Consider the following 123,764-nt stretch of genomic DNA (forward strand, 5'->3'; position numbering starts at 1 on the left):
GATGACACCAAGATGACCCGAATCCGGCACTATTTACCCATTTATCATAAGACCTAAAGCGAAAACCGATTCTAATCGTTCGATCAGAGTAATTTTGATCATGAACCTCATTTCCTGCCAAATCAGAAATCCAAAACTATAGGTACGTAGAGCTCAAAAATCTAAATCTGACGAAACCAAGATCACTTGAATCCGACACTGTTTACCCCTTCATCTTAAGACTCAAAGCCGAAACCAATTCCGGTCGTCCGATTGGGATAATTTTTTTATCATGAACCATATCCTCCATGAAATATGAAATCCAACCACATGGATTGATATAGCTCAAAATTCTGAGTCCAGCTATACCAAGATCGTCCAATTCTGACACCGTTAACCCCTCCATCTTGAGACCCAAAGCTGGACTCAATCTAAGCTTTCTGTTCAGATTCCTCTTCACTACAACTTCAAACCTAGGCATCCCACTACTAGAACTTCCTCCTAGCCTCTAGAACCATCTTAAGAATTCCAAGATTTGACCAGCTAGGAGACTTTAATCAATCAAGCTAATCACCTAAACTTGGAATGTCCAATATAGGTAAATCGGTGAAATCTTCCACTTATTGTCTAGACCGATTAAGAGGATCTCTCTCAAAGCCGTCTTGATAGTCAATTCTCTCAATCAATCTCCCTCCAAAAACTCTTTAAACATGAGCCATTGATCTTCCTAGACTCCCTATCTCAGCCTTCAATTCCCTGTAGAACCCTTCACAAAAATCTATAAATGCCCCCCCTTCTCATATTGTAGACACAATGAAGCCTAGAGAGATGACCCCTCACTCACTAGTCTAGACAACACCCCCTTTACGTCCCAAGCAGCTCCAACCATTGGCCTCTATCATTTCTCATGTCCCTAGAGTTCCCCATATTGGTATTTAATCCAAAAGATCCCTAGGTCATTCTTTCACCAATGGGGTAAGGTTGAAGCATGTTTGATTTTAAAAGAGTGTAGCAAGAAGTCTTAATCATGCAACAACGTTTTACACCAATGGGACCACTTCTCCAGCTATGTGAGCACTAACCTTGTTGATACATGCTAAAGATCACGGTTTTTTAGATAAAACAATGGGGAATGGGTTGCTTTCTTTTCTCGGTTATTCCAGATAAGATTACTCCAAACCTTTTAGCCTTTGTACCTTCATTGTTATGATAGTTATTCTACTAAGGTAATTTCTTTTCTCAGGGCTATCTCTTTTGAAGCCGTTGAAAAGGGTTGACCCATTAGTCACCCGAAATATCGAATATCATTTTGATTAGAGATATAATTAGCAGCATTGTTTTCCTTTTAATTATTTACTTAATCAGTCTATTTATTCTTGATTTAAAACTTGATTAATTTTGAAAATGTTTTGCATGCTAAAAATCTTGGTAGGACACCTAGAATCTGCATGACCATACTCTTTTAGCAGCTCTTGTCTAGTTAAAACTTGATTAATTTCAGCATTTTCTTTCAACCCATTACCCTTAAAGCAGCCTATCAATCGGTAAGTAATTGTCTAGTTCAGTCCATTGTCCATCCACTTGACTAGAACTTTAGGCATTACATTTTACTTTATAACATTAGGTTGTACTTTGAAAGTTAAGTTGATATGGGGCACTGTCACTTAGGGAACTGTTATAGGCTTTCACATTACATTCAGTATTTGTTTAGGTGCATGTTAAATTGAATCAACCCCATTTGCAATTAGTCCTTTTTTAACTCTCATTAGTAAATCATCTATTTACTTATTAACCTTAGTTTACCACTATTTTGTTATGATCCTTCAAATACTCTTTAATCAATTAATTCATCAACTTTTGATAAATTAGATGTTTCAATTATTCTTCAATCTTTTTGCCTAAATGATGATTTCCTTTTTCTTTCTTTATTAGTTATTTCAATTAGTTTTAAAAATCTCCTTGCTTGGATCACATTTAATCTCTTTCCTTGGTCATTTGATGTTTTGGTTAAATTTGTTATTAGTTAGGTTAGTTCATTAGTTACATTCTCTCATGTTTATTTTTGTTAGTTAACCATTTGATATACATGTCTAGTAATTTTACTTCTTTCCACATAATTTGTCTTGAGATTGTGATGTTATTTCTAGCATTTGTTTGGAACAAAGTTGTCATTCCCCTTGTTCTTGTTATCCTAATATTAGGAGAAGTGGTATTTATGGTCTTGAAGTAAATTTTGTAAATTAATGCCACATTTTCTGATCTTGGTTTCATTTCGAAACCCTGGGTTTGCAGCCTCAAGGTTAAGGCTTTCTATATTTCGGGGTCTGTTAGAGACACTATGAAATTGGGGAAAGGCATTGAATATATGGGTCCTTGACTAAGGTTACCTTCAATCACTCCTATTAAGGAATCATTGAATTTATTATCTAGAATCTCTTAGACATGCTAAAGTTTCTATTTAAAGTCCTAAGCGGGTCAAGGGTTTGATGTCTACCTATACTAGGCCAAAATGAATGAAATGACATTCATCTTTTCTCTTATAGGCCTCTATTGTTTTTTAGTCTATAAGGTGAAAGTCTTCTTATTCATTGCCTAGTGCTATAGTTCTTTCTATGGTTATTTTTATGGACAAGGACTTAGTTAGGGAAGAACTGTTCCTACATTCTTTAGAACTATCATATGAGTTAGATGTTGACCTAAATAATCTCATCATTTTGTCTTGCCACTTCACCTTCAACAATCAAATCAACTTCAACGACCTTTCAACAACTCTTTATGGCCTAACGCGACTTCGACTTTGGTTCAAGGGTCCTAGCCTAGGTGGCCCTGTAGATGTATAATCTATCCAACTTGGGTTTTAGCCAAGTGGTTTCTCCGAGAAAATTGCAGTCTATGGGTTTTAGCCAAAGCTTTTAGGTATATCCAATCAAAAGATATCTCTAAAGGTTGAAGGTTCAAATTCTAGGCCTACTATATTGGGACATAAAAGGTTATGAAAGAAATATGGACCAAGGATCTTTGGATCAATGGCTTAATGGCTCAATGGATCAAGATCTCTGAAACCAAATGGAGTGGGGAGTGAGCAATAAAATTTGGGAAAGAAGAGCTAGTAGCTAGTCCAATAAAAAGTTATTTTATAATAAAAGAAAAAGAAAAGGTGATACTAGAACACTATTCCCAAATAATAGAACAAAATCATAAGAATAATTAAGTGCAAATAAAATGTTATTATAATATATCTAACATAATAATAAAATACTAACATATTAATTATTAAATAATTAGAAATTTATTTTAAAATAATAAAAAGTAGAATAATAATAAAATGTAATAAAATAATACATAACATATAATAAAATATACTGATAAAAGAATAATATATTAATAAAATATTCATAATTTAATGATAAATAATAAGATATTAATTATGGTATACTAAATAAATAATAATAACAAAGTAATAATAAAAAACAAAGATATTATTTATTGAATAATACTAATAATAATAAAGTACAAATAGAATATGAATATAATATAATTAAATTAAGAATAAGATATTGACATTTTAATTATTAAATAGTAATAAGGTACGTTTAAAATAATAAACAAAAATAATAGAATATTAATAAAATAATAACAGAATAAAAATATAATAAAATAGTAAATCATTCATAAAATATAAAAATAAAAATATTTTTAAATTCATTATAAAATTATAATATATTAAAAAAATATTTATAAATTAATAATAAATAGTAAGATATTAATTATTAAATACTAATAAAATAATAATAACAAATAACTAATAAAATGATAATTATTTATTCCATAAAATATTAAAAAAAGTTATAATAAAATAATAAATAAACAAATTAAAAATTTCAGTTGATTTGATTCCAGCTCCAAACGAACCAAACAACAAAATTTGAAATATAAAATCAGTTTGAAAGGAGTATAATTGCAAATATGTACAATACAAAACCTTATATTTTATATTATTTCGTATGTATTTATACCGTACATATTTGCATTTGCATTCTTTACAAACTGAGTAATATGGTCTAATTCCTGATTCAACCAAATGATAGCAACATTTGAAATATATTCCAATTGAACCAAATAAGCGTCAGGGCAATTACCCTGTTGGTTTTTTATTTGCGACAAAGACCCATTGAACTTTCAGATTGTGACAAACACCCCTCTCGAAAGAACACTTTTCATCGCCAAGATTCACTTTTCATCTTCTTCCCAAACACCGAACTCTCCGATCCCCGAACTAGAGCAGCGGCAGGGAGTTTCTTCGTCTCCCATTTCTCTCTCTTCATTCTCTCTTCCCCTATCGCCATTTTGTTTGGAGTTATTTTTTTAAGGGTTTCATACGGTAACCTTACCTATATATATATATATATATATATATATTTTTTTTTTTGGTTTCGTTTAATACATTCCTTGACAAGCTCTTTGATACTTTTCCGAAAGTTAGCAACAATGACTTTGCCCATACATGAAAAGGATGGAGATAATCTCTCCGTTAATAAATACAACGTCGAAGCTTCGGAAATTTTAGCGAATGAAGCGCAGGTTTAATGTTGTATTTTTTTTTTTCTTTTGTTTTTCCTGGGTGCCAGGTGTTCTGTGTGTTTTAATTCATCAGTTTACATTGAATTTACACATTTTGATTTGGTTATGTAGCATCTTCCGATTTCTGAGGCAACGCCGGTATACGAGCAGCTTCTTTTGACATTTCCTACTGCTGTGAGCTCTTTTGCTTATTTTTGAAATCCTTCATTTTAATTGTTCCCTTATCAACTAAAAACCTCGATGTATTTTCCTTTTTCCCTGGCTTCTTGTATTTTCTTAGTTCTACTAATGGATGGCTGATGCAATGTATACTTGGCTGAAAGCATTTGTTGCACAGGTTACTATACTGTCCGACGGATATCACCTTTTGCTCTCTGATGTTGGTGTTGTACGATAAATTTGCATGCTACTTGCTTTTAACTATGATGTATAAAACTTGAAGCATGCATCACGCTGTGTCAGGTTATTTATCTTGTTTTGGCTGGTTGGTGATCAGGTTATTTAGGATGATCTTGAAAATTAATTTAAAGGTATAAATGTGAACAGTTAATTGCTCATGGTTGATATTTTTCATCTAGGTGATTGCATTGGTCGGAGAAAGTTTGCAGTTAGTAGAGATTCTTCTTGTTTATTCGTGCCTTGTAGACTCAAATATCTTGATTAGAGCTGATAGTTTAGCTTTTATGCAGGGAATTAGACTGCATTGGGTCCAAATCATAGTTTCCAAATTACAGTTTACAGCGGTCATTCAAGTTATGGATCCCAAGGGTTATGATTAAATCATTTGGTTGAATCCATTTTTGAAAAAAAAAAGTCCTATGTTTATTATGTAAATCATACTAAATCAATTCATGATTTTTATAATTTGTGCAATTCATGGGATTTGAATCAATATGACTGGGACCTAATTCTGTACGTTGTCATTTCATTTGACAATTTTCTTTTCAACAAGCTTTTTTTTTATAATCCTTACTTGAATAAGACCCATCACACAAGAGAAATAAAATAAAGTAAAATACATAGTATACAATCCTATCTACAATTCGGGCCCCTCAGGCATAGGAAGGGTCCTTAGGGACGAGGAAGGAGAAACATCATAGCCTTATACTTGGGACCAGCTGGACAAGGTGATGTGGTTAGACCAGAGGTATTGGCTGCAGTATATGGGGTTGAGAAGGTCAAAGATATGGGTATTGATTGACTGATCATTGAGGGTGATTCAAGAACTAGTGAACTGGCTGAAGAAGGGGGATAGGGTGCCATGGCATCTAAGAAATGATTTCAGGTGATTTAAATGGCTCTCAAAAGACATGGCAATCCAAGTTAAAATGGGTTAGGAGAACTGCCTACAGTCTGGTAGATGGTTTAGCTAAGCCAGGGGTGCAAAGAATTTCCATGTATTGGGCTAAATTGTAATTCTTGGGTTGGGTCAGCATTTTTTGAAGCTGTGTTTTTCTCTTTTTCCACAACCTCTTGTTGTAATTTTTGTTTTCTATTATTAATGAAATCATTTCTGTGTTGTTGATCAAAAAGAAAAAAGAAAGAATAAACAAAAAAGCAACCTGAATACTTAGACACACTAGCAGCAAGGTTTTTCTCAAACTCCATAGTGAACACTGCCTGACCTCCCTTTCAACTTTCTAGTGAGCTGGTTCTGTATAAGATAATAATGTAGAAACTTTACCATTACTATGTACCCTCTATGCACCCACTTATACATCCCTATGGAATTTTCATTTCCTTGAGTATGAACAACAAAGAAACTTTAAAGTTTTAAGAAACCAGTTTTTGGGCCAACAAAGAAACTGGGTGAACTGGGGGTGGGTCGAAATGGTGGGCCTAATATTCAGGTGGGTCGGGTTATAGAAATATGTTCATGGTGGATGATAGTCTAATATTGGTTCTGTGATCTTTATGCCATAACCGGGGTGAGAGGGTGAGAGGGTGAAGCAAAGAGAGGGTTGGTGAGAGGGTGAGAGGGTGAGGAACTGAGATGGGAGATTTTGTGGAGGTAGGCCGTTGGAAAAAAGCTTTGAAGATTGAATCTAAGGAGCTCCTATTTGAGGAACTGAGATTAAATGGTCAGCTGAGCTTGAAAATCAGGGAAGCAAAGAGAGGGATGGTGCTGTTAGAAGGTTTAGGGGTAGTTGAAGGGCTCAAGGAGTTTGTGGAAGGTGCAAGTAACAAAGGCAAGCAAAATAGTTGGAAAGAGCTTCTCTCAGAAACTGGAAGAAGGTTTGTTGTAGAGTGTAAGAGAAAACTTAAAGGTTATTTTATTTCCTTGACAGAATTTTTTGGCAAGGGTAGAAAGCAGATGATCTGCTTCCCAGAAGGAAGGAAGAGTCAGGGCTGGAAGGCAGTTCATGGTGCCTTATGTGAACTGCTGCCTAAAAGAGAAGCAATAGTAAAAAGGAAGATAAGCAGTTCTAATAGTATATTGAACAATATTAAGCAAGAGACTCTTTTAGTGATAGCTGGGGCAGGTAAATACAGAATGGGAGTAAACATACAGAGAGGTGATTGGGAAAGTAAACTGATAGTTAAAGCTTCAGCTCCCATTCTTGACTGGAGGAAAGTTGCAGATCTGTTAAATAGCAAGTTTAAAGTTGAAGAACACATTTATTTTAACACCTTTTGAGAACAGAGTAGAAGTTGGGGCTTTAAATATCCAAGCAAAACTTGGAAACTTCACAGTATCAAGATGGTGTCTGGGATCAAACTCCAAAGATTTCTTTGTTGAAGATGGAGTGATGGTGCGTCTCTTAGGTCTTCCCTTTCACTTGTGGAAGCAAGAAACTGCTGAAGCCATTGCTTTGATGTGTGGAGGATCACTAGGAGGTGCCTTTTGGGGAGACCTTTGTTCAGCTTCCATTTTATTGAATGGAGTAAAACCTGAGGAGACTCCTCGGAAGATAGAGGTGCTAGTTGAAGGGCATTGCTACTTAGTGTGGCTGGCTTCATCCACTGAATCGGTGCTCTGGAAAGAGGCTCGTAGGGAGGGAGATGAGAAGGTTGAAGAAGAAGAGCTGCGTGGCAAGAAAGGGTTGGAGGATTCAAACAAGAAAAGCACTTTCACTAAAATGGAAAAACAAATGTTGGAGAAACAAAATGGTAGCATTTAGGGGGTGGGATTTTCGCGTGTGGAAGCAGTGAACAGTTTGGAGGGTGGCAGGTCCTTTGCACAGGTTGTTACCAACGCCAATCTGACATTTTTGAACAAGGAAAAGGGGTTGGTCCAAGGAAGAACCGAACATAGACCTGTTAAAGCCAAACCGAGCCCGGGGTTGGACGCGCGTGACCTTCTTAAAAGTCACGTGAGCTTGCGGGTGTTTAAGAATGGGCCAAAGCAAAAGCCCATGTGGACTGCTAGTGGTATTTTTAAAGGCCCAAACAGGTCAACGGGCCCGACCCAGCTTGTTAAAAAGGCGTGCGAGCCTTTAATGAAACACGTGACTGGGGTTTCGACTAAGATAGACAACGGTTACGGTTTATCATCATCCCTAGTCGTGAGGCAAGGGGGGGAATGCGCACAGCACCGGAAACCAGAAAAGAAGCGAGCTTTACAGTGGGTCTCCCGACGAAGTCTGAAGGAGCTTAGCCCCTTGCGAGGCTTCTCAGAGAGGCTGAAGCCAAGTTTCACTAGGGGAAGAACTGAAGAGAAGAAAGAGAAGATTGAAAGATGGGTGCAGTGCAGTGAAGGCGATGATGAATCGGAGGACCTTTTTGTTGATGGCTCTAGCGTGGGCAGTGTAAACGATGAAGGCAACTGTGCTGGAGGTGACATGGAAGGGTGGAATATTGTAAGATTATTTCAGGGTGAAGACTGCAATCAACTTATCTCATTCCCAAGACCACAGAGTGTGCAAGATTTATCAGAAGGGGAAAACCGGGAGAACCGGAAGCAGAGCAGGAATACGCTATCTAGGGGTGACCCAGGGGTAGACTGGAAAGATCACCAGGTTGACCAAAGGACAAAAGTACTTCCCAACCAACTCAGGAAGATAAATGTTTACCAACTTCCGGAACAAGAGAGGGAGGCCTGGAGCAGTCCTTTTCTAGCTTGTCCATCAGTCCCAGGTAACCATGTGATTTCGGTTTGTGCTACTAATGTGTCTCCTGTGTCTTTGGTTCCAGATTCCGTTTCTGTACCATGTCCTGTAGCCCATGAATATGCAGTCGAGCTAGTAGGCGAGCTCTCTGAGGAGGGGGAAAGGGGAATGAAGGAATGTGGGAAGGTGCAGAAAGAAAGGTATAGGAGTGGAAAAGTGTGGGAAATCATTGAAAGAGTGTTTAAGGAAGTGGAAGGGAAGCTGATTTGGAGGAGGGAAGGGGAGGAAGGAAGAGAGGAGGGGTTAGTGGAGAGGAGGGAAAGGAATGAGGGTAGAGATGGAGGATTACTGGGAGAAAGCAGGGAAGGAGGGAGGTAACTTTAAAGGGAGGAAGGTTGGAGAGGAAAGAACTGAGATGGGACTAGAGGAGAGGAAGGAAAGGCAGGTGGACAGAGATGAAGGGGATTCTGTAGGAAGGGTAGGGGTGGTGGAATTGGTGAGAGAAGACACGATAGCAGAATTTGTAGGGAAGTTGGGCTGTAGGCTGGAAGATTTGAACGAGTTGAAAGAAAGTTTACAGAAGAGGAAGATGCAGATCATAACAAAGAAGAGGAGGTTGAGTGAAGTAGAGAGATTAAAGAGAGATGTAGAAGGAGACAAGAAGCTCGAGGTAAAAGGAGATAGAAGGAAAGGGGGAAAGTAGTGGGTAGGTGGCAAGGGGTTTTTAAATAGAAGCGGAATGAAGATTCTTAGTTGGAATGTGAGGGGAATTGGGAGTGCAAAGAGGAGAGCAACAATAAAAGAGGTAATAAGACGATATGGCCCAGACATTGTGTTGTTGCAAGAGTCTAAGAGAATGGAGTTTAATGACAAGTGGGCAAGGAGTGTATGGAAAGCCAGGGGGATTAGCTGGGTGGCGGCTCCATCGTGGGGTTGTGGAAGAGGGATGTGGTTGAAGGTCTGGAGGAGTTGATCAGAAAGTACTCGGTTTCCATGAAGTTTAAGCAGCAAGAGGATGATTATATGTGGGTGCCCACAAATGTTTACGGACTAAATGAATACAGAGAGAGAAAGGAGCTGTGGGAGGAACTGGCTGATGTTAGAGGGTTGTGGGATGGGCCTTGGTGCATGGGTGGGGATTTCAATGTGATTAGATTCTCGGAGGAGTCCAATAAGGTTAACCAGAGGGTGACAAAAAGCATGAGGAAGTTTAACAGTTTTGTGGATGCCTTTGAGCTTAAAGAGATTCCCCTAGCACATAAGGCATTTACATGGTCAAATCTCCAATCTAGACCCATTTGCTCTAAGCTGGATAGATTCATGTTCTCTTTGGATTGGGAAGAACATTGGGGAACCTTGGCTTCTAGAGCTCTCCCAAGGGTGACCTCGGATCATTGGCCCATAGTGTTATGTAAGGAGGAAAGAAGGTGTGGAGGTCCTACCCCCTTTAGATTTGAAAATATGTGGTTACTTCATCCAAGGTTTCCTAACAAAGTGAGGGAGTGGTGGCATGAGTGTAACCCGTTGGTGGAGTGGGAGGGGATGAGATTCCATAAGAAACTACAATTCTTGAAAGCAAGAATCAAGGAGTAGAATTTGATGGAGTTCGGGAGGATAGAAGAAAGAAGGGAGACTTGATGAAGAAGATTGAAAGCCTTGACTTTAAAGAGGAAATGGGAGAAATTGGAGAGGAAGACAATGACCTCAGGAGAGAATTGAGAAGACAGTTAGAGGACTGCCTACATAAGGAGGATATTAGTTGGAGGCAAAAATCTCGGTGTAAATGGTTGCAAGAGGGAGATAGAAACACTAGGTATTTCCACTCTCTAGCAGATGGCAGGAGAAGGAAGAACTTTATGTCCAAATTGGTAGTAGATGGAGTTGAGTTAGTACAGCAAGAGGAGATTGCCAGGGCCTGTGTGGAGCACTTCAAATCTATTCTAAGAGGGCCTGTGAGTAGAAGGGTGTGGGTAGAAGGTTTGGATTGGCCAGATGTAGGGGTGGAGAACAGGAGAAGGATGGAAAGAAGCTTTAATCTGGAAGAGATCAAGGAGGCTGTGTTTTCCATGGATAGAACAAAAGCTCCAGGGCCGGATGGGTTTACAATGGCTTTTTATCAGGATTGTTGGGATATCTTGAAAGATGATCTCTTGCGGGTGTTTGAGGAGTTTTTCAGGAGAGGAATTGTCAATCCGGGTGTGAACTCTACATTTATAGCCTTAATTCCAAAAAGGAAAGATGCATCCCACCCGAAGGATTTTAGGCCAATAAGCTTGGTTAATAGCTTATATAAGATCATTGCAAAAGTGTTGTCTTTGAGGCTGGAGAAGGTACTGCCAGATATCATTGCACACTATCAAGGAGCTTTTGTGAGTGGAAGGCAATTTACATATCAGATTTTAATTGCTAATGAGAGTGTAGAGAACTTTAAGAGGGATAAGAAGAAGGGAGTGGTCTGTAAGTTGGACTTGGAAAAGGCTTATGATTTGGTGGACTGGGAGTTCTTGAGGAAAGTTTTAACTAAATTCGGATTTGGGGCTAGATGGTGTAAGTGGATCATGGGCTGTGTCCAGAATTGTCATTATTTAGTGCTAGTGAATGGGACAGTGGTAGATTTCTTTCCAGCTGGTAGGGGTATAAGACAAGGAGACCCTCTTTCTTTCTTGTTCATTCTAATTGCGGAGATTTTGGGGAAACTGATTCACAGAGCAGATTCTAGGGGGCTCATTAGAGGCGGGAGGGTTGGGAGGGTGGAAACCCCCCTCACTCACTTACAGTTTGCTGATGACACGATTTTGTTTTGTGAAGGCGGTAATGTGAGGTTTATCAGGAACTTAAAGTCGGTGATACAACTGTTTGAGCAAATGTCCAATTTCAAGGTTAACCTTGGGAAAAACTGTGTAGTGGGGGTGAATTTGGAGGAGGGAGAGATCAGGGAGAGTGCTGAAGTGCTGGGGTGTGTAGTGTCGGGGTGGCCTTTGAATTACTTAGGATTACCATTAGGTGATAATCCCAAGAGAGAGAGTTTCTGGAACTCGGTGATGGAAAGGTTTGAAAAAAGATTGGTATCCTGGAAAAAGAACTACCTCTCTCTTGGTGGGAGAATTACACTAATTAAGGCCACGCTTGCTAACTTACCAATCTTTTTCATGTCGGTGTTTAAAATCCCAGTGAAGATTGCTAACAGATTAGAGAAGATAATGAGAGATTTCTTGTGGGAGCCGGGAGAGGAGAAGAGGGATCATAGAGTTAGTTGGGAAATAGTGTGTAGGAGTAAGTCGTGTGGTGGTTTGGGGCTTGGGAGTATTAGGAGAAGGAATATGACTCTGTTGGGGAAGTGGTTGTGGAGGTTTCCTATGGAGAAGGAGAAGTTATGGGCTAGAATAGTGGCAAGTATACATGGGCTGGAGCACAATGGATGGGACGTTGGAATCAGAGCTAGGATCACAAGCAATTTTCCTTGGAAAGCCATTCATGACCTGCTACCAGTTTTTTCTTCCCTAATATCAGGTATGACTTGAATTCCGGTAACTCCATAAAATTTTGGGAACAAACCTGGGTGGGGAGCGCCTCTCTAAAGGATCAGTTTCCGTCTTTGTATGCTCTTTCTGATTTGAAAAATGAGCCGATATCGTCTTTCACCACCCCGTCCTTTTCCACTTTTGGGATTGGGTGGAACTTGGGTCTAAGAAGGGATTTGAGGGACTTAGACTTCGACTGTATTTCAAGTCTTCTTGCACTTCTTGATAACGTTGTCTTAGATCCCACTAGGGCAGATTCTAGAATTTGGACACCTACCCCCAATGGCATTTTCTCTTGTGCTTCGTTCTTCAAAGTCTTAAGTCAGTCCCCCAGTCCTACCTTGACCCCTTTCCTTGTTTGTGAGGTTTGGTGTAGAGCTATACCTCCTAGGGTTGGTAGTTTTTGTTGGGAAACCTATTTGGAAAGAATCAACACTGGTGATCTACTCCAAAAGAAGAGACCCAATACTTGCTTGTCACCTCAGTGGTGTGTTTTGTGTAAAGCAGATGGGGAGACTGGTTTTCACCTAATGATGTCTTGCCACTTCGCGAGGTCATTGTGGGGTTGGGCTTTCTCCTTATTTGAATGCAGCTGGAATTTCCCATCAGACATGTAGGGCCTTTTCTCCCCTTCCTTTTTTAGGTGGCGGTTAAAAAGGGGAAGGACAATGTGGAGAGGACTAAGGGCTGCAGTATGTTGGACACTGTGGGAAGAAAGAAACTCCAGGATATTCTCAGAAACTCAGAGAGGAACAACAGATCTGAGGGCTATCTTACATTTTAGGGCGGTACAGTGGCTGAAATATTTGGAAATATTCACAGATTACACTGTGGATGACATGTTGAGGAAGTGGGATGAAATTGCAAATTGCACGCAGACCAAGTCAGTAATGAGTGTGGCTTGGACCCCCCCCCCCCCACCTAGTGGATTCTTGAAATTAAACTTTGATGGATGTAGTAGGGGAAACCCGGGACAATCGGGGATCGGGGGTGTTTTTAGGGATGAAAATGGGGTCATCTCTGCTATGTTTTCAGGCGCAATTGGAGTGGGTGACTCCCTTAGAGCTGAGATCTGTGCAGTTATGGAAGGAATCCGGAAAGCTAAGGAATTGAACATCAAGAAACTTATAATTGAAGGGGATTCAGAGGTGGTGATAGGGTGGCTGACTAAAGATTAAAATGATTTATGGAAGTATAATAATGAGAAGAGGAAATTCAAGTGGCTGGTGCGGGAGATGGAAGTTAAGACATGTTGGATTAAAAGATCAGCTAATTCCCTAGCTGACGGTTTAGCTAAACAAGGGGCAGAAAGGGATTCATTGTTTTGGGCTAAGCTGTAATGTTAGTGTCTTTGTATTTTCTTTTTTCCTTTCTTGAAGCTCTTTGTGACTCTTGGAAGATAAGTTGGTTTGTCTTCCACTTGTAAATTTTCTACTGATGAATTAATGAAAGTGTTATTGATCAAAAAAAAAAAAAAAAAAAAACAAAAACAAAGAAACTTTACCATTACTGCGTGTCAACTTTTCTGAAGCTTGGTGTGCATGATTATCAGTTTCAATCTCATAATTGGAAATTCAAATCCCTACTTGTTTCTGGATAATGGTCTATGATATTTCTTTTATTCTTTTTTTAAAGTAGTATGCTTTACATGGGTGAATTATCTTATCTTTTTGCAGGCAAAATACTGGAAACAGTATGTAGAAGCACAGATGGTTGTGAATAATGATGATGCAACTAAACAAATATTCAGTCGATGTTTATTGAACTGCCTTCAGATATCTCTTTGGTATAACCTTCTTTACCATAACGCAATTCAGATTAACCTATGTCATTTACTTGCTTTACTGTTCTTTAAATATCAAGAGAGAGAAAGGGAGATACAGAAAGGGGGGGGGGGGAGAAGAAAGATGTTAATACTGCAAAATCCCTGGCAAACAACCAGCATACTGTGACTCCCCAGAAAGAGAGACCTGATTAGCAACCAGAAACACTAATACCAATTGATTTTTTGATCTCCTGACTCAACAAATGGTATTATTTTCACTACACCCAACTCCATGTAGATGTAGTGGTTTGAACTCTGGATGAAGAACTTGGGGACAGGCCACCATCTTGGTCTCCTACCTCATTCACTACATTTTGTTGTGGGGAAGGGTTGCAAGCTTGTTTGTAATGGACAAACCTACATTCTTACACTTGCCAGCGTGAGATTTGACCATTACACCAAGTAATGGACAAAAGGGCAATAGTATATACAAACTATAATATATAACATAAAAAGAGAAGAACCAAAACAAAACATTAAATCCTTTCTTTTTCTTCTAGATGTGGGGAATCTCTCCCCACTATAGGGATGCTTGGCATCTTGTACACAAAATTTTCTGTTATCTATAAAAAAACATTAGATCCTTTCTTCATTATGCACTGCGTTTACTAGTTATGTGACATCTGCTCATCTGCTTTATAATTATAGATGGTATTCCATTGTTTTCTGTATGTTTTTTATTTATTTTCAATTCTCTAGGCGGTGCTACATACGTTTCATCAGGAAAGTCAATGAGAAAAAGGGAGCAGAGGGTCTGGAGGAGACTAGGAAGGCTTTTGATTTTATGTTGAACTATGTTGGTATGTATCAAGTTTATGCTCTCTTGGATGACTATTTTCTTACTCTGTTTCTTATTTGTTATAAGCAGCTTGTTATGCTGGCATCAATGCTATATATCCTGGATAAAAAAAACTATATTAAAAATTGGTGTTAAAACATGCCCTTCCACATGTAGATCATTCGGGCATCTGTGATCTGTATCCATCCAAACTGTAGATTCCTGATTTGTATTTTCTTTGTGGAACATAGAAATTACCAAGGATGAGGAAAAACCACATGGAAAATAGAAGATGGGGAAAGTACATTTCAGTTATTTCTTCTTTGGTTATTTTTTAGCTGTTTTCAAATCTGTTTGCTGTTGCTTGTGATGTAACTTGATGTGGTATGGGCTTCGTTGATATAGTGTCTTTGTCTTTTCCCTTTTTCTCAGTTGCTTTGTTGGAATGAAACAAGTGAAAGATTGGATTTTTCAAACTGCAGATTCAATGCGTTTTGAAGATATGTATTGGTCAAGACCTTGGATAGATGCTAGTGACATTGGGTAACAAAGCTTATGTATTTGGTAATGCAAAAGCAAAGAAGAAGGGATTTTCAAAACTTCTAATTTGTGATAATAGGGATATTTTGGTAATTTTATGCATGGTTAATAAATTGGCAAGATTTGGTGAAATATATCCCCATTTTGCTTGGGATGATATTTTTCTAAGTAATATAACCTAAATTGCCCATCAAATCAAATATGGACACGTGGCATGCTCAAGGGGCAACCTTGTCATTGTACGGGTTTCTGAGGGTAATTCTGACATTTCTCCCTTTGACATAATGAGGAGCCATAATGGCAGACATTACAACCTCGGCCCACCCTTTGCTATAGTAATGATAGAATAATGCTCGGCCATGTGGTTGCTACCTTAATGGCCTTGGCCTTAATGACGCCCGACGTGTGAAGCCATTACAAAGAGGCCATTATGTTGCTTCTAGGAGGGACCTCGCCTATAAGTACGGATGACCGACCACAAGTAACTTCTCTTACACACTCTTGTCCTCCTTTCACTTTGACACCTTGACACCTTGACTCTTTGAAACCTTGGCTAACATAATAGTTGGAGTCCTCACCCTTGGAACCACACCTTGAGGCCTTTGATGTCTTTTTGTGCTATAGGTGGGATCCTTGGCCAAAACACATTGGAATTCCAAGACTGTCATCACAATTAACTTTACTGACATCAATTGGCACTGCCTTTGGGATACAATTACAATAAAATTTCCACTTCCAATTACTATGCCCAATCATATAACTCTAGGATAGGAAACAACTCTCCCCCTTTTGTACCCCAAAATCATGTCATGAAGGAGCAATTCCAATAGTTGATGCAGCGAGTGGCCTTCCTCGCCAACCAAGTTCATAATTCGCAGTAACTAATGGGAGGCCAATCTCTACACAACTGTCTCACTAACACTCATGACTACCTCGGCAGGAGGTCAGTTGGCCCTTCATTGAGTCAGTGCCTTGGAAGCAACACCAAGGATGACTTTTCCGAGGCTAACAATAGTAGCTGCTTAGGAAGCTAACAATGCTAACAGTCGTTCCTTGGAAGCCACACTGGTCGCCCCATTGGCCATTGCCAGGCAACAAAGGAACACGGATGAAAATAGGGATCAAGCTACACCTAGCCATTGCAATCCGAAGCCATATCCTTATGTAGGCTAGGAAGCAGGTGAAGGGATGGGATATCCATGATATGGATGGCTGAACCCTACAGGAAGGTTGGGCGAAATTTCAAAAATTTCATTTCTCCCATCCGGGAATTGTATTCCCAATTTAGAAAGCTGCATTTTCAAGGTTCGTTCTTGTAACCAAACCAGACTAAATCTGAAACCAAGATTAGGGAGAGGTATACCTGATACGGAATCCATGCAAAAATGCTCCTCCCAACGCCGGTGTTGACGCCCAAAGAGTGTTCCAAATCCTCCCTCCACCGAAAATGACACAACTTAGGATAAGGCAGGATCAACAGGTAGTTCTTCACCAAGAACTTTTGATTCTTCAGCAAGAATCGAATGGGGTAGTGAGCACAACTTTAGAAATGTTTCTTCTAGCAAGAAATAGTATCAAGATCTAATCTTGACCAGTTCCAAGAAATGGAGATCGAACAGGGTAGGGCGGCAAGAGCAGGGAGAGGAAGAACTGAAGGCAGAAACAGTCAAACTGTGTTGTCTTCTGTGTGTTGTTTCAAATCCGTCCTGCTCTTTATATATAGCCTTAAAGAGATAATCTCCTAATCTGATTAGGATTTTCTCGATTCAAATCTTTATTTGGATTTGAACTCTTTAAAGTGATAAGGACTGTGTTGTCTTCTGTGTGTTGTTTCAAATCCGTCCTGCTCTTTATATATAGCCTTAAAGAGATAATCTCCTAATCTGATTAGGATTTTCTTGATTCAAATCTTTATTTGGATTTGAACTCTTTAAGGTGATAAGGATAATCCCTTATCTTATCTGTAGATCAAGATCAACTACTCCTAATCAAATTAGAAGTTTTCTGATCCAAATCTCTATTTGGATTTGGACTCTTTAAGTGGATAAGAGTTATCCCCTTATCCTTATCTACTGATCCATACCCAGATTCGCCCCTATTTAATTAATCAAGTTAACCCAGTTCGAAATGGGCTTTAGGCCCATTAAGCTTTTAGGCTCACTTCCTTTTTAATGCTGGCTAGCTTGGCTCTTTTTGTATGACGTGGGACCCTATTGTTGATCTTCACATCAGCCACATGGGTTCAGCCTAGCCTTTGTTACAAGGCCTGGCCGAATTCACTACTGAATACAATGAACCCCTGAGTCTATCACCATGGGCTCTTAACGGGCCCAACATTTACACTAAATGGTCTTTGGGTCCAGCCATCTTATGAAGGCCCAAGGACTGTGGGAAGATGCAAGATTAGCCCATCAGGTATAACCCTCAATGGTCTTACACTTAACCTCTCAGCCCTTAATGATCAAACACTGCCCGACAAGAGAGGACCTCTCCCTCAGGTGCAAGGTGTAGTATTGCACTCTCTACTCACATGGATCCTGAGAATTAGAACGTTTTGCAAACAATTTGAAACCATAATATATGTATGTATGTATGTATGTATGTATCTAATATATATGTATATCTCTATATAAATATATTTTGCAAAAACAAATTTCAAGCACATTTGAAATCCACTGTCGGCAGTTTAAGTTTCCATCAAAGAGAGTGCATTCCTCGATCATTCACTTTGTCCGACAAAGGGGCTGATCCTGTCACTATGATCATCCACTCAGGTGAATTCTCGGACTGTCTCAACATACCTAGGTTTTAACCCCCTCTAAGGATCTCACTGATTGGCATATCAAAGACAGCCCAATCCGACGCCTAGCACATTACCATAATTGAATCTAGGGGTCAGGTGTAACATTCTAGTTTTGCCCATTTATCTCCAAGGTTTAGGGCAATACTGGAATTTGGTCCGGTTCAGGGTTTCAAGAAAACCCACACTGCACGTACCTCAGGTCTCACCCTGGCAGCTGAGACAAGCTACCCCATCCAACTTGGCGTCACATCAGTGTCAGCCTTGGTGGATAAATCTCCCCAGATCTATCTAACGACTGTGAAGATTCTAAACTAACATGAGTCTCATAAGTGTCCAGTTTAAGGGTGTTACACAGAAACACACCATAATAACATGAATCAATTATGCACTTTAGTCATTTACTATAAATGACAATAAGTACATCAATCTGATTGGAGCTAAGGGCATACACTGTCTAATAGCAGGAGTTCATTCGATGGCTCTCCAAGATAAAGAAGAACCCCAAAAAAGAGGAACCGATACAAGTACTGTATGTATCACCACGACGTCAGCCATGACACAGATGAATGCCGCCACTTGAAAACTGAAATTGAGACTCTCATAAGGGATACCTGAAGGACTTTGCCTTGAAGGATCAGCCAACTAGAACAACTTTGGAGTTGATCGATCCCCCAACAAATAGACTCCTGGTTAGTGTCATCAACATTAGTTTTGGAGGTACAACATCAAGTGGAGAAAGCTCCTCTGCTAAAAAGGCATACACCTGACAACTCCAGATCAGACACATGCTCAGAAGAGAGCTAAGTCAGAAAGGTCATCACCTTTTGTGATGATGATTGGTAGGGGGTCATCACTAGGGGTGGATTCAAGCTGAGCCAAGCCAAATATTTGTCTATTTGAGCTTGTGAATAGCTCGACTTGTTTCCACCCATAGTCATCACCCCCCATGATGACACATTGTTCGTTTTGGTAATAAACAAAAAAGAATTTATAATAATAGAGAAAAGTACATTTGATAGTGATGAGAGATCTCTAGAAAAAACAAAACTACAAGGAGAGCTGAAACAAAACATAGAGGAGACATTGAAAGAAGAAAGGAGAAATACATAAATCAAATAGAAGGGAAACTGTTAAGCCAACTACAGAATGTTCCGAAAACCAGAACCAAGGTCTTCTTTTGTGATTTCCTCAAACTCTGGATGAATGAGAACCCAATTCATAATTCCTTTGCAGCATAGCATTGAGATATGCTCCCTTGATTGAGCCTTTTCTTCAAATATTCTTCTATTTCTTTCCAAACTTCCCAGTAGACAACAAAAGGAATGCAGCTCCAGGTGATCTTTGCCTTGATATTTCCCCTTACCATTGGCCATTTGGAGAAAATCTCCACAGAATTGGGAGACCACCCACCAGACTTGAAGAGCCCAAAGAAAAAGCCCCAGAAGAACTTGGAGAACAGACACTCAACAAACAAATGATATACATTCTCGTCAGCATTCTCACAGAGATAGCATCTGCTAGCTTGGTGAAAACCTCTGTTTTGAAGATGGTTTATTGTCAAAATGCTATTCATCACCACTAGCCAAGCAAAAGCTTCCACCCTATGGGGGACAAGATTTCCCCAGACGCCTTTCAATTCTGCATTTTCTCCAATTGGCCTTGATAAATCCTTGTAGAAAGATTTGACTGGAAATAGTCCATTTCTACCTTCTTTCCACCATCTTGAATCCTTCCTTTCCACTTGAGTTTTAGTTGATTGGAGTTTTGCCAGAAGATCCCTACACCTCATGAATTTTCTAATCAAAGAGATATCTCCTAAATTTTGCACAGCATACTTCTCTACCTTGATTGACTCCAAAATTCTCTACAATAGAGCTATTTTTCATGCCTAGCCTATATAGATGAGAGCAAAGATCACACAGCTTTCCAATACCCAGCCAATCATCTTCCCAAAATTTGATTGTTGTACTATCACCAACCTTGATGGACACAAGATTGAGAAAAGTTGACTTGAATCACGTAATCCCTTTGCACACGCTAGCTCCATAAGATGCCTTTTCTTCTTGGGAATCCAACTCGAAACAAATAACCCCATATGTACAAGCCACCACCCTTCTCCAAAGTACCTCCCTCTCCAATCCAAGCCTCCACAGCCATTTCCATAAAGGAGCTTTATTGAAAATCTTCAATCTCCTTATCCCCAATCCCCATCTTTCTTTTCTTTGCAGAAGTGGAACTTCTTTTCAATCCCTTTAAGTCCCCATAAAAACTCCTTTTGCGATTTTTCAATTGAGTTTATTATAGAAACTGGAACCTTTAGAAGTGAAAGGCAATATTGCCAGAAGATTTGATAGCATACTCTTTATAAGAGTAATCCTTCCACCAAGAGATAGATACATACCCTTCCATCCTGCCAGTCTTTGGTCCATCCTTTCAAGAACCGTTTACCAAGTTGAAGAGATTGAACCTTTTGTCCCAGTAGGGAGTCCCAAATAAGTAAAAGGGAAATCCCCCACCAAACAACCCAAAGCTGTTGCGCAATCCTCCAAAAGAGATTTTGGGATATCTCCCACCCTAATCATCACACTTGTTCAAATTAATTTTTTTTACCTACCAAACACTTCATAAAATCTGAGAATTACTTTTAAGTTCAGCACTTGCACAGTGGACTCATCCAAGAATATCAAAGTATCATCTGTAAGCTGAAGATGAGTAATGGAAACCCCATTTTTGCATGCTTTAAACCCTTCAAACATCCCAGCCTATGCTCCTTTACATAATAAGCAGCTTGCAACTTTTGCCACCAAAACAAACAACAAATGTGTCAACATATCTCCCTGTCTCAAGCCCCTTTGGGCTTGAAAAAATGTGTGAATATACTATTGACAAGAACTGAAAAAGAAACCAAAGAAATACGCATAAACATCCAGCTTCTCCACCTTCCCCCAAAGCCTATCCTTGCCAGGATATCTTCCAGAAACCCCAATCTACATGATCTAAGCCTTATCAATGTCAAATTTGCAAACTAAACCTTGTCCACTTTTCAGTTAGTCTTGAGTCAACACATTCACTCGCAATCATCACCCTATCAAGAATTTGCCTGCCTTCCACAAAGGCCATTTGGGTTGGTCCCACAACCTCATGCAAGACAGATCTTAATCTTCTAGATAGTGCCTTAACAATGACTTTGTAGGGACTTGAGATCAAACTGATTGGTCTGAAGTCCTTTACTCTAGATGCCCCTTTGACTTTTGGAATTAGAGATATAAAAGTTGCATTTGCACTCTTCTCAATGATCTTTTCCTACCAAAATTCATTCATCATCCTGAAAACATCCTCTTTTATCACATCCCAACAGCTCTTGCAGAAAGAGATATTGAAACCATCTAGCCTTGGAGCCTTGTCACTCTTCATAATATTTACTGCTTTCTAAACTTCTTTATAATCAAACTCTCTCCAATCAGTCCCTTAGATCCTCCCCAAACCTTCCCAGATCTACATCACCTAGGAAAACCTTTCTACTTGGGGTAGCCTTGTGGAAATTGATATAGAAATTTCTAATTTCCTCCATCACTTCTTTTGAGTCATCAATAATTCTGTTTTCCTCCAATCTAGAGATGAAGTTCTTCCTCCTCCTACCCCATGTTGAGCATGAAAGAAGGCAGTATTCCTGTCTCCCTCTTTTAGCCAAATTTCTCTTGATTTCTACGTCAACATAATTTCTTCCATATGAATCATTTCTAATAATTCCTCTCTTACACTCTCCTTCTGCCTTTTGCCTTTCCTAGAAAAAACATCCCTTTCCTCTAGTCTCTCCAAATCTACCATTTTTCTGAGCAACTCAGCTTTATTGAATGAAATGTTCCTGAAGGCTTCCCTGTTCCAATCTTTTAAGTCCTCCCTTAGGGCCATCGGCATTCTCATCAAAATGAAACCTGCCCTTCCTTCATAATGATAACAACATTTCTCTTCCACAAAGGCCACAAAAAGAGGGTGTTTAAGCCACATATTTTCAAATCTAAAAGGTTTTGGCCCATTAAGTTTGAGAGAAATTTTCTCAAAAGAATCAGCTTATGATCAGATAAGGCAAAGGCTAGAGTTTCCTGGACCAAGTCTGAGAAAAAGTCCTGCCACTCTCCATTAAAAAGAAATCTATGCAATCTCCTTAGGATAAGTGGATTTTGACCATTTGACCACGTGTAGCCTAATCCCAGCTTGATACAATCAATCAACCCATTCCTTCTGACAAACTCACTGAAGCTCCTCATAGCCCTGGTTTGATTGTGATACACTCCAAAATTGTTTTCATGCTTCTCTCTTCTTCATTGGAAATTCTTGCCCTCCTCTCTTCCCAAACTGTCCATAATATAGTGGCCCTGGTACATCTCCACTAGGAGTGCAATCGAGCCGAGCGGAGCTGAACTTTGGCATGTCTTGGCTCGAATCGACTAAAATATTACTAGGTTCGAGTTCGAGTTTGGCTCGAATTATGTTTTCCGGCTTGAGCTCGAGTTAAATATTCAACGAGCTCGAATTTGGCTCGAAAGCTCAAAAAAATATTTGTATATTATATATGATATTTATTATAAAATATATAGTATATTTTGATAAAATTCCTAATCAGTACCCTGTACTTTGGCTGAAGTGACAATTTGGTCCTCGAACTTTAAAATGTGACAATTCAGTACCCGAACTTTCAAAATGTGACAATTCAGTACCCGAACTTTCAAAATGTACCTGCCGTCAACCATTCCGTCAACCAGCCGTTAAGTGACACTTGAAAAGTAAAAGATGCCCTAAGAATGCCATCTAATTCTCTTTATCAACCATCCAAACATTGACAATAAAATGAACAGTCCCAAGTTCTATATTATTCTAAACAGTCACCAACTTTCCTGAATAGAAGAGGCTAGGATTTGGGACTGTTCAGTTTTTTGTCAACGTTTGGATGGTTTGTAAAGAGAATTAGATGGCATTTGAAGGGCATTTTTGACTTTTCAAATGTCACTTAACGGCTGATAACGCTGATTAACGACAGGTACTGGATTGCCACATTTTGAAAGTTTGGGTACTGGATTGTCACATTTTGAAAGTTCGGGTATTGGAATGTCGCATTTTAAAGTTTGGGGCCAAATTGTCACTCGATCCAAAGTACAGGGTACTGATTGGGAATTTTCCCTTAAATTTTTTTTATATTTTATAATATATATGTATGTATGTGTTAATTGAGCCAAGCTCGCAACCTTTCGGGCCAAACTTTTTATTGGTTGAGCTCGTGCTTTAATAACTAATCGAGCTTACTCCAAGATTCAAACTTGTTTCGAGCTCAATTAGAGTCAAATTCGAATTGAGCCTAATCGAATTCGAGCCCAAACTATTTGATTAGAGCTCGATTCAATTGCTGCCTTAATCTCCACATTAATTTCTCTCTTCTTCTCATCCATTTGAAGGTTTCAGGCTTTCAGCCTCGAATACTCACCAACTTGTAGACAGTCCACCTGAATCCAAAGAGAGAAAATAACTAATCCCAAATAATGTTGACAAATGGATAGGGGATTAGTAGGTGGTAACTGGTTTTACCATTTGTGAGCTTGTAAATGTATGACTGAAGGTAACAAATGTTTACCAAGCCAAGTTGATGCGGATGCATGAGTGAAGCACCATATAATTTTTCTGATCTATGGGAAACACAACTAATATGAGTAAACATTTTAGATTGGTGACTAATGGACCTTGGAATGGTAACTTCTTGCTAAAGGAGGATAAAAAGAAGATTTTGTTTGTGTTGCAAGATATAAAACATAAGGATGAAACTAAGAGAGACTGAGAGGGATTTATTATGTTAAAAAATGGAATATTGAATATCAGGAAAAAACGAGTAAAAAACATTGGCTGTAGTCCTGTAACCATACAAAGCTTAAATACTGTTTTAATGAAACTGCTTTTAGTAACTTGCAATTATCTATAAATTCTTTTCTTGTTGATTGTGCTTCTAGGAACTGACATTGCATCTGGCCCTGTATGGATGGAATATATTGCATTTTTGAAGTCCTTACCGGTCTGTTCTTCATTCCTTGTTTCTTTTCTGCTTGTCATTTTTGGGTTGCCAGATGGTGGATTCTTCAATTTTTTTTTATCCCTCTTTATTTTCTTAGAAGCTTCTTGTTGGCAGGCTTCAACTGCCCAGGAAGAGTCACAGAGGATGACTTCAGTGCGGAAGGCTTACCAAAAAGCTATAGTAACTCCTACACATCATGTAGAACAACTTTGGAAGGATTATGAAAACTTTGAAAATTCTGTTAGCCGAGCATTGGTAAGTTGTCTTAATTTTAAATATCCTGTTAGATTTGAACATTTCTTTTTTGAAAAGCAAAGTCAATTTATCAAAATTAGGAAAAGCAAAAATATAAAAGAGACATCTATGCAGGACTGCTCAGATATCATCAACTGAGAATCATGGAAAATCACATGGCCTCAATTAAGGGGCAGTTTTATAACTGCTGAACCGATTCGCTTGTTGGTTTGCATTTTAGTGGATAATATAGTAATGCAATGGAACATATAAGGTAATGTAGTTATCTCCATATGCCATTCAGAAGTTAATGAGCTCACACCCTACTTAATTCGATGGATTGTAGTAGTTATCTCCACATGCCATTCAGAAGTATCGGGTGCCTCGATACTTTGAAAGTTGCCCTCAAGAGCTAAACATAAGCACCCCAAGCTCATACTTCTATGGATTGGAGTCCTTTTGGTTTTCTACTATAGATAAAGTCGCTTTTTGAATTTCAAGTTTCAACTGACATTAGGTTTGCTTATTTTTACTCAATAAAAGAAACTTTTTATTGAGTAAAAATAGACAATAACCTTGTTCTTGGGAGACGATGGAGGAATGGAGGCTTCAACTGGTGACCAGATGGATGAAAAACTTGAAGATCGAGGTTAAGTAATTCATGTATGAAGAAACGTGGACAAAGGTAGACATGACTTTGAAGATCTGAGAGGTGAGGAGGACATTGGTGATACTGGTAGGAAACACAACCTTGTGGTTTTCAGGGTATATTGGAAGGAGCTATACATATCAACCGAATGAGTTAATGGAAGAACTCAATGTACAAAGGTCGAGTAAGATACAATATAGAGAGGACCAATAAGAAAGATTCATGGAATTACATGAATGTTATGGTGAAGGAAAGCGACATCTGACTTGCTTTCTGTAAGGTAGAAAATAATAGATGGAGTTCAGTATTAGAGGTAAGAGCTGAGGAACGGATTGGAGGATATTTTATTCAAAGAGGAAATTAGTATCCTTCAACAAAATGAGATTGCCTAGGCTTTTCTGGACCATTTTAAATCCATTTTTAAAAAGCCTTTGGAGGATAGAAATTGGGTTGGCCTAAGTTGGAGGAGGAGTCAAAGGGGTGGTTGGAAAGAAGGTTTGATATGGATGAAATTAAGATGCTAGTCTTTTCTATGGATAGAGTTAAGGCCCCTGGTCCATATGGTTTTACAATGACATTCTACCAAGATTGTTGTGAGTTTTTAAAACATGACATTAAAAAGTTGTTTGATGAATTCTTTGAGAGGGGGGGTGATAAATCCATGCCTCAATTCTACTTTCATTGCTCTGATTCCTAAGAAAGAGGCCTTACACCCCAAGGACTTTTGGCCAATCAGCTTGGTGAATAGCCTATACAAGATCATTGCTAAAGTGCTTTCTCGAAGGATTAAGGTAGTGGTACCTTTCATAATTTAAAGTCTCAAGGGGCCTTTGTTAAGGATAGACAAATAATTGATCAGATTCTAGGGGTGAGCATTGTTCGGTTAGAACCGAATTACCGAACCGAAAATTTCGGTTTTGTTTTTTGGGTAATTCGGTTCGGTTAATTCGGTTTTTAGCAATTTTGGTTTTTGGTTTCGGTTTTTAGATTTAGAAATTCAATTAACCAAAAAAACCAAATTAACTAAAATTCATTATATAATATATAATATACAATATATAATATGCTATATATTTATATATTAATATATTATATATAATGTATTATAATGAATTTAAATTTCATAATATATATATATTATAGGTTATAATATATAATATTATATATATTAATTAAAATCGGTTTTTAACCGAAATAACTGAAAACTGAACCAAAAATTCCAGTTCGTTTATTTCGGTTTTATTGTAATTCAGTTTCGGTTTTTGTTTTCATTTTTATTTTTGTTTTAAAAATTTTGGTTTATTCAGTTAAAAGCCAAACTGAATAAACCGAATGCTCACCCCTATCACATACTAATCACCAATGAAAGTGTGGAGGAAATGAAGAGGGCTGGGAAGAAAGGGTTTGTTTGTAAGTTGGATCTAGAAAAGGCGTATGATTTAGTTGATTGGGGCTTCTTGTTGGAGGTAATGAAATGTTTTGGTTTTGGCAATAGATGGTGAAAATGGATATTGGGATGCATTAAGACCTGTCATTATTCAATATTGGTCAATGGAATAGTGGTGGATCATTTCCAATCTATCAGAGGGATTAGACAAGGGGATCTTCTCTCTCCGTTTCTCCTCACTTTGATTGCAGATGCCTTTGGGAGACTTGTAAACAGAGTTGATTCTAGAAGACTAATTAGGGGTTGGCGGGTGGGAAGAGATGAGGTTCCTATTACTCACCTACAATTTGTTGATGACACCATCCGTTTTTGTGAAAAGGGTGACATTAGATGGGTGAGAAGTTTGAAGATGGTTGTATTACTATTTGAAAGACTGTCAACATGAAAATTAACTTTGAGAAGAGCTGCATTGTGGGATTGAATATGGAGGATAAGGAGATTACTGAATTTGCAGGAGTCCTTGGTTGTTCTGTTGGTCAATGGCCTATGCCTTATTGGGGTTACCACTAGGGGATAATCCTAGGAGTGGCAACTTTTGGAACCTTTTAATTGACCGCTTCACTAAGAGATTGGCCTTGTGGAAGAGCAATCATCTATCCCTTGGTGGTAGAATCACTTTGAATAAATCCACACTTGCTAACTTGCCGGTGTATTTTCTGTCAGTTTTTAGGATTCCAGGTGGGGTTTGTAGGAGGCTAGAGAAGCTGATGAGGGATTTTTAATGGGAGCCTAGGGAGGAGAAGAAGGATCATAGAGTGAGTTGGGAAGTTGTGTGTAGAAGCAAGAAGTATGGAGGATTAGGTCTCGGAAGTATACAGGAGAGGAATACGACATTGTTAGGAAAGTGGTGGTGGGAATTCCCTTGTGATAGAGACAAGTTGTGGGCAAAGGTGATAATTAGTATACATTGGCTTGTGACTGATGGATGTGACTTTGGCACTTAAGTTCATGCTACAAGAGCTTCTCCTTGGAATTCCATTTGCGACATCCTCCCTTCTTTCCTTTGTCATATTATATAGTCCTGGGTCTGGATCTCTCATAAAGTTCTGGGATCATGTTTGGGTGGGCAATTTACCTTTAAATACACAATTCCCCTCACTTTATGCCTTATCCAATTGTAGGGAGGAACCCATTTCTTTTGTGGTCCATTCTACTATTTATGGTGTTGTTTGGGACTTGGGATTCATAAGGGGTCTATGAGAGTCTGAAATTACAAGTGTTATTATTGGCTTGCTTCAAAACCTTGAAGGGGTGGTATGCTTGGATGTTTCAAGAAGGGATAGGAGAATATGGACTTTGTCCCCTTCCAGTTCCTTCTCTTGTGCCTCTTTTTTTTTTTTTTTTTCTACCTTATACAACCAAGAGATAGTTAAGGTTTGTCTTTCTAGTGAAGGAGGTTAGGAGCAAACCCATTCCGCATAGGGTGGGTGGTTTTTGCTAGGAAGTTTATTTAGAGAGAATTAATACTTGTGAATTAATGCAACGGAAAAGACCTAATTGGTGTCTTTCCTCTCATTGGTGTTCTCTTTGTACGGTTAATGGTGAGAATTGCTTTCACTTACTAATCTCTTGCCCTGGTTCTTTTCTTTGTTTGGATGCAGGTGGAACCCTCCATCAAACGTACAAAGCCAGTTCGCCTCTACTTTCCTCAGTTGGTCAAAGAAGAGGGGCAGAATATTATGGAAATGCACGAGAGCGGTAGTTTGTTGGACAATTTGGGAAGAAAGGAATCATAGAATCTTTCTTGACAAAGAAAGAAGCAGAGACACTATTGTTGAAGCCATTCTTATTAGAGTTCTCCATAGGGTGAAGACATTGGATCTCTTCAAGAATATTGTTGCGATGATTTATTGAGAAAATGGAGGGAGGTGGCTGGTTCTTCTCCTCTTAGGGAGGTTACTAGGCCTAGTTGGTCCACCCTATCCCAAGGTGTCGTTAAGCTTAATTTCGACGATAGTAGTGAAGGTAATCTGGGTCCTTCTGGAATCAGAGGTCCCTTCAGAGACGAGGAAGGACAATCATTGCTATTTATTTTGGACTGATCGGAATTGATGATTCTTTGAGAGCGGAGATCATGGTGGTGGTAGAAGGTGTCCAAAGGGCTAGAGAGCTGAACATTAGGAAGCTTACCATTGAGGGTGACTCGAAGCTTGTGGTTGAGTGGCTCCAAGGTGAAGAAGAGGGATGGTGGTCCTATATCTTTGAAAAAAGAAAAGTTTTGAGATTGTTTCAGGGGATGGAGGTGAACTTCAAATGGGTGAGAAAGGATGCCACTGTACTTGCTGACACTCTTGCTAAACAAGGGGTGGGAAGGGATAGTTTCTTTTGGGCTGTTTTGTAATAGCTTCTTTCTTTGGGGAGGGCTAAGAGAGTTATCTCTCCAATTATCAAAAAAAGAGAGTTTATCTCTCCCTTTGTTATTCTTGTACCCAGTTTCCCCTTCTCAATTAACAAAATTGGTTCTGTTATTAAAAAAAAAAACAATTTTGGTAGAAAGTTGGAGCACTCCAACTAATCCCATGTGCGCAGTTTTAAACTTTGGCCCAAAACAAATGGTCCCTATTTACCCCCTGTTTTGCTAATACATCGGCCATTCCATTTGCTGCCTATCTCCCCGAACATGTGCCTATTACTCCAAGGTGCTGAATTTATTTGTCTTCTCCAAAATATGATCAGTTTTAAATCCTCTTCCACTTCCAAATCTCTGGGCTCTTTTATAACTGTTTTTTTTTTCTTTCTTTTGAATGTTTTTCTGCACTCTTGAGGAGTTTAACCTCTTGTGTTAATGAAATGTTCCTGTTATTGATCAGAAAAAAAACCAATTAGCCCTGAATAGATGGCCTCCACCATGCCTGGGTGATTCCTGAACAAACTCCCTATGCCTGCCCTCCCTAGATTTCCCATAGAACTGCAAAGTTTGGTTTGATTTTGTTTTCATTTAGGATTTTCAATCCATACTCACATTGTCTCTCCTTTTATCTGTTGTATCACCGCTAACCAAGATCTTACTTTCTCATTAATTGAGAACACTAACAGAGTTTCAAAGATGTTACCCTATGTGCAACTCTGATTTTTATACCTTCAAAAAGCTCTTCCTATGACCTGTTGTTGTCATTGAAAATTCTGTGGTTTCTTTCTTCACAAATAGTACACACCACAACTTCCCTTGGGGGTAGATTCGAGCCAAATACCTAGCTATTTGAGCTCGGCTCGCCAAGATAATGTTCGGCTTGAGCTTGACTCGAGCTAGAGACTTGAGCCCAAATTCGACTCAGCACAAAAGCTCACAAGTTAGAGCTTGGCTCAGCTTGAGCTTGACTATAAGCTAAGCTTCCTATAAAAAATAAAAATTAAACATATAAGAAATATTTTTTATTTTGCATACAGAAAAATTAAGAATTATAAAAATTATTTATTATATAAATAAAAAATAAAAATATTAAATATAATATTTATTATTATATATAAAAAATAAAAAATATACACATAAAAATTGTTTTTATCTTATATACAAAAAAAAGAACTATAAAACTTTTTTATTATTATAGATATAATAAAAATTATTTCTTATATGTATGTTAGGCATGATTAGGCTTGCGAGCCTCATGAGTTGAGCTTCACTAGGCTTGAGCTTGGCTCGAAGCTCGGTTTCAACTGAGCTGAATCGAGCTTTTCATGAGCCGTGCTCGAATAGCTCGTGAAATGCTCGATTTGTTTCCACCCCTAACTGCCCTTATTGCCCTTCACATTATTCTTTCCCTTTTTTGGTTGTAGGGGGCACCCGCCTATAAGTTATAACCAAGAGTAGAAAGCTCCTAGGCACAAGATACAAGAAGATGGGGGATTAGTGGTGGATGGTTTCATCACAAGCTTTGTATATTATACGCGTATGAGGAGAGAGGCACATGTTAGGCCTCCTTTTCTGCAGTATGCCACAACTATTAATCTTTCCATGGAACACTTCCCAACATAAAGATTGAACTTTTTGGAGGGATAGTCTTGCACAAAATCTCTTTCATTGGGAAGTTCTCTCCCAAGGAATCTGAATGGATGACTAGGTCAAGAAAACTACTCAAGAAAAGGAGTCAACTGGGGTGAGAGCCCAAATTCTACCATCTTCCCAGTTGGATCCAAGAAGATTTTATCCAATTTGGCCAGTAAAAGGACAAGGGATTTGCATACATTATACCTCAAACCCCTTTTGAAGCCCTTAAAGTTAACTTTTCTCAAAAAAGAAAAAAAAAAACCCTTCTAAAGCCTAAGTCTCAATTCAACCTAGAGGAGGAGGTTATTTGAAATCCATAGATTCAAACTTGTAGTTGGAAAGGGAGTAAAAGTGAAAGGAGTTACAACTTGAGAGGCAAGTTACCAAACCACAGATCCTCCCAAAATAAGATTCTTGTCCTACAACCCACATCAAAATCAGTTAAGTTAAGAAGAAAGGAAGGTAGTACCTCATGTATTGCTTTCCAGAGAGAAGTTGAATGCTCCCATTGGCCCTATGCCAAAGTCTATCTCTTTCAAGGGGAAATCTCTACAACCACTTACCTAGCAAAGCTATATATCTCTGAATCAGGTTCCTGGTACCATGCCAACTCTGTTCCTTGGATTTTTAACCTGCTCCCATTATACCAAATGATCCTTCTTTTTGTCCCCCCAGTTCCCATAAGAAATCCCTCATGTGTTTTTGCCTAACCGTTTTTTCTGGGATATGAAATGTGGACAGGTAATAAATGGGTAAATTGGCTAGCATAAATTTATTTAAGCTCATCCTCCCTCCCATTGAAATGTAGTTGTTTTCCAAAGGGCCAATGCCTTAGCAAATTTCTCCAGGGCAGGTTCCCATAAGCCTTTTGCTCTCAGGTTGCACCCCAAAGGAAGTTCAAGGTACTCAAGTGGCCAATTTTTGACCTCAGAACCTAGGATACCTGTGAAACAATTGAGTCTCATCCTCTCCCAAGCTCCCAAATTCCTAATTCAGCTTTATATTGGAAGCCCTTTGAAAGATAATGACCAAGTCCTTTAGATTCCTCAAGACACCTTCATCACCCCCACCTTCCTTCAATTCATCTTAGTGTTGACAACTTGAGAATCACCTCCTGCTTTCAATCATTGGAAGTCCAATGAATACATGAATTTCATTCCCTACCAAAGGGTAATATCTTAAGCTAAATTTTGAGACTCATTTCACTTTGTTTAGCATACCAAAAACCATGTATGGAAAAGAGCTTTATGTACTTGAGGTTTATTATGAATAAGAACTTATGCATTTGTGAGACTGTAATTTCTTTTCATTTGTTAATTAGCATATTGAAAACCATGTATGCACAAGAGATGTTCTATTCATCTTCTCTTGAGAAGCACATGGATGGAAAACAATATGTGATTTTGCTGATAATGTTTTCTCTAGGCGAAGGGATTGTTGTCTGAATATCAGCCAAAGTATAACAGTGCAAGGGCTGTCTATAGAGAGCGAAAGAAGTACATTGATGAAATTGATTGGAATATGCTTGCTGTACCCCCAACTGGTTCATACAAGGTGGGTTTTTAAATCACTCTCTCTCACATGTTAAGTGAGCACCCTAGGGTTGAAAATATGCACATGTGCAAATGTATTTTATATAATTTTTTTGGTTTCTCTGGATGACTTTATTTCTGACCTAGTCCTTTTGAGTTTTTCCACTTATCTTTATCAGCATACACATTTCTGCCACACTCATTTTTTGTCATGTTATTTCTTGACTGCCCAAAACTTTGCTCCATACAGCATTGCTGTTTTATATACATTTTAACCTGAGTTGTATTTGTCTATCAAATAAGGCTCTGGATGCAGTCCTTCTGTTACCTTATTATGAACTATTGAACCAAGGTAACAGAAGAGGTCACATTGAGTTCTCTCTTTTTCTCCAATTCCAAGTGTACCCTGATTTACATTCCTATTATTATTAAATTTAAATAGTGTATATTATATTTTGCTCTTATTATTTTAGTACCCTGATTTGCATATATGAGAAATCTAAGTGGTGTGCTTTGCTCGACAGGAAGAACAACAATGCATGGCTTGGAAAAGGTTATTAGCCTTTGAAAAGTAAGAATGCCATTATTTATTTTCTTCTTTCATAAGTGATATATTTGAGCAAATCAGATCTTTGGATTTTGCTGATATCTTTTGGGAATTATTAGAGATAAAAAATTGTAATGTGAACCAGTTGGTCTAAACTGAAGTTGGATGTATGTTTTTCTTTGTTTGGGGTGTCATCTAGACACCTGATCAGCTTGTATCTGTTTTTGTTTTTATAAAATTTTTACTCTTATAAACTGAAGGTTGCCTTTGCCTTCTCCAGGTGTCTACTGGTCACTTACCTATGTACTTTTCTTTTCTATTAATGAAATTTTCTTTTTATTATAAAAAAGTGGGAAAATGATAAAGGGCATTGATATTTTGTTTGCTAACACCTGTTTCTCCAGAACTGTTATTTCCTTGAGTTTTGTGCATGGGAGTTGATTATGAATTGCTGTTTTGGTGATTCTGTGACACCAGGGAACATTTTAGCAATCTCCAATGTGATGTAGTGAAATATAAATGATGTTTTACATTTTAAACCTGTAATTTTGATAGGTGAAATCCTTAGGATTTTAAACGCCAAATCATCATTCTTCCTACCAAACATGTATGTACTAGAAGCCTTACCACAATTTTTTTTGGTGTTGTTTTGCTGATTAAAGTAAAATGGCAATGCCAAGAAGTGTAGCCATGCCAAACACTTTCGGCATCAATGGGCTTTACTAGCAATAAGTGAAAATCAAGAATAGTACTTTTCTCATTAATCATACACAAGTAATATTCCTTCCCCATAAGTCAATATGGTTATACATTTCATATAAAGTTGACTTGAGATCTTCTAACTTTAAACTGATAATGATAACTTACTTTTCAGAGGGAATCCTCAAAGGATAGACAGTGCATCCTCTAATAGAAGAATTGCCTTTACATATGAGCAGGTATCAAAGAGGGGTGGTTAATTTAGTGCTTCTTGTGTCGTTATTCTTCTTGGAAATAGTTAATCTCCAAAATTCGTCCTTGATTTTCTTGGAAATAAAAATTTCTGTTTGGGTCAAATATATTATTGAAGCTTACTTGTAGTTTGCATCGGATATTCTTGAATTCTCATCTTGATTAATCTGATTATTCATTCCTTGATCTGTGTAATAATTGTTTGAGCTCACATGCCTGAGTATTGATTTTGCATTTACTTTCAGTTTGAAATTGAACTTTTAACTGCTGGGGAATGTATTCCATTGTTCAACTTACGCACCTGTTGATATGTCTGTAATATCTGAGATGGCATAAATACAACAATTGCAAATAAATTAGAAAAATATGAAGATGAATTAACAAATGAAAAATTAGAAAAAAGAACAATAATATCTAAATCAGATAGTAACTTTTCTATGTCATGGAAAGATCTATTAACCATGCAAGCGTGCTTGAGTGATTAGTTGGTCTTGTCAACTATTTTGATCAAATGATAGTTTTCGACTTAATACTTATAACTTTAGTCATAGTTCAGGGGTTAACATGTGATTTTGTAGCAGTTGAAAGTCCAAATTGCTCAACCATCTAGTTATGTCCAGGTTGAAAAAGAATGCTTTTTTATTTGATGTTTTTGTTTCTTTGTACCATTTAGTTTCATTTTAAACACAACTAACCACTTCATGGGTTAGTGGCATTTATTCCCCTGTACTAAATTTTATTTTCCCTTGGGTGATAAAAGTTGTGACTTTTGTTGATTAGACTGGACAGCAGATTTGTTGGGATAAAAATTTTAAGGAAATCTTTGTGTAACATAATAAACTCTCAGACCTGAACCTGTGTTCTCATGCCTGTCAGCATGAGGTTTTACCATGACATCAAGCAAAGGCCCCTACAGTAACAGAAATATAGAGAATATAAATTTCTCTCTTGGGAGTGGTTTAAGGCCCATGTACCCCCTGAAATAGGTGGGACTTTGAAACACTGTGTATAGGGGTGTATTGGAGGGGTCCCGATATGACACTATTGGTGTATACACCCCGATATGTGATGGAATTTTAATCCTTGGCCTTTTGTTCTTTTCTAAGAAGATATTTTATTAGGATGAATAAATGAACAGCATTTGCAAATTGGAGGTAGGGATTATGAATTTAAGATCTAACATGGATTTGTTTGATCTTGCCTCAAGGGGCATCGCAAGTTGGTATGGAGGTGGCTCGTTGGTTAAAGAATGCAAAATGTTTTGCATCATATTAACTATTTGAAGTAATGTAATTGCGAAACAAGAGAGACTGAGGGTTTTGCATGCTTGAATATAAAAGAAAAACAGTCCAAAAGAATGAGAGGACTGATTTAAAAGGTGTGAAAGCAAGGTATATATCGACAGCAATGAGAGAAGAAGAAGAAGAGTTCGGCTGTAATAGGGTTTTGGAGAAGAGTTGTTCAATCCTCTCTCCCTTCCCTAATCTTTTCATTAAAAATAATTACAAATTTTCTGTAATTACAAGTAGGCCCTTAATTGGGTGATTAACTAGTTAAACAAGAAACATAAAGAAATATAAAGGCCCATTAACAAAAAGAATATAAACATAAAGAAATAAGAACAGCCTATGGGCCATTCGGCCCATCCTCTCTACACTTCCCCTCAAGCTAAGCATAGATGTCAATCATGCCCAGCTTGCCACTGTCATGTTGTAGCTTGGCCTTGGAGATTCCCTTGGTAAGACTGTTAGCTAACTGTTCTTCAGATGTAATGAATGGTAGACAAATTTCTCTAGAAGCCACTCTTTCTCTAATGAAATGCCTGTCAACTTCAATATGCTTAGTCTTATCATGTTGCACCAGATTGTGGACAATGTTGATCACGGCCTAATTATCACAATATAGCATCAATGGATTATCATACTCAACACTTACTTCCTCCATTAGGGATTAAAGCCAAAGTAACTCAGAAACCCCATGAGCCATAGCCCTGTACTCGGCCTTAGCTGAAAATCTAGTAGCAATAGATTGTTTCTTGCTTCTCCAAGAAACACTATTACCTGCCACCGTGCTACAATATCCCGAAGTTGACCTCCTATCATCAATGTTGCTTGCCCAATTAACATCTGTATAAGCCTTCAGTTTCATATGACCATGCTTAGCAAAAAGAATGCCCTTTCCAGGAGTACTCTGTCAGAGCCGGTTCGAAAGTCAGAAAAGAGAGAAAGAGAGAAGAGAACACGGCCGAGTGGTGAGTGTGACACCTTGTGTTAGTCGACACCCTAAAAGATATATTTATATTAAAAGGTAAAAGGGCAAATTTACCCTTAATGTACAAGAGAAAGAGAGTACAAAGAATAGTTATACAACAAAGAAGAGTAAAAGTACAAAAATATTCCTATGGCTAGATTTCACAGTCTCTACATACTCTTCAAGTAACATAAAATCTGCTCTGCTACTGCCATATGAGTGTCTTTGGGAGCATGCATGAACTGGCTAATGCAACTAACAACATATGCAATGTTAGGCCGAGTCATATAAAGATATAGTAGTTTCCCTAGTAACCTTTGAAACACTCCCTTATCTTTCAACAGTTCTCCATGAGGCAGAAAGTTTGTGACTATAGGAGTAGCCACCGGTCTTGCACCCATTTTGCTTGTTTCAGAGAGAAAGTCTAGCACATACTTGTGTCGAGAGATAAAGATTTCATCCTTAGACCGAGCCACTTCAATACCAAGCAAATACCTCAACTCCCCCAGATCTTTGATCTCAAACTCTGTATGAAGGAAGGATTTAAGATCATCAATCCCTGTCACATTAGTGCCAGTCACTACAATATCATCAACATAGACTATGAGATATACCACCAATGAACCTCTCCTCTTCACAAAGAGGGTATGATTAGACTGAGTCTGTATGTAACCAAAGTTAACAAGACCAGCCCTAAACCTTTCAAACCACACCCTAGGCGACTATTTGAACCCATAGAGTGACTTTTTCAACTTGCACACTTTTCCCTCCATGTCTGTGCCATACATCCCTGGTGGGAGGGACATATAACCTCCTCATGTAATTCTCTAATCAAGAATGCATTTTTCACATCCAAGTCCATAGAGTGACTTTTTCAACTTGCACACTTTTCCCTCCATGTCTGTGCCATACATCCCTGGTGGGAGGGACATATAACCTCCTCATGTAATTCTCTAATCAAGAATGCATTTTTCACATCCAAGTGATAAAGAGGCCTGTCTGAATGAGTTGCCAAAGATAGCAGAATCTACACAGATGTCATCTTCACAACAGGAGCACAAGTCTCCAAATAGTCAATCCCATAAGTTTGTGTATAGCCTTTCGCAACCAACCGAGCTTTGTACCTCTCAATAGAGCCACCAACATGATATTTGATGGAATATACCCACTTACATCCCACTAACTCCTTCCCTTCAAGCAAATCAACAACTTCCCATGTGTCATTCTTGTGTAGAGCCTCTATTTCAGTTCTCATAGCATCCTTCCATTTTGAAATAGTAAGAGCTTCTGATACAGACCTGGGTATAGGGTTAGAATTAACAAAAGAAAGGCATAATATGAAAGAGAAAAAAGGCCATAGGAAAGATGTTTGGAAATGCAATGTGTAGTACACTTCCGTTTACCTTTCCTAATAGCAATAGGGACATCAAGATCTGGGAAGGGAGGCTGCAAGGGGGTGGTATTAGTACCTGTCGTCTCTTCAGTAACTGGAAGTGTAGGAGGCTCGTGTGATGTAGAGGAAACAATTTGCTCACTCCTGGTCCTTTGTCGCTGGTACTACCTGTGATTAAAAAGAGGACAAGGAGGTAATGGAGGAGGAATAGGAATATTGGAAGGAGTAGGTGATGATTGTTCCCCCCTTGTCTCATCAAGAATAGAAGGAAACTCAAGTGGAGACTCAATAGGGATAGGAAGGGGGGGTGCAAACAACTGTGACAAATACTCCCCTCGAGATGAACCATAGAAAGCAGTGGACTCAGCAAAAGTAACATCCATTGAAACATAATGAGTCCCGGTGCTAGGATCAAAATAGCAATAACCCTTCTATGTGGAGGCATAACCAAGGAAGATGCACTTATGGGCCTTTGGTTCAAATTTATGTCTCTGGGTACTAAATGTGTACACAACAAGTGCAGCCAAAGACACGAAGGGGAATAGAAAAAAGGTCCTTATCTGGATAAAGGTGGTTAAAAGGGGACTTAAAGCCCAACACTCTGGATGGCATACGATTGATTAGGTAGGTTGCAGTGGGAACGACGTCCCCCCAGAAGTAGTTGGATTGCCCCAAGGAGTTGGAGGAGGAGGCTGCACTCTCAAGCTAATCATCCTCCCATACTTCTCATATTCTGCCTTCATAACAGTTAACTACTCAGTAGCAGTCCTCTCATTTGTGAAACACCTGTCATTATTTGAGACTGTGGTTGTGTTGGCACTTCTTGACTTCTCATTATCAGGCTTCTTTTGAAAACGAGGTGGAAGAAGTTCTGGATGTAGTTTCCAACATTTATCTTTTGTATGTTTGGGTTTCTTGCAGTACTCACATATAACCTCCTTCTTCCCTGAACCACCTGAACTGCCTGTAGTCATCTTAGGTTTGAGCCCCATATTAGCAAAATGGTCATTTGGGATAGTCCCTTGAACTTGGACCAACCTCTTGCCCTTTTCACTTCTCACCATGGCATAAGCCTAAGACAAAGATACATTATCCTTAGCTAGGATATTCTATCTGGTAATATCAAACTCTAGATTCAAAGACCCTATTCCTCTCAACTAATTTTCTGTATGTCTGAACATCGTTTGTGCTTTCCCAAACAACTATTTCCATTAGATCTATCTCTTGCTACAAGGATTTCAGCATTGAGAAGTATACTGCTAAAGGTCTCTCCCCTTGCCTTAGATTATTCACATCACTCCTTAACTTATATGCCCTGGCCACATATAGTTTTTGTGAATTGGTTTCAGCAACACTATCCCATATTTCCTTAGCTGAGGTCATCCATAAATAGTGTTGACTAATTTGTGGTTGCATCGAATTCACTAACCATCCAATAATAGTGTAATTCTCTTGCAACCATTTCTCATAAGATGGTTCATCTTCCGGTGGTGCTTTCTTGCTCCCGGAGATATACCCCCACTTGCCTCTACTACAAACATGTATCTTTACAGATTGTAACTATACTAGATAGTTAGTCCCATCGAGCTTGACTGTGGTCACAACCAATAAAGAGTCTATAGGTGCTCCCGGAACCTATCCGGACTCTGCGCCAAACTTATTCTCAACTCTAGAGACATCTATCTTTCTCAAACAACTCCAAAAGAACTTCAAACAACTTCAAATGATAAAAAAGAAGACAGGAAAAAGTAGACAAGTACCAACCTCTATGAAGTTTTTTTTGCCAGCTGCGTCTCACCCGGAACTTGAGAGAAATAAGAAAATTGCAGCCGCTCTCTGTAGGTTTCACAGATCTGCACAAGACTTGGATTGGTCTTCAAGATAAAGAAAGAGAACCCCTTCAGTCACTGAGTGCCAAGGTGAAACTCCCTATGGGGCCCGCAATCAGAATTCTCCAGTTGATTAGGGTTTTGGGCAAAAAATTCCAAGGACTGTCAAAATAATGGACAAGACAACTTCCTTTTCTCAAAAAGACCACTACCAACTGGGCTTAATACTTTCTTCAATTACTCATTTGGTTCAGCTCTCCATACACACTGTGTATGGGAAAAAAAGTGAAAAAAGAAGAAGAAAAGAGCCTGCTCTGATACCAAGAAGAAAAACAGTCCAAGAGAATGAGAGGACTGATTTAAAAGGTGTGAAAGCAATTTAGATATCAGCAGCGAAGAAAGAACAAGAAGAGAGAAGAAGAAGAAGAGTTCGGCTGTAATAGGGTTTTGGAGAAGAGTTGTTCAATCCTCTCTCCCTTCTCTATTCTTTTCATTAAAAATAATTACAAATTTTCTGTAAATACAAGTAGGCCCTTAATTGGGCGATTAACTAATTAAACAAGAAACATGAAGAAACATAAAGGCCCATTAACAAAAAGAATAGAAACATAAAGAAATAAGAACAGCCTATGGGGGTCCATCCTCTCTACAAATATATTTTATATGTTTGGTTTATATTTTTAAATTTCCATTTTAATATGTTTTACATGTTACGTTCATGTCTTTTACTTTTAAATAATAGGTTTTTGAAAATATTTATTTGGAAATTAATTTCATATTTTATTTAATAGTATCTTTAGTATTGATTTTTTTTTTGATTTTTTGAAAACCTTCATTTTTACGCCTTGCTTCAGAACAATGTTTTAAAATGTGGAGGCGCGACATGAGGCGTTCCACTACCTAGAGGTGTGAGGCGTAGTTCAAAATGTAAGAGGCATAAGCCTCCCAAACACAAGGAGGCGTAAGCCTCCTTAAGAGGAGAGGGAAGAGGGGGAAGGAGGAAGGGGAGGAGGAAGAAGAGGAAGGGGGATCTCATTTTTCTTTATTTTTCTGTCTTTTTATACGAGATGTGCATGAGGGGCATGGGTGCATGAGGGGCATGGGGCGTATGCCTCTAGCACGTCTCACGAAAAAAGCGTGTGAGGCGTATGCCTCAGAGGTGTCAATGCCTCTGGCATATGCTTCATGGTGCTCTTGGATACTATTATATTCTTATTAAATTATTCAGTTCGTGAGTTAAAATACTAGTTTCTTTTTTACTATTTTCTTATTTTTCTGGGTTCACTCAACATGTATACTGTCTTGAACCCTAAAATACTTCAAAACCTGAAGTGATAAGCAAGAAAGAACTAAAAGTTTTGTCTACACAAGAAATTATTATTATTATTATCATCATAATCATTACCATTATTATTATTTTCTTCTTTTTCTTCTTCTTCTACGACAAAAATAGAGACTGAGCCTTTCTTTTTTTTGAAATTTCTTTTCTATCTTCATTTTTTCATGAATATGTTGATCTTCTATTTTTAAATGAAGTTATACATTTTTTTATGAAGATTATTTATCAAAAAAAAGATTATAGACAAATAATAGTGAAGATGGTTGTTGTTATGAAACCAAGGGAATTACCCCAGTATACATGGTTTTTATTCAAAAAAGTCCATCACCTAGGTGAATATCAACAAGGTGCTCCCTGTCACCTAGCTTCGCCTTGATACCTTGAAATAGATAAAGCATGGAATTTTGATGACAGGGTATCACCTCATACAAAGCAAAAGGTCCTTAAAAAATGCCACCCCTAACTGACAAGGATCAATAAATTCAATCCATCACAACTACTTGGACAAACACAGAATACAACCGACAAAACACAACAAGATACTACCATGACTGATCCAACCCATAGCAACTGCAAGAACATTACCACCTTATCCAGTAATTCATTTCAGTGTTAAGCTAACCCTTCTTCTACCTGAACTAATTTTCCCTCCCCAATAAACTTTTCATGACTAAGAAGCTCTCCAATTCCTCACCTCATGTGAGCCTTCAATTAGCAAAGCCAAATAAGTAGGCCGTCGGCATGGTTTCTTCCCAATTTTATGCTTCATAGGTAACCGTAATCAGCTGGATTAAATAATTGACTCCAGACAGTATAATCACTGTATATAATCCTTCAAATCTTTCATTTACAAGGGAGCAAATCAGTTGAATTATATAACAAGGCTGTAGATAGTGTACTTCCCATGTTCTTAGTGTTTTCAATCTTTAGTTGAAGCTATAGCTCATATTTTTTTTTGATAAATTGCTATAGCCCATAATTTGCCAAGCTGAATCTGTAGATTTTTTTTTATGTTCTTTCTACAATCACTTTTATATTCATCTTCCTTCATGTATATGAGTGGGAGAAGTGGAGGAGGATACCATAAATTTTTTTGTATAAAAGGAAAGGGATGAAAAGCTGCCAGAATGGAAAAGAAGAAATGGTTTATTTTTCTTCTTCCTGAAGTCCTTTAGTAAACTTACTTGTAAAAAAAAGTTCTTTAGTAAACTTCTATACAAATTTTTTTCTTTTGCATTTTTAGTGGACATCCCAATCTATGTGGTTATTTCTCTCCCTCTCTTCTTTCTTCTGAGTTGTTTTAGTACAGCTGGATGCCACAGCCCCGAAAAAGAAGACAAACAGAATATATCTGAAAATTAAATGAGTCTTTCTTCTTTTGCATTTTCCTTCTGCCTGCATCTTTAATCTTTTCCTTTTATAAGAAACTGCTGGATTACTCACAATTATTTGTTCTGATATCCAGTGTCTGATGTATTTATATCATTACCCTGATATATGGTATGACTATGCTACGTGGCATGCAAAGACTGGTTCAATAGATTCTGCAATTAAGGTATTTCAGCGAGCTTTAAAGGCTTTACCTGGTAAGCGTGATTCTTCTTTTCCTTTGTGCCTCACTTTAATTTTTAGACATGTCAGTTTTAAATAAGTTTTTTCCTTTTATTGATCAATCAATTGGGCTCTAAAAAATTTATCCTAGCTATATGGTTAGCTCCATGAATTCTTTTATTCCATAGTTCCTCTATTTAGGTCCATATACTCTCTCAAGTTGTGTGTTCAGGCATAGATCCTTTCCGACTACCTCAATTCTTGTATTGCCATTCATTGATTTGACTATTAATAGACATGGTTTGAAATGTTGGTGTCAGTGGAAATATCAGCCATCCAAACATAAGAAACGTGTCAGAAATGTTGGAAATGTCGTATGAAATGTTGTAAACATTATAGACATGGTGGAGTGGAAACACTGTGAAGTATGCAGAAATATAGAATGGAATTTTATAAAATGATAAAAGAAGCATAGGCACTCCCTTTTAAATTATGAGCTTGTTCCAAAACATCAAATAAAGCTAGGAAGCTAAGGTTAATAGGCAAAACAATAAGCTGCAAAGTTGTCATGTAAACTTCAAGAGTCAAAATTACATAATGGAGTAAGTTCAAGCAAAATTTAAACTCATAGAAACTGCAAATTGTTCTAGTAGATCACCAAATAATTTATTACACAAACAAAAACAAAGATTTAACTTCATGTCTGAAAAGAATTTTGAGCTGGCACAAAGTGATAATCATGTCCATTACGTGGGCAATAATACTTTACTCCACATATCTACAAATGACATGAAATGGGGTCTCTCCCTCCACTTGAATAAATTTTGGGTTGAAAAACTAGAGGCTAGTTCTTATGATTGATGCCCATGAAGTTGTGTTGCACTCAATGTTCTGAAAATTGTAATCATATATATATATATATATATATATATATATATATAACAAAACTTTCATTAATCAAACAGGATAATTAATTACACGGGGGGGGGGGGGGGATAAACTCTCTAACTCCCTAGCAGAGGCAAGAGCCCCCAACTGAATCCCTTTCAATTGCAAGCCTTCTAATGTTCATATCCTTTGCTCTTTGGGCACCTTCCAAGACTGCAAAGATCTCAGCCCTAAGAGAGTCACCAACCCCAATTGGGCCTGAGAACAGAGCTGAAACAGTCCCATTCTCATCCCTAAATACACTCCCAATGCCAGACTGCCCAGGATTCCCTCTACTACTACCATCGAAGTTCAGCTTTATAAATCTAGTGGTGGAAGGAGTCTAAGACAGACTTAGACTCGTTTTGACATGGGCACAGCTAGCGATCTCTCTCCATTTCCTCAGCAGACATCTGCAGTAAAACCTGTAAATAGGTCCGAGGATTTCAGCCACTGAACGACCTTAATGCGAATCAGCTCTATCAAAATTTTGACACTTTCTCTCTTTTAGAGAAAAGTCTTGAGTTCCTTTCTTCCCAAACTGACCAGCACACCGCAGCCCTTAGGCATCTCCACATAATCCTGCCCCTCTGTAGATGCCATATGAAAAATGAAGAGTAAAAGAGGCTTTGCACATCCATAGGGGGGTTTCACCCAAGCCGAAATAGGGAAAAGGCCCATTCCCAAATAGTTTTGGCAAACCGACAAGAAATCAAAAGGTGAAAACCAGTATCCCCATAAGCTTTACTGAGAATACACCTATGAGGCGATAAACATGTCTTGTGTCTCTTTCTTTGAAGCAGATCACTAGTGTTGATTCTATTCAGAAATGATTCCCAACAAAAACTCCCAACCCTAGGAGGAATTGGCTTGCGCCGGGTCTCTTTAACAGGGAAAGATAACCCTACAGGGTTGTCTGGCTATGTCAAGACTTTAAAGAAGGCGGCACAAGAGAAGGAACTTGAGGGGGTGGGGGTCCAAATTTTAGTGTCTTCCTTTGTGGGGTCCAAGAACATTTTCAAGAATACCTAGGAGAGCCAAAGTGCTGTTCAGGTCTGTATCTCTAACAGCCCTTATCAAACCTAGATTTCATCCAAACCTAGAATTTGAGGATGAAGGGACAATGAAGGAAGATATGGGCTCATTTTTAAGGTCAGAGGGAGCATACAAAGACAGAAACTGGTCATTCAATGGGGAATTCCCTACCCAAGTCTGTTCCTAGAATTTTATGAGGTTGTTTGAGTTTAAATCATACCTGATCAAAGGGGAAAAGATAGGTAACATGTCATGGATGCCTTTCCAAGGTGAAGCACTTGTAGTCCTCGCTAGAATTCTAGCATCGCATCCATTATCCTCCAACCCATGAATGCTCACCACTATTTTTGCCCACAATTTCTCCTTCTCTAAAGATAATCTCTATAACCATTTCCCCAGTAAAGCCACATTCCTTTTCTAATGTTCCTAATCCCTAAACCTCCTAAGCTTTTGCTTCTAACCACCACCTCCTGCCCCACTCTATGGTCCCTCTTCTTATCTCCCGGCTCCCACAGAAAGTATCTCATCATCTTTTCCAAACTATTAGACACCTTTGCTGAAATCTTGAACACTGATATGTAGTAGATGGGTAAATTGGCTAGGGTAGCCCTAATTAGTGTGATCCTCCTACCAAGAGAAAGATAGTTCTTTTTACCAGGAAGCAAGTCTCTTCTCAAATCTTTCCGCCACTGGATTCCAAAAACTCTCTCTTTTAGGGTTGTCTCCCAAAGGTAAGTCTAGATAGCGTAAAGGTCAACTTGATAATGCACATTCCAATAGCTCCACACATTCCCTGATCTCGCCATCCTCCATGTTTACTCCCATTACACAACTCTTATCAAAATTCACTTTAAGGTCGGACATCTATTCAAAGAGTTGTATTACCATTTTCAAGTTCCTAATCCATCTCAAATTTCCACCTTCATAGAAAAGTATCGTGTCATCTGCAAACTGTAAATGGATAAGTGGGATCTCTTCCCTTCCTAACCTCCAACCTCTTATTAAGTCCCTTGAATCTGCTCTATGAATGAATTGTCCCAGAACATTAGCAATCAAGGTAAACAAGAAGGGAGAGAGTGGATCTCCTTGTCTTATTCCCCTTATGGTTGGGATGAAGTCTACCACTGTCCCATTTACCAACACAGAGTAATGACAGCTCTTGACACAACCCATGATCCATATCATCTATTTACACCATCTTTCCCCAAACCCAAAATTATCCATCACTTCCTTCAAAAAGGACCAATCCACCAAATCGTAAGCTTTTTCTAGGTCGAGTTTGCACACCAGTCCCTTCTTTTTGACATTTTTAAAAATTTTCCATACTCTCATTGGCAAATAATATTTGATCAACTATACAGACTGTTTACCAAACTTATTGGTTTGAAATCTTTTGGATGAGAAGCATCTTTCTTCTTTGGGATTAGAGCAATAAAGGTGGAGTTCAGCCCAGGATTAATTATTCCCCCCCTATGAAATTCATCAAAAATAGCATTAGATCCCTCTCTAAGATTTCCCCACAATCTTGGTAAAAGGCCATTGTGAAACCATCTGGGCTTGGAGCTTTTGTTCTCTCCATAGAAAACACAACTTCCTTTATTTCCTCCACTTCAAACCTCCTTTCCAACCTTTGCCTATTTTCTGCCTCTAAATCTGGCCAATCCAACCCTTCTAACCACACCCTCTTAATTAAAGGCCTTTTGAAAATGGATTTAAAGTGATCAATAAAGGCCTTTGCTATCTCATCTTGGTGGGTCAAAATTGACCCCGCAACTTCCAATGTTGAGATGGAGTTCTTTCTTCTCCTACCATTTGCCACCATATGATAGAAGCCAGTATTTCTATCTCCCTTTTCAACCATTTGCAGCGAGATTTTTGTCTCCAGAAAACTTCCTCCTTATATAGACAATCCTCCAGCTGCGTTCTCAATTCCATTCTTTGTTCCTTGCCTCCCTCTTCACATCCTCCCCTTTCCTCTTTCATTTTCAAGTTCTCAATCTGATCCAACAAATTTCTCTTTCTTTCTTCTAGTCTGCCAAACTCCAATAGGTTCTACTCTCTAATCTTTGCTTTCAAGAATTGGAGTTTCTTATGGAACCTCATGCCTTCCCACGCCACTGAAGGATTACACTGGTCCCACCCATAGTTGTCAAGGCACCCTTTGAGGCTTGCCTTGCTTAATCACCAAGCAGCTTTTTACTATGTATTGTAAAATACTTTTTATTCTTTATTTTTTTGACATTATAATTATAAAATAGGCACTATTAAACTAAAATGTTCATTTTGTGTGTTTATATACTAGTTTCTTTTTATTATTTTCTTATTGTTAGGGTTTAATCAATACAAACATTGCTAATGCTCTATTGAACCCTCAAAGACTTTTAAAACCTGAACCAGTAAGTAAGGGAGAACTTAAAATTTTGTCTACTATTACTATTACTATATTTTCTTAATTTTCTTTTCCTTCTTTTTCTTCTCATGATTATGTTGATTTTCTATATTTGATCATGAATTCCATACTTTTCTTATGAAAATTATGAATAATTATTAAGGAAATATGGCTATGGTACCTAGGGAACTTCCCTAGGATCTATGTTTTCTACATAAAAAAATCCATCGCCGAGGCGCCCACCTAGGCGACAAGGTGCCCCCCCCTGACGCCCAGCCTCCCCTTGGTGCCTTGAAAACTATGGTCCCGCCATTCTCTGATTTTCTTAGTGAATCCTGGGTGTAGTAGCCACATGTTCTCAAATATAAACAGAACAGGTCCTCCACTCCTCCTTTCCTCCTTGCAAATCGCTATGGGCCAATGATCAGAAGTCTGTCTAGGAAGTGCCCTCGATGCTAAACTCCCCTAGTGTTCTTCCCAATCTGTTGAGAATAGGAACCTATCCAATTTTGAGCAAATCGGATTCACCCTCTGATTAGGCTATTAGTTTTTTCTATGAACCTAACCACATTAAAATCCCCACCCAAACACCAACACCCTTCCCATAGTTCCCTAATATCACCCAATTCCTCCCACAGTTCCTCCCATAGTTCAATGATATTGAGTATTTACCATATAATTCCTCCATTCCCACAAGCACATCCCTCTTCCACATTGTTACAATTCCTCCTGAGGATCCCCAAAATGGAGCAGCCACCCAATTGATCCCCCTAGCACCACATCTGGGTTATACCTCTTAATCACCTCTTTGATCGTTGCTCTTTTCCTTGCACTCCCCAAAACCCTCACATTTCAGCTAAGAATCCTCATATTAACCTTTTCCTTTCTCCCCTCCTACTACTAGCCTTTACTTCACCCCTTTCCTCCTATATCCCTTCACTCCAAATTGCCTTGTCACCTTCCACGTCTCTTTTCAGCCTCTCTACTTCACTCAATTTCCTCTTAAACAGTAAGGAGGTTTGAGTTGCGAATCATATGATGAATTGTATTGTACATCACAAGATTTTATTTTTTTATTTATCTAAGAGTTATAAAAAATATAAAAAGTAGATATTCTATAAAATGGTAAAGTGTTTTTGCACCAACTTTCAGCCTATACTCATCATATAAGTATGTAGTAATGGTGAGGAAAGACCAGAACTTCTCTCTAATTTCTGTTGCTTCCTCAAATATTAGATATATTGACAATTAAGGCTTAAAGAATACTAAGGCAAAGGGATTGAACATAGAGAAAATGTATGCATGTGATAATAGAATTATTCAGGAACAAGTGTGTTATTTTCTGAGTCAACCAGGCGTTCATGTGTATATGAACTGAATAATTCAAGAATAATCATAAAGTTATTCTTATTCGTGTTACATAGTCCTTGATGCGTATATGTAACCATGCTGAAAGCCATAAATTTTTGGCAATCTCAGAATGGGGTGATAATGATGATAATTTGGCTTCTGACATTATAAGTAGACCAAAAAAATAAAGTATTAGATTCCATTAGAGAACACTCTGTATCATACTGAGATAGCCAAAAAGGAGAACCAATTTCAACAACTAAAGAGTCATTGGTGCTAAAAGTACTGAGATTAGCCAAAAATATTACCATCAAAGTTCAGTTTTAGAACAAATAATCAAAGAGAAAGTGCTAAATTTTGTTACCTAAATCATCACATAAAGATTAAAAAAATATACACATTGGAAAAGTGGAAGAAAAATGTGGGATGGAGCCTCTTCTTTCATGTAACACAAAGGTCCCTAATGCATTTATCATGTTGAAACAGAGAGGAATGTGGGCCTGAAGCCCTGTTCTCAAAGCATAAAAGAATGAGACAAAATGGGAGCAGAGTTCAAAGCACAAAAAAAGAAAAAAAAGAGAAGATGGGGTGCAGCCCCATCCAAACATAAAGGAAGAAGATGCTTAAAAAAGTGAATTTACCTATTTGGTGACATTCACACCCCTCGAGTTGGCCATTTCTCAGTGTTGGCCCCAGCTCTGTGGGGTCTTGGGAGGGGTGGACTTGATGCAGACCTAAAATTTGGCCTTTTTTTGCACAAATTCGTTTCTCTCAGACTCAAAATCACATTCTCGCACATGTCAGCCAGCCTTAAATTTTACCATTACTATTTGAAATACTGTTCACATAAAATTACCTGATTTAACTTCAATTCATGATTGATGACTTGATTCAACTATGTGCTCATAAATCATATTACCCCCAAAAGCGATTTGATCGTGTACTTTGAACATTTCTAGCTGAAACTTGATTTGAATCACCTGGAAGGGCCTAAATGTTTAATATCATTTTTACTTTTTTGTTAGATTCTGAAGTTCTGAGGTATGCATATGCAGAACTAGAGGAATCCCGTGGAGCTATTCAGGTATAGGAAGGATGATATATTCCATTTTTTTGCGTTTTTTTTGGCATTGTTGGCTTTTCTTCTTTTTGCTTTTTGAATTTTATTGTCTTTGGATTTGGCTTTCTGCAGCCTGCAAAGAAGATATATGAGAGCAGTTTGGCTAATGCTGTCAATGCAAATGCACTGGCACACATACAAGTAATCCATATTCGCTTTTCTATGACTTTGTTTGCATGCATTGAATAACTGCAAGTCTGCAACTATTATTTAGTGGGTTGGTAAAAGTGCTGAGCTCTTGTCTCTCTGAGGGGGCTACATTGTACATTTGCTCAACTTGTAGGTTGGATGAAGAGAGGAATTGGTGGGGGGGGGGACTGGGGAGTTGTCCTTGGCTTTACTGGTATTGTGAAGGGGATGCTAGATCTCTAGTAGAGAGATTGAAGTGTAACAACCTCTGGTTTTCTTTTGATTTGCGTTGTTCAGGTGAGACCTATTCTATACCTAAGACATGGAAAGTTTGAAGTTTGAACATGTGCATTTAGGAATGTTTATTGATTCCACTTTTTTTTTTCCGTTTATTATTATAGATGCATTTAATTACTAGTATCATGTTATATGTTTTTTTCTTAAATTCTCAATATATGATATTGACTCTGCAGTTTATCCGTTTCCTAAGAAGAACTGAAGGAGTTGAAGCTGCTCGCAAGTACTTCTTAGATGCCCGCAAATCCCCGAACTGTACATATCATGTCTATGTTGCATACGCTATGATGACATTTTGTCTTGATAAAGACCTAAAGGTCATATGGTATTTAACTTCATTTTGCTTGTATTGTCAAAGTTATTTTCAATCTTTTCTCTGGATACATGTCATTGCTATACCTGCATCAGAAATTGTAGTAGAAATCAGCAGAAATAAAAGTTGTAAGAAAGGGAAGAGAAAGAAGAAGAGGTTTTGTGAAAGAGAAAGAAGAGAAAGATGGGAGAAAGAGAAGAGAGATCAATAATACTGGTTGGCCCTCTCTCATTAACTTTTATGCTTAAAGAAAAAACACATACAATGTCCAATCTACCCTTGATGGGGCGGGTACTGCTAACAACTTAAAAATAAACAAACAAATCAAACAAATAACAGGAAACACTCAGCACTCCCCCTCAAGTTGAGAGCAGTGTAGTTAAAGTCTTATGATTTCCGATACAATTCACAATTTGAATCATGAGTCCAAAGGATTTCGATTCAAATCTTATGTCTGAATCATTTTCTACAAAAATCTTACGATTTTTATTTGAATTCTATGATTTGATTCATAAATCTTATGATTTACGTGATTCTTGCAATTCATTGTGATTCGAATCAATTCAATTAAGAATTAGTTCTCTACTTTGTCGTTTTGTTTGTTTATATTTAGTTTTTTTTGTTTTAAAGGCCTTACTAGAAATTGATTTATATATGCTATTTAAGAGCCTATATTGAGTTTATTTTCTATTATTTGTTGGATAAAGAGACATTATATGTGACTATTTATCTTTCAAGTCAAACTTGATTGTATCATCTTAGACTTATATTTTAGAAGTAGTGAATTTTATTGGTTTAGGTACAAATATTTTAGATATGACTTAAAAATAATGTAGAACATTATATATATATAGCATTTTAGCATTATCCACATTTAATTTTTTGAGAAGTTTGTAAAAATAGAAATAATTTTTCGATTTACAATGTGATTCACGAATCGCGATTTGATATGATTCAACATTCTCTACGATTTATGATATGATTACGATTTTTAGAACATTGGTTGAGAGTAAATGTCACACATTCCCAACTAGTGTAGGTCATGTTCAAGCTTGCTCTTTGTAATCCCCTGGGTAAAGACATCAGCCAGCTGTGAGTTAGAAGAGATGTATGGTAGGCAGACTTCAGCTGTTACCCTCTCCTTTATGAAGTGTCTATCAATTTCGATATGCTTTGTCCTATCTGGCTTTATAGTATTCACAACTCACAACATTCAGCAAAGAATCTACATTCCCTACTGGACCAACTCTGGATTCACTGTTCTGCTTTATTTTGACCCTAGTTTGCTCCACTGATCAAGAAATATCCAAAAACAGCATTTGGAAATCAAACAAAAACAAATGGGATGCAAAAGATGGGATTCACAACACTTGGGAAGTAAAACCTAAGGTTACACACAACCCTACCTGATAGAAATGGAGAAATATCAACTGCTGCTACTAGTGCCTTCAAAATTACCTGCAACCTGGATCGTTCTAAAACTGGTCCATAAAGAAAGCTCCCAAGCCCTGCGTGTCAATTTGATGAGGTGCCCTTGATCCTTGTCATTGATTTTTTTCTAGTCAGCTAGGATTTTTGGCCAAGTCTCCAAATACTATCTTCAGCACCCCAAAACTGATCTGAATCACTCCAAAACCTTCAACCGACCAGGCCGCAGCAGTCATACACAGATTCTAATCTAGTGATCCCTAAACTCTTTGTATGGAAGTGTCTATGGCCAAAAGGAATTTTGGCCAAGTGCTCCAAAAACTCTTTACCTGGTCAAATATGCAAGAAAATGTCATAAGTTGCAGACTTGATAGGTTTCTGCATTCTAAGGATTGGATGGAAAGATTTCCCAACCTTTGCCAAGAACTTCGCTCAAGATGTACTTCAGATCATTGGTCTATTTTGCTGAACACAGAAAGAATTATTAAAATAAAGACCCCTTTTAGACTAGAAAAATTCTGGTTATCTCACAAAGATTTCAGTAAAAAGGTTGCAGAATGGTGGGAAGATTGCAAAGTAGAGGGCTGGGCAGGTTTCAGGCTTCTACAGAAACTAAGTTCTAAAGAGAAACCTGAAAGTTTGGGGGAGAGAGGAATTTGAAGTTCTTGAAGAAGAGAAGAAAAGAGTTCTTATGGAGTTAGAGGAGTTGGACAACAGAGAACAAAATGGGACCCTTGATGCTTTTAACAGTAGTAGAAGAGCAGATTTAAGAAAGAATTGGGAACAACTGATCAGAAGAGAAGAAATTTACTGGAGACAAAGATCAAGAGTGAAATGGCTGAAAGAAGGAGATAATAATTCCAGATTTTTTCACACTTATGCCTTGGGAAGGAGTAGGAAAAACTTCATCTCCAAACTGAAATTGAACCAGAGGGAAGAGGAGAATCCTGAGGAAATTAAGGAAGCTTTCCTCTCCTTCTTCAAAAGCCTTTGCACCAAGGATAGTAATAACCAGTTTAGTTTGAGCAGATGGGAAGGCACAACTTTATCAGCTGAAAAGAGGGTTTGGTTGGAAAGAAGCTTTGAAGAGGAGGAAGTTAAAGGCAGTCTTCAGCATGGATGGAGATAGGGCTCCAGGACCGGATGGTTTTCCCATCTTTTTCTTCCAGCAGTGTTGGGAAATAGTAAAGTCAGATCTCATGGATATTTTCAGGGACTTCCACTGTTCAGCCATTGTTAACAAAGGCCTAAACTCAACCTTTCTCTGCCTCATCCCAAAGAAAGGGGGAGTCCTGAAACTAAAGACTTTTGTCCAATAAGCTTGATAGGGAGCATCTATAAAATTTTGGTCAAGGTCTTGGCTAAAAGACTTAAAGAAGTCCTTGAAGATCTAATTTCCCCAAACCAATTTGCTTTTGTAAGAGGGAGGCAGATTGTGGACAACATTCTAATTGCAAACGAGTGTGTGAAAGATAGAAAAACCTCTGGGAACCCGGGGTCCTAGTGAAATTAGATCTGGAGAAGGTGTATGATAAAGTGGATTGGGACTGCATTTTAGATTGCTTGAAGATGAGAGGTTTTGGGAGCAGATGGATCAGGTGGATTAAGGGTTGCATTGGTTCTTCTTGGTTTTTTGTGTCGATAAATGGAGAAGCTAAAGGCTACTTTAAGGATAGTAGGGGTCTCAGACAAGGTTGCCCACTCTCCCCCTTTTTATTCACTTTAGTAATGGACATCTTTAACTACCTCTTCAATAAGGCTATGCTCCTCAACTTGGTTAAAGGATTTAAAGTGGGTAGGGACAAGATTCACATTTCACGCTTACAGTTTGCTGATGACATAATTTTGTTCTTGGATGCCTCCATAACCAACATCACAAACACTAAAAGGATAATTGAATATTTCGAACTTATCACTGGTTTGAGGGTTAATTTTTGCAAAAGTTCTATAGTAGCTCTTGACTCTGTGGAAGTGGAACTTCTGGAGAGCCTCAAATCTTTGTTGGGGTGTAAAGAGGAGAGTCTTCCTATCTCATATCTAGGGATGCCTCTTGGAGGGAATCCAACTCTCAAATTTTGGAGACCAGTGGTGGAGAAATGTGAGAAAAAATTTTCATCTTGGAAGAAGTGTTATCTTTCAAAAGGGGGAAGGCTTACTCTCTTGAAGGCCTCCTTAGAAAATATGCTAGTCTGTTACCTTTCAATCTTCCAGATTACAACCAAAATCAGAAATCAGATTGAGAAGCTTTAAAGGAACTTTCTTTGGGAAGGAGGGGAAAAGAGAAGTCACTTAGTCAGTTGGAAACAAGTTTGCAAGCTTAAAGAGGAAGGTGGCTTGGGAGTTGGGCACTTAAAAGAGAAAAATTCTTCTCTCTTAGGTAAATGACTGTGGAGGTTCTCTAAAGAACCCAATGCTCTTTGGACAGCTTTCATCTCAAGAAAATATGGACCAAATGTAAATGGTTGGGATAGCAATCTCATTTGAACAGGATAAAGTCCACAAATCCATGGAAAGGTATCATTTCCACCCATACTTCTTTCTTTCCTTTATAAGATATAAAGTGGGAAATGGCTCAAATAAAATTCTGGAAAGACCTTTGGTGGGGGAATCTACCCTTGCAGCCTCCTTCCCTAGACTATTAAACCTTACCCTTGACCAAGAAGCCACTATTTCTTCCTGCCTTCCAGACCAAACTGTTGAGAAATACCCTGAAGCTTCGACTCAGAAGACCCCCAAGGGATTTGGAAATTTCTGAATTAATAGACTTAATTCAGACCCTTAAAGAAGTCTACATCTCCCCATCCAATTCTGACACCCGAATCTGGACCCTGCACCCCACTGGCAAATTCTCTTCCAAGTCTATGTTTCAAGGTTTTGATTGCTGATGACCAACATTCCTCCTTTCCTTTTAAGATCTGGTGTAGCCACATCCCATCAAGAGTTTGTTTCTTTGTTTGGGAAGCTTGTCTTCAGAAATTAAACACTTGTGATCTCTTGCAAAAAAAGTTTTTGGGAAGATTGTCCATCTCCCCACATGTTTGTTTTTTATGCTTCAGCAAAGGTGAATCAGTATATCACATTTTCCTTCTCTGCAAATTCACCCAAAAGATTTGGTTCCATTTCCTGAAAACGGCAGGTTACAGCTGGACTATACCAAAGCATGATATGGACTTTCTACACCAATGGCAAGGTACAGGTTTAAGTAAAAGGGGTAAAGTTTATTGGAAATTAGTGTTACATGCACTGTTGTGGGGAGTGTGGGATGAAAGGAACAAGCGGCTCTTTGACAACAAATTCAGTCCCTGGAAGAACTAATTTCAGACATTTCTTACCTTTGCAACCTATGGACAGTGAACTCAGAACTGTTCAAAGGACTCTCAGTCAATGATCTCGGTAGAGATGCTTACCCCTTTCCATTTCTCCCTCACCTCCACCAATCATCCTCGAGATATCCTGAACCCATCAATGAAGGAAAATGATCCTAAACTTCGATGGAAGTGCTTTAGGTAACCCCGGATTAGCTGGTATTGGTGGAACACTAAGGGATGAAAGGGGCAACATCTGCTGGACTTTTAGCGGTCCAATTGGTTTGGCAGATTTACAAAGGCTGGAGTAATGGCTGCTCTCACAGGAATTAGAATAATAAAAAGTTTGGGAATCCAAAATATAATCATTGCAGGTGAACTTTTAATACATATAATACAATTTTGACATAAATATTTAAATTCTTGTTTTCTTGCTCCAGAACTTTTAATATATATATATAATACAATTTCTAATTTTAGAAATATGAGTAGAAATAATATTTAAAGCATCCTAAATACATAAATTTAAGATGTAACATGCACATCTGATATGAAATAATTTACCATTTAAATATGATTTTAATTGAGATTTAAAATATTTATTGCTGAATCATTGTTACTAGCATTATGAAAACTAATAGAAAATAATTTATTGTCAATTCCATAAGCTTGTAAAGTATTTAAAAATACTTGCAGCAATAGATGGGCCAGTATATTCATAAAAAAAGTTGGGCCAGTATGTGGCCATTCAAGTCTAGTAAAACTTAAAATTCTTTTATTTAAAAGTCAATTTTCATCAATAAAATGATCGGTAGCACAAATATAGCTCATGCTAAATTTAGAAGTCCAAATATCAGAAGTAATTGCAACTTTAGAATTGTTAGATCTTAGGTATGACTTTAGCAATCACACTTTCAAGGTTTTGCTATGACTAAACTTCTATTATATATAATTGTTAGATCTTTTAAGCTGATCAAATTGCCTGTTGCCATATGATTCATTTTGGTATGCAAATTGTTTTATAATATATGATTTTTGGACATGTTTGTGTCATTGTTATCTTCCTGCAGGTTGCACACAATGTTTTTGAGGCAGGATTGAAGAGATTTATGCACGAACCTGGATACATTCTTGAGTATGTTCAATCCTTCAAAGATTTGGTAGACCATTGTCATCAGTAGTCATTATGCATGCTTGTGCTGTCGCTTTTGATTTTTCTTGATAAAATTCGTTGGATCTCTTAATGATACTGTTGTGTATGAGCATTTATTCTTGATAATATTCAATGCTTTGTCGTTACATAACGTTACAGGTATGCAGATTTTTTATGTCGCTTAAATGATGATAGAAATATTAGAGCCTTATTTGAGCGGGCATTGAGCTCACTTCCTCCAGAGGAATCAGTGGAGGTAATTTCTTTTCTGTTTAGTTTTGTTTAAATGTTATCTAAGTTAACCACCGATATTGGTATGGATAAAAGGAATGTATGCATGGAGAAAGAAATCTTTTTCCCAATGATTCCTGCACTCATGTATGCCATAATTCTTTTGTGATTGGAATTTTGGTTACTTTGACTCTCTTTAAAGCTATTTTCTTGTTTATCAGTATATTAGGAATAAAGTCAATTTTCTCAAAGGGTCTGTATTTTTCAGCCTTAATAGTGAGGCTTTAGAATTTTGAGAAATTGAAGTTATGATCATGCCATTTTTCCCTTCAGCCCATTTTTTTAGGGGTCATAATGTGTGTTTTGGGTGGTTTGGTCTCATTATAGAGGTTATTGAGTTATCAATGCAATGTAACCAAATCTTGTGATGCTGGCATTTTTTTTTTTTTTTTGAGTGGGTTGTGGTTATTTTATTGATAGGTTCCAGTCTGATGGGATATGCACTTTTCTATTTTTTTTGTTCAATCTTGGAATAAATTTTGGTTTGTTTAGTTTTAATAGGATTGTAATTGGTATTTAGAGTTGTTTTAAAAGAGTTGGAGTCCTTATTCGAGTGTCCCAATGGGTTACCTTAGTTTTGAAGATGTTAGAAGTTGATTTAGGTCACCTTCATGGTTGAATTTGTATTCTATAAAGGGAAATCTGCGCCCTTATCTCTAGTTTCAAAATAAATTAATTTTTGTTGGAGTTTTAGTTGACAATTGGTGAAATAAAAGTTCATTTTAAAAGATACTTGCAGGTGAGCGTGTGGTATTGATCTCTCTCTTCTCTTCTCTTCTCTTCTTTCTCCCTTTTTCTCTAAAGGTGTAATGTTTCTCTTTTCTCATTTCTTCTTATATGAATATCTTCTTTTCATAATTCGAATCCTTAATTCCTCTTCTTCATCCATCACGTTCAATTTAGTAAGTGTTAGTGGAAACTTTTTTTAGTATAATTTCTCACATAACATAATTCACTCAATTAGACTAATAACTGGGTTTTTTTTTGTTATTTGGGTAATCCCCATTCAAGAAATCACGTAGATATTCCCTTAATTACATCTCTGCTAGGGGCAGAGAAAACCTTTTGATTCTGATTCAGAAGTACCACTAAGTATAAGTTTTCTACAGAAATTTCCTTTGAAAATTCTGGTACATATTCCCTCTTTTGAGAGAAAACCAGTATATAAATAAACAAACATTGTATGCATAACAAGTAAATAGGTATCATAAAAAGCATGTTTCATCAATAAGGCTACAAATGGCCTTCAAATTATGGTTGTGTGCATTATCATGCTGTGAGGAACCATAATCAGCCAAGTTTCATGAACAAGGCTGTAGATGGTTGTTTTCTTACATGTATTTCAATATGAAACAAGGAAGAAAAGAAAAAAATAAAAGGAAGAAAGAAAGGAGTCAGAGGAATTGATAGAATATGGGTTCCATCTCATGTGAGAAGCACAAGGAGTATCATATTGAAGAGGTGTAGGAAGAACACAAGATTCCTACCTTCTTCTTCCTTTTTCTTTTATGCTCTCCACACCAATCTTCTTCTCTTTTCTCTTCCCACTTGTTTCTTAATGCTAGAAATCCTGCAAATCAATTAGTAATAGCCAACAAAAAGGCATTAGCCTCTTCTCCTTGTAGGAGAGGGGTTTATGTAGAGGAGGGAGGTGGTTAAGTAACTCCCCACTCCCATCTTCTTAGAGTGCCAAGTGTCACCCCACTTAAAATGGGTTAAGGAGGGAAAGGAAAATTTTTCCTTCCTAAGGTGACAAGTGTCCCCCCACTTCAAGTGGTTAGAGGAGGGAAAATAACTCCTTCTTCCTAGGGTGACGTGTCCCCCCCACTTCAAGTGGTTAGAGGAGGGAAAACAAATCTTCTTCTCTTTTCTCTTCCCACTTGTTTCTTAATGCTAGAAATCCTGCAAATCAATTAGTAATAGCCAATAAAAAGGCATTAGCCTCTTCTCCTTGTAGGAGAGGGGTTTTTGTAGAGGAAGGAGGTGGTTAAGTAACTCCCCACTCCCATCTTCTTAGAGTGCCAAGTGTCACCCCACTTAAAATGGGTTAAGGAGGGAAAGGAAAACTTTTCCTTCCTAAGGTGACAAGTGTCCCCCCACTTCAAGTGGTTAGAGGAGGGAAAATAACTCCTTCTTCCTAGGGTGACATGTGTCCCCCCCACTTCAAGTGGTTAGAGGTGGGAAAACAAATCCTTCTTCCTAGGGTGACATGTGTCCCCCACTTCAAGTGGTTAGAGGAAGGAAAACAAATCCTTCTTCTTAGGTTGACATGTGTCCCCCCACTTCAAGTGGTTAGAGGAGGGAAAACAAATCCTTCTTCTTAAGTGGTTAGAGGAGGGAAAACAAATCCTTCTTCTTAAGTGGTTAGAGGAGGGAAGATAACTCTCTCCCCTAGGGTGACATGTGTCCCCCCGCTTCAAGTCGTTAAAGGAGGGAAAATAGTCCTCTTGTTAGAATAGGACAAGTGGCATCCCCTCATAAATAAGTGGGACACCTCATAAGAAATTAATTAAAATGGATTTATTCTTCTAGGGCCTGCTGTTCCACTAAATGGACTCTACTGTGGGCCCATTAAATGATTGTTGCATTATAAATAAGCCCAAATAACTTGGGGCCTGTTGGACTGCAGGCCCCTTTCTTTATTAAAATGTTTCAGCCCACCAATAGTACTGGTTGGGCTTATAAGACAGTCCTTTTCTTTTCTTTATTATTATATATATATATTTTTAAGTTGTGACTGGAAGTATCTTAATAACCTGCTCCCAGTCCAGCAAATTTAAGGGAGATATTATTTCTCAAGGAGCTGCTGCACCTTCAACAAATCTGACTTTTTCAGATCTTAGGTATGCTGTTAAATTTTTGTTTAATTAAAAAAAAAACAGATAACCTCTCTTTCTTTTATTTTATTTTTATTTTTTATTTTTTTGTGTACTGCTGAATCCTTGAATCATTAAATACGATTGCCTTTTTTATTTCAACCTGTTTTTTTTTTTGGACTGAATCCTGAAATCATTAAACAGGATTTTATCTTTTTCTTTGACTTCTGTCAACTGAAAAATGACTGAATCCTAAAGCTATTAAATAGGATTTGATCTGTTTTTTTTTTACTACTGTTAAAAAAAAGGCTGAACTTGATTGTCTTTTTTTAACTGCTGTTAACAGAAAAAAGGCTGAATATGATTCTGCCTCTTTTCTTTTTTTTTTTCTTTTTATTTTTTTTTTATTTTGACTTCTGTCAACAGCAAAAAGGCTGACCCTTTAGATCATTTAATATGGTTCTATTTGAAAGGATTTCAGTTCTTATATTCCCCTAATCCTCGAGTTTAGAATTGTTACTTTTTTTTTTTAATCACTAATGAAAGAGACTTAACTTGACCTTTAACATTGCATTTTGGGCTGTTTTACAAACATTCCCATTCTCCCTGAGAATGTTCCGGGTTGCCCTAAAATATTAGGGTAAAACTACTTTAGCCCAAGGCATTTAGTGATCTCCAGGCTCAAGGCACTTAGTGATTTCCAGGTGTGGATCACAGATGAAAAACGAAAATCAGATTAGAAATAAGATAAAAAAGATTTTAATGGTTTTGATGATATCATTGAGAATTAAAAACCCATATAATAATTAAGGTATAGATGATTAGGGATTAGTGTGGTTCTGATAATCTCCAGGTGTAGATCATCATATAGAACTAGCATCAGAAATCAGGATGAATGATTCTCAAAGATTAATTGCAATTCAGATTCTGATGATCTCTAAGTGCAGATCATCATATTGAACCTATTAAGAATTAAAATGCTTAAAATCAGGTACAGGTTTTGATGATCTCCAAGCGTAGATCATCACATAGAACTCATCAAAGATTAAAATGATTAAAATCAAGTACAAGTTCTGATGATCTCCAGGCGTAGATCATCACATAGAACCCATCAAAGATTAAAAGGATTAAAATCAAGTACAGGTTCTTCTGATGATCTCTAAATGTAGATCATCATATATAACCTATCAAGAGTTAAAATGCTTAAAATCAAGTACAGATTCTGATGATCTCCGGGTGTAGATCATCACATAGAACCCATCAAAGATTAAAACGATTAAAATCAAGTACAGGTTCTGAAGATCTCTAAGTGTAGATCATCATGTAGAACTTATCAAGAGTTAAAATGCTTAAAATCAAGTGCAGGTTCTGATGATCTCCAGGCGTAGATCATCACATAGAACCCATCGAAGATTAAAACGATTAAAATCAAGTACAGGTTCTGATGATCTCCAGGCGTAGATCATCACATAGAACCCATCAACAATTAAAACAATTAAAATCAAGTAGAGGTTCTGATGATCTTGAAGGGATGAGAGATCCATCATATGGATAGCCGAACCCTGCAGGTAGGTAGGGTGAAATTTCAAAAATCTCTCTCTCCCATATGGGAATCACATTCCCTATTTTAGAAAACTGCATTTTCAAGGATCAATGTTGAACCTAAACTGGACCAGATTTGAAACCAAAAGTTAGGAGAGGGATGTACTTGATACGGAGTAACAGTAACTCCCAACGAAGGTGTTCACGCCCAAGGAAAATGCCAAAGACTGCTCCCACTAAAGATGACACAACGTAGGGTGGAGCAGAATCAGCAGGTGGTTCTTCAGCAAGAACCGTACTCTTCAGCAAGAATTCGATGGAGGGTGAGTGAGCATGATTTCAACGGTTGAAATTGGCTATCGGAAGCTTTGGTTTCCATCAGAGAGAGTGCATCCCTGATCATTCACTTTGTCCGACAAAGGGGCTGATCCTGTCACTATGATCACTCACTCAGATGAATTCTCGGACTGTCCCAACGTACCCAGGTTTTGACCCCCTCTAAGGATCTCACTGACTGGCATATCAAAGACAGCCCAATCCGACATTTAGTGCAGTATCATAATCGAGTCTAGGGGTCAGGTGTAACATTCCAGTTTTGCCCATCTATCTCTAAGGTCCAGGGCAATACTGGAATTCTGGTCCGGTTTAGGGTTTCAAGAAAACCCACACTGCATGTACCTCAGGTCTCACCCTGGTAGCTGAGACAAGCCACCCCAACCAACTTGGCGTCACATCAGTGTCAACCTTGGCAGGATAAATCTCCCTAGATCTATCCAACGATTGTGAAGATTCTAAACTAACACGAGTCTTATATGTGTCCAGTTTAAGGGTATTACACAAAAACACACCACAATAACATGAATCAAATATGTACTTTATTCATTTACAATAAATGTCATAATGTACATCATTCTGATTGGAGCTAAGGGCATACACTGTCTAACAAATCTCTAAGTGTAGGTCATCATATAGAACCCAACAAGTGTTAAAATGATTAAAATCAAGTATGGGTTCTGATGATCTCCAGTGTAGATCGTCACATAGAACCCGCCAAAAATTAAAATGATTAAAATCAAGAACGGGTTCTGATGATCTCCTAGTGTAGATCATCACATATAAGCCATCAAAAATTAAAATTATTAAAATCAAGTATAGGTTCTGATGATCTCCAGGTCTAGATCATCACATAGAACCCATCAAAAATCAAATTGTGATTAACAAAGATTTGAAGATAATTAAAACCAATCAGTCAATATTCAAGGTTTTAATGATCTCCAAGTGAAGATCATCATCAAGGGTTTCATTGAAATAAAGGTTAAAGATTAAGGATATGAATGATTAAATGCATAGATCATTATGTAAAACTGATCAAGAATTAAAAATCAAGATTAGAGGTTCTGATCATCATGCAGAACCTATCAAAAAATTAAAGAGGAAAAAAAAGTTATGTTTAATGAGGATGTGGTTGGACCTAAATATTAGGCTGTCTATGTACCTGTTTGGGATCAAGCCAACGTAGTTTGTGTACCGCTCCAACAGTTTAACAACAAGAGAGCGATTAGTGGGGCATTTTAGTAGTTTTACCACGTACTGGTACCATTGGTTGTTTGTCCAAGTAGTTTAGCCACATACGGATATGGTGGTTTGTCTATGCAGTTTAGCCACATGCGGACATGGTGGTTTGTCTAAGCAGTTTAGCCACGTGCAGACATGGTGGTTTGTCCAAGTAGTTTAGCCACGTGCGGACATGGTGGTTTTACTCGTTAGTTTATTCGCATAAGAGCAATTGGTGGGTTTTCTCTCATCAGTTTAACCACATAAGAGGCATGGTGGGTTTTTAATTAAGCATAAAAACACTTAAGGAATTTTCCATTCACACAAGGATATCTAATTTGGCCTTTAGAGTTGGATAACTCATACGCCCCCCTTTTGGAAAACTTTAGTGATGATATATGGACCCTCCCATTTGAGTTCAAATTTTCCTGAAGTCTTCCTTGTGATTATGATAGGTCTTCTGACGGTTAGCACTAGATCTCCCACCGCAAATGACCGATATCTCACCCTTTTATTCAAGGCTCCTGCAACTTGGGCTTGGTAGACTTCAAGTCTTTGTTGAGCTATGAGTCTCTTTACATTTTCTTTTGGATATATAAGTTGTGTTGCAATCCTTAAAGAAGGCAATTGAACTTCTAGAGGAAGAACAACTTCTGCCCCAAATACCAAACTATAAGGTGTGCGTTTAGTGGCTGTCCGCACTGTTGTTCGATATGCCAAAAGTTCTTCAGGGAGGCGTTCATGCCAATCTCTTTTATTCTTCGACACCATCTTCTTAAGTATTTTGCAAAGAACTTTGTTGAAAGCTTCTGTTTGTCCATTTGATGAAGGGTTATAAGCTGCAGATTTGGCATGCTGGAATTTATATTTCTTAGCTAACTTTATCATGGCCTTGTACTTAAAAGTACGAGGCGTTATCCGATATAATTTTGGAGGGAATTCCATATCTGTATATGATATGGTTTTGAATGAAGATGGCAATACCTATTGCCCTAACTTCTTTTAATGGAATTGTCTCTGCCCATTTGGAAAAGTAATCCGTGGTAGCCAAAATATATGAATGTAACTTAGAAGATGGTGGTTTAAAAGGACCAATCACATCTAATCCCCAAGTTTCAAATGGCCATGATGGAGTAGTAGGATGAAGAGGCATTGGTGGTTGATGTATGAAATCTCCATGCAATTGGCATATTTTACAGGAGGATGTAAATTTTATTGCATCTTGAACCATAGTAGGCCAATAATAACCTAGCCTCTTTAATTGCCCTGCTAATTTTGGCTCAGGTTGATGGGCTCCGCATGTGCCAAAGTGGACCTCATATAAAGCATTTTTTGCCTCTTCATCAGATAAGCACTTTTGTAGGATTCCTTCAAAGGATCTTCTATACAGGGTATCCCCGAAATATGTAAAGCGAGGGGCTCGTCGTCGTATGTCAACCCTTTTCTTTAGGTCAGCAGGCAACCTTCCATGTTGTAAATATTCAATGATAGGTTGCCTCCAATCTGTATCTTCCTCAATTTGATAAACTGTCACCATGCTCACATTTGCAATTTCTTGTAACGAGTTCCTTTGCCTTTGACAAGTGACACAATTCCTCAGGATGCGGATAGCATCCAATATAATAGTGGGCTAGTAATAGCCCAACTCTTCTAGGTGTCCTACCATCTTAGGGACATCTTGATGTACATTGCAATCTTCTGCATGTACTTCATGGAGAGCTTGCAAAGTTTCATCTTCAGGCAAGCACTTGAGGAGAATTCCGTCTATGGATTTTCTATATAGAGTGCCATTTATATACCTGAAGTGAACTGCTTGGTGTTGTACATTAGTGCTCGTTTTGGGGTCTATTGGAATACTCCCATACTGCAAATAATTGACTATGGGTGCGCTCCAGTCTGTGGTTTCTCCTTCTAATTGTATTATGACGAAGTTCACAAATTCAACTTCTTTATCTCTTTCATTTATAGATGGAAGGATTCATCTTTCACCAATAGTGATTTGCAGTTCTTTTTCTTCTAGCAAAATGAGTGACGTGGCCAACTTGGCCAATGCGTTTGCTTTGTCATTCTTTGATCTTGGTATATAACCAATAGAGATATTGGTGAATTGAGTCACAAGTTCTTTGGTCTTTTTGAAATAAGGGATTAAATTCAAATGTTTAACCCCATACAATTCATTTAACTGGTTAACAACCAGTTGAGAATCTCCATACACTTGTAACTGTTCAATGTTCATCTCCCATGCAATTTCCGACCCAACAACAATTGCCTCATACTCAGCAATATTATTTGAGCATAATGATGTTAGGGAGAATGAATAAGGAATCAACTCCCCCGAAGGTGTGACAAATACATTTCCTATTCCTGCTCCTTGTTTTGAAGATGCTCCATCAAAGTAAAGTTGCCAAGGCTTCGCTACCTCTACATACGAAACCTTCTCATTTGGGAGATCTTCTGATAACTCCATATCATCAGGCATGGGATGAGCTGCTAGAAAGTCAGCTATTTCTTGCCCTTTGATTGCTTTTGAAGGAGTATATTTGATCTCAAATTCTGAAAGGATGAGAGACCATTTAGCTAGTCTTCCTGTAAGACCGGCTGGGAAAGCAAATATTTTAAGGGACAGGGCTTCGAGATTAATGAGATTGGGTGTGCATGCAAATAATGCCTTAATTTTTGAATAGAAAACACTAATGCTAAGCACACCTTTTCAATTGGGGAGTAATTGAATTCTGCTCCTACTAAGGTTCTATTCAAATAGTATAGAGCATTTTCCTTTCCCTCATCATTATTTTGAGCCAATAATGTCCCTAAAGAGTTTTGTGAGGCTGAAATGTATAAAATTAAAGGCTTTCCCTTTATAGGCATTGCTAGCATAGGAGGTTTTAGTAGATAATCTTTAATGCTTTGGAAAGCATTTTGGCATGCTTCATCCCATTCAAAGGGTGTATTTTTCCTCATTAGAGATAAACCTTGAAATGATTGGCATCTCCCAGATAAATTGGATTTGAACCTTCATATATATGCTAGCCTTTCTTGTAAACCTCGCAATTCTCGTAAATTTTGAGGAGGCATTTCTATGATTGCCTTAATTTTTGCAGGATCGATTTCAATTCCTCGATGTCACACAATGAATCCAAGGAATTTTCCTGAAGTTACCCCAAACGCACATTTTAAGGGGTTCATTTTAAGTTGATATTTCTGGAGTCTATCGAAAACCCTTCTTAGATCATCTAGATGATGTTCTCTTTTCCTAGTCTTCACCACTAGATCATTAACATAACATTCCATAGTGTTGTGAAGCATATCATTGAATATGACTGTCATGGCTCGCTGGTAAGTTGCTCCAGCATTTTTCAAGCCAAAGGGCATAACTGTGTGGCAAAATATCCCTTTTGGAGTTCGAAAAGCAGTTAGCTCTTCATCTTTTGGAGCCATCTTAATTTGGTTCTAACCTGAAAAGCCATCCATGAAGGACAATGCTTCAAACCCTGTAGTAGCATCCACTAGCAATTCTGTAATAGGTAGTGGAAATTCATCTTTTGGACATACACCATTTAGATCTCTAAAATCTATGCAAATTCGGACTTGTCCATTTTTCTTTTTAAAAGGCACGATATTAGCAAGCCATGTAGGGAATTTAACTTCTCTGATAAAACCATCTCTTATTAACTTGTCAACCTTAGATTCAATATGTACAATAAGCTCAGGTCTAAAGGGACGTTGAGCTTGTTTTATTGGACGCTTATCCTTAGGAACAGTTAATCTATGTACTACCTTTGGACTGGCATGTCTTGATATCCCCAAGCAAAGACATCCTTGTATGCTTTAAGTAAAGATTCATATGATGCCAACTCTTTCTTGGTGAGAAGAGCACTGACAAAAATGGGCTTGGGGTCTTCAATAGTTCCAATGTTGATTTCTTGAAGTTCATCTACAGTTGCTTGGCCTTCATCTTCAAGCTTTTGTGGTGTTGGTTGAGCTTCCTTGATTTCGTAAAGACTTTCACCTTTAGGAAGAACTTCAATAGATTGAGTTTCCTCTTCCCTTGAAGATTCCATCTGTTCAAATTGATCATAATAGTTAAAGTTTGTATCATCTACTTCTACTTGAGTAGTAGAATTTTCAATAAGATTCATACCTTGTCCTCCTAGATCTGTAGATTGAGGTTCTTTGGTGGAGATGTAGTTGACTTCTACTTTGAATTCTCCACCCTCCAACTTCTTAATGGTAATGTTAGGTTGCCACTTCTTTTCTACAATTTTCTTGCTATTTTTGCCAATCCCTTGGGATGGTAATATGAGTCTGTTGAAGATAGAAACTCGTTTCTTTTCACGCTCAACATCTTTTAAGTCTCCAAGTCGTTTGACCACAAAGACTTGAGGCTTTATTTCCTCTTGACTAAAAATAGCCTTTTCACGATTTGTGAGTATTGAAGCCTCTAAAGTTGATGTTGCATCACTGCAAATAGGATTGTCGTTGTCCCTATTCATAGCCATAAATGACAAGGGCTTAAACTTGGGGAGAACAATCCTCTTATTTTTCCCTTTCCTATTTTGAAGGGAAGTTGATACTATTAATTGAGTTTTTGGGATTGATCGATCAATCCTCCTAAATGGGCATGTGTAGCTTGTCATTAATATTGTCATAGAATCTTGTAGTGATGTGAGGGCTTTCTGCCCCTGGCTTCTTTGACTCTTAGGAGTGTACCTAAAAGCAATTTTAGGTTTATAGTCAATTGGCAACTTTGGCTCTTCAGATGTGGTCCTGGCAATCTTGATTTTTGGGGTCTTTGGTGGACCCTCATGCATTTAAAGTTTATGCTCCCTATTCACTTTACCTCTTGTGATTCCTTTCTTTGGAGAAGTCAACGATAGATCAATAGTCTTGTAAAATTTGGCATCTGCATAATGCACCTCTTCTCCTTGGAATGGGTTTGGGTTGGCAATAACCTTATTTATTTCTCCATCTTTGTTGAATTTAAAACATTGATGGAGTGTTGATGGGATTACTCCATATGTATGCAACCAAGGGCGTCCTAGGAGGACATTGTAGGAGGTGTCCGCATCAATAACATGAAATAGGGCATCTGAATACAATTCCCCGATTTCAACTTTTAAGGCAATAGTGCCAATTGTCTTTTGTCCTTCTTGATTAAATCCTTGACTAGTTAAATATGAAGGAGATAGTTGGCGAGGTGTCATACCCATAGCCAATAGTGTCTTCAAGGTCAAAAGATTTACTGCAGATCCACAATTGAGGAGTATTCGATTAATGGGTGTATTACCCACTATGCTTGACACATATAAGGGACGGTTATGATACTTCGTTCCAAGCTGCAAATCTTCATCATCAAAGGAAATGCATGCCATACATGAGGCTCACATTTTAGGGTAACTTGGTTGTGCTTCCACCTGATTCACTTCATCTTTGAACTATTCAGGATCTAATAATGCTTGAACCAAGGTCCTTAAATCTGGAGAAAGCTGCAATGCATCATAAACACTTAATTGAGCCGGAATTCACTTCAAGTGTGCAAGAAAATCATACTTGACATTCATTCTAGCTTCTCGTATAGGACGAACTCAAATTGGTGTTTCTAATTGTGAGTTATTTGTCCTATTTTTTGTAACAAACTCCCTATCCTCCTTTTCTTCAATCTCTACTTGTGTAGTAGAGTAATCAGCCTTTTCAATTGCCTTCTTACTTGAAGAAGGTTTTTGTGTAGATGGAAGACGACGTCGACTATATTGTAAGGTGATTTAGTCCACCTCATTTTGCATTGTAGGCACATCTTCTTGACAAGATGCTGTATGACATGGCATTGTTGATACCATTTTCACTTCATTAAGGCCTTCATCAAGTATTTCTTTTGGAATATATTCCTTTAGAGTAACGAGGAACCTTTGGGGTTGTTCATATTCATCCTCAAAAATTATCTGAGGCTTCTTGTTGGACCTTCTTTTCTTATTCTTCTTGGGGACCCTACGTCTCCTGAATGTGATACCTGGAGAGGCAGACTTTTCTATTCTTAAGGGTTTAACTACCCCTTTTGGGTTTTTGTTAACAATTGTATGCCAACTTTCTTCATTCTCCGAAGCAGAGGATTCATCAAAACATAACATGCTTGGCTACGCCATTAATTCATATAAAGGAAGGATAGTTGGAGCCTTTTCTTCTACAAGAGATATACTGTTAGTAGTTGCAGTAGTCTTTTTTGTAGGAGGTTCGGCTAATTCAATTTCCCCTTTGTCTATCATTGATTGGATAATGTCCTTATGGACAAAACAATCTTTTATGGGATGACTGACCATCCTATGATAAGGACAATACTTTGGGTCTTTTGTCTTGTTGACATCACTTGGTTGCTTTGGATCTGGCAATTTAATAGCATTTGCTGCCATAAGGTCATAAAAAATTCCTTGTACATCTTCATTTTCAAAGGAATATTTCTTTTCCCTTCTTTCTTGTAGAGTCATGGGCTTAGGAACATCCTTTCCTTTAGCCTTATCCTTCTTTTTAACATTAACAAAGGTGGCCATGGCCTCTCCTTTGCCTACAGGCTTTTTTCCAACCTTTTTAGTTTCTGAAGGAGGATTGGGCTTGCGTGCCACAATCTTTTGCCTAGCAATTTGTCTTTTCACATTGTTGGCTTTAGAGACCAATGCATCAAATGATTGTGGTTCTGCTGTACCTACAAAGGTAGCAATCTTTGGCAAGAGATTGTTAGCACACATTTATATTGCTAAAGTTTCCTTTAATTGCTCAATACACTGAAGATTCATGTTTCTCCACCGTGTAATGAATTCATTTACACTTTCGTTTGGCCTTTGTTTCGTTTCAGCCAAGTCTGTAATTGACAATTTCCTCTTGGAACTCACAAATTGTGCTAAGAAAGCACATTGCATATCATCCCATGTGATAATTGATCTTGGTGCTAATTGTGTGTACCAGGTAAAAGCTGTTCCTTTTAAAGACTGCACAAATTGCCTTATTAATAAGGCATCAGACATTGCTGATTCACCACATGCAGAATAGAAATTGGCCAAATGTTCATGGGGAGACCCATTTATTCCATCAAATTTCTCAAAGTTTGGCTTTTGATATCCTGAAGGAAATGGGAGTGTATCATAGTGGGCACGATACAGTTTCCTGTATCCGAGGACTGGTGGAGTCAATGATGCCTGAAACTCCTTAATTCCTTGTGCAATCAATGCCTTTAAATCCGATTGAGAAGTGGGAGTAGGAACCGGAATAGACTGCTGTGAAGTTTCCCTAGTGATGCAATTTCAGTATCCTTTTCAGCCAGTCTTTGTTGCATATCTTGGATTTGTTCTTCTAGGCTCGAAGTGTCTGTTACAAGAACTGACATAGAAATTGGTTCTTGGTCATCTGCAATGATTACACTTTCCTGAATCTGAGAAGATATTTCTTCCATATAATTAATGATTCAAGATCTTCATACATCGAGTTGATTTTTTGAACTATGGACATCTCATCAGTTGATTCTAATTGATTGCCTGAACTTACACTTGAGGTATCCTCCCAACTATATAATAATCGAGCCTTTGCTCTTGCGATGGGTCCTCTATAGTGTCTAAGTTCTTTGGTGGGCATGGTGTATGCCCCCGGCTTGAAAAAGATCTCTGCTTGCTTTGCATACATATATCCTGATACGAATGCCCGTTTCTTTGCTTCCATATCTGATTTTGATTTTTGTGATTGTTTTGCTGCAAAACCAGCAAGCGACATAGAGGCTTCGGTTTGAGATTTCTTAGTCTTCGAAGATCTTTTAGACCAACGAATTATATTGGAAGATTCTCTTGATGCCTCTTTTGTAAGGGGAGAACTTTTATTGAAAACAACTTTCTTTCTATGAAGGGTAGAGTCATTTCCACTTGATGCCCGAGTTCAATAACTCGAGGTTTCAGCTGCAATGAAGTAGGAGCATTTTCATTCTTTTCCTTTGAAACCTCGGTAGAGGTTTTGGAAGTAGAGTTTTCTTTAGAGATGGTCACCATCATGACTGGTGCTTCTAGAGGAGTTGGCAAATTCACGGGAATGGTTCCAATCAGATTTGAGTTGGGGCAATCACTCTAGCCCTTGGTTTGGTTGCCTTTACTAGAGAAACCACCTTTGATTTTGTGATCTTCAAGGTTGATGAGGCAACCTTCTTGGTTACCTTTGCCTTTGGAGGCTTAAAACCTGCCCTTTTGGTAGAGTTGAGCATAGCCTATATACGTAGGCTATTTCTTGTAGAAGAGTTCTTAGTGACCTTTCTCTTTTTTCTCCTTCTTAATATTCTTCTCGGTCTTAGGAACCGAGGCCATGGTGGTAGCAGCAAGGGGATTCACATCCACAGTGAATGTTGCTTTGTAGGAGGGCTTCTTTGAGCCCCCCATTATCTCCTTTTTTGCAGCCGTCAGTTCAAGGTATTGAACAATTAGTTTTGGTGCCATGAGTTCTTCCTGTATAGGCACAATACAAATATGGGGATACTGTATGAACCATCTCCATTTTTTTTAGTTTTAGCGTACTTTCATTTCAACTTCTTTTATTAGATATGAAAAGGAGAATGGGTCCCACCGGGGGTGCCAAAATTATGTTAGTGGAAAATTTTTTTAGTATAATTTGTCACATAACATATCTCACCCAATTAGACTAATAACTGGGTTTTTTTTTTTGTTATTTGGGTAATCCCCATTTAGGAAATCATGTAGATATTCCCTTAATTACATCTCTGCTAGGGGCAGAGAAAACCTTTTGATTCTGATTCAGAAGTACCAATGAATAGAGACTAAACTAAGTATGGATTTTCCTTTGAAAATTCTTGTATGGATTTTCTACAGAATTTTCCTTTGAAAATTCTTGTATATATTCCCTCTTTATTTGAGAGAAAACCAGTATATAAAGAAACAAACATTGTATGCATAACAAGTAAATAGGTATCATAAAAAGCATGTTTCATCAATGAGGGTACAAATGGCCTTTAAATTATGGTTGTGTGCATTAGTGAGGAACCATAATCAACCAAGTTTCATGAACAAGGCCGTAGATGGTTTTTCTCCTCACACATAGGTTAGTAGGTTGTAAGTAACCATAATCAGCCAAGTTTCATGAACAAGGCTGTAGATGGTCGTCTCCTTACATGTATTTCAATTTGAAACAAGGAAGAAAAGAAAAAAATAAAAGGAAGAAAGAAAGGAGTGAGAGGAATTGATAGAATATGGGCTTCCATCTCATGTGAGAAGCACAAGGAGTATCTTGTTGAAGAGGTGTAGGAAGAACACAAGACTCCCTACCTTCTTGAAGGGATGAGAGATCCATCATATGGATGGACGAACCTTGTAGGAAGGTTGGGCGAAATTTCAAAAATTTCTTTAGTCCCATCCAAAAATCTTATTCCCAATTTAGAAAACTGCATTTTCAAGGTTCGTTCTTGTAACCAAACCGGACTAAATCTGAAACCAAAATTAGGGAGGGATATACTTGATACGGAATCCATGCAAGAATGCTCCTCCTAACGTAGGTGTTCACGCCCAAAGAGTGTATCTAATCCTCCCTCCATTGAAGATGACACAGCTTGGGATGAGGTAGGATCAGCAGGTAGCTCTTCACCAAGAACTAGTGATTCTTCAGCAAGAATCGAATGGGATAGTGAGCACAACTTCTAAATTGTTCCTTTTGGCAAGAAACAATATCAAGATTGAATCTTGATCAAATCCAAGAATTGGAGATCAAACAGGGTAGGGTGGCAAGAGCAGGAAGAAAAAGAACTGAAGGCAAGATCAGTCTAAGTTGTCTTCTCTTTGTATTGAGTGAGTATGTTTTTAAGGTTCGCCCATCTCTCTTATTTATATCCTTAAAGAGACAACTTCCTAATCTCATTAGGAGTTTCTTGATCCAAATCTTTATTTGGATCTGGACTATTTAAGTGATAAGGTGAAGAGATGAGAGATCCATTGTATGGACGCCCAAATCTTGCGGAATAAAGGGGCGAATTTCAAAAAAAATTTTCTCTCCCTTCAATTGGGAATCACATTCCCTATTTAGAAAATCATATTTTCAAGAATCAATCTTGAACCAAAAACTGAACCAGATCTGAAGCAAAAGGAGTAGGAGAGGATTATACCTGATACGGAGAAAAAGTATCTCCCAACGAAGGTGTTCACACCCGAGGAAGGATCTAAAGAATGCTCCCACTGAAGATGGTGCAGTGCAGGATGGCATGTGAGCACAGCTTCCTATCAATTCTTTCTCAAAGAATTGATGTTAAGATCGAATCTTGACTTCTCCCACAACTGGAGATCGAACTGGATGTCTGGCGGCTGTAGGAAGGAGGCGACAAGAAAGATCTTCGCAGGGATTGCAGAAACCTTTCTTCTCTGATTTCAGCTCTGAAGAGGATCTAATTATGTCATTCTTCTAAAGGCTGCTGCCCCCTCCTTTTGTAACCCTAAAAGAGCAGCTCCTAACTATTAGGAGCTGCTGATCCAACTCATATTTGGATGATTTGGATCAATCCTCTTTTTAGGTGATAAGGATAAACCCTTATCTTATCTGCAGATTAGATCAGCCTTCTCCTAATCTCATTAGGAGGTTTCTAGATCTGAATCATATTCAGATCTGGACTCTCTGAGTGGATAGGGTTAAGACCCTACCCTATCTGTTGATCCATCTCAGAATTCGCCCATATTTAACTTATTAAAAAAGTCCAGTTCGAAATGGGCTTTAGGCCCATTAAGCTTATGTGCTCACTTAACCTTCCTAACTGCTGCCCAGTTGGGCTTCCTTGTATGGCGTGGGACCCAAGCATTGATCTACACATCAGCCACATGGGTTCGGCTCAGCCTTTGTTACAAGGCCTGGCCGAATACACTATTATGGATAGTGCACCTCTAAAACCCATCAAATGGGCTCTATGGGCCCAACACTTACCCTAAGTGGTCCCTGGGCCAAGCCACCTTGTAACACCCAAGGACTGTAGGCAGATGCAAGATTAGCCCATCAGGTATTATTCTCAATGGTCTTACACTTAACCTCCCAGCCCATAATGATTATACACTGCCCGACAAGAGATGACCTCTCCCTCGGCTGCAAGGAACAGTGTTGCACTCTCTACTTATATGGATTCCGGGAATTAAAACCATTTGCAAACATTTTAGAAACCATACTATATATACTTTTATATCTCATATAAAATATACTTTGCAAAACAAATCTCAATGATTGAAATCGGCTACCAACAGTCTTGGTTTCCATCAGTGAGAGTGCATCCTCGATCGTTACCTTTGTCCGACAAAGGGGCTGATCCTGTCATTATGATCACCCACTCAGATGAATTCTCAGACTGTCCCAACATACCCAGGTTTTGACCCCCGCTAAGGATCTCACTGATTGGTACATCAAAGACAGTCCAATCCGACACCTAGTGCAGTATCATAATCGAGTCTAGGGATTGGGTGTAACTTTCCAGTTTTGCCCATCAATCTCCAAGGTCCAGGGCAATACTGCAAATCTAGTCTAGTTCAAAGATTCAATTAATCCACACTGTATGTGCCTAGGGTCTCACCCTGGCAGTTGAGACAGGCCACCCAAACCGAATTGGTGGCACAATAGTGTTGGCCTTATCAGGATAGGTCTCCCCAGACCGACCCACTGGCTGTGAACATTCTAAACTAACACGAGTCTCATTAAGTGTCCAGTTTAAGGGTATTACATAGAAACATACCAAGGGAACATGAATCAAATATGCACTTTTATTCATTTACAATAAACTCATAAAGTACATCATTCTAATTGAAGCTAAGGGCATACAAAACTGTCCAACATAAGGATAATCCCTTATTTTATCTGTAGATAAAGATCAACCTTCTTAATCTCATTAGGAGTTCCTTGATCCAAATCTTTATTTGGATCTGGACTCTTTAAGTGGATAAGGATAATCCCTTATCTTATCTGCTGATCCAAATCCCAGATCCGCTCCTATTTAATTAATCTAATTAACCTAGTTCGAAATGGGCTTTTAGGCCCATTAAGCTTTCAGGCTCACTTCCTCTTTAATGCTGGCTAGCTTGGCTCTATTTGTATGGCGTGTGACCCTATCATTGATCTACACATCAACCACATGGGTTCAGCCTAGCCTCTGTTACAAGTCCTGGCCAAATTCACTATTGAATACAGTGAACCCCTGAGTCGATCACTATGGGCTCTTAATGGGTGCAACATTTACACTAAATGGTCTTTGGGTTGAACCATCTTATGAAGGCCTAAGGACTGTGGGCAGATGCAAGATTAGCCCATCAGGTATAACCCTCAATGGTCTTACACTTAACCTCTCAGTCCATAATGATCCCATAATGATCAAACACTTCCCGACAAGAGAGGACCTCTCCTTCGGGTGGAAGGTGCAGTGCTGCACTCTCTACTCACATGGATCCCGGGAATTAAAACCTTTTGCAAACATTTTGAAATCGTAATATATATATGTATATCTCTATATAAATATATTTTGCAAAAACAAATTTCAACGATTGAAATCAACTGCCGGCAGTTTAGGTTTCCATTAGAGAGAGTGCATCCTTGATCATTCACTTTGTCCGACAAAGGGGCTGATCCTATCACTTTGGTCACCCACTCAGATGAATTCTCGGACTATTCCAACATACCCAGGTTTTGACTCTCTCTAAGGATCTCTTTGATTGGCATATCAAAGACAACCCAATCCGACACCTAGTGCAATATCATAATCGAGCCTAGGGGTCTGGTGTAACATTCCAGTTTTGCTCATCTATCTCCAAGGTCCAGGGCAATACTGGAATTTTGGTCCGGTTCATGGTTTCAAGAAAACCCACACTGCATGTACCTCAGGTCTCACCCTGGCAACTGAGACAAGCCACCCCAACCAACTTGGTAGTACATCAGTGTTAGCCCTGGTAGGATAAATCTCCCCAGATCTATCCAACGACTGTGAAGATTCTAAACTAACACGAGTCTCATATGTGTCCAGTTTAAGGGTATTACACAGAAATACACCACAATAACATGAATCAAATATGTACTTTATTCATTTATAATAAATGTCATAATGTACATCATGCTGATTGGAGCTAAGGGCATACACTGTCTAACACTTCTTCCTTTTTCTTTTTTGCTCTTCACACCAATCTTCTTCTCTTTTCTCTTCCCACTTGTTTCTTAATGCTAGAAATCCTACAAATCAATTAGTAATAGCCAACAAAAAATGCATTAGCCAACAAAAAGGCATTAGGCTCTTCTCCTTGTAGGAGAGGGGTTTATACAGAGGAGGGAGGTGGTTAAGTAACTCCCCACTCCCATTTTCTTAGAGTGCCAAGTGTCACCCCACTTAAAATGGGTTAAGGAGGGAAAAGAAAACTTTTCCTTTCTAAGGTGACAAGTGTCCCCCCACTTCAAGTGGTTAGGGGAGGAAAAATAACTCCTTCCTAGGGTGACATGTGTCCTCCCACTTAAAATGTGGTTAGAGGAGGGAAAACAAATCCTTCTTCCTAGGGTGGCATGTGTCCCCCACTTCAAGTGGTTAGAGGAGAGAAACCAAATCCTTCTTCCTAGGGTGACATGTGTCCCCCCCACTTCAAGTGGTTAGAGGAGGGAAAACAAATCCTTCTTCTTAGGGTGACATGTGTCCCCCCAATTCTAGTCGTTAAAGGAGGGAAAATAGTCCTCATGTTAGAATAGGACAAGTGGCATCCCCTCATAAATAAGTGGGACAGCTCATAAGAAATTAATTAAAATGGATTTATTCTTCTAGGGCCTGCTGTTCCACTAAATGGGCTCTACTGTGGGCCCATTAAATGCTTATTGCATTATAAATAAGCCCAAATAACTTGTGGCCTGTTGGACTGCAGGCCCCTTTCTTTATTAAAATGTTTCAGCCCATCAATAGTACTGGTTGGGCTTATAAGACAGTCCTTTTCTTTTCTTTATTATTATATATATATATATATATTTTAAGTTGTGACTGGAAGTATCTTAATAACCTGCTCCCAGTCCAGCAAATTTAAGGGAGATATTATTTCTCAAGGAGCTGCTGCACCTTCAACAAATCTGTCTTTTCCAGATCTTAGGTATGCTGTTAAATTTTTGTTTAATTAAAAAAAAAAACAGATAACCTCTCTTTCATTTCTTTTATTTTTATTTTTTATTTTTTTGATTACTGCTGAATCCTTGAATCCTTAAATAGGATTGCCTTTTTTATTTCAACCTGTTTTTTTTTTTTGGAGTGAATCCTGAAATCATTAAACTTCAGGCCCCTTTCTTTTTTAAAATGTTTCAGCCCACCAATAGGACTGATTGAGCTTATAAGACAGCCTTTTTCTTTTCTTTATTATTATATATAATTTTAGTTGTGACTGGAAGTATCTTAATAACATGCTCCCAGTCCAGCAAATTTAAGGACTTAACAGTAAGGGTTTTTTATTGTCTTGTATTAATCGATTACTATCCTAAAGAGCCTTCTATACGTTGTTTGCATGCAAGAAAACTTGCATGAACAACCCTAATGTGGGCAATGAACAAAAGGAATGGGTAAAAGAATACAATAGAAACAATGAAAAAGATACGAATACAACTGAAAAGTACAACTTGGTTGCAAGTTTTAAAATGTTGATGTCAATAGAAATGTTGCCAAAATATAGGACATATGTCAGGAATGTCAGGGGGAAATATTGTAAAAATTAGGGACATTGTAGCAATATATGAAATATGTGGAAATATGCAGTGATATTAAAAGAAGCATTAGTACGCATTTCTAGACTATTATCTTATTCCCAACAATCACATAAAGCCAAGAAACTAAGATCATTATCAAAGTAGTAAACAACGAAGTTGTCCTACAGACTTTGAAAGTAAACAATTAACACTTAAACTGCATAATTTATTATATAAATAAAAACTATGGTTTAACATCATGTCCAAATCATCACACATAGCCAAGAAACTAGCATTGATAACAAACTGATAACCAAAGAAATCCTCCTACAAGCTTCATGAGTTAACAGTGAAACTACATGATGTATTATACAAATTAAAACTAACATTAGAATGACACAAAAAGAACTTCTAGGTGGCTCAAGGTAGTCATCATCACCATTAGGTGGGTGATAATATTGTGGCTCTTCTTGTTTGCAACTTTGCAAAATTGTTGCCAACTCATCATACTACTATACCACCTCTTCTACTCCTCTACAATGCGTTGGCTGTTTTCTTGATCAATTCTTTGAGAAATTCCTATCTGCGGGTATTCTCCATGTGGATATTGATGTCCATATCCATATCCATTACCATAAGAGGTCATGTTAGGAACTTATCCATAGAGTTTGGATTTCAATCCTTGATGCTTGTGGTTGAGTTTGGTTATCTTTGCTTGAAGTGGGATATTCATAGCCATATGATGATGTGGACTCAACAGTGGCCCACTCATAAGATCAAGTACAGTTGCCTATCCTCATTGGGCTTAAGTTTTCTGACAATGTTTGCACATAATCGGCTTTTGTTTTCTTTCTTTGTTGTTGATATTGCATTCTTGGTTCATTTGTAGAAGTGGCAGCATGAGAAGCCTCACCATGATCTAACATTGGTCCTCCAATGTTTGGGCTCAAATGTCTTTGACTCTTGACTCCTTTCATGTTCTTGGATATTACCCCCATCACCATCACTACCCCCATCACTTCTACTTCTGTTTCTTGGAGTTGCAAATTCATCAGACCAATCTTCATCTTTATCTTTCTCAATTTGTCATTGCCTTTGATTTTGAGAAGTTATAAATTCATTGACATTAATGCGCATCTCATTGGCTATTTGAGCATTTGGCCATCCCCTTGGTCCATCTAACAAAGGCTCAGGAGATTTTATCCATTGATAGAGAAGGTTCCCTTCATCCTTTTGACATGTAAAGGTTGAAAGGATCAGCATAATTCTCTTTTCTCTATCACCTTTAAGATGTTTTGCCTTGAGCCTCAAGTTGTAGTGGACAAAAACTAATTTTTTTGAGCTTTTCATGACCCAAGTGGCTAAGTGGCTTTGTGTGGATAAGAGAGAACATGCTCCAATTTCATCACATCTTGATGATGTAGCTATTGATGTCAACACACGTACAACTATACCTCTCCAAGTAGGAGCATCAAATCCATACATTATCCCCCCATTCAGCTGTAAATATTAATTTTTTTCATGTTAGTTCAATTGTTCAACTATATGTATAAATAGAACCATGAAGTCTAATTTAGAAAAATTAAATAGATAGTCTCTAATTGAGCTTTAAACTTGGGCATTATGATATCACCTATTTGGGTTCATTTTTGTTTTTGAGCTAATGGCAGATTGCCTATTGTAGAGAACATTGTTGTGGGCCCCACAGCTGTGGTCCCACTCTGTCTGTAGGGTAGAATGTATCTAGTCACAGCTGTGGTTATTTTGCTATTCTGTTATTTCTAGTTTCAGTTTTATATTATTTGTTACTTGTTAGCAGTTATGATGTAAACACCAAGGGCAGATATGTCCTTTCATGTAACTAGCATAACCTATATATATTAACTTAAAGTGGCGGCGGCAGAATTTTGACATTCTGTTCTTCTCCTCAAAAACTGTGTTCTATTGCATCCTTTCAGGACTGATTAAAACCCTAACTTTCCCTAGCATATCAGTTTTTTTTTTAAGGCTGTTCTCAGAGTTCTAAGGGAGTTAGAGATCTATGGACAGCTACTGCTGTGTTGGCTAGTTGGTTTCAGATCAGAATTATTTCGGTTTTGTGCACATACACTGAGAATACAGATCATGCCTATACTGTTTTGATTGTGATTGGTGATTCAAGTGCTGTTTTGAGACTTTGACAGAAATGGAGTCTAAAATTAAGGCAGAAGGCAGTCTTGGGAACATCAGTTATGGTGGTATTTCTGAGATGGGTGGTCAGATTACGACCATAAAGTTTGATGGATCAAACTATTTGGAATGGGCCCAATCAGCCATGATGGCTATTGGTGGAAGAGGTAAATTAGGGTACCTCCTGGGAGATATGAAAGAACCTTCCAAGGGAGACCCGACATATACCAAGTGGATGCAAGAAAACTACTTGGTTATGACATGGTTGTGTAATTCTATGCAACCTCATATTAGCCGGAATTATTTGTGGGCAAAGATAGCTAAGGAGATATGGGATGTCGTGAAAGAAACTTACTCCCAACCCCTTAATGTTGCCAGAGCATATGAATTGAAATGTGAAGTGAACTCCCTTAAACAAGGAGAGAAACCGGTGTCGGTCTACTTCTCTACCTTGAAGTCCCTATGGCACAAGATTGATCACTTAGAGACTCTTGAGTGGGGGAGTCCCAAAGATGCTCTGACCCATAGAAAGCACATCGAGACAAACAGAGTGTTTGAGTTCCTTGCGGGACTGAACTCAGAATATGATATTGTGAGGCAGTAGATTTTGACTAGAGACAGTTAGACTCTCTCTCAGGCTTACTCATTTGTACACAGTGAAGAGACCAGAAGGAAGGTTATAATGCAACCCACATCAGCCTTTGTAGCGGCTACACTAAAATCAGGGGGTGATTCAGAGAAGGACAGGAGGAAGACAAGAAGGATGTAGTATGTGAACATTGTAAGAAATCCAAACATACAAAAGAGACATGTTGGAAACTGCATCCCCACTTGGTTCCTGCGAAGTTAAGAAACAAGAAGGGCACTGCTCATGTAGCCATGAACATTGATTCAACATCCTCATCTGACACAAAAGGAACATCTTTGGAGACCTTAGCAGCAGTTCGGGCTGCCCTAATGCAGCTAGAACATCTTTGGAGACCTTAAGACATTCAGTTGCACTTGCTTTGTTCAGCTTCTCGGACCCCATCCCTCCAAGTTCGAACCCAAAGCCTCCAAATGCATCTTCCTTGGTTATGCACAAACTCAAAAGGGTTATTGCTGTTATGATCCTGTCTCCAGGAGGAAGTTTGTCTCCATGGATGTCACTTTCTTTGAGGGGACACCCTATTATCCTCGGGTTTCCCCTCAGGGGGAGAGTAGTGAGAGTGGGGGTTTGAGTTCTTATCTTCAGGGGGAGAGTAGTGAGAGTGGGGCAGTTCCTTTACCTATTCCATTGGGTGATGAGAGCTGCATTGGTGAGGGTGGTCAGAGGGATCAGGAGTTGAGGGAAAGCTGCAATGGTGAGGGTGGTTAGAGGGATCAGGAGTTGAGGGTTTATCACAGGCGGTGCAGGCAGGTTGATCCTGATCATCAGTAGTCCAGACCAGCTCCAGGTCCAGACCAACTCCAATCTCTTCTGCAGCTCCAGGTCCAGATACTTCAGTCCCAGAGCCCACAGAGACTTCCCTTACAGATGATCTTGACCTTCCAATTGCAGTTCGTAAAGGGAAACGACATTGTATCACATCCACAGTCCACTGTATTTCCCATTTTTTATCCTATGATCGCCTATCTCCTACCTACAAGTCCTACCTTAGCTCCATTTCCAATGTCCCTATTCCAAGAACAGTGCAAGAAGCCTTATCCGTCCCTGAATGGAAAGATGCAATGCAAGTTGAGATGGATGCCTTGTTGAAAAACAACACTTGGGAGGTAGTTGATTTGCCAAAAGGAAAGAAACCAGTTGGATGCAGATGGGTATTTATGGTGAAGCATAATGCAGTTGCATCTATTGAGGGGTATAATGCTCGGTTAGTTGGAAGAGAGTTTACACAGACTTATGGCATAGATTACTTGGAGACATTTGCACCGGTAGCCAAGATGACTACTATTCGAGTTCTATTGTCCCTTGCAGCAAGTCACACTTGGCCTTTATACCAAATGGACGTGAAAAATGCCTTTCTGAATGGAGATCTACAGGAAGAAGTTTACATGCAATTACCTCCTGGATTCTATGATGCAAAAATAGGTAAGAAGGTCTGCCGGCTCAACAAGGCTTTGTATGGTTTGAAACAGTCACCTAGGGCTTGGTTCGATAGATTCAGACTAGCACTTGTGAAGTTTGGATATGTACCGGCCTAGTCAGATCATACCCTATTCATCAAGAGGGTGGAGTCCTCTTTGACACTACTGGCCGTTTATGTTGATGATATTGTGGTCACAGGGAATGATAGCCATGAGATTGAGTCTCTTAAACAGCTTTTTCACTAAGAATTTGAGGTGAAGGACCTTGGTGTACTCTGGTATTTTTTGGGTATTGAGGTTGCTAGATCCAAACAGGGGATCTTTATATCTCAGAGGAAATATGTCTTAGACCTGTTGGCAGAAACTGGAAAGTTAGGTGTCAAGCCTGCAGATACACCAATTGAACAGAATCACAGGATTAGTGCCGAGAGTGGGGAGCTTCTTGAAGACAAAGTTATGTTCCAGCAACTGGTAGGAAAGCTCCTATATCTCTGCCTCACTCGGGCAGATATTACTTATGCTGTTAGTGTTGTCAGCCAGTACATGCATTCTCCTAGAACCACACATCTTCTTGCGGCAGAAAGAAACATAGCCTACTTGAAGATATTCCCAAGTAGGGGTATACTTTTCAAGAACAACAATCACATGAAGGTGGAGGTCTATACTGATGCAGATTGGGCTGGGAGTGTTGATGATATAAGGTCTACCTCAGGATATTGTGCCCTTGTGGGAGGAAACCTTGTCTCCTGGAGAAGTAAGAAACAAAGTGTTGTCTCCTGGTCAAGTGCTGAAGCAGAATACAGGTCCATGGCCAATGGAGTGGCTGAAATCCTATGGCTAAGATCTCTACTTGAGGAGTTGGGTATTGAGTATGAGAAGCCCCTGATGCTATACTGTGATAATCAAGCCACCCTTAATATAGCACATAATTCAGTACAACATGACAGAACCAAACACATTGAAGTTGACTGCCATTTTGTGCGAGAGAGGGTCTCATCTCAAGAAGTATGCCTCCCTTACATCGCATCCAGTATGCAACTAGCAGACATCCTCACTAAAGCCGTATCAAGAAGAAGCTAGAGGCGGATCTATCCAAGTTGGGAATGATGAACATATACTCCCAACTTGAGGGGGAGTGTAGAAAACATTGATGTGGGCCTCATAGCTGTGGTCCGACTCTGTCCGTAGGGTAGAATGTATCTAGTCACAGCTGTGGTTATTTTGCTATTCTGTTATTTCTAGTTTCAGTTTTATATTGTTTGTTAGCAGTTATGATGTAAACACCAAGGGCAGATATGTCCTTTCATGTAACTAGCATAACCTATATATATTAACTTAAAGTGGCGGCGGCAGAATTTTGACATTCTGTTATTCTCCTCAAAAACTGTGTTCTACTGCTCTTTCACCACTCTTTCTTCTACTTCTTCTTCACTTTTCTTCTCATTGAACCTGAAATCTCTTAGTGGTCAAGACTGAATAGCAGTCTTGAAAACCTACACCTATCAAACAAGACAATTGCATCCCTAAATTTTAACACCTACAAAGATGGTGTAGGTGACATCACCTGTATGGACAATTGTCTCAACAATGGATCTTGGATAGAGAAGCTTCTACAGGTCCTTCTAATTTCTCTAATAGTTGTAATTTTTGCAATGTCATGTCTGATTCTTTGGGTCTTTGGGTGTGAAAGGCTTATATGAGGATTGAGAAATTGTAGGTATAGAATAGCTTGAGTTTATAATATGACCCCACTATAAATCATTTACTAAGATAACTAAATTGAGTGGGAAAAGACCAAATTACTTCTGTACAATATAAATACTGTCACATCTGTAATCTTTTGATGAAATATCACTATAACTGAACAAAAAGCTATGGTTCTTGGATGTACATCCTGGGTCCTGATTTTGTATCGAACTTCAGATCCTTCTTGTAGTAGGGAAGGCGAGGAGTATGCATACAGCATTGAGTTACAACTCGATGATCAGAAAAATCTGATTGCTGATTTGTTGGCTAGGGCGTGTTTGCATAGAGTTGAGATTTACTGGGACCTACTGCCTAAACCATCTGGGTAGTGCATGAAAAAGTAATCTGGAAGGGTGATCATTGTGGGTGGAGATAGCTGAATTCCACATCTTTTTTTCCCTAAATATTATCTGTAATTCTGAGTTTCTAGACTAGAACACAATTTCTGAATTGTTCCTTGCAAAATTTTTCCAATTTGGATTGTGCAGCACTCGTGAAATTAAATTTTATGATATCAAATGTTATTTTATTCTTTCCTATGTGGCCATTGTTTAGTTAATTTCTTTTTTCTATTTTTAATTTATGTTGTTTATGAAGTTCCTTGTGTTGTGAACTTATTGTTTGTAGGTTTGGAAAAGGTTTACCCAATTTGAGCAAACATATGGTGATTTGGCTAGCATGTTGAAGGTATTTTCTCTTCTCATTTTTTATGATGCATGCCATTTTTAACCTGAAAATGAGTATGCTCACTAAAATATAATTGTGAATGATCATTATTTTTTATATAAATTGTTCTTGGAAAATTTTCTGCTTTCCAATAATTTTGTTTTTTGGAGTGCAAATGATCAAAATATCTTATTGGGGATATGGGGCATCAACATAATAAAATATGAACATAGGTACACGAAAATTAGTGCAATCACACAACATAGCCCTCGGATCGCACCAGAAAATAGCTCTTTTTAGTTCAGGTTTGATGCATAAGCCTGGTACTTCATCCAAGCACAAACTTCACATATTGCATGTTATTACTAAATTGAAGATGTGGAATATGAGGGTCATTTGGACTGGTCAAAAAGTCTTGAAACATACCTACAGTTTCAGCCTGGCTAAGCATCTTGCTAAGAGAGTCAGCCACAACAATGAACAAGGGAGGAGAGAGGGTCTCGTATATGTCTGACTTCTTCCCTAAGAAAGTGAACCGTAGCACTGGGTATGTGGTGATTCCGGAAGAACAGTGTCAGGGAAAGCGTGCACAAGCTAGTGTATGGTCCTTTACTCTACATGTGCCTCTCTGTCAACTTAACCTAGGATCTGCCTCCCCAACTAATTGAAGACAGATTTGCAATATTCTTAATAGGTACACAACCTGCATGGGGGAATTCACCCCTATAAATAGAAGGTTTGGCTTCCCATGGAGGGGACCTTTTTCCAAGAAATCCCACATTCCATGATTCGACAGACATACTTTGGATCATTGATTCCAGGATCTGGATTCCAACCTTTAGCACTCACAGGCTGTTTCATACACATCGCAATCTTTGATTCAAAAGTGATAATGACATAAATAATTTCATACCCATCTGCAGTGGGGAGGTGTACATGAAATCATTTCAATAAGTGTCTGTGTCTCTTCACAAACGAGTTACAACTTCTGTTATATACTCATGACTTATATGTATGTTTTGATCAGAAAATACAAAAAAAGAACTTGAGTAGAATTAGGGTTTCCCTATTCAGGGTGTATAAGTATGCACTATGTCTGCTAAAACCCCGACTTGGGCTCTCAATGGGTTATACCAATGAGTGGGGCCCACAGCCTGTGGATGAGTTATGGGACCCACCCACTTCCGTTGTTCCTTTTGTAATTGTAAAAGAATTCCAACGACCCTGCTAATATTACACTGTTTTCTTCAGCTACTCCATTTTGTAGGTGTGTGCTTAGTCAAGAAAATCATGATAAATCCCATCATCATCATCATATGAGGTCAACTATGATAAATTCCATGTGTCCACAAAAATTTTTTTAAATACCCAAACTATATACCCTTCTCCCTGAATTTTGAGCATAAGGCTTTTATTTGTGCAGAAAACTGGGTAGTTACGTATGTAGAGCTCAGATAGCTGAGGCATAAAATAAATCTGGGTCTATGGAGTAACCATCCACAATTAGTATTTTATAAAAAAAACCACCCCAATAGTATATAATATATAAAGATCAAATGAGATAAAATATCAAGTCTAGATTCAATTCAGTGAGCTATATCAATGTTGAAGACGAAACATTGATGCTAGGTTTTCCAAAAAAAAAACTGATAATATGTTCATTTTTGTAGGGCATTGGAAGATGTTATATATATATATATATATGTATTATATTATTGTAGGGCATTGGAAGATGGTTCCATTGGTTGTCCATCGGAGTATTTTGAAGGCTAGGAATGCAAAAGTACCCAATATAGGGAGTAACCTTAGAGTTAGTTGACATGCTATAATTTTAGCACCAAATGGGTTCTATTTTTGCTTTCTATTTATTTGGATAATAATTGCTGGTGTATATTTGATCCTCTAATTAGGATGAAGCTGCATCTTATTAATAGATTTTATCTATCAAAATAATTATATGTTGATGGGGATGCTGATCATGAACCCTTTGCTAATAACATGGTTGTGGATGGGTTGCTCTAATAATAATTGGCTCCTTGATCATTTTTTGTTCTTCAATTCATTTTTGTAGTTTGCCTTTTTTCTCTGTATCTTTTCTCAATAATCAAATTCATCTTGGAGAATATTCTCGCAAGCATATTATTGATTTCTACAATTATAATGGGATTGTTCTTAGCTTTCTAGACCATACAAAGATAAAGTTTTCTTTGATATAGGTTGAGCAAAGAAAGAAGGAAGCTCTGTCTAAGTCAGGTGAAGAAGGATCATCAACACTAGAAGGCTCATTGCAAGATGTTGTCTCAAGATACAGTTTCATGGATCTCTGGCCTTGCTCATCCAAGGAGTTGGACCATTTGGCACGACAAGATGTACTTCATTTTTCACTCAGCTTGACCCTTTATCTTGTTGTACATAACATAATTGTAGTTGTCAAGATGCCAATGTGAAGCTAGGCAATGGGGGGAGTGCTTTGTTATGTACCTAATTTTGCATTTATTCCTTCATTTGTTTCATCAATTAATACTCTGTCTTCACCAAACAACAGGCACCATTGCACTTCCTCTTGAAAATGTATTCTGAATTTATCAATTATTAATGCAAAAAAAGGACTAAGACACTAAGTATAACTTGTTATATATGATGCCTTTGCAAAAACAACTAGGTGATAGGGACCTGGAAATGGAACTGCTTTTCTGTCTGTTATGTGGGTCAGTGGTTCACTTGCAGCTTAAACGGGTTAACCTGTGGCGTTATAATGTAATAATGATTATATAAAAACAAAAGAATGACTATATTTATCATATTAACGATTATAAGTGTGATAAATAATAATTATTTTTGATAAAATGGCTGAAAATACAAAAAGTAGAAGAAAAGATAATTAATACCTTGCCAATGACCCGGTGATCATGGCTGAGTGAACCGATTTTTTTAGGCAAGCAGTTCAGTAGTGAAATGGATCATGAATTCCCAAAATTAAATCCTCCCACTGACCAGAATGTCCACCCAACATGCGAATCAGCTAAGGAAATTGACCAAAAGTGAACAGAAGATAGGAGGGTCCCTGTACCTCTTTTAGTTTTGGGAATTAAAGATTTGTTAGCCACCTATCAAAAAAACCCTTAGATCCACCTGGGGTCATAACCTTACTGCAATTCATGATGGTCATAAAATTAAGGGTTCATTTGGTTCACGGGAATAGGGTCTAGGATCAGAATTGGAATGGCCTATTCTGCTTCCAACTGTTTGGTTGGGTGGAATCAGAATCCCATTCCCATTCCTGCTGGAATGGCATTCCCGCATTTATGGGAATGGCCATTCCCTCCCCCTCCTTTGGGAATGAAATCCCATTCCAGTTGATTTCAATTCCCATTCTGATTCCTGCCTGAACCAAACAGACTATAGGAGTAGAACATTTGGATTCTGATTCCGATGGTGAACCAAACGGACCCTAATTATGGGCATTCATGTTTTTTATTGAAACTTTTCTGATTTTTGGTATTTTCTGTTACATGCATATCATGGTAATTTTACTGAATATCAATGGTGTGTGTTGTAGTAGTTCTGTTATTTGTATCTTATTTTAGTTGTGTTTAAATTTCCATGGTTATATGACAAGTAGATAAAAAATTGTGATGTTTTATTTGGGATAATCTCTCTGGAAATTCTTTAATTTGGGTGGATAGTAATTGGAGTGCTGTCGCTTCTGTGTATACATGTTTTGTAAGCCATGTTTCTAACAGATAATGAATTGAAAGTGTCTTCTTGTAATATAATGGTGCAACCTGCATTATCTCTTTTTCTTATGTCTTTTCTCTCCTCTTTCTTTCATCTAGTTCTTGTTTTTGGATCATCAAAGAAGGATTTATTTTATTAATTTGAGAGAAGATGAAGACAGATTACAACCAGCAGAAAAGCAGTCAGAGCTACATAATGATTTACCATACTGCCCAGAAAAGATTTTGTTAGCAATCTCCTTGTTTTGCTAGTGAGTCAGCCATCCCATTTGCAGTCCAAATCCAAGTGAAAGTGGCATTGAGCTCCCTTGCTAAACTTTCAACCTCCATGTTTTTAAAATCTGCTTATTTGGCTAGTTTTAACCCCTGAAGAAGTGCTAGTTCTTTGTTACAGCTTTGCTAGTTTCTTCCATCTGGTTCTTTGTTACAGCTTCAATCAAGATCTTTTGCTAGTCTGTAGATCCAGGGAAGTCTGTAGATCCAGGGAGTATTTTCTCTGATCCTTGTTTCTTTGGAAAATTTGCCTTTTCTTCAAGATTAGTTTAGATTCCTCTGAATTTCATTTTCCCCTCATCATTCTCTATATTAATTTGTTCTAAAATGTTTTGATTCAAAGATCTACCTAAAACCCTAACATCCATTTTTTTTTTTTGTTTTCTTTAACAATGTATTTTCATCTTTTTGTGCCCAAACTTCCTTAAACTCCAAGTTTAATTGCTGCATAAATCTCCCTACTCTGAATCGGCATAGAAGTTCATACAAAAGTTTGACTCCTAGACATGATTTCTTGGTTCTTCTGAGTTTTATTTTCCAAAGAGAGTGCGGCCGATTGCTGAATCTGATGTGAAAACCTTAATAAGCTGAGTTGCTTATCTTACATAGCTCCATTAAAATATCCTAAAGATGCAATTCATCTTGTTGATTCATTCTATCAAGTTTTTTGCCCACCTATTCTCCCTAATAAATTTAGGCTATTTGCAGTTTCTTTTGCAATTAAAATTTGCTCCATGTTATTGTAACCTGACACATGAACCCTCAAAATTTGATGATGATCAATTAGTTCCATAGTCCTCATTAATAAGTCCAAGGAGATTCATTGTTAATGTTGCATCCTCCTGATGCAGATAAGGAAATAATTAGTTTTTTTTTTGATAAGTAAATGGTATATTCCATTAATGGAAAAACATCACACTGCTTACCAAAACAAGCGGCAGACCAAATGGTACAACATGGCTCCCAAACTAATAGAGCTTCAATGTGCATTAAGGATAACAAGGGAAAAAATTGCTGCAGATTACAGATTATAACCTGGCCCTGGGCAACCCCATTCTAGCTGTTCTCTTAACACTGCTGCTCTCACCAACAGATCTGTCAGCATATTATCATCTCTTTGTATCCATTTTGTTAGCGTAGGGGTATTTCTGTCTTTATGCCTTGATTGATGTTGCTGATCTGTAATGTTGTGTTGAAATATGTGCTCTTAACTTAAGTAAGGGCACATAGGTTTTTTCAGTTATGTTTTAATATTAATATAAATTCTTACTGGCTGAATGGGAGAGGATAAGTTGACTCTTTCAGTTCGAACCAGAATTCTCTCTTCTCTCTTTCTCTCTTTCTCTCTTTCTCTATCATTCTCTCTTCTTCTACATAACTGAACTCAGTCAGGCCAAACTCTAAGGCAGACCTGAATTCTAACATGGTATCAGAGCATGTTAAATCTGCCTAGATTTCTGCTTGCCTAGGGTTCATTCTCTGCGCACCCTATCTAGGGTTTTCTTTTTTTTTTTTTATGTGTTCGATTGGAGATAAGGGAAAGGGCTGAAAAGGAGTGATCGCCCTCTTCCCTTGGGGGTCTCTATGCCTCCAATCAGGTCGTATGTGGTCGGTTGCTGTGATTTCTGAGATCGCCCTCTCCTAGTAGAGGAATAGAGGGCCGAACTGTGTGTGGCTGTTGTGTGTGAAGTGGCTGTTGTGTGTGGACTGCTCTCCTGCTCGCATGGGTGTTACTTCAGCGATAAGGTAAGAGATTTCAGTTCTGGTTTATGGATTAAATAGGAGGTGTGTTTCAGATCATTTGCTAGTGTTTCGGCCAGTCAGTGCTAAGGTCTATGCTAGTTTCTTTGCGCATGTTGAAGGAAGATATATGATCATATAGTGGTGAGATTTCAGGTAGTTGTAGGAGCAGGGTTTGTGGTGTAAAGAGCACACATTCTAGCAACAATTAGTGCTGCAATCAGTGTGACAGGTGTGACCTAGTGGTGTGTAGTGTGCAGATCTTAGTGATAATAGAATTCAGCAAGTGTGCAGTATTGGTGATAACATAATGGGAGACAGTAATGGTTATAAACCTAGTGTGATGGTGCTTACAGACTACCTGAATGTTCAGATGAGCTCCATTAAGTTAAATGGAGAGAATTATGTGCCTTGGGCTAAATCCGTTGAAGTCTTTCTAAAGGCAAAGAAGAAGGTAAAACATATCAGAGAGGAGAAACCTTCCTTTGACTCTCATGAGTATGAAGATTGGGAGCAAGAGGACGCTCAGATCATCACATGGTTGTGGAACAGTATGGAACCCTTGATTAGTGTGAACTTCATGTTCCTTGATACTGCCAAAGACGTGTGGGACCATGCGAAAAAATTGTATTCGGGGCCGAACAATACGTCCAGAGTTTATTGGCTTTATCAAGAGTACTTTAATCTGCAACAGGGCAGTCAGAGTCTTGAAGAGTACTATGCCAACATGAGGAACATACGTAATGAGTTGAATGTCTATCATCCTCTCACTTCTGATGTAAAGATTCAGCAACAACAGAGAGAGCAGCTTGATGTGACTAGATTTTTGGTGGGACTAAAGTCTGAATATGAACCAGTACGGGCTCAGATATTAGGGGGATCAACTCTTCCGTCCCTGGAAGAGGTATTTGCTCGACTTCGGAGGGTTACTATCGGATCTACTGAGAACTCTAATATCTCAAATAGATCGGCCTTTGCTGCATCGAGAGGCCGTGGTGGTAGAGGTGGAGCTTGGGGAGCTCAGTCTGGCCGTGGTGTTGGTAGTGGTTCTGCATATGGCCGAAGTGGCAATGGTGGGCCTACTTATAATCGTGGTGGTGGTCGTACTGGGAGCAGAGATTCAGGGGGAGCCCGTGGTAGAGGACGTAGCTCAGGCCCAAGGAAGTGCACTCATTGTGGTATGGATGGACATACCATCAACTATTGCTATGATTTACATGGTCCTCCCTCAACCTGGGCCAATCATGCCGCGACCGGTGACTCAAGTTCCAGCTTTAAACAGGAGAATCATTCATCCGACCAGTTGCCTCCTACATCCACAGATGGTCCCATGAAGGAGATGGTGAGTGTTCCTCGTGATGAATATGAGAGGTTTATCCAATCACAACAGAACACGACAACTTTTGCTCACTCAGGTATGGCTTGTCTGGCATCTACACCCAATCCCTGGATCATTGACTCTGGCGCCTCCGATCACATGACTGGAACTCCAGGTGTGTTTTCCTCCTTGTCTCATTGCTCAACATCACAATCTGTCACCCTTGCTAATGGTTCTACATCCTCAATTTGTGGTGTTGGTAATGTTGACCTAGATCCTGTATCCCTCTCGTCAGTTCTGTATGTTCCTAAATTGCCTTTTAACCTTATGTCTGTTAGTAAGCTGACCAAATCACTTAACTGCTCCATTACCTTTTATCCTTCTATGTGTGTCTTTCAGGATCTCAAGACGGGGATGAAGATTGGTGGAGGGCATGAAGCAGGTGGACTGTATTATCTTGACGGTGGTGGTGGTAGAACTTCAACAGCTCTCCAGTCATCTCTTTCTCCTCTCCAGTGGCATTGCCGATTTGATCATCCGTCGCTCAAAGTCTTGAAGTCCTTGGTTTTGTCCTTGAGTCATCTTTCTGTTTTGGGATGTGAGTCGTGTCAGTTTGGGAAACACCATCGTGTTCCCTTTAGTTCTAGGGTTGATAACCGTGTGTCGAGTCCTTTTTCTTTAGTTCATTCAGATGTTTGGGGTCCTTATAAAGTAATGTCATATATTGGATACAAATATTTTGTCATTTTTGTGGATGATTTTTCAAGGGTGACGTGGCTCTATTTAATGAAAGAAAGAAGTGAATTGTTTACCATTTTCCAAAAATTTTATGCTGAAATTCGTAACCAATTTGGTACCCCTATCAAAGTTTTTAGTTCTGATAATGGCCGCGAATATTTATCCTCATCATTTCAGGAATACCTGGACCAACACGGCATTATACATCAGACCTCGTGTATCTACACCCCACAACAAAACGGGGTGGTTGAGAGAAAGAATCACCATCTCCTTGAGACAGCAAGATCCCTAATGCATCACATGCATGTTCCCAAACCTTTTTGGAGTGATGCAGTGCTTACCTCTTGTTTTCTAATTAATCGGATGCCCACGTTCATCCTTGATGGTCAGTCTCCGTTTTAGGTCTTGTTTCCCTCTTTGTCTCCGTTCCCTCTTACGCCGAGAGTTTTTGGGTGTGTGTTTTGTCCATCATCTGTGTCCTGGGAACGACAAGTTTGATGCCCGTTCTCTCAAGTGCATCTTCCTTGGCTATTCTCGGACCCAAAAAGGGTATAGGTGTTACCATCCTGGTTCTCGACGGTCCTTTGTGTGTGTTGATGTCAGTTTCTTTGAGTCTACTCCTTTCTTTTTGGGGTCTGGTGATGCTTCTTCCTTCTCATCACCTCCTCCCCTTCCACTTCCCGTTGTCGATCCTCATTTTGTTCCAGTTGTGACCAAATCCTTGCCTCCGGTGCCACCACCTGTTGAACTTCCACCTATTCATCATGTGTATACACATCGCCCACGTGCACCGGCTACTACTCCTCCAGCTACATCTCCGTCGACCGATCCGGCACCAGAACCCCACTTGGCATCTGAGATTGATCTACCCATTGCTTTGCGGAAAGGTAAATGTACTTGCACCCTTCATCCCATTTCTAATTATATACTAATGTGAGGTATCCCACATCGGTAGTATGGGATGCTGTTGTGGGATATATATGTGCTTGGGTTCCCTCCCTCTAACAGCTAGCTTTTAGGGGTGAGTTCTCCTAAGGCACGCATCAAATGGTATCAGAGCCTACACTATACCTCCCCATTCCAATTGTGTGGCACTGGTGGTGACGTTGGTATTGCAGTGTTCAATTGGGACTGGGTGGACTAGTGCAAAGCCAGCTTGCGTGGGCATTGGGACTGCAAAGCATGGTGGAATGTTATGACCCATTTGTCTTTTCTTGGTAGTATGGGTTACTAATGTGAGGTATCCCACATCGGTAGTATGGGATGCTGTTATGGGCTTTATATGTGCTTGGGTTCCCTCCCTCTAACAACTAGCTTTTAGGGGTGAGTTCTCCTAAGGTACGTATCATAGTACCTCTTCCTCTATCACGTGCTCTGCTTGAGTTGTGACCTCCACCACTTCCACAACCTCCTTGAATCGCACGACCTCCACCTTTATTTCAACAACCTCCTGTCCTTGCGACAACACCTATTCAAGAGTAGAAAAGACAGATCCACCCAATATCTATCCTTTGACTGGTTCTTATACCGACTCCTTTAGCCGACTCTAACATTTATTAGGAATTGTCCTTGTTGAGAGCCAATGATAACGAATTTTGCATATAAGTTTGCATAATATATATGCTATATGATTCTTTTTGTATATATGAAACATGATATATAACACAATAATCTGGGTATTATAATATATATGCCATGTGATTTGTTTTTGTATCATAGAGTACAAAGATGTGAAACAAAGGTGTGAAACAAAGGCCGTTTCTAGATTGTTGCCTAGGCATTGCATTGTTAACCATGGACAGACCTGTGTGGTATTTGCAGATTTATGAACAATACATCCATTTGTTGAAATAATCCTCTCCTTCACATTATGCTATAAAAAAGTTGCAGTAGATGATTATTTGAACTTTGTGAATTCGTTCATTTTATTAACTTTTTCATCATGGGAAAGAAATACTTTTCTCTGGGTTTAATTTTTGAGGAATTTATGAAGAGAAACCACTTCAAATCTGTGAGCTTTATTGGATTGCATCCTCCTAGGGTAGTTAACTGTATTTTCTAGGGTTGAATATTTTCACATTTTTGTTTGCCTTGTTATGAAATCTATTATGTGGTCTCGTTCCCTGGGTACTTTATGATTGCATTCCTTTCCTTTCAGTTCTATCTTAATAAATGATAGTTCCATGGGGAGGTTCTCGTTTGATGTCATGTAGTAAAATAAATATTTTCTTAGATTGTCATAGGTTTATTATTCTCATACATGTGCATGTTCTGGTATTTTTTATGTCCTAATTGTTTTCTTTGTCCAATTTCCTTATTAAAGGGAAGAAAATATGCAGATTTCTTGTAATTTTTATCATCAACACATTTACTAGTAATATGGGTTATAAACAATTTCATATTCTGCATGTGGTTATTTCAACAAAAAACATCTAACTTATTTATTTGGATTTAAACTTTTTCAGTGGCTCGCAAAAAACATTAACAAGAAAATGGATAAGTCAACATTTCTCAATGGAGCTAGTTCTTCTATAGGTATGGTAAGTCTATCTTATATTTCATCTATGATAAATTCTTTATTTAATAAGTTGATCATTGTTCTAGGTGCAGATAAGAGTTCAGTTGGACTAGCTACCAATCTAAAGATATCTGCATCATCTGCAAAAGTTGTTTTCCCAGATACCACTCAGATGGTGATTTATGATCCAATGCAAAAATCTGGTATCTTCTTTCATTATATACTAATTTGGGGTATTATTTTCTTTCTTGCACATTGTCATGCATCATCATTGTCATTGTAGTCATCCATGCCTTATTCCGACTATATGGGGTCGGCTACATTAATGTGACACTAGAGTGCCTATATGGGGTCGGCTACATTAATGTGACACTAGAGTGCCTATATGGGGTTGGCTCATAGTTTTCAAGGCGTCTAGGCAATTTTGGCTAGCAATTCTCTTTAATAGGAACTAAAGAACTTTAAATAAACTCTAAAAATGTGGCAAATCATCATATCTAAAAGATAGAACTCCTTTATATATATATATATTACTTTCATTATTTTAAAAAATAATACTACTATAATGAGTATTTTAATTGTGCAATTTTATATCAATTCACAGCTAAAGAAGGTTATTAGCTTTATATGATAAATATTCAAGATGGAGTTTCTGTTTTATTTAATTGGAGAGAGAGAGAACCTCCATATAGTTATTCTTTCTTTCCTTCCTTTTTCTTTCATTTGTTCTTTTTCTTTTTTTCTGATCAGAAACACAGAAGCGATTTCATTAATAAAAAAAAGGCATAAGTACAACAAGAGGATGAGAGAAAAAGAAGAAAGCACAGCTATGGAAAGCTGACCCCTCCCTTATATTACAATTGAGCCCAATACAATTAGGTCCTGTGTACCCCTTGCTTAGCTAGACCATCTGCCAAGCTGTTCACAGTTCTTCTCACCCACTTAACTCTGATGGTCAAGTCCTTTGCTAACCATTTAAAATGCCTGAAATTATTCTTCAAGTGCCATGTCACCCCCACTCCTTCCTTCGGCCATTTCACAACAGTTCTTGAATCACCCTCAATGACTTGGTTATTGATGCCCAACTCCTTTGCCTTCTTGACCCCATATACTGTAGCTAACAGTTCTGCTCTTGCCACATCACCCTGTTCAGCAGGTCCTGGGTATAAGGCTATGATGATTCCTTCCTCATCCCTAATTACCCCCCTATGCCTGAGGGGCCCGGGTTACCCAAACAACTCCCATCAAAATTCATTTTCTTCCAGCCACATAATGGGGGTAACCACATCTCAGTAGGTTTCTGTCTTCTAGAAGATGAACCAGCAATAACAGCCCAGGCCCTAAAAAAGTCTTCAACCTTATAGTCTGAAAACAGTATCAAACTTTTTGCCCATTGTGCCACTCTAAATGTTATGGTTTCCACCAAGGCTTCCTTACTCCTTTCTCCTTCAAATATTCTTGAATTTCTTTCCTCCCAAACTGTCCATAGAATCGCTGCTCTCGTACATCTCCCCAGGATCCTTCCCCTCCTTATAGTACAGCTAAAAACAGGAGGGTGAAACAATCCTTCCAACCTGTCAGGAGAGACCAAAAGTGTCCAAAGAGGGAAAGAAAACCAATTCTAAATAAAGCTAGCAAGAGGGCAGGAGATAAGGAGATGAAAGGCAGTTTCATCACTTAACTTATACATAATGCACTAGATGGGGGACAAACACCAAGTTGGTCTTTTTCTTTGAAGCAAGTCACAGGTATTAATACAGTCATGAAACACTTCCCAACAGAAAGCACTGATTTTTGGGGGAATGGGAAAGCACCAAATTTCCTTAACTGGGAAAGGAGAGGAATAAGTGGCAACCAAAGAATTGAAGAAAGATTTATAAGAGAACAGACCATCAGAGTTTAGGCTCCAAACCCTAGAATCCATACTCCCTTCACCCAAACACACTGAATTCAACAAGCCAAGCAACTCAGACATACTAGGAATTTCAGCTTCTCTAAGATTCCTAATAAAGCCAAAGTTCCAATTCAACTTAGAAGGATGAAATTGTTGGGTCAAGAAATCAGATATAGGTCTACACTTAAATCTGGATAGGCCACAAGGAGCAGAAAAACTCTCATCAAAAGGGGCATCCCCAATCCAAACATCCTCTCAAAACCTAATTTTTTGACCCAAAGCCAAGTCATACTTGACATGATTTAGAAATGTAGGAAGAATCCCATCCATTGCTAGATATGCCGTGAATGCTTGCAACTACTTTGTGCCATAGCTTGTCATTCTCATTAGGGAATTGCCAGAGCCATTTGCCAAGCAGAGCCATATTCTTTAGCTTGATATTACCAATTCCCAACCCGCCTTTCAGACTTTAATTTCACCACCTTGTCCCATCTAACCATGTGGTCCTTTTTCTTTTCCCCTGGCTCCCAGAGAAAGTCCATCATGATTTTTTCAATTTTCCTCACTATCATGTAGTACATTGGAAGGCTTGCAAGGGTGGAATTAATAAGAATTAATCTCTCCCCATCGAGATATAGTTCCTTTTTCATCCAGCCAGCCACTTCTTAATCCTCTCCACCACAGGGGTCCAAAAGCTAGTAGATCTCAGGTTGTCACCAAGGGGTAAGTCTAAATATCTCAGAGGCCACTCACCCCTCTCACAACCTAATGCGCTTTCCATGTCTTTTAAAACATCTTCTTCTACATTGATTCTAGCAATTAAACTCTTAGACCAATTAACCCTCAAGTTAGACAGCCTCTCAAAGAGTTTCACCACCAATTTCAAAATTTCCACCCCTTCCCTATAGTCACGCTCACAAAAGATTAGAATATCTTCTGCAAACTGCAAGTAATATTGTCCCTCCCAATTGGCCAACCTCTGAATAATTGCAGGGATTTTTCTCTAGAGATCAACTTACTCAACCCTTCAGCTATCAAAGTGAAAAGAAAAGCAGTGAGAGGGTCACCTTGTCTAAGCCCACGAAATTCCTCAAAGAAATCAGCCACCATCCCATTAATAATAATAGAGTAATGGCTAGACTGTAAGCAACCTCTGATCCATTTACACCTCAAGTTCCCAAAGCCACACCTCATGATATCAATTAAGAAACTCCAATCCACCAGGTCGTAAGCCTTCTCCAAATCCAACTTGATTGCCACTCCGTTTTTCTTTAATCTCCTTTGAGCCTCCACACATTCATTTGCAATTAGAATCTGATCAACTATCTGCCTATCTTGTACAAAGGCCCCTTGAGATTGTGAAATAAGTGGGGGAATCACCTTCTTAATCCTCAAAGACAACACCTTTGCCATTACCTTGTAGATACTTGTGATTAAACTAATGGGTCTGAAGTCCCCTGGCTGTTTAGCATATTCTTCTTTGGGATCAACGTTTTGAATGTAGAGTTCATACCCAGAGTCCCGGAGTAATCTTTTATGCGACTCTCTGAAGATATCCACACTTTTTCATTTCTTTTTTTAACGGTGGGAGAAATAACATCGAAACATAAATCCTTGAAGTTGAATGCCTGTCCTCCCTCAAAGAGGGAATCTAAATGGAGGTTGTCATTGCTATCCAAGCAAGCTTCAACTGTACCTTCAATGCTTCCTATGCTCGAAGCGTCATCAGAGGAGAGATCTTCATCTGATACCTCACAGTCAATTCATTGTTCATCCCCTTCGAATTCATTCCAGTCAGCCTTGGACCTGGAGTAGCGAGGGTCTCACTTAACCCACTGCAGTTGAGGCGAGTTTTCCCTTGAATGACTGACTGCGTTTGACAGAGAAGATGATAGGCTGACGTAATTGTCTCCCTTCGCCCCCTTCTTGCTCCCACACATGCCATTTAAGTCATCACATGATGGCTTCCTATATTCTGGTTCAGCCACATGGGTCACCCCCGGTTCAATAGCTGGCCCTTGCTTCTTATCTCCTCTTCTTAAAGCTTCTACATAGGGTTTTCCTACACTAATTTCAGCTGAAATTCAAAAACATTTGAACAGCCCCGTATTAAAGGAGAGATGGAGCTGAAAATTTTATAATTTGATGGTTCACCTTCTAGAGAAGGAAAGCCGGCTAACTGCTTGGGATTTTTTTGATCTTTTAAATCACGTGGCTGCCAACTATTCGCGTCACTGTCATCTTCTTCCTGTCTTCCTTGCTTCCACAGCAACGATTCAATTTCAAGCACTAGCCAAACTCTTCGCCATTGCCCATGGGAAAGAAATTCAACTGATCTTGGAATCCTTTCTGGCCTTGTACCAGTAATTTTGATGATTGTCGCTTGAAGAGACGGTGTGTTTGATCTTTTAAATTTGAATAGTAAAACATTAAAACAATGTATAAATGATATATGGTATATGATAAACTGTATTAACACATTAATAAGATACAACAATATAAATACTATTATATAAGGTGCCCACCTTGTCATTTTGGTTGCCTAGGCGGGCACCTAGTTGCCTAGTTGCTATCAGTTAAGGTGTTTGGCTGAGGCACCCAGCCAAAGGTGCCTTGTCACCTATGTGATGCTTTGACAACTATGTAACTACTTTTACCCATGTCCCTTTTGGTATTCCCCTAGCCCTTCTAGCTCCTTCAACTTGTAGCAAATCAGTTCTTCTAATTGGTGTTGTTGCTGGTCTTATATGCATGTGAGCAAATTATCTTGGTCTACTTTCTCTCATTTTATCACCTATTGGGGCTACTCCTAGGTTCCTATGAATAACTTCATTTCTAATCCTGTGCTATCTAATTTTTTTTGCTCATCCATCTTAGCATTCACATTTCTTCCAAATTCGTTAGCACATTTTCCATGTTCATTTAATTCACATTTTTTAACATCCTTTATAGTTTTATATTTTTCCTAAATTTCTGCATTTTTAACATATGTTTGTTTTAATTTGATTATATTTTGAACCTCTTCATTCCTAAGACATCCTTTGCTACTTTCTTTTTTTTGTTTGCCATTTCAAGCCAAGTATCACTATTCATTCCATCTAAATACGAATTCCCTTATATTACCAACTTGTTTCTAAATTGAGCTAGTTTTTCTCTTTTTAGGCTTTTCCACCTAATTCTTGGGTACTTATTTTCTTCCCCATTTATCTTTCATTTCCTAATGAGCTTATCTTCCACCATTAGTCTATGTTGTGTTGTTGAGCTTTCTCCCAGAATAACTTTGTAGACTTTAAATATCATTCTTTCTGCTCTCCTAGTAAGGAAAATATCTATTTGACTTATTTTCAATTCACTTTTAAATGTTGTTAAGTGTTCACCCTTATTTTGGAAAAGAATGGTGTTTGTAATTTCCATGTCATAAGCTTTTGCAAATTCTAATATTGTACCTCCTTATTCATTCTTCTCCCCAAACTCAAATCCTCCATGCACCCCATCATATTCTACACTTCCTTACAAGACAATTTAAGTCTTCTATAAAAATCTTCTCTTCATATGGAATTTCTTGGATTAATGCTTCTAAGTTTTCCCAAAATTGTCCTTTAAAGTTTTCTTCTATACCCACTTGTAGTGCATAAGCACTAATTATGTTAATGATTGTCTCCCGGCTCTCCCCTAAAACAAGTCTAATTAAAATTCATAACAAATTGTGAAGGAAAAGTAGAATCTTGTCCTTGTAAAGCAAAAAAAGCGTAATTTAATCAAAGAATAAAAAAAACAGAAAGACATAAAAAAATCTGGTTTGACTGCCATTTTGGAAGACAAGGAAATCTCCCCTTGTTATCTTTGACCATAACTTTGGAGAGTTGAAAAAAAAAGAAAGCTAGGTGTGAGTAGTATCACAACTATGGTTGAAAAGCTGGCACTGTTATGATAGTCTTAATTTTGGAAACACAAGTAGAGTGCAAGAGAAAGGGAATAATAATAAGACTTAGAAAGACACTTTTAGGGTGAGAATGGAATCAGAACTTGGAGAATATTCTGATATCTAATTTGTCCCTCTAAAACTGACTTGACTTCTTTCTGTCGTCAGGGACCCCCTATTTATAGACAAAAAGGGGAGTCAGTTTCACGTGCACGTTTATCAAATTTCCAGAAATTTCGCTCGTCAGTTACGAATGCGGATCTTGAGCCTATTAAGATGGTGACATGTGTCAGATTGCGATTCATGGAGCAGATTCGCTCTACTCCATGTTCGCAGACTCTTACCACATTTCACGGCATCACGCTTGAGGGGACAAACTCTGACATCGTAACTATCACCACAGACGTTTGTCTCTCAAGTAGTGTCTTTTTGCTTTTTAGCAAATCCGTATTTTGTCTGTTTCTCTATTTCACATGTATCCGCGGTTTAGAGATTTACTTTCATTTCGCTTAGTCCGCAGATTCTGTTTAAGAGTCTTTCATCATTAATCTGCGGTGATACTTAGGTTAATCCCCTTACAATGGTAAATCGTTGAAAGTCTTAAAGAATAAAAAGTCTTTCCATAAGGAGGTAGGATGCCATATATAGTATTCCTACTTAGAGTTCTACACTTAGGACCCTTGAAGACAATGAATGAATCAAATGACCCATTCTTTTTCTCCTCTTGGTTGGCTTTTTAATTTAATCCCATCAAATGAGTTAAAGTTCAAATGGGCTATCAGAAGTGAGATTATTATGTCCAATTGTAATTGGGACCCTTTTCAGCCAATTCAAGCAAGATAAAAAATAAGGGCGCACTTGATTACATCCAGTTTTGGATACTAAAATAGGGGGGAAGGAACTCCCTATTTGAACCTTCAAGGGCCCATTGCTTCATTACCACATTTGATAAAAAAAATAATCAATGCAAAATCAGTTAGAAGTAGTTAAAATTAAATCAATAAAGTTGCAGTACAACAAACCCAAGACTGAAATTGGTTTGTAAAAACTTAATATTAGCACAGACCACAATGAAATGTCGTCTTTTGTTTTTTCTCAGCAAATTCAGGTCAAGAAATGAAGTAGGGTGCAACAAAGAATTCATAGATATATCAAAGATTTAAATTCATGGTTCTAAAAAGGGATAATTTTAATGGAGTAAAAGAATCCTGCTCAAGCTAGGATTCCTCCACGAATCCTACCTCAATCAGGGCATTCATTTCATGAGCCTACAAAATAATCATCTTGAACAAAACAAATTATGATCAAGATTTAAAAGTGAATCAATGGTGGTTTAATAAAATTGAAGAGTCCTTCAACTAGGATTCTTCTAAGTTCTAATTATAAAGATTTTGCGATTAGCCCTCAAAATATTCAAATCAAATAATATAATTAACAGAGTCAAGTATAATGAAATATTAGGATCTCAAGAACCCTAGTTGAATTAGGACTTATTAATTTAACAAGATGAGTTCTATAAAGCCTCATCAAAGTAATTGAGCAGTTAAGTTCTATCAGATTTTGTTTAATGAGAGATACTGCAAGAGCCTAATCAGAGCAGGGCCCTTCTAAGAGTCCTAGTCATAGTAGGACCCTTCTAATTCAAACTCAATTCCATTCTAATAATAAAGCATCCATAAGTTTGACTCTAATTGTATATTTGAGCACTGCAGCCTCATATTCTAGGCCCATAATGCTCAAGGTGGTATTGTTGAAGGAAAATTTTTATCAAATCTAAATAGAGTTTAAATAATTTATAACCCAAATAAGTGGGTTGGCTAGTGCATTAGCTAAAATCATCAAGGCCAGGTATCCTTTACCTAGAGGCAGAGGGTAGTTGCATAGCTACCCCACTCCCTATTTAATCTCCTTAGAGGAAAACTAGAGAGCCTCTTTGGAGAAAATTGTCTCATAGCATACCACTCCTAGAGATTCTTAAGAAAAGCCAAAGTAAAGAGGGAAGAAAAGTGTTCTCATAAGAAAAAATGGGGGAGGACAGGGAAGAGAAAAGGAAATCTAATTAACATAGGTGGGTGAAGGGAACTTCTCTGCAAATACCTCCTATATGTGTTTTTGTATAAAAAAAGGAGAGAAATGTGATGTTATGTAGTTTCTCAATTTTATCTTTTTTACATCCCATTCTCGTATACTTGAAGTATGTAAAGAAATGCAAATGGAAGTTTCTTTTCAAGATCCCTTTGGCTGGGTCCTGGTATGGAAATATTAATTCGTCAATATCATTTTCTATTGTACGGATGTATCACTGTATTTAAAGTACATCTGTTATTTTACAGCCTACATTATAATTTGGAGTACTGAAGGGATTCTGCTATAAAAATACTCAGACAGCTTATCAACTATGATAAGATAGGATACCCACCAAGACAGAATATTAGCAGATGTATCCCGTGGAATGGATTCATTTAAGAAACACATTTCTTTTGTTTCTTCTAGTATGGCTTTTTGGTTTTAATTTTATTCCCAAACTTTTTTGTTGGGGAGATGTTTGACATCATTCTATTCTGTTGGGAACATGTTTGGTGTCATTCCAACAACCAAAATTGATCTCTGATGGTACTTAGAGACACATAGAAAAGAGTTAGTTGACTGATCGCTTTTGTAAAATATCTTTATAGATTTCAAGGGCCACTTTAACAACTTTATGGATTTGGGTGAAAGTTTACCATAACAATGCAATTTTATGAATATAGTTTTCTTTCAGTACTCACATTATTCATTTCATCATGCGTAGGTGCTGGATTGCTTCCAAATATTACTACACCTGGGCTCCCATCTTTTTCTAGCTTAACTTTGGCTCCGGCTATGGCTTTAGTTGGCAGTGGAACAAAGGCACTTGATGAAATTCTGAAAGCAATTCCACCAGCATTGGTGGCATTTATAGCACATTTGCCTGCTGTTGAGGGTACTCTCTCAATACCCAATTCTTGTTATAGCTGTTCAATTGTAATCTCATCTACTATTTGACTGATAATTTGTCTCGTATATTAGAATTAATAACTTTAGAAAAGTTAATATCACCATTTTCACAAACAAAGTAACGTGTATTGAATAAGTCAGTGCTATCCTAGTACAGTGAAATGCTTTGTTGTGGATTCTGATGTGAATATAGAGTTAATGTAAATACATTTTTCCTTTTCGAAAACCAATACATATTTTCAATTTTATACTCATTGATAAAATTGTCAAAGGACAATATTGTCTGGTTATTCTCTTAATTTACTGCTAAATTATTTTATAGGTGAATCAACCATTGAGAAAGGGGAACTTTCAAAATTCAGAGGTGTGTTTGAATGTTTAGTTGAACCACCTAACCTCTGAAAAGTAGAAATTTCGGATTTCAGGGTCAATCTTGGATGATTTGAGTCCTACATTAGTCAGTAATGGAGCATTTGGCTCTACATCAATTTGGTATTAGAGGTCTCACTCCTAAATCACATCCCTATCAATGAAACTCTTGGTGTAGAAAGGATTCGTGCAATGATTTAAAAGGCGTGCCTAGGTTCCAGGCACAGCACTTTCAAAAGGTGTGCACCTGGGGCACCTTGCACATCAACTCAGGTGCATGCCTTTTGAAAATTTGTGCATTTTTCTGATACCAACTTATAAAGATAAATTTTCTCCATTTGCTAATGTTGGTCGTTCATTCATCCTAAAAAAAAGATATTTTAAAAGACAACTAAAGTTATGAAATCTTTTTTTATTGGGATTAAGAATTTAAGACCATGATATTGACTTGTTTGGGCTTGCCTCAAGGGGCTTGGTACAAAGGTGGATCACAGAATGAGGAATGCATAATATTTGACATCACATTAACTATTTGAAGTAATGCAATTTGAAAAAAAATAAAGTGATTAAGAGTTTACGTCCTTGAATTTGTTTTATATGTTATGTTTGATTTTATTTTTAAAATTTCATTTAAATATGTTTTATGGGTTATGTTTATATTCTTTTAATTTGAGATAATAGATTTATAAAATATTTATTTTGAAATCTGAGTTTATATTTTTAATTAAGATTGTGTTTAATATTTTCAATATTTTGCATTTTTTAAAATTATTTTTGGATTTGTTTTGGCAATTTTTGAAGTTTTTAGCAATTCTTGCATTTTTGTGCCTTGCTTCAAAAAGGTGTATGCCTCGCCTTGCACCTTGTGCCTCGGGTGCAAAATGGCCCTTGTGCTTTTTAAGCGTCTTGCACTTTTAAAACAATGGATTCATGGGTGATAAAAAAAATAAAGATAATTGGTTAAAGTTTCTGGATTGACCCCTGAAATCTGCTCATTTAGCTTGAAGGAATCGTTCAATATTTATTTAGCTAAATTAAACTTGTATTATGAATTTATGATTACCACAAAAGGGCTTCTTTTATCCTATTTTGCATCTGTTGTTTTTTCTTTTGAACCTTGTTTTGTCTTTCTGATCATACCCTTTGTAAAACACCAGGACCGTCACCAGATGTCAACATGGTGTTATCAATTTTGCTACAGAGTAACATATCAACTGGTCAAACTGGGAAGTCAGCAACTTCCACACAATTATTGCTTACTGGCCCTGCACCAAGCACAAGTGACCATTCTGGATCAAACAAATCTCGTCCCAATCCAAGTGGTTTATTGTTGAAACCAAACAGAGATGGGCAGTCTCTGAAAAGAAAAGATCATGACAGTAAGTTATTTTCCTTCTTGTATTCTTCTGTGAACTTTTATCCTGCTTTTACACACGGGAAACATGCATGTAAATAAGTATTTATGCATGTGTGTCTGTATGTGTCAATTGAGTAAATACTTAATGGGTACCAATGATCTCCGAGCTTGATTCAGTTGGGTAATTTTTGTGGTGTGTGCATGTGTGCATATATAACCACTAAGAAAACTATCTACTTTGTTATAGGATTCTAAGATGGATATCCTGCCTTCCTACATTCACTTGGTTGGTAATGCAAGTAGAGGACTACTGTTAAAAAGAAAGGAAATAAAAGACCAACGACACCCATAAGAAGTGATTTGTTGCAAGTTTAAAAGGGCTAATAGGGTTAAAAGGGCTAGGGGTAGATTTAGTGAAAAATTATTGGTGTTAATAATTTAACAATGGATATGGCTTTAAACAGGAATGGTGAAACAGGATTCATTTAGCTGACCTCATGTAGTTAGGGTAAATTTTCAATGTTGAGGATAATGTTAAAAGGAAAGGAAATAGTGAAGAATATTACAATAATTTTAGATATGAAATTAGAATTTTTGGCTATGAGGACAGCCTCAAGAAAGCTTAGATCAGCTCTGATACCAACTTATAAAGATAAAATTTTCCCCATATTTGCTAATGTTGGTCATTCATTCATCCTAATAAAAGATATTTTTAAAAGACAGTTAAAGATATAAAATCAGCAATGCATAATGTTTAACATCACATTAGCTATTTGAAATAATTCAATTGGAAATAAAATAAAGAGATTAAGAGTTTTATATGCTTGACTATGTTTTATATGTTATGCTTGATTTAATTATTAAGTTTTCATTTTAAATATGTTTTACATGTTATGTTTATGTATTTTAATTTGAGAAAATAGTTTTTTAAACTTATTTTAAAATTTAAGTATATATTTTTAAGTAATATTATGTTTATCATTTTAAATTTTTTGCATTGTTTTTTTTTTTTGAATTTTTGCACCTTGCTTCAAAAGGGTGCACGCTTTGGGTGCAAAATGCCCTTTGTGCATCTTTTGTGCCTTGCACTTTTAAAACACTGTGCATGAGAAGATACAAGGGTCTGATGACCAGTTTTTCCATGCCATATTTTTTAAGTTTTTTTAAGGAGTTTTGTTGCCCAAGCTTTGGTCTTAGAGTGCAGCCTAGAAAACAGGAAGAATCAGTGAACATAGGTGGATCAATCCTATTATTGCATCTCTTTGAAGGGATTGATCATACCTACTGCAGTTGAAAATTTTCTTTGGTATTCTCATTGAGTTCGATTTAAGCAAAGGGTGTTCTGAACCAATGTTTTACAAGGTGTTGGAAACATATGCCTAGAGGCTACTCCATGCTAGTTGCCCCCGAAAGGCCTTTAAGCGTATGGTAAAGGCATTGAGCCAGGCATTGATGCTGTGTGGTGTATGCCTCAGGTGCATGAGGCATGCTAGTGGTGTATGCCTCATGCTCCCCATGCACACCTTATGCAAAAAGATAGAAAGAAAAAAGAAAAGGAAACGAAAGGAAAAGAAAAGGAAGGGAAAGAAAGAGAAGAAAAAAGAGAAGAAAAGGGAAGAGAAGGAAAGAGATGGGAAAGAAACACAAAAAAGAAAGATGAGATCTTCCTTCCTCTTCTTCTTCCTCCTCACCCCCATCCCCCCCCCCCTTCGCTTAAGGAGTCTTGCACCTCTTACATTATGACACCTCATACCTCTTGGTAGTGGAATGCCTTGCTCTGCACCTCTGCATTTTAAGACATTGTTCTTGACTGTTTTTTGAAAGATCGCCAGCTTTATTTCAGGTTTTTGGTGGTTCTCAGGTTGGTACTGTAACTCTGCGAATTTTATTGCTGATTCTTGGGGTGGTTTTCATCTTGGGAAGTTAAGATAGATTGCTTAAGGCTGCTTCCCAGTGTGTTTGAAAAGGGATAGATGATCCTCAGGATGATCAAAAGATAGACAATATGATCACTACTGTGAGGCTGGATGGATGAAATTATTTACAATGGGCCCAATCTGTGAAGATTGGAGTTGGAAGTAATGGAGAACTGGTATATATTACAGGAGACAATATTCAGGAGAACTATATAGTGATGTTGTCATGCTTAATTCAATGCAACCACACATCAGTAAGAATGACAAGTTCTTGAATACAACTAAGGAGGTTATTCATAAAAAAAATACAACTTAGGAGATTTGGGACACTATCTGTGTCACTTATTCTTAGCCTGTAGTAAGGGCATACTAGCTTAAGACCTGAAGCTTCAAGTGAATAGTTTGAAGAAAGGAGATATGCCTATCGTTATACTCTTCCACTCTTCAGGGGTTATGGCAAGAGATAGATCACTTGGGAACAGTGAGTTTGGTAAGATAGTTGAGATGAACAAAATTTAAGCTTCTAGCTAGTTTAAATCCATATTTTTACATTATCAGACAACACATCCTTATGGTTAAGGATATAACTTTGGCATAGGCTTGCTTACTCATTAGTCTATAGCTAGGAAGTGTGATGCTTAAGGTCCCCTAAGACTGACTCTGCAGCATTGGTTACCAATAAACAGTGGAATGTTGGACACGGGGAGCAATGGTGAAACTAAAAGGGATCTGAGTTCAGCCTAGCGTAAAAGAAAATAGTTGCTTGAGCTCAGAAATTTGCAAGTTTTGTTGGGCTGGTCTAGGTCATAAATGATCAGCCCCAAGTAGGAGCCTCATGACATTTCCAATTGAGTCATTGCTATTTTTATTATTTTTATATGGAATGCAAATAGTTTGTTTTATTACTTTTTATAAATTTTTACGTTTTTATTATTAAATTTAATATTCTATTAATATTAGTTATTTTAAATGGAATTGAAATGTATTTTAATTTTTTGTGTATATATTTTTATTAACTTTAATTTTTATCAGTTTAGTTATTGCATTTTAAATTATAACATTATGACAATTAACCAATTAAATGGAATTTGAATATGAAACAAGAAGTGGAATTTGAATGAGTAAAACTCTCTCTCTCTTTCTTTATGCATTCAAACTGTTAGAATGCCAATAATTGCTACAACTCACTCATTTCTGGTTATGTTTGTAATATGACTTTGAATAGGAAAAAAAAGCCAAAAATTGAAGAAAAAAAGAGAAAAAAATCACACCCTCCCTTGTTTTAGATAGATTTCTAGTTGGGTTCTCTGTGATGCTTGGGCTTTGTTAAGAGCCCTTTGTGTTCAAGCCAAGCATTATTTTTGGGTGACTTATTATTCATGATATTTTTTATTAACTAATTTTTAAACCTTTATTTGTGGAGAGGGAGATGTTAAAATATAATAATAAACGAAAAAAATTGAAAGAAGAGAGACATTTAATTCAGTTATTGCATTTAAGGTGATAGGGGGAGAGAGAGAGAGAGATGAAAACATATACAAATATAAGGAAAAAGAGAGGCATTTAATTATCTATTGTCCCAAACTCGGTAGAATCTCTCTCTCCATTGCTGTTTTAAAAATGGTGTGCTGACATGGTACTTCTACCTTTGTGAATGATTTGTTTTCTTTGTTCAATTGTGTTCCTGTTTGGGGTTTAAATATTTTTCTTCCTTTGTGAATGATCATTCCATATGTTTGGTTTCTTGAATTGAAAATCCTGATTGTTAAATACATTTTCTCATTATCCCCAGGGCAAGAAGATGATGAGACCACTGTTCAAAGCCGACCACTTCCTAGGGATGTTTTCAGGATCCGACAGATACAAAAGGTCCGAGGAGTCTCTACTTCTCAGACTGAATCAGCATCCTATGGAAGTGCATTTTCGGGAGAGCAATCTGCCAGTACTGAATGATGTCTTACGTATATTTTTCAGTGTATAAAGATTTCTTTATGCCATTCAGTTGTTTTGCATTTGCTAAAATAGTTACGCATTTTAAATTAAAAAAAAAAAACTGTGATAGTGAAGCATGTTCTTAGAAATGACCTTTTTTAAGGCAACTTTTAAAAACTGGGTCATCTAAAATTCTGTATAAGATTTGGTGGTCATCCGGACAGACTCGGCACCTTACTATTCTTTCTTTCCTTTCTGTTTTTGTGTTTTTTTTTGGTCAAAGATAAAAGAACATTATATTAGCATAGTGAAAGCATAGTATCCAGATCGTTGGAAGGGATGGAAGGGAATCGGAAAAACAAACCAGCCTCCATGCTGTAGTAGCCAAACTATGAGCTATATCATTATACTATATTTTTACATAACATATTTCACATACATCAAAACACAACTGTAGTACATCTTTTCATCCCGGTAACCTTGAGATTCAACCTCGTAGTTTTGTGTAGTCCCAAAATGAAAGCTTTTCTCTCCGCTTCAGCAGGTTGCAGCACCTGTATCTTGTGGCCTCCTGTTGCAATCACTTTACATCAATGTTTTATTAGTACGCTTGCATGTGCCTGTTTTATGCGCGGGGTTTGTTAAGCGAAATTGAAACAGGAAAACCCAATCTAAGCCATCAACCCTTTTTTATGCACGGGGTGTTCCCCATTTCCCCAATCCCCGTTGGGACGTGCCCCATTGGGAATGGGGATGAAGAAAACCGTGTGCTCGTCGGGGATGGGAATGGAGAAAGCTGTGCCCCCATTGGTTCCAAAACACTTTGCATAAGCCCTAGAAACTATCATACGAGTTTCAATGCTCTTAGGATTCTTCCCCTATTCATCTCAGGGCAATTTAGGACCAGAGTATAAGAATTCTATTGCTCTTGAGATTCCTTCTCAATAGTCCTAATTAGGCTAGGATTTCTCACATATTCATCTTGGTGTTACGGTGTTGCCTAGAGACTTGCATATGATTCTTGTCTCACTAGGACTTTATTGCTAGAGTCATAGTACTCCTAGCCAAGAGTCTTGATGGTTGATGCAAACCAATTTTTTGGGTGTGACATTCTCCCGTTATCTGAGGGTGCAGATTACTTATTGGTAATCCTTAGAATTACATTATCACTTTCATCCTCCCAACATATAGGTTATGTCAGCCACAATTCAATAGTGGCCTCACCCATAATACATTGAAGTGGCTAATCATGACACAACAACCCTGAAGATTCCTTAGGTCTAAGAGCAAAAAATTCCTTACATCTAAGTGATTAGGATCACTAATAGTGACCACTAGATCCTATGATGGATCAGACCCAATTGGATCAATATCAATGTGTATAAGAAACACACGAACTTGGTAGCCTAGACTCTAGAGACTCACCCCGTTAGTTGAGATATCACTATTAATTGTCCATATGCCAACCATAAAATAAACTACCCAAGTCCACCCTTGGTTTACATTACAATAAGGAACTAAATCTGTAAAGCATGGTCTGATAACTATAGCAATTGTGTCATGCCAGGCCTGACCTAAACCCTCATGTGATGCTAGTATAATATACTAATTATATACATACATAGTTTTCAAGGTGCCAAGGCAAGGCTAGGCAATAGGGTTTACCTAGGTTCCATACCCATCTTTCCTTAATAATTAATTATCTATAATTTTATAAGTATAAATTTTATGTTTAAGTCTTGAAAAACCAACATTTTATGAGAAAAAGAAAAAAGAGAGAAATTTCAAAAAAAAAAAATATAGAGGCTGAACTCCCACTTTTGTTATAGGAAAAGAAGAAAAGAAAGGGTGGAAGAAGAAGAAGATGTGGAAGAAGAAAATGTATTGATTAAACAAAATTTTAAGTTCTTACCTTGCTTATTGGGTTAGGTTTTGGAATATCTGAGCATTCAATCAAGGATCAAAATTTCAATACAACACGCCCTGTATTGTGCATATTGTATTGTATCTTTGGGGTCTTGATACATTTGTTTATAGGTATTTCCAAGAACACATTTTTTTAAAATAACATATATATATATAGTTAAAAATGAAATTGAAAGCCAAAAAAAAAATCGGGTAGTATCATTATAGGTATCGATACACCTTTGCCAGTACATTGAAGTGTATTGATAACCATGGATTCAATATAACAGTTAGCAATTTTTGTGTTGATTAAACCCTAACAAAAAAGAAAATAATAAAAAGAAATTAGTATATAAACACATAAAATGAATATTCTAATTTAATAATGTCTATTTTATAAATATAATCAGTTTACTCATTGATCTCTTCAACTTCTCCACTTGCCCAACCTCTTAACTTACTTGATTGCTAGAATCTCCACCATCGAGTCATCAGGGCCTCGAAGGAATTGCTTGTGACCACATGTGAGAATGCTTCTGTTGAGATCCTCAGCATGACTTTACAGTTCTAGCTATCATCATGGTTGGAACAAGCCGCAAAAATAATCAGTTTGGAACAACCAAAATTGACCCCAAGCCATTTACATAATATAGATGAATTGATTATGGAGATGGATAACATTTGAACTCTATCTTTTCAATTGCACTTGTGTTTATCTTGTAGTTATCGTCTTGTATCTCACTCTCTTATCTTCATGTATATCAATGATACATGATACTCATTGTACATACTGTATATATATTACTCAAATATTGAAATACAATCATAGAAACTTCAACCTCTTTTCAATACAACGTTTGCAAAAATGATATACCTTTCTTCTTCTCTCAGTGGATATAATCAAATTTCTAAGGATTTGAATGTGTGTCTATGTATATTGGTTTAAAACAATTTTGTTCAAGTTTGGAAGGAAAGAAAATAAAGGGTAGAAATGATTTGAGTGATCAATAAAAGTCAATTACAGTTTTTCCTTAGATATGCAAAATCAATCAAAACTATTTTTTTTTTTTATATCTTAACGTGCAAACTCAAAGACATTGAAATCCATAGAAAATTAATGATTATATCTATTGAGACTTCTTACATTATTAGAATGAAATAGAAATGCATGTTTAAGTTAGTTTCTTCCATTTGTACAAAATTTTCCATTATATATTGAAGTGTATAAGCACATCTTGGCTTCACACAATGTTTTATCTTGATAGAAAATTAAAACAAAATTTTCCATGGTATGAAGTTCACTTTCAATTATTTGTCCAGACTTCTCACTACAAATGTGGTGAAAAGGAGGGAGAAATCCATCGTATGGACGCCAAGAAAGCAACAGAATAGGTGGATGAATTTCAAAAATTTTTCTCCCTTCAATCAACTGGGAATTGTATTCCCTTATTTTAGAATCAAATATTCAAAGATCTATTTAAACCAAACCAGGCCAGATCTGAACCAAAGATCAAGGGAAGGGTTATACCAGATACGGAGAATCAAAATCTCCCAACGTTGGTGTTCACACCCAAAGAAAGATCCAAGATCTGCTCCCGCTGATGATGACAGCGATGGTGGGGCAGAACCAACAGTGTACGTCTTACATACCAAACTCTTCACAAGAATCCATTTTAGGCTTAGAGCACCGAACCAAATCAGTCTTTCCGCAAAGACTGATCTCAAGAACTAGCTTCTTGATCTTCCCTTCAGAGGAGTTCGAACCAAGCAGCAAGGTGGTGACAGCTGGAGGAGTTCCTAAGGCTGAAAGTGGCATGGATGCAGATTTCAACTTAGGAAGAAGAGATCCTATCTTAGATTGCAGAAGTTGTGACTGCAGAACCCTAGGTCAAATTCTTGTAATTCAATATTAGGGTTTCCTCCTTTCTTAGTGATTAAGAAATCTCCTAATCCTATTACGAGTTATCCCAATCCAAATCAATATTTGGATTGGGGATAATCTTAATCCTATCTACAGATTAGGTCAGCCCACTCCTAATCTTATTAGGAGGTTACTAGATTCAAATCACATTTGAATTTGATCTCTAAGAGTAGATAGGGTTAGAATCCTAATCCTTTAGTTAACCCTAATCCCAGATACGCCCCCTTAAGTGGGTGATCGCATTAGCCCAAACCGAAATGGGCTGTAGGTCCAGTAAGTAATCAGTACTCAATAAGTTTCCAAACTGCTGCCCAGTTGGGCTTCTTTGTATGGCGTAGTACCCAAGCATTGATCTACACATCAGCCACATTGGTTCAGCCCAGCCTTTGTTACAAGGCCTAGCCGAATTCACTAGAAAGCCCAATGAACCCCTTGAGCCCATCACATGGACTTTATGGGCCCAACACTTACACTAAGTGGTCCCTAGGCCAAGCCACCTTATAAAAACCTAGGGACTATGGGTAGATGCAAGATTAGCCCATTAGGTGCAACCCTAAATGGCCTTACACTTAACCTCTCAGCCCATAATGATTAAACATTGCCTGACAAGAGAGACCTCTCCCTCGGCTGCAAGGAATAGTGTTGCACTTTCTGCTCACATGGATCTCGGGAATTAAAACCATTCACAAACATTTTGAAACTGTATAAGCATATATATCATATATATAAAATTTGCAAAACAAAATTCCAACGACTGAAAACAACTGCCGGCAGTTTGGTTTCCATCAAAGAGAGTGCATCCCTGATCATTATCTTTGTCCGACAAAGGGGTTGATCCTTTCACTATGATCACCCACTCAGATGAATTCTCAGACTATACCAACATACCCAGGTTTTGACCCCCGCTAAGGATCTCACTGATTGGCATATCAAAGACAACCCAATTCGACACCTAGTGCGGTATCATAATCGAGTCTAGGGTGTCAGGTGTAACTTTTCAGTTTTGCCCATCAATCTCCAATGTCCAGGGCAATACTGGAAATCTGGTCCGGTTCAAGGATTCAAGTAATCCTACACTACATGTGCCTTTGGTCTCACCCTAGCGGCTGAGACAAGCCACCCCAACACTTGGCAGCACACTAGTGTTAGCCTTGGCAGGATAAATCTCCCAGACTTATCCAACAGCTGTGAAGGTTCTAAACTAACACGAGTCTCATTAAGTGTCCAGTTTAAAGGTTTTACATAGAAATATACCACACAACATGAATCAAACATGTACTTTATTTATTTACACTAAATGTCAAAAGTACATCAAAACTGATTGGAGCTAAGGGCATACAAAACTATCTAATATGTGGGGATTTTAATTTGCAAGACTAATTGGAATTCGACATTTCCATGTTGATTTGTCTCGTTAAAATCAACTCTCACACAAAGACTTTTTGTACCTAGCACACATTTGCAAAAAAAAAGAAGACTTTTGCAAGAGAAGCTATTCTTATCATTTCTTGTTATTATATCTCTATTCTATCCCAAGAAAAGTAGATTTCAAGACAATGACTCTTACTAGCTGTCATATAACGATCCTGTCACCTGTGTGAAAGGCTTTCCAACATCTCTTATTACTGGATATGCCTAACAAGATGTGTTTGATTTTCCCAATGCAAGCAAGGCACACAAATAAATTAATCTACGTAAGATCAATCCATCAGATTTGGACTTTTCAAATAATGTAGGAAGATCAAACCATCAGACTTGGGAATATCTATTATATATATACGTGACCCTTCCCCATTAATTCTCATTGTGATCAGATAATTGAAAAAAATACTGAGAGAACAATGAAGACTCCTTTGCTGTTTCTTCTTCTTCCTCTCTTTCTTTTGGCTTTGACCGCCAAATGGTCGCTAGTGATAGCCCAAGATGAACCTGAAGCTGTGCTTGACACTTTGGCTGCTTAGTTCAAATTCCCCGACCACTATGGTTATTACCTGCCCTTGGAGGGCTTCCCTTGGGAACATGAGCATGGGGAGATAACAGTCTTCGTGAAGCACTTGATCATCGGGCTTCGCTTCCCTCTTCACCCTATTATTATTGAAGTTCTTAAATTCTTTGACGTCACCATCAACCAACTTCACCCAAACTCGGTTCACACCCTGGTCGGTACAATCTGCCTTTTCTATGACCTTGACCTCCCTTTAGACTAAGATACCTTCAACTCTCTATGCTCTATAAAGCAAAATCCAACTGGCCCTAGGAGAGTAGACAAGTATAGTTACTATATAGCTTACCGGCCTGAATATAATCTTCTTCACGAGTATCCCTCGAAGGTCCCAACCTGGAAGTGGAGATACTTCACAATTGCTATTGAAGGGGGGGGGGTGGCCTTTCCCAACACATTGGAGGAAAGGCATCAGTGACCCTGGGGATCATCTTGATAGGAAGACGAAGAAAAATGTGTTCCCTGGTAGAGCTCGGCCTGTGGCTAGTGGATTACTTGGCCGAGGAGAAGCTCGTTAAGGCCAGGCTAAGTCCCCCAAGTCGGTCGTCACTTCAGACACATGTACTTTGTCTTTTAATGCTGACTTCTTTTATATTGCTTCGGCTGATCTTCTACTTGTCTTCCACATGTATTATGACTGATATTCCCATGACTACTCTTTTCACCGACATGAAGAAGAGGAAGAGGAAGGCATCTCAAGGTGACTCTTCCCAAAAACCGCCAGTCGAGCCTATTGCCCCTGTTAAGGTGAGGAGGTCCCAATCATTAACTTGGTCGAGGAGGACCAAGATAAGAAGTCACCGCCTCACCAACCCGAGGTGGCTTGGTCTTCCGAGCTCGGTCCAGTCATCTCGGGCCATCTCTTTAGGTGAGGGCCCCAAGGAGAGCCGAAGCGTCATGGACATCTGGGTCAGCCTCAAAAAGTGCAAGGAGGCAATTTTTTCCAAGGAGGTCTCCAAGTTGCCGAGTTGCAGACTTTTGAGTTGGGCGCCAAGGCACTAGGTCACCTCATGGTGGTATGTCTCTGATCTTAATAATATGCTTTTGCTTAAATTTTCTCTAGTACTTAGCAACTTTTTGCTTCTCATGTATACAAACTCCATGATTTACGTGCTCCTGAAGTAAGTAGTCTGAGCAATAGGCTTTCAAGGTGCAAACTGCCGAGACGGTGGCCGCTGAGTGCCGGACAAAAATGGTGAAGGTCGTCGATGCCATTAGAAAACTAGAGGTCGGGGTGGCGGTGAAGAGAGCATATTGAGAGATTGACGAAGGAAGCCGAGGATCAGAGGGATGCTTTCACTTAGCGCGAGGCTGCTCTCACCCAAGGGATCTAGGACATCGAGGCCCTTGTTGTCAAAAAACTACAAGGCTTCGCCATAGTTCAACAAACTTAGGCAAGACCTCAGTACCACAGCCTTCTGAAAGGGCTTTAAGCTTTGTCGCTGGTTGGCTAGGCATGCATTCCTCGAGCTTGACTTCGGAGCTATCACCACATTGGAAGTTACTACAAAGATGGTGCTTGAAGCTGACAAAGACCTAGACTCTGAGGAAGAAGGTAATGACGATGTTGACGAGGGAACTGCGAAGAAAGATAGCCTAGGTGCCACTGCCGAGGAGGCCATTGACATTGATGAGGCCAAGGATAGTTCTAGAACCACTGAGGGCGGGGGCGAGGAGTCCCATGATGATTGATCTCTGCCTCTTTTCTTCGACCCCCCTATACAAACTGAAAGGGATGAGAGATCCATCATATGGATGGCTGAACGCTGCAGGAAGGTTGGGTGAAATTTAAAAAATATCTCTCTCATCTGTGAATCGCATTCCCTATTTTAGAAAACTGCACTTTCAAGAATCAATCTTGAAACAAACTAGACCAGATCTAAAACCAAAAGGGGAGGAGAGGGATATACTTGATACGGAGTAACAGTAACTCCCAACGAAGGTGTTCACGCCCAAGGAGAAAACCAAAATCTACTCCCATTGAAGATGACACAGTGTAGGTGAAGTAGAATCAGTAGAACAACTCTTTATCAAGAACCAAATTCTTTAGCAAGAATGTGGTAAAGGGCTGGTGAGCACAACTTCAGATTGACTCTTCTAGCAAGAAGCAATATCAAGAACGATTCTTGATCACTCCCACAGGTGGAGATCAAACTGGGTAGGGGCGGCAAGAACATGAAGAAAATAGCAAAAGAAAGGAGTAGTAGAACTGTATATTGTCTTCTCTCTTAATTCAACAGATTATGAGTTGTCTTTGGAGGTCCACCCTGTTCTCCTATTTATAGCCTTAAAAGAGAGGTTCTCCTAATCCCATTAGGAGTTTCCTAATCCAAATCTTTATTTGGATATGTACTCTCTTTAAGAGATAAGGGTAATCATTTATCTTATTTGTAGATAAAGATCAACCTTCTTAATCTAATTAGGAGTTTCCTGATCAAAATCTTTATTTGGATCTGGACTCTTTGAGTGGATAGGGATAATCCCTTATCCTATCAGCTAATCCAAATCCTAGAACCACACCTAATTTAATTAATCTTATTAATCCAATTTGAATGGGCTTTAGGCCCATTATGTCTATGTGCTCACTTAACCTCTTAACTTGCTGCCTAGTTGGCTATCCTTGTATGGTGTGGGACCTAAACATTGATCTACACATCAGCCACATGGGTTCTGAAGGGATGAGAGATCCATCGTATGGACACCCAAAACATGTGGAATAAGGTGGGCGAATTTCAAAAATTTCTCTCCCTTCAACTGCGAATCGCATCCCTTATTTTAAAAAATCATATTTTCAAGGATCAATCTTGAACCATAAACTAAAATAGATCTGAATAAAAGTAGTAGGAGAGGATTATACCTGATATGGAGAAATAATATCTCCCAATGAAGGTGTTCACGCCCAAGGAAGGATCCAAAGACTGCTCCCACTGAAGATGGCGCAGTGTAGGATGGAGTAGAATCAATAGTGTTTTCTCCAAGAACCTAATCCTTCGCAAGAAGTAGTAGGATGGCATGTGAGCACAGCTTCCTATCAGTCCCTTCACAAGGAACTGATGTCAAGATCGAATCTTGATTTCTCCCACTGAATTGGAGATCGAACTAGTAGGGTAGGCGGCAACAGGAAGGAGGTGGCAAGAAAGAATTTCGCAGGGTTGCTTAATTCTTCATTCTGTGATTTAAGCTCTAAAGAGGATGTGAATATGTGTCTCCTAAAGGCTACGGCTCCCTCCTTTTTTAACCTTAAAGGGATCAGCTCCTAATCCCATTAGGAGTTGTTGATCCAAATCATATTTGAATCAGACCTCCCTTTAGGTGATAAGGGTAAACCCTTATCTTATCTGCAGATTAGATCAACCTTTTCCTAATCTCATTAGGAGATTTCCAGATATGAATCACATTCAGATCTGGACTCTTTGAGTGGATAAGGTTAAGACCCTATCCTATCTGCTAATCCATTCCCAAAATTCGCCCCTTATTTAACTACTTAAATTAGCCCAGTTCGAAATGGGCTTTAGGCCCATTAAGGTTATGTGCTCACTTAGCCTTTCTAACTGCTGCCCAGTTGAGAATCCTTGCATGGCGTGGAACCCAAACATTGATCTATACATCAACCACATGGGTTCGGCCTAGCCTTTGTTACAAGGCCTGGCCGAATACACTGTTATGGACAGTGCACCCCTTGAAACCCATCAGGGGGTGTGGGCAGATGCAGGATTAGCCCATCAAGTATTACCCTCAATGGCCTTACACTTAACCTCTCAGTCCATAATGATCAAACACTGCCTGACAAGAGATGACCTCTCCCTCGGCTGCAAGGAACAATGTTACACTCTCTGCTTATATGGATCCCGGGAATTAAAACCTTTTGCAAACATTTTGGAAACCATAATATATATACTTTTATATCTCATATAAAATATATTTTGCAAAAACAAATCTCAACGATTGAAATCGGCTGCCGACAGTCTTGGTTTCCATCTGAGAGAGTGCATCCCGATCATTACCTTTGTCCGACAAAGGGGCTGATCCTGTCATTATGATCACCCACTCAGATGAATTCTCAGACTGCCCCAACATACCCAGGTTTTGACCCCCGCTAAGGATCTCATTGATTGGTACATCAAAGACAACCCAATCTGACACCTAGTGCAGTATCATAATCGAGTCTAGGGGTCGGGTGTAACTTTCTAGATTTGCCCATTAATCTCCAAGGTCCAGGGAAATACTGAAAATCTGGTTTGGTTCAAAGGTTCAATTAATCCTACACTGTATGTGTCTAGGGTCTCACCCTGGCGGCTAAGACAGGCCACCCCAACTGACTTGGTGGCACATCAGTGTCAGCCTTATCAGGATCAGTTTCCCTAGACTGACCCACTGGCTGTGAATAGTCTAAACTAACACGAGTCTCATTAAGTGTCCAGTTTAAGGGTATTTACACAAAAACACACCACAGGAACATGAATAAAATATATACTTTATTCATTTACACTATACTCATAATGTACATCATTCTGATTGAAGCTAAGGGCATACAAAAACTGTCTAACAGGTTCATCCCAACCTTTGTTACAAGGCCTGGCCGAATTCATTGTAAGAGACAGTGAACCCCTGAGTCCATCACCATGGGCTCTTAATAGGCCCAACATTTACACTAAATGGTCCTTGGGTCCAACCACCTTATGAAAACCCAAGGACAGTGGGCAGATTTAAGATTAGCCTATCAGGTATTACCCTCAATGGTCTTACACTTAACCTCTCAGCCCATAATGATCAAACACTGTAGGCAGATGCAAGGTACAGTACTGCACTCTCTACTCACATGGATCCCAGAAATTAAAACCTTTTGCAAACATTTTGAAACCATAATATATATATATATATATAGATATATAGATATATGTATATTTTTATATAAATATATTTTGCAAAACAAATTTCAATGGTTGAAATCAACTACCGGAAGTTTAGGTTTCCATTAGAGAGAGTGCATCCCCGATCATTCACTTTGTCCGACAAAGGGGCTGATCCTGTCACTATGATCACCCACTCTGATGAATTCTCGGATTGTCCCAACATACCCAGGTTTTTACCCCCTCTAAGGATCTCACTAATTGGCATATCAAATACAGTCCAATCCGACACCTAGTGTAGTATCATAATCGAGTTTAGGGGTCAGGTGTAACATTCTAGTTTTTCCCATGTATCTACATGGTCCAAGGCAATACTAGAATTTTGGGCCGGTTCAGGGTTTCAAGAAAACCCACACTGCATGTACCTCAAGTCTCACCCTGGCAGTTGAGACAAACCACTCCAACCAACTTGGCGCACATCAGTGTTAGCCTTGGTAGGATAAATCTCCCCAGATCTATCCAACGACTGTGAAGATTCTAAACTAACACGAGTCTCATTAAGTGTCCAGTTTAGGGGTATTACACATAAACACACTACAATGGCATGAATCAATTATGTACTTTTATTCATTTACAATAAATGTCAAAAAGGTACATTAATCTAATTGGAGCTAAAGGACATAACTGTCTAACACAAACATCATCTACTAAGCCTCCGAGCTCGGTTTAGTAGACTTTTCTCTCTTTTTTTGTTAATGTACAAAGTTTCATTTTAAAGTAATGAAATACAACTCTTTTGATCACCTCGCGTACAACGACTTTCTTCATAAAAAATATTCTAAGTGTAGGTTCTCCCAAGGTGCCCAACTTCTAGAACAACTAGGCATGGCATGGGGTAACCCAAAGTAACTATGAGCCGAGGCAAATAGAAACAATAAGGTATATGACCCGAATTGTCTATGCACTGATAAAGCATGAACAAGGTTTTCCCGTGCTGCCCATATGCTTAGAAAGCGATTGTGGCACCGAGGTCATTATCAGCTCAGCACCTTTGCCATATGCTTAGAGTGACTCGTTGTCCACTCCTCAATGTATCATTTAGCCAACGTACAGCTTGACCAGTTCGCCTAAGCAGGTGGTCACTTTTACTTAGAGAATTTTTGGTGTGGCAGATGCTTGACTCCTAAGCTCATAGGTAGTACTTCCTTAGATTGTCGATGTTACAAGCATGGGGCACTTGCTTCCCTTCGAATGACTCAAGCTTGTACGTCCCTTCACCGAATACCCGTCGTATTCTATAGGGGACCTCCCAATTCGGTCTGAGCTTACCCACACCGGGCTCAGATACCATTACTTTTCGAAGTAGTAGGCTGCCAACTTGAAAGTGGCATTGCTTGACTAAGGAATTGTAGTACCGAGCTACTCGCTGCTGGTAGGCCGTAGTTTGGATATAGGCAAGGTCACGTACTTCTTCGATCAGATCGAGGTTGGTCCATAACTCATCATCATTTGCCTCCTCGTCGTACACCTCTATGTACAAGGTTGGTACTTCGATGTTAGTTGGGATGACGACCTCCATACCGTATGTTGGGTTGAACGAGGTCTCTCTAGTTGCGATCTTGATGATGGTTCGGTAGGCCCATAGGACACTAGGCAGTTCATCACCTTGGCTTGACTATTCGCTTATGGATGCACCACCAGTGTGAAGTTTTTCTAGATCTCCATCTTTGCACATCAATTCTAGAACTTGATGTCCTCGAATTACTTCCCATTGTTGCATATCAGCACCTTTAGCAGTCTGAATTTGCATATGATGTTCTTCTAGAAAATGTTTTGTACATTCTAGGTTGTGATGGTCACCAATGGCTCAGCCTCCACCCCACTTCATGACCAGGAATCTTTTCTACCCAGTTGTAGGTGGGAATGGACCAAGAATGTATATTCCCTACTGGGCAAAAGGCCACGGGCTGGTTAGATACTTTAGCTCGGCCGCGGGTTGGTGAAGTATGTTGGCGTGCCTTTGGTAGTTATCATAGTTCTGAACGAGTTCGAGTGCATCCACCTTCACTATAGGCCAGTAATATCCTTGTCTTAGCGCTTTTTGGGAAAGTGCCCTCATTGATTAGAACATAGTGAGCTGATTGATGCTCTACCCTCCAAGCTATGTTTCGATCTGCTGGTAGGGTCTCATGGAGCAGATAATCCACAAGTGGGTCTATCCAGCTCGATTCTGCTATGAAATTGAGTTCGGCTGAACTGCTACCGAGCTAACTTCTTCCCTCATCTTCTCGACATCTGCAGTAGGAGTGGTGTTGCTCTTTCTAGTTGTGCAACATGTGCGTCCATGGCATCGCTTCTTTGTCACCTCATTGGTGTTGTCTGCTTATGTATTGGTCAGAGTCTCGGCCTTGATATTCTCCTAGTTTCTAACATTATCTTGAACAGGGTCTGGGTCCCGGTTGTTGTGCTGGCAAGATGGATCCCAGGTTAGGTCGTCACTCCTTACGCTGAGCTGCTGGTCATCTTGTCGATGACCCTACTGTTGATGCTAGTCATGGCGGTGTTGGTTGTTCCATTGGTCGACCACAAGGGTTTGGGGCGGCAGCGGACGTCAGAGAGGGGCTGGATCCTGAGGTGGTGTCGAGCCCAAGGTGGTAACTGGCCCCAAGCTGGAGATGGACCCCAGGGTGGTGATTGACGTCAGTGTTGCTGGTTTTGCTGATGCTGAGGCTGCTGAGGTTGGTTTGGTGGCATGTATGCTCCAAACCTCTCCTCCCACGCTCGTAGTTGTAGGTTTATAGTTCTGACATTTTGCTCCAACTCATAGAACTGCCGTGCACCTATCCCAGTGGGAACCGTAGAGGGCTCTACTACTGGGAGAGGGGCGCTTACATGAGGCAGTGGTGTGTTGATTTGTTATGAAGGGAATGCCGGGTTCGGCATCGTTGATACTCCATGAATTATCGAGGGGAACGGTGAATTGCCCAATAATCATAGAGGGGATCTTTCGGTTAACTGCAGGCTAATCTTTCCCCCTAGTGATGGGTATTTCGACATTCTTGCTATTGTTGGAGGATGCCATTGAAGTTTGCAAAAGTCAAACAAGGTAGGAACTTAGCTTATGTGTAGCGGTTCCCATAGATGGCGCCAATTGATGGTGCGTGATCTGGATGCTCTTAGCTGGAGGGCAACTCAGATGTCAGTCTGCTTTGTTGGTCGGTGAAATTGCAAAAAGAGGAACATTTAGAGGACCCGGGGTGGTTTACTCGGTGTGGGTGCTCTGATGCTTAAGTTAGTACTCTGGTATGCGAGTTGAAAGCTTGTATGCTAGAAGGCTAGTGAGCAAATAATCACGTGTACCTTGCAACGTTGGGGTTGATGCCCTTATATAGGTGAGCTGCCGTAGGTCTTACAAAACACCTCTGAGATCCCTGGCCCCGTACTACTAGGAATTTGTTCTGCAGTAGGAGGTGGATTTCGTGTGAGCTGATAAGGCTTATTGAGTTCATCTGATCCAGGCGGGATGAGGATAAGGCTTGTAGATGTACAGCGTGATCTCGGAGAGGTCGAAGACAACTGGCTAGCTTCTAGAAGTTGGCTACGTGTCATCTTGACAGGTCAGGCCATTACGAGCTGCTCAGACCTCGGTCTTGGCCGAATTGCCCGAGGTACCCGTGTTGACCTGACTTGTTGAGGTGGCAGGGAATGCTGAATCATCATCCAATCAATAGATCGCTTCCATGTGTTCGGGTGTCAATAAATCGGGCCAAATTACCCCCTCATCAAAACCCATATAATCTTTATTCTCTAGCGTTTGTTTTATGATTCTTGGTAGGAAAAGAAAACCTCTTTCCTTTTAAAGTAGTTTGATTGCAGTTTAATAGGCTATTTTTGTGTCTAAATTAGTAAACATTTTAAGGCACTTGGTTGTTAGACTTGAAAGTTCAAGCCATTAAGTGTAGTTACCCACAAAATACATGGTATCTATATATAACTTTTCAAAAAAAAAATGAAAATCTAAAAATTAGAAAAAAAGAATAAATTTAAACCTGATCTTTCTGTTCTTTTCTTTCTTTTTTTCCCTAATTTCTACTTCTTCCATGAAATGCTTTAACTGCTGTTTCACGGATTGGGCTGCCTGCATACTGGAAAAAGAGCTCGCATCTGTAGTGTCTTGAGTTGCCATATCACCGGGCAATCACCAAATACAGGTTTGACCAAATGAAATTAAACGCGGTAAGTTGTAATGGCGGTAGTATTGGGGCCAAACAATTTTTCTTTTTCTTTGGGTCACAACGGCGTTTGGCATTGATGCCATTGTCCGAGAAAACGGCTCCACATCAGCATCATGTCAGAAAAAACAGTGCGTCAAGAAGCACAAGATTGTTTGGGACTGTTGTTCCAGAAAACAATCACACCTTAGAATTCGGGAAGGTTTGGTGTGTTCTCGTTTTTAGAATAGTTGCTACCAACAGTACCATGATGTGTCACCAATGTGTCATCAATCTTATGTAGCAGCATCAATGCCAAATAAAAAAATAAACCATTTTTTTAGAAAACGGTGCAACAGACCTTCATCCATACAACATCATTTTCTCAAAAAACGACATCGATGCCAACCACCAACATGTAAGAGGATGAGATGTTCCCCATATATATGTGGCTGCAATGTTATATGGGTATGTGTGGGTAGAATTGTCATGGGTAGGTAGTCCCGACTCTCACTCATGAGCTCAGATTGGCACCCCATGGAGCGTGTCCCACATGCATGCACATCTTAATGCGCATTGGGAACATCTCTTATATTTTGTGATGAGAGATGTTTTAAATATATGGTGGAGATGTGCTGTGGGGTGCCGATGCGAAAATGCTGTCCATCAACAGACTTGTCATTCTGGTTACGTGAACAAGGCATACAAATAACAATGACATGCTTCCCCAACACTGCCACACCACTCGTATATCAAGGGATTAATTTTCTTAGGAGCAGTTTAGAAGGAATACAAATACAAATATGTAGAGTGCAAAATCTTATATTTTGTATGTATTTGCCTTGTATATATTTGTATTTATATTCTTTCTAAACTGAGCCTTAGTCTCAAATAAAAAGACAGAAAGAACGTATCAATTCGTAAAACTTTTTTGTGTCATCACACAAACAATGCCTGCTTCTCTCTTTCATTCTCAACTAAAAGAAACAAGGAACAATTCAACATCTGTTTGCAACTCTATTTCGAAGTTGAAACTTGAATGTTTAAGGAGCTGAAGATTAAAACTCGTGAATTGTAGAAGAAAATTTGGGGCCGAAAACCCTAGACTTGACTTGATGAAGATGGGCAAAGAAAACTCTCTGTAATTAGGCCACATGTAAACAAATCGAATTGCTTTGATAATACATTAAATGAATTATATATTTTAGGTTTGGGTCTAAAATTTTAGACTCTCTCAGGTCTGATTTGGTTCCGTCATTATTTCTTCTTGGGTCAGTTCTCATTCTACCCAGACCCGACCCATTGGCAGTCCCAAATCCAATTGTCCCTCTTACAAAAAAAAAAAAATTCTAATTTGAC

The 123,764-nt window shown here is 38.4% G+C and overlaps 1 protein-coding gene across 2 annotated transcripts; it reads left to right on the forward strand.

Moving 5' to 3' along the window:
• The first annotated feature begins 4,054 nt into the window (after positions 1 to 4,054).
• On the forward strand, positions 4,055 to 107,759 carry CSTF77 (Tetratricopeptide repeat (TPR)-like superfamily protein). 2 transcript variants are annotated; one of them, XM_088986067.1, is made up of 22 exons: positions 4,055 to 4,560; positions 4,672 to 4,734; positions 13,807 to 13,916; positions 14,655 to 14,755; positions 24,073 to 24,134; positions 24,249 to 24,389; positions 31,875 to 32,003; positions 32,506 to 32,552; positions 33,403 to 33,466; positions 41,756 to 41,876; positions 48,568 to 48,626; positions 48,735 to 48,803; positions 49,265 to 49,405; positions 55,205 to 55,269; positions 55,447 to 55,543; positions 82,788 to 82,847; positions 85,043 to 85,195; positions 93,098 to 93,167; positions 93,237 to 93,353; positions 101,758 to 101,928; positions 103,469 to 103,690; positions 107,377 to 107,759. In XM_088986067.1, exons 1-22 carry the CDS (start codon positions 4,468 to 4,470, stop codon positions 107,535 to 107,537), a joined length of 2,316 nt encoding a protein of 771 aa, XP_088842193.1. In that variant the 5' UTR covers positions 4,055 to 4,467; the 3' UTR covers positions 107,538 to 107,759. The 2 variants fall into 2 exon arrangements, with proteins under 2 accessions (XP_088842193.1, XP_088842194.1); XM_088986068.1 differs by having other exon boundaries at positions 4,156 to 4,560; positions 93,243 to 93,353.
• Positions 107,760 to 123,764: the final 16,005 nt, after the last annotated feature.

This window comes from Nelumbo lutea, chromosome 4 (assembly GCF_056320005.1).
Source record: "Nelumbo lutea isolate HS-2025 chromosome 4, American lotus-T2T, whole genome shotgun sequence".
In the NCBI taxonomy this organism is placed as follows: domain Eukaryota; kingdom Viridiplantae; phylum Streptophyta; class Magnoliopsida; order Proteales; family Nelumbonaceae; genus Nelumbo; species Nelumbo lutea.

Coding starts and splice junctions, on each gene's coding strand:
- CSTF77 (XM_088986067.1), top strand. CDS start 4,468: ATGACTTTGCCCATACATGAAAAGGATGGAGATAATCTCTCCGTTAAT. Junction 24,390..31,874: donor ATTCTGTTAGCCGAGCATTG/GTAAGTTGTCTT, acceptor TGTTTTCTCTAG/GCGAAGGGATTGTTGTCTGA. Junction 93,168..93,236: donor TGGAGCTAGTTCTTCTATAG/GTATGGTAAGTC, acceptor TCATTGTTCTAG/GTGCAGATAAGAGTTCAGTT.